The sequence below is a fragment of the Squalius cephalus genome (assembly GCF_949319135.1).
Source record: "Squalius cephalus genome assembly, chromosome: 20".
Taxonomy (NCBI): domain Eukaryota; kingdom Metazoa; phylum Chordata; class Actinopteri; order Cypriniformes; family Leuciscidae; genus Squalius; species Squalius cephalus.
The window spans coordinates 27906943-28022718 of NC_137141.1; the positions used below are offsets into that span (position 1 = coordinate 27906943).

At 37.4% G+C, this 115776-nt stretch overlaps 2 protein-coding genes across 4 annotated transcripts; one reads left to right on the forward strand and one right to left on the reverse strand.

Moving 5' to 3' along the window:
• Nucleotides 1–774: 774 nt before the first annotated feature.
• Nucleotides 775–97274, forward strand: slc25a21 (solute carrier family 25 member 21). Its single transcript, XM_079852817.1, has 11 exons — nt 775–962; nt 1160–1241; nt 61943–61991; nt 77343–77426; nt 86628–86694; nt 88086–88145; nt 90877–90984; nt 91108–91272; nt 94294–94475; nt 96662–96714; nt 97059–97274. Exons 2-11 carry the CDS (start codon nt 1175–1177, stop codon nt 97118–97120), a joined length of 897 nt encoding a protein of 298 aa, XP_079708943.1. The 5' UTR covers nt 775–962; nt 1160–1174; the 3' UTR covers nt 97121–97274.
• Nucleotides 97275–100724: 3450 nt separating this feature from the next.
• pax9 (paired box 9) lies at nt 100725–109742 on the reverse strand. Of its 3 annotated transcripts, none has more exons than XM_079852686.1 (4): nt 109519–109742; nt 108395–109027; nt 106100–106239; nt 100725–102478 (listed from the first exon to the last, which is right to left on the reverse strand). In XM_079852686.1, exons 1-4 carry the CDS (start codon nt 109520–109522, stop codon nt 102236–102238), a joined length of 1020 nt encoding a protein of 339 aa, XP_079708812.1. In that variant the 5' UTR covers nt 109523–109742; the 3' UTR covers nt 100725–102235. The 3 variants fall into 3 exon arrangements, with proteins under 3 accessions (XP_079708812.1, XP_079708811.1, XP_079708813.1); XM_079852685.1 differs by having other exon boundaries at nt 108395–109099; XM_079852687.1 differs by lacking the exon at nt 106100–106239 and having other exon boundaries at nt 108395–109099.
• Between the last annotated feature and the right edge of the window lie 6034 nt (nt 109743–115776).

Sequence of the window (115776 nt, forward strand, 5' to 3'; positions counted from 1 at the left end):
CGGGTTCTGTTGTAAAACTCAAAAAAATACAGTGACATATCTGAATGTCCCAGATTAAAATGCATGTTTGAGCTGTTTTAACTAAAAGCAAGATGCACTGACATAGGCTATCTTAAATATGTAATGGCCATTGTTTTGTCTCAAGATGCGCACCAGTAATGTTTTTTTCCCCTAAGGCACGTTAATAAAAGCTACGTAAATGTCATAATTGAACTAAGGCCTAATCCTGGCTTTATCTAAGCCCTGTCTGTGAAACCGGGCCTTTAAGTCACAATGTATGAATTAAAATTGATGAATGGCATTACATAAAATATTAGTTAGCATTTATGTTTAAAAAACAAGCCAAACATTTCACAAAAAAGATTGTTTTAAGTGATAAAAACATTAAATATACCATTTAAAACTAAGCCAAAAGGCATTTGAACTTTTGGACTAAAGTGAAACATGATGCACAAATTACTGATTCCTGATTACTCTTCTTTTTTTTTTTCTGATTACTCTTCTAGGACACCTGTGTGAATTTGAAGGGAACTGTCTTCATCTAGGCCTATAAAAATCGCCTTGAAACTACATATATTTACTGAAAATGCCTGAAAACGTTATTTCTAATAAAAAGCTTTAGCAAAACTGTTTGCAGATGGAAATTGCGTAGGTTTTTAATATAATACAGTGACATTCAGAATGTGAACTACTGTAAATAAGCAATAGTACCGTATTTATTAGCTTATTATTTCTACTCTATTACATAATTCGTTCGCATTCGCCCTCTACCTGTGGCCCCAGTGAACTCTGAATCTGTCTCTGAGTTAAAATTAAACTGCATTGACCAAGAGCGCGCTCACACACACCGACTCCCCCGTTTCAGCTCGCGCGCGCCAACACGCCGCGTGTCCAGTACAGCGCTCCATCTCCGTAACGCGAGGAACTACAATACACAATATTTCCTGAAATCCCAAACTAAAGTAAGGTTTAAACACACATGTGTAGTCCGCAGCACTATATCATGCGGCTTATGACTACATTAACGTACAAACTCATTTTTCTAGGCCTTTTCAATTTAATTACGCATTACATTTCACTGAGACTGATTAATGATAAAATAACGAATCGGTTTAAAATGCGGCAACGCTGCTATAACATGTTTTCCTTCTCGACATAGGCCCGGAATCAGAAAATGACATCTAAAAAGCAAAGTTTATTGAGAGAGGCGTCTCATCAGATCATTGCGGGTGGATCAGCAGGTAAGACGCCCTTCAACTTTCTATTTCACACAATCCGCAACTTTGTTTACAAACTCGCGCAGTCTCGCGCGCGGCTCGTGCACATTGAGCACCAGTTAGCAGACACTCCAAACCGACATGAGGTGCGTGTGAAAGACTTTTCGTAAGGGATTTTGTAGTATAAATACGTTTACATTAAATAAATGTGTTTTGATTTGTAATTTTAAAGTTGACCAACGGACGAATCCTTCAACCGGATGTCTGTCTGGAGATGTACGCGGGATACACGCGCACTTCAGTTAGTTCCGTTTACAAATCGTTCCCTCAGTTTAAGACGCGTTCTCTTCACGGATTTATTTGTGTAGTAATAAACTATTTAGTTTATTCTTAAGTAAAATGTTTCTTTAGCTCATCCTTATTATGTTTACTGGGTTTAAATGCCATCTATTCTATAAGAATGAGTGATATTTTCTTTTAGTTTGTGAATAAATTATTATTATTATTATTTTTAAAGTTCAACAGCCAACAACGCCCAAATTACGCTTGCGTGCATAGAACACCAATTGTTTCATTAATTGTTTTATGTAGCTAATATACATCAAGCAGGCAAGACGGAAGTCTGCACATTTGTAAAAATCAATGATGCCAACTACTTAGCAAACTACTAAAAGGCTTCATTATGCATTTTGAGCTGGTCAAAATGTATTGGCAGAGAAATAGGAAAATCTATTCATTAGGTAGCTTTAATAAGAAAGAACCCGTGTTGTGACATTATTTTGTGTGCCATTACAGAAATTAAGTCTGTGTTCATCAAATTCTTGATGTCACGAGGCTAAAAGAATCTCAATTGTGAAATAATTTTACTCTCTGATATCAAGCAGACTGCAAATCTCTGGAATCAAGCAGACTGCAAAGTTTGAGCTTAGATTGCTTGTATGATGATCTACCAGGCTTTAGCAGTGACAATGAAGGATTTTGAACTTAAGGTACAAGGTTTTAAAGTTAAGAAAATTAATGAGTAACAACTTGCCCTTTTCATTTAATGAACTTTGCATCATATTTAGCAAACATTAAGGTTTGTGTAGCTTTCTTTGTTTCTTTCTTTCTTTCTTTCTTTGTTTCTTTCTTTCTTTCTTTCTTTCTTTCTTTCTTTCTTTCTTTCTTTCTTTCTTTCTTTCTTTCTTTCTTTCTTTCTTTCTTTCTTTCTCAGTGGTAGAATAACCCAGTGTTATTAGCTTGCACCTCCTGCACTTGTCATATTCCCTCCAGCTCCCTGTTAACGAGGCTTGGGAGCGAGAAAAGTTAATTTGTGTGACCTGGTCACAGGGATTGGATTGGGTCTGTGCTCGGCTTCTCTCAGGCTTGGACTGACTCTCCAAAATTGCTTTTTTTCCCCCCTTAAGGACACAAGAGTTAATGTCACTGCAGTGCGTTTTATATATCCTACCAGGACTCATTTTACAGCCTTTCCATCCAAGCATATATGGAGAAATTGGGGCATGTGTTAAAGTCTGAAATTAGGGAGAGTTAGGCTGTGTCTAATGATGTGATGTCAAGTTTTTTAATCTACCACAAGGGGGAAGCATTGTACCTGGCATTGATTGTAGTCTCAGAGCATTTTTCAACTTTTGGTTGTTTTTCATGGCTTATGGAAATGTAGCAAATGTGACTATCATTTGGTGACAGTCCATCTGTTGTAAAATCGATACATTTAAAAAACAAAAATACACAAAAGCATGTGAGAGAAGGTCATTATGCGACAGAATTACTTGAAAATGTATATATAATTTCATCAATTTGAGTCTTTAAAAACACACATTTTAAATATCCGACTCTTTAATGAATCAGTTAAGTAATTAATTAATCAAATCTGTGTTGTACTAAATCAGGTTTTGTTTCTTGCAGTATATGACGATATTTAAAAGTACACTAATATTTACTGACATGCCTTTTATTTAGGAAATATTCCATCTATATGGAACTATTAGCTGATTCATGAGACAATACACAGTGCACAGTGCAATCCAGCTTTAATTGTGAAAAATGGACCTGAATTAGTTTAGCCGGATATTGCGATCTTTGCATTTGCCCAATTATATAAAAAATTCTCTTTCATAAGTGTTCTTAATGGGAACTTATTTTCCTTTCATCATTTATCTTAGTATTATCCAGAAGGTCCGGAAGAACGGTCAGATGTTACCTTAAGTGTTTTTGGTATTGATTTCCTCTCCCTGCCCCTGTTATGCAGAGTAATTTGGTAAGATTTACACAAAAATGTTTTAGTTATGATTAGTTTCTGTGTAAACGTATCCGCCGACTGCAAATGGAGTGTGACGGGAAAAGACAGACAGCCTAAGTATAATTGAACTCAGTCCACAGCAGACCCTCACTTAAAACACACTCAGACCTCTACTGTTTTAACTGGTGCATAAGTGTGAAATGAAGTCTAGGAGCATCAGACGAATAAATCCATGTAGCCTCAATCGAGAAGAAGAAAGGAGTAAAACAAGATCAAATAAATACAGGTAATTAAAAGGAGAACCCTGGGAGAAATATTCACGTTAGATGTCTGCCGCAAACGACCGTTTCCTCTCCGGCCCACGACTGGCCGCTACAATCAGAGCTGAATTAGGCCTAATATTTATTTCCAGAAACAATTGTACATGCCTCAGCAGGGCAATGATTGGACATGTTGTGGACAGATGTTTAGATGAGCTCATGTTTGAATGTTGATTTTGGAGGGTTCTTCTAGTCTCCAAATCGCCGCCTCACACCCACTTCTGTGTCGCTTTAAGACTTTTGTCTTTTTGTCACTGGACACAGTGAATTCTGTGAACAAGCTATATAATCAGAGCTCTAATGATATTTTTATGCAGAAAGTTTGACTGCATTTGTAGTTCGCTCCTCGATGTGTAGAAAACCGTTTTTGAAATGGGGCAAAAACGCAATTAAACCATAATAAACATTACAAAAACAAACAGAGGAGATTTATTGACTGCTACGACTAATTACCTCTAGAGGAAATGTGCAGGATCATAATGTCACAAGAAATCAGTTGACTGCAACCAGGCATGAAGTATAATGGTAACATATGCAGCAAGGAGCTCAGACTCTCCAAACAGATCATATACCTCCCACATGTACCTGAAGTAGATTGGAGGAACCCTTAAAAGAGCGAACACCACAAATGTGCGCAATATGTGTTTGTTTACACCACGGATTACTTTCTACTGGTGATAAAACATCACTCCCTCTAAGTCTGACCCATACGCCTGCAAGAACTACTGTCGAACTACTGTTTGCCTGAGCCGTATGTGGGTTGTCGCTGTTGTGTCAGCTGTTTATCAGAGAGCCGGGTCTTGAGTTTAGTCTGCCGGGGTAATGTACGAGCCAGCCAGGGGCCACCGACGTTATCTTAATGGTATGATTTATGGAGGTCGCACGCTGAACTGAGCAGAGGATCCGCGACAGATGGGGACGTGCGTGGGAGACGTTTCCACTGTAGACGCACACACACATACGCTCATCCATCATGCATTTTGTGTTGCTGTAAGCAATGAGGATAATTGCGGTGTTATGGTAGAGTAGCGTGATTATGATTGTTCGACATGGGAGGCTGTGTCTGGGCTAGCGCTCGTGCTCATTTTCCGGGGGAAATTGTTCAGATGAGGCCTTTGGAGCGAACTGAAAAGACTGAAAGGAGCTGGCTGGCTACAATAAATACAATACGTTCTATCACCCGATAACGATGGTGATCTAATCAGTGTTGTTAATGTTAACCACATTCATTTTTGATAAAACATAGGCCTAGTCTTAGTGTTTGAATGACGTATGTGCTATTGGCATTTGAAATGTTCTGAAATGAGTTTTCTATGAAGAAATCTTGGCATATCTAACGTGAGTGGGTAAACGCTGCCTTTAAAGTCTGTTTACTTGTTCCTGGTAAAGAAAGATGTTTTCTTTCGCATTCTTTTATTAAATGGTAACTACTTGTGACTCGGAACTATTATGAATCCGTAGTGAATAAAGCTATTAAGGCAGTGTTTAAGATTAATGTTGTAGATAATGCAGCCTTTCTAAAATCCTGACCTTAGTTAATGAAGTAATTGGATGCCTGAGTGTGAATATAATAAAGTTTACAACAATAATTGCAAATAATGATAACAACTAAAAAGAAGTGTTTCCATTTGGATGCATCAAGATGCTCTCAAGGGTGAACTTGACCTTCACCCTTCATGTCTATGGTCAAAAAAATTCATCAACAGTGTTTGAGGAGGGGAATGATTTTCCACAATCCAATGCAAACTTGTATTCAATTCATTTTGGTAGGCTACGTACAGTAACGCCCACTTTTCTCAATGTAGTCTATTTCCAATGTATAATGCACAACATTTTTCCATCAAATTTGCTGTGTCACTTGAAAATGTCATATTGCGTAAGTAAAATGGGTTGCTAAAACATTATCATGTTGATTTTTTTAACCTTTTACACAGTCCCTCAAATAACCAAAAAACAGGTGGTCTGACATAACATGAAAACATAAAATATATGAGTCAAGGGAGGGGAAAAAAAAGAGTCTGAGATGTCAGAGATTTCCAAAGGAATGAATATATTAGAACATGCAGTCATATTGGCCGAACACACTGTATTACATACAGTACCGTAATACAGCACATGGCAGCAATAACATAGCTGGAAAGGAAACTGGCTAACAAGCTATGCTTAATTGAGCACTTAGTCTAAGTAGTCAAGGGCCATAGTTTGAATGACCCTGTAGGAAAATGAAACTGCACGGTAGATGATACACAGTGTGTGTGCATGCATTTGCGTGTATATTCACTTTTTCTTGGACCGCTGTCCAGTTGGCTGTTGTTCGACCTTGTAATTAGCACAGAATGCTGATATGTCTTTTGGCTGGAGAAGAGCTTTTGATGGAGTGATCACAACATTGCATTGATCGTAAAGTCTTGTATGAACGTATTCCCATAAAGGCTAAAAATAATCTTCTAAGGAGCTCTCCTTAAATTCACTTTAAATTTGTAATTGTTTCTCAATTCACCATGCTGTAATTTGCAATGACTTAACTGTGGTGGAAAACTTGTGTTTTGCTCTGTTTGAGAGACAAATCATTGTCCCGTTTCAGCTTTATATTGTCTGGAAACGTCGGGTGAATCTCTGCCCAGAGTTACAGTTCTGTTGTCGGCCTAGTTTGTCATTTGAAGGAGAACCAAACATGTCAGAGCTTTTGGTCAAGTACAAATGTCATGGATGAAACAAGGTCAAAAAGTAATGTATACATCTTAACTGAATCTAATTTGAGAAGCTAAATTGTAGAGAATTACAAACCTAAAATGTATGACTTGTATTTAAAACATAGGTACTGTCAAAAACAACAACAGCCAAAAAAGATTTAAGAACAGTTTTCTTGATTGTTGGTGTTTATGACTTTTTAAGGTTCTTTGCACTTGTGTACAGTGGCTAAATATTAATGTCAATGAATTGTTTACATTACAAATATAATTTATTTTTCAGATGCTATTATAATGTATTATTAAGGTTTGGGGTCAATATGATAAAAAAAACAAACTTAGGCTAATAGTTTCATTCATTTCTGGAAGCATTAAATTGATCAAAAATGACAGTCAATATAAGTTATTGGCTTTCAAAAGTAAGAGTCGACTCTGAGTCAATTAAATTAATCGTTTTTCAAATGAGTCATAAGCCGTTTCATTGTGACGTCAAGACGAAACATTAGCATATTGCCCGCCCACTTATTGTGCGCACCGACACCAGGGAAAACTTGAACCTCAAACCGGCAGCTGATTCCTGTGGATACTGGATAACATCATGTCCAGAAGACGCTGTGCTCTACAATGTGAAGGTAAAGCCAGTTTTTTTTTCACTGCCCAAGGATGAGCATGTGAAGAATCAGTGGTTAAAATTCGTCTTTACCACGATATCACAGCAGTATAATCCTAAACTTTTGCTGTGTTCCCTTTATTTTACTGACGACTGCTTCTCAAATCTCGGAGTTCAATGCAGGATTCGCAAACCGCTTGCTCTTGAAAGATGGTGTTCAAAATACTTAGTTTTGAGTTTTATATTGTGTAGGACTGTAGGTCTTCTGATAACTGGCTAACTCACATTATTACTGCCTAACTGAAACACTTTTGCTAATCAGTTGTGGGCCACTATTACCTATAACTGTGTCTATTAATGCAGATTGTCTGTCGTTCTCACTACTTTGAGGAAAGATTAGGCATTGAGCAAGATCTGTTTTACCAATGTTTATGTTACATCACTCATTCACGCTAGAGCTCGGCTAATACAACATTGCATACATGCACTGTTATTGATACAGTTTCCACGTGTTCACCGCAATATATTAGAAAAATACTCTGTAAATAAATTGCAGACCTGACGTTGTTATGGCAATGGCCATTTGTGCGCGCTGTGCGCCTTGAACCAATCACAATAGACTGAGCTGTCTGGCCAATCAGAGCAGAGTATATCGCGGAAAGGCGGGATTTAGAGAGATTGATTCATCTGACGAGTCGTTTGAGAATGATGAAAATGTGGTGATGTGCAAATGTATATTATGAGGAAATAAAACAGTTTTTTGACCCTTGATGCATGTAAACCTGTTGTAGGAGACTCCAAAACAACATTAGGAAACTTTAGAAAATAGCGTAATAGGGGCACTTTAAACATTCTTTGTAATAGAATCCGGAAAGAAATGTATCATGGTTTCCACAAATTTTTTTTTGAATAGTACAGCTGGTTTCAGCATTGATAAAATGGTATAATAAATAAAATATTTATGGTATAATATAAATTTGATAACAAATGTTTTTTTTGCCACCAATTCAGCATATTACAATGATTTCTGAAGGATCATGTGACACTGAAGACTGGAGTAATGATACTTTATATGTTTTATAAATTATTATAAATGATTAAAATAGTTATTTTACATTGTAATTTTTTTCTGTATTTATGTTAACTGTATTTTTGATAAAAGAAATGCAATCTTAGTCAGCATAAGACACTTTTCAAAAACAAAAATCTTAGAGTGTTCAAAGTAAATGCAGAAATGACTAAGTAAAGGGAAGTTACTTCTGATTAAAAGTCTGATGTAATTTGATGCAGATGCCACTTGCTTAATATTTTTAATGTAATGCAATGACATTACATTTTAAGTGCGGCATAGAAGTGTCCAAAATGTCCAAATCGTGTGGGGGAGTCGATATAAATATGAAATCCTGTGGACATCTATGAGTTTAGATATATGTGTGTATGAGCATTAATGTTGTTCTTTGTTTCTAGAGAGTCAGAGCACACAGGTCTTCAGCAGGGAGATGGCCTCTTCACTCTTCAGCTGGGTTAACCGACTCAAGATGAGCGCTGTGCGGGCATTGCGGGCAAGAGCTCAAATCATAATGTGATTTGTTGTGCTTGGGAGCCAATTTGAGTCTTTTCGGGAGAGATCCCTGCCCGGTCGCCGCTTGTGCGTTTGGCGAAGGAGACTTTAATTGGAGAAGCTTAAATTTATAGACACTTTTGATTATGGCTGATCTTGAGTTGTAAAAGGATGACATTGCCTAGAAGGGGGACGTTGGCAAAGGAAGTCGGACAATTTGATAATGAGAACCAAAACTTAGGAGAAAGGCTTGTTTTGAATTTGTTTACACATTTATTATCCTTTCAAAAGGAGCGCTTCATCCAATAAAATCAGGACAGACTCAGATGTCACAATCAAGAGGCAATAAGAAGGGATGGGAGGGAGAAATGAAGCGGTTTTCATTATTATGTTTGAAATAAGGGCAATTATACAATGGAATAAAGATATAAAAAATGATGTTGGGTCATGGAAAAGTGCCCTAGTTTTACGTCTTGAATTCCTGTTTTCTCATGTTACCAAGTGGCACTGGGTGGGCAATGGCAGGAAAGAAGGAGGGGATTATTGCACAAATTTGATGCTGACTGGTTTCATAAATTAGTTCTGAATGATTGACAGGATCTTAATCCAATAGGCGATTTGGCCAGAGAAGCTGTTTAAGGCCGAATCATGAAAAATGAAAAACAGTGCGGCAAGTGTTGTTTCAGATCGATCTGATCTGTGATTATATCCTCACTTTGATTGGTGTAATTTTTTTCCAGTCTGTGAAAAAGGCTGCATCATACACGAATAACATGTCCACTAAAATTTTTGGTCAGCCTCTAAATCTTAAACTGTCATAATGTTGCAATAATCACTTGTCCCCCCCTGTTTTCTGTCATTATGGAACTGTTGTTGTCAGCTGTCTTACTTGCAGTTGCCAAACTTTGTGATAGGTGGCAGTAAAGAGCTATTTTGAAGTTTCACTTCCAGCCTTTATAAATCTTTCACCAAGTGATGATGTTCAATGTTAAGGTTCAAGCTGAAAATTGAAAGCTTTTTATAGTCGTAGAGAAGATTTATTCAGTTATAATTATGTAGGAGAATCATATGGAACGAATGATAGTAAACCCTTTAATCTAGAAGCTGTTTGCATTGTGTACAATTGAGGAAAAATCCACATATAGGTTCTTTTTCCTTCCAATGCAATGGACTGAGTTTCTCTAGTGCTGTTATGAATTTTCCGTCACCTCACAAAAATGAAGCACAACTTCCTGTTTCGTTTTTCCTCTTTCTCCTGCTGTGATTCCTACGATGGTTTTAGCCTCATCAGTAGTGAGTCTCAGGACTTCAAAGTCCCTCTGGACTTCATATGACGTGATCAAATAGTGCTTATTTCATTTCCCACAAAAGCAATGGCTGCTAGCCAGTGGCTTAGCTAACATTCCAAGAACACTCCAATCTGTCATTTGCCCATCACTGTCTAACGCTCGGGCAACTCCACGGCAGGTGGCACTGCTCATCCTGACCGCGGCCTGACGTAGTTGGCCAGCTCGTTCAGCTCCAGACGCTGAAGTCCTGAGAACATGCTCGTTCCAACGTCAAGACGCTGGATGTTTGATAGAGAAATAAATGAGCTCAGAAGGGAAAAGGCATCTTCATCCTCGAGCGGTGTCTCGTACAGAATGAGACGTGCATGCAGAAGTCAGTGGTGCAGAGAGAAGACCACACATTCTGAGGGATCCTAGGGGCTCTCTGCTCGTTTTGAAGTGCAGTATGGTGGAAAGGTTAAGCTATCAGTCTGCTGACTGTGGCAGCAGCCTCTGATGAGAGATGACAGATGCTTTCTCCAGATAAAACTTTCCGGAAGGACACAACGACTGCTTTGCCGTGTCCGCAGATGAGACTAAGAAGGTTGTGGATTAGAATCATATACCCAATATGAAAAAAATGAACACTTTTTGTTGTTGTTGTGTTTTATATCATGGCCATTTATTCGTAGATGTGTCCACTACATCACAACGACACGACAAAATGTCAAACCACGTTGAGTGCATGTCAGTGTACTCATTTTAATCCGTGTCAGTGTACAACATTTTTGAAAGGATTTTTGTCTAATATCATGAATGATTAATTTATAAATATCAAGTTTTGAGGTAGTTACAGCATGATATTTGACAAATCTTGCCTAGCTAAAAAGTTTGAACTAAAAAGCAAAAACTTGCACCGCATAACTTTTTCAAAAGTTTTGTAAAAAAATATATAATAATGTAATTATTTTATGAATAAATATAGTATATCAAAGTATAAAAAAGCAGTGAAGCAGTTTTGTGAAAATATATTCCCAAAAAAATAACACTAAAGGTTTATGCCAAACTACTTAAGCTTTTCTTTTAGATGAATTTTATTTATTTCATTCAGAATATAATTTCAAGACAGTTGTATGACCCTGACAACCCCCCAAAAACAATATTATTTTAATTTAGAAATTATAAAGTTCATCATTGAAAGAGTGTATTTATGTCCTTTGTTTTTATTGCATTTTTGTTATATGATTTGGTGTGTGTGTGTATATCTGATTAAAGCTCTAGAATCATTCGTTTGCAGATGCTACTTAATGTTTTATGTAATAAAATAGAATGTGCAAATTTTGGATACCTCTAGCTTGGATACTAAAAGGATACATTTAAAACTTATATTTTCAGTTTTATTCTGTATTGCATGAGCAGTATATTAAACAGAAGCATGTAATGTTTATAATCGGATGGCTCAGCAGGTGTGTGTTAGTATGAGGGTAGAAGCAGAGCTGATGAGATGGGAGATATATCTCCTCTGTAAGCACTTGTTTCTTCCCAGGAGCCCATTGCCGCCCATGTAGAAAGGAATCTAGTATGGCTCTGGTGTCAGGCTCTGTCATGCATGGCCAGGCTCTGGGGTGCTTTTGAAAACGGCCCTTTCCGCCTCAGTCGGCTGAATAGATGGAGCCCAAGGGGCACTTTTTCCACAGCCACCAATTTATCAGCTCATATCCAGACCGATATGGCCTGTCATTGCCTGTGCTTTCCCTGTTTGTCCCTCTCAATGTTTATAAATGGCAGTGAGTGAATGGCAATGCCTGGCGTAGAGGAAATGTCTCACTGTGATTATGTGCAGGTCGCTGCCGTTTTTGTGGGTCTGTTTGTGTTTGGATTGCTTAGGGAAATGTTTTGTTTGGTAATTTTTTTCCGACCCACCCGTGCACTCTCAGATTTAATTGCATTTATGATATGTACTTGTGAGTATCCTGAAAGAAACGGGCATACTACTAACACTAATAGTTATGAAAAATATGTAATGCAATCCACAGTAACATTATGGCTTTAATTTTAAAATTCCCCCCCAAAATGGCTGGTCAGAGGGCTACAATAATTGTCCAGGGGGCAATTAGGTAGAATGGCTGCGGGAGCTGCAAAGTCATTTTGTAAGCCAAACATCCTGGTGCTGGGCTGCAGAATCCAGTCAGCTTGCGGGAAGCTGTTTGTGGGGAAGTGGATCAGGGTTTGTTTTCTTTCTCTGAGAACTCTGCCAGATGAGCAGCACCTGAATTTCAGCACCATTCTTTTCTCCTTCATCTTCATGTGACCAAAGCAATAAATAATGAAACCATGTCTAATTTTAATCTGAATCCCACAAATTATTTTATGGTAAAATAAAATAACATTAAACATATTGTTCTGGCTTTAAAACCCGATTAAATGAGCCACATTTGAAGCCTTTATAATGCAACAGTCGGGTTCCAGAAGTAAAAAATCCCTTTAATTTTCTACCTAATGCATTTTTTTTATTTTTTTTAAACTTCTAAACGTTTACAGACAGACCTACTGTGAGCTACGAGATTGTTGATTGATGGTACAGTATATGCTTTTGTTAAAGCCTTCAGCTTAAAGCCTGTTAAAATTATTTAGCATTCTTTAGTGGTCGCCTGTTCTCACAAAGCACTGCGAATGACGTAATAGAGTCAGTCTCTCTATGGTCTCAAAATATTTAGATATTTGCAATAAATGCAATGTTTGCAAGTATTTACACAGTAGACAGTGTTTTACCTTTTGTCTTTTTGTCCAATTTTCAAATACTGGTAAAAATGAACGGATGTAAATAGTTCCACAACCAAGACCGCTGAAAAGGTGGGTGGACACTGTTGCACTCAATCCACCTTATATTAGCCTATATTATGATGTGATGAACGTGAGATGGACTGAGACACTTTACTCTGCATTTAACTTTAAAATGTACAAAATCTAGTGGTAAACATTGAATTCTATATATATTCTATATTAATGCAAACATATGTGATTGCTGTAATGATTGGCCTAAAATATTATTGCCCAAATAGTATTATTATTATCTTAAATTGTATTTATCAGTCTATCACTCAGTGCATATATATTTATACTTTTTTTCTCCATAACTTTACCAGAAAAATTTACCAGAAATATGTAAATAATAATAATTAGTATTATTATATTACAATAGATTAATCTATTGTTTAAATGTGTCACTGTACCTATACACATTACATCTATATATTTATGGATTTTCCTTCCTTTGTATAAGCTATTATGTCATTTTGTCATGCTAGCTTTGTTCAATAAAAAAGTTTAAATGTTGCTTAGCAACAGCAAATACATTTATTTTGATTATTTATTTACTTATTTCTGAGGTAAAAAAAATCTCAGTAATGTTACCATGGCTGACACTGTGTAAATGCCTGAACTGTGGTAAAATGCACAGTTATTGCTTCATTGCAGGGTTCCTCAAATACAGCAATGGAGGGCCAATGCCCAGCAGAGTTTAGCTCCATCCCTAATCAAAGACACATGAAGCTAATAATCAAGGTCTTCAGAGTTACTAGAAAAATTGCAGGTGGGTGAGTGTGATCAGGTTTTGAGCTAAACTATGCAGGACAGCCCACTAGGGCTGGATTTGAGGAACCCTCCTTTATTTGGAATGATATTGAGTAAACGTTAGAGTGGAAAATGTGATAAATGCATTCAATTAGTGATGCTGAAAATCTCAAGAAAACAATGCAGAAAACGTGACCTGGTCAGACAGAAAGCAGGCACAAATGTGGAAATTTAGTGGAAATTTGTTGTATCTCAGCGCTCTGTTAGGTCACACTCCTGATATAAAGCGGGCCAGCTTTAGCAGTCTGAATAAGTCTACGCTTTATAAACCAGAAGCTGAGCTGCTCATAAGTGATATCCATCATCACAAGCGGCAGAGCCGACAGACTTGTCTTTGAAAATGGGAAGAAGAAAAAAAGTGGTGTGGGAAAAATGAGTGTAATGTGCATTTTGCATGTGGGTAAATTAAGTGTCATTCTGTCTGAGGCACTGAGCTGCCTAAATGGAAGACACAGTCCATTTATTAGTCATGCTAGAGGACCATATTATTTTCCTTAACTTCACTTAAATACTAAAATATGAGAAAATGAGCAAAATAACAAGGCTTATAATTGCCTTCACAAATGAACGAAAATTAGTTTAGGCCCAGATCCAGGAATTGGTAATGAACAAAACAGCAAATGACATCATAGTGTTGTCAGTTGTAACTTGTTTAGAATAACCCTTCTCTGTCACCTTGGCAAGGAATCTCACGTTTGCATAAAACGGCCATTTTTCCTACTTTAAGTGATATGTTTAATGTGGAATAAAGGTACTTTAAGAAGGGCATGAAAAATGAACAGCACTCTGTCATTTTGTTTGGTTCTCTTGCATTTTTGTTTAGTTTTCTTACATTTGGGGGAGGAGCAATGGCATATTTGTCACTCTTGAGTTAGCACAGTCTCTTTTGGCCGAGACGAGTGAGGTTTGCCATCGCTCCCCTAAAAACAACAAGGCACTCCTGCCAAGCTTCCTAGTTAATTAGCGAAGCATTTCACACGCTGCATAACATCAAAAAGGAAATGGAAAAGTGACAAATTTGGAGAGCTTGGCAGGGTGTGAGAGTCAGGCCGAGCTTGAGGTTTCCCAAGCAGTCCTGTTACCTGAACAGGTTCTACTCTGTTCGGTTCTTTTGCTCATTATATTCAGAACGTATCAGAGGCGTTTGTTTCCATCAGAAATTATTTTCCCCTAAAGTCATCATTAGCCTTAATTAGTTTCGTTTTATTTACGAGCTCTTCCCCAAACTGACTGTGAAAGCTAAGAGAAGAACAAAAGGAATGTGTCGAATTGAAGTTGAATGTACCCACGGAGTGAAGTCTGTGCGGAAAGACAAGTTGAAATATTGTGTTTTTAGATTTCTTTCAGCAATACTTAGATCGGATTGCGTTTTATGTTAAATTAAATCGTTCTGGCTAAAAAACAGTTTCCGACTCCTTAAAGGAGAACTTGGTAACTTTTTTAACTTAATAAAACTGTCTAGAAATCATTTGGATGGTTAAACATCCTGTTCTGGTGATACTGGTGACTTTCCCCGCTCCCCCCAGCGTTCCCAGGCGGAAAACCAACCTTGCAACTTGAGGACTACCGTCCCGGAAAGATAGAAATTGGAAGTCTCGTGAGACGCGAGAACGAGAACGAGCGCGAAACACAAATTGCTTTACGGCAATTCAACATAAACACACACGCATGTATGATGTATTACCAGATTACCCACCTCGGTAGACATAGCTCCACACGATACAGTTGGCTTGCTCCGATCATAACAAACGCACATGAGCAGCGGTAGAGAGGGGGAGGAGGCCGCTGCAAGTGAGTTTTTTACGACCGTGTTGTGAAATATACGCCCCCCACAGCTGTAGGGGGAGCTCGTGGGGAAAACATGCAACAACAAAAGGGAAAATCAGCGAAGAAGTGACTAGAGTTCGCTAGAGTTGCCTAGTTCTCCTTTAAAGGATGATTAGTTTGTTAATTTGCACTCTTTTTAAATTAGGTGAAAGCTAGTACATTCATATTGTGCTATTGTCTGTATAGCAACGACACTTGTTTTATTAATCTCCTCCAACAAAATAGTACTAAGAGCCTCACTTCTTTGCGAAAAATTGTAAGAGCTATCCTATAAATTACAGAATGTTAAAAAAAGAAATACTGATGCCTCTATTTCATGCCTGACTTTTATAGGCTGGTAGGCGTCCATATCCATGTAATGATGACTGCCAAATGTTACAAGAAAAAATAGCAATGCTTTATTTCCCAGCACTCTCAGCAAAATGTCAACCAGAGAATTCTACAGCTAGAAATGGCAGCTCAAACCTTCATAAAGCATGATTGACATACATCACACCTGTTCTTAACCTGATCATATCTTCATCCAGAATCTTCCCTCCTGCAACAGACTGCTCAATCCCCACCCAACTCCGCTATAAGCCTGGGCAAACTGTCACCGCATCAGCCGCAACAGTCTGGGGAGTTGAACTTGACTGGAACATATGTCTTCAATTTTAATAGCCCTTCATTCCCCCAGATGGCCTGGAGGGGGGAAGGTTGCCTGAGAAGCTGCGTTTCATGTAAGAATAATTTGTGTTAAGTAGCTGGGCGATCTGTTTGTTACGCTAGAGCTGACAGTTTGTTTATGTTTCTTGAGGAGTATGATGGATGGGGCAGGAGTTGATGCTAATTAGGCTAAATTGTTGCTAAGAATGCAGTGGGCCTGCGCCACACTGCATAGGCCAGCTCCCATTGTTCCTGTCTCTTCGCACTCGAGGCGTAATTGAATGGAGCTTGCAGCCATTCATCATTGTAGCAAGAGGCAGGAACAGGAAGTTAGAGTCTGAGGCACTATGGACAGGGAGGGCTGGGGGACGAACTGGTTGGGCATGGGCGACGGTGATGGGACACGTCACAGAAAATGCATCTCTCATGTTGTCTTTAAATCTGTATTTTTCAGACACACTCAGAGTCTGTTCCAAAATCCTAGGGAGCTACCTCGCTGCCTAATACTGCTTACATTGCCAAATGGTATCATCCTAACAGAGATGGAACCTCATAAATGGGCTATTTGGAACACTCTACGTTCCACATTGATTAAAGGTGCAATATGTGATCTGGGGAATGGAAACTTTAGCCTGCTAGCATTGAAAGCATACGATCCCACCCTCTGTGCAAATCACCATGCAAAGAAACGCCTCCTCTGAAACACAGGAACGCGCACAGACCAGAAGAGAGACGACCATAGACAACGTTATTCGATTACATCATGTGTCATTCACCGGTGAGAAAACTTTACGTTCATTATAGTAGTGTTTCTCATTGCACTGTAAACAACAAGCTGCCATTCTCGCTCTGTCTGCACAGTGAACGCGCTGATGACGTATGATGTCTGCGTGAACCCGCTGCACAGTGGTATGCAAACACACGTTGACTGACAAGGAACACGAACATTTTATGGTCCTACGCCTTCCACAGACAATATATATTTATAAAAATACATTTAGACCGCTTAACATAGTGATTGCTATCAGGCTATGAGGAGACTTTCAACCAGCATGACAAAAACATTATGTAGAGAATCACCTATTGCACCTTTAAATGGTATAATTGTATTGTAAATATATATATATATATATATTTTTTAATCAATTGTTGTTGGTATTGAATGAATTCTTAGTAATTTTTTTACTAAATGGTAAGTTGACATACATTCTGCTTTGTCCTCCATCTTGAATTTTCTTTTTTCACTGAGCTTGTTGCAGTTTATTCTTGGATTACATTGTCTTTGAAGAATACATGCCATTCTGCCTTAGAACTGGGGGAGAAAACAAATTATCTTAGGAGGCAGCTTATTTTTTTTGATCTTTTGGAATAGACTTTGCATTGGGAGCATTCCTATGATGCTTTAAATGTCTCACTAAAAAACCCACTAGATTTTGAAACAGCTAAATTCTCACAATCTGTAATTTGAATGTGACCCAGTTAGCAGAGGAATATTTGCATTAATTAATGTTGGATCTCTAGAAATTATTTCATTACAAAGAATGGTGGCATCAACTTCAACTTTCTTGCATCATATAATGTGAGACACTTTATCATTTCCTCTGTACCACTTCCACTTCCTCTGTTCTTCTACCTATCCCTCCATCCGTCCTGTTCCTTAATTTCACCCATACATTGCTAGTGGCACCTTCTCAATGTTCACCTTAATTTGTTTTCTCCCCTTTCCCCCTTCATTTATTTTCTTTGGTCTGCCCTTTTCCTGAAGCAGGAAAGTGAGGAAATGACCATTACAAATCTGTAGACCTGTGGTCCACAGCCCAGCAGGCCAAGACCCCCAATCATCCACCCCAACCACACGTGCCCCTGACAGCCATGGTAATGACCTCCACTCAGATTGCCTTGCTGTTCACTGTAAGGGTGTTACAGGGTGACTTCCGTCTTACTGTAACTTTATGCTAAACGAAGACATGTGAGGACCACACTCAGAACCCTCGTCTCACATCAGCTGTGTATTACGTTGCAAATGGACAGAACCTGGCACCAGTCAACACCCTTGACCTTCTAAGTCCAATCTCATTAAGCCGGAGAAAGCATTGTTTACTGTCCCCCTACAAATGTTTGTGTAGAAACATGTGTTAGCATTTAACCTCAAATACGTACATTCACCATACAGCAATGCCATCTGCAAACAACAGCGTTATGACAGGGTGGAGGAGATGGGTTGGCTCGTGAAAGAGAGCAGAGCATGCTCAAGATGGGTTCAACTTCAGAGAGGTACACTTAAATTGTTCTGGATGACTGTTACTTAACTAGCCCCTAGCTAGCATGGAATGGGTTAGCATTGTCTCTAGTCATGAGTTAAACAAACAATGTCCTTTCAACAGTGCTTCAATCAACTAATTATGTTTGCAAATGTAAGACAACCTCTTGACATGTTAGAGATCTTGCAAACCTACAAAAAATGTCTGAACAAAGGCCTAGCATTTAGCAAATATGCTCTGACACTTAGATGTTCGCTTGTGTGCAATGCAAGTTTGATTGAGCTAGGGTTGCCAACTTTCACAAATGAGATAAATGGACACTCATTTTTTTTTAAGGGAAATATGGGGCACTCCTAATTTCTTTGTACCACATATGCCTTTTGAGATTTGAATCTGATTAATGCTACATGCAAAACTCAACAAATAAAAGTTAGTTGTACCTTAGTTGTCTTTGATCCTTCCCCTTGTTAGCACTCTTCCACCATTCACAAAGTGTTTTGTGTTTCACTTCCATCTTTTATGATTTGGTTTCCATTCTTGCATGTTAAATCAAATTTAAATTTCACCCTTACATGTCAATAAAGAATCTCTAGTCTACGATACTCCTTACTAACACATTATACACCTCTGTCCAGAGTTGTACATCCAATATTGTTATAATAACCCATGACCAAGCTTTTCTGGCAAACACAAATGCTTTCAACCTGAGCAGTTTATGCGTGACCTTGCTAGATACTCTCGGCAAAGTCTTATTATCATATAATCCATCCATCAAGGTCTGTGTCAGATGATTGGTGGGACACATTTCTGCAGGCTTAAAAGCTGCATATACATGTTTGGTTGTAGGTTACGGTCTTGATGGGGGAGGTCAGAAGAAGGAAGTGAGTGTGTTCGGATGGGCGAGAGTGAAACCTGAGCATGATTGAGTTAGGGAAAGGAGAAGAAGCCCTCCGGCTCAGAGTCGGATGTTGTGTGTATACATAGGAGTCCTGTCATGCTACCCTTTAAGCAAGCGGTGACCAACTTACAAATTGCAATGGGACTTTTTTGAATGCCAGAGGTAGTTTTGCGTCCATTGCGGTGCACATAAGGAGGTCGTGTAATTGTGTGTGTGTGGTAGTGTGCAATTGTACCTGTACATCCTCATTTTGTATGAGCACTGACAATGCAAATGCACACAGATGTTTGCATTCGTTTTTTAAGGCCGTTCTTAATCCGAGATCATACAAGGCCACATAAACGGATTCTGATTCTTTATGTTTTTCCCAAATTATCTGCACTTTCTTGTGGATTTTGTAAAACACAAATAATGAAGAATCGATTCAATTAACTAATCAAATTCTCAGCCTCCACAAAAAAATCTTGTGCTTCCTTTTCTTGTTTTCCTTGTGCTTGTTTTTTTAACTAGGAATTTGTTCTTGCTGCTTGCTCCACCGTTCTTTGTCTTTGATTTGGCACAGCTTGTGAGGTGCTTTTTTAACTGTGGGAAAAAATGTCCCGAATGAAGAGCGGAGTGGAGGCGCCGTTCAGCGCTGAAGAAACGTTAAGCAAAAGCAGATGTTATAAAGTTTACAGAAATCAGAACATTATTTTCCTGTTTCCATCGCATTCTTCTAAACACTTAGTGAACAAGCTTTGAAGTCACCCAAGAAATCTAGTCTGCGGGAGGAACGATAGTATCTCGTAGGGGAACAGCATGAGGGAGGGGCAGAGGCGTCTCTCCTCCAGCATTGGTCTGTCAGAACCAGTTTTGCACTGATGCAGACTGAGCCATTCAAGGCCATGGGAGACGCCGCCCCCTGCACACGCCAACACCACTGTGGTCCTCAACGTAGATGGCTGTGTGTATAGGTCCATGTATCCAAGAGAGATCAGATAAATCCCAAATCTCTTAGAGGCACACCACAGGACGTGAGCACGTCTCTAAGGAAGGGCAAGGGACAACTTTGCTTTTATTTCAGTGAAGCAAGGCAATCAAAGAGTCTTTGAGTGTCTCTAACCTGAAGCAGCCTGTTGGCCTCTACTCTATTGTTTCAAAGTCAAAATTCATTTCATGTGCACTTGTTTTTGATTTAGCAAGGCAAATCACTCTTATTATCTTGAATTAGGAGGAAAGGAGACAAACAAGTGTGTTTTCCTGTTTCAGCTCTGCAAGTTGAGCTCTGGGTCAGATCAGTGTTTGTAGCATGGTGATTTGTTGTGGCATGGGAATGGGACAGATGGCCATGTGTCTCTGACACAGAAAAAGATCTCAATGTCACTGTCACTTCCGGCAGTCAGGATGCCTTCAAACCTCATCATAATATATACATAGATGTTGTTTCTGATTCAGCCCTCCCAACCCTACATAAATTGCATTCAGTCTTTTTCCCCTTTTCTATGTTTATTGTGAGCCTTTGTTTGTGTTTGGATAAGGGGCTGGTACAGGCCCAAAGCGAGGTGAGCTGTTTCTCTGTCTTCTTTGTATATCCTTTGTGGTCAATGTTAACGTTTAGGTGAATTCTTTCTTTTAAGGGATGGCATCTGCGCCCAAGGTTATTTTTTCTCATGTTTCCTTCAATTTTCTTTTCTCAAAAAGTCAGAACCTTGCTCAACTTAACAAGACCTACTGTAGTATAAACCCCACAAAAGATGGCATGAAAGCTTTAGTTACTGTTAGATTTTTCATTTTCTGTAGAAAACATGAATGGTACCCGCCACCATCGTTCTGGGCATTTTGGGTGGTTTTCACAGTGTTTTCAAGTTGTTTCTAGGCTGTTCTGGCTGCGAGGTAACTAACCACTTAAAATTCACAGAGCTTACTCCTAAAAGGGTAGCCATCCTTGCTTCTGGAGGGCTTCCTTCCTGCAGACTTCAATTACAACCTTGCTCCAATGTACCTTCTGTTCCTGAAGATCTTATTAATTGTGTTTCAGGTGTGTTTGGCTGCGTCTATACCCCTAGGGTACTGTTTGAACGGACGGCCATATGTAGTGGTGTCCGAAACCATGGTGGATAATGCACTGTGACGGTCGTGCCGAATTCATTTCTGTTTCTCACAAACATTGCAGGACTAGTTCCACACCAAAGTTCAATACTTAGGTTTGAGTTTTTTAAAAAAAAACTGCAACTCAAGTATGAGCAATATTAATTGAGATGGTTCCCTTAGGAAACACCACGTATTAGTGCTGTAAGTCATTAGCAGAGAGCTCAGGGGTTCCTTGAGTGTGAGTTAATGTCCAAGTCTCGGAAGGCCCCTGGAAAGAAATGACGTTGAGGAAAGATGGCTGCAGGCATTTCTGCAGCAGAGAGCTTCTCCTTATGTGTTTAGATTGCTTCTCCACGCGCGTCAAACTGTTATCATTGGCTGGACGGCTGGTGATGCTGCTCCACTGGAAAGGCTCTGGTGTGAATTTTACTGGAGGACAGGGAACACAGATCATAAAAGCTGCCTGAGTTTGAGTCTTGAGCCCAGACGAGCTGATGTGGCCCTTACTTTCACTTCCCACCATCTGCTCAAGCACCCACACACTGGAATGGAATTGGAGTGTGTGAATGGAAGACCAGAGGGAGCTAAATAGAGAGAACCTGGGTGAGAGAAGGAGAATCTTACCTCACACATGTGGGCACAGGGCTGTATTTTGACAGTAAGTGCCATAAAAGCAAAACCAAAAAAACACAAAAGTGCTTTTCCCTACCTGTGGCTCATGACATCATGAGCCAAATATGTTTTGAGTGAAATCCATTTATTGCCCAGTGTAAACGGCCAGTGGGGGAATCACAGGGGAAGATAAAACAACAGCCTGTCTTTGCTCTTTAATGGCAGCACTGCTCATTGCCTCCCCTTGCGCCATGGCATTAGGGCTCCAGATGCATTGGCCACCCTGCAAGCTCATCCATCTATCTAGTTTTTTCCGTAGCTCCTTTCTTTCCCATCACATGCTTTTTCCAGCTTGCAGACCTGCAGCAATGCTGCCAGGCTGAACAACAGAGGCCCAAGGTAGATGGACGTTCCTGTCCACTGTCCCAACCTCTAACCTCTTCTGGACTCTGAGACTGTCCATGGTGCCCAGGAGGGGTCAGGACCCCGATGTGACCGAGGGCCTGGGGTCAGCTGGAGGAAGAGGCTTCTGCTGCCCGCTGGCTTTGGGTGTGAAAGAGCAGAAAACAAGGAGTGAAAGATGGCCCAGGAGAGCACGAGCCAAGCCATGAAAGTTTAAACAAATACAAGGAGGAGAAAAAGTTACCTTGGTGGTCTTGCACTCTTTCCCCAGCTGATGTTTTGTTTTTTTGACAGGCCTTATTTTGAGAATCAGAATTGAGCCAGAGACAGTACTCTTCGTTGCCAGTGTGGGGCGTAATTAGTGATGCTCAGAAACATCATTAGTAATATTAGTCTTCTGCCATACCCCAGAAGTTTATAATTATAATTGCAAATTGTTGTAAATAATAACAAACAATAATAGTCATGATTAACATTTTAAATAATATATAATAATAATAATAGGTACTTTTTTCCCAAAACTTTTTACCATTACATTTCATGCAGGATCGTGTTGGGAAAGCATGTTGCCCACGCTTTTTCTTTGTTTATGAGAGTGTAGTGCATATAATATTTGAAAAAAAAGTGTGTGTGTGTGTGTGTGTGTGTGTGTGTGTGTGTGTGTGTGTGTGTGTGTGTGTGTGTGTGTGTGTGTGTGTGTGTGTGTGTGTGTGTGTGTGTGTTCTTACATACCAAATGGTTTGTGTGATGTTATTCATTTGACACAACAATTTTAGAAACACTGATAGAATGTGTTTATGAAATGTACAAAATCTGAAATATAAATATGATAATATTATATATTTATGGTTTAGATTGTATATATTGCGTTCTATCACAGCATTCTGGTTGGTCAAATATTGTATTTCTGAATATTGACTGTGGGCCGTTCATGAATAATGGGCCGTTTCTTAGATTTCTATTTTCTATAGTTTTGCTTGTGTTTAGTCTATCGATGGCCTTAACAAGAATGCTTATAAAAATTATTTGAACTCAAATGAATATTTCTTGTCCAATTATTTATTTTTATTTATTTGATATCATAACAATTGCAGTATAATAATGGGATACGCCTGGTATTTACACAAAATAAACCCATTCAAGGTGATACAAGCCATGATCAATCTGTCAAGATTGCTTTCAGAGATTTACAGATTTGTATGACTTTTTAATTTTTTTATTTAGAGACTGTATAACTGTAATTTGTGAAATACTGTCATAGTAAAATACAAAATAGTGCTGGTCTCCAAACACTTGAAATGAAAACAATATGAACTAACAAAACATGGCACATCTCCTACAGGTTATCAAAGAAAGGTTATCAGAGCATATATATATATGTGTGTGTGTGTGTGTGTGTGTGTGTGTATATATATATGTGTGTGTATATATATATATATATATATATATATATATATATATATATATATATATATACTTTTTTTTCTTTTTTGCAAAGAAAAAGAAAACACTTTATGAAATGTATTTATTTTGTCAAAATCGGGCAAATTAATATTTTAACATTAAGTTATTCAGTAATGTGAGGTATTCAAATGAATGTAATATTTTCTTTCTGTATGCTGTGTGTTAGCTGTAGAAGTTAGACTTAAGGCAATGTGGTACTGTCAATAGTCTAATTTGCATACACTGTATTTCTTCATGTCACTTACCCATAAATAACACTGTAAATGATTTGAGAAATAGTTTGTGTGACCTTAAGGCTGATTTATACTTCTGCGTCGGACCTACGCCGGAGCCTCTACGCGTTGGTTTTCATTATACTTCTGCGTCGTTGTCCGCGTTGACGCGCAATTACACATGCAGAGGGAGCATGTGAAACCCGAGGGAGCGGTTCTAGCAGACCAATCACAGCGCTTGCGTCCGCGTAGAATTGACGCGGTGTTAGATTTTTGGAGAGGTGCATGTCAGGGTATGGCGAAGGGTAAGCGCGTGCTACACACAGCCTACGACGTCTACGGCGTGAGTTTGACGCAGAAATATTAATTGGGCTTCAGTCGTCACCAGATAAACTCCCTCTGGCTTCAGGCAAGTTAATTTATGTCTGAATCAAACTGAGGTGAGTCACGTGAAGATATCTGCTATAGCTGTCCTCTTGGACTAAGAAATTGTTTGAGCAGAAAATAAGTTTATTGGGTTGCAGTGAACTGTGTTGTATCTTTTTGGGGGACTCTGCTGGGCTGAAGTCGAGGTGTTTCTTACATGCCTCCCTATGGAAGCGATGAAATGTGTGCTTTAAATCTGCTCAGTTTATCTATGGAGTGGAGGATGGAAGAATAACACATCAGGCACTTTGTTCACCCCAGCCTGCAGTAAAAAATTAAGAATTACACAGTGAGAGACAGTTTAACTTGTGGTCGTAAATAACTGTTTTACTCTTCTCTGGCTCAGTGAGAGTGACTTTGGTGGCGAAGAAGCTGCTCTGGTCAAGTCCTGTCATTACCAACACAATTCAACAAAACTTGCGACCATAATTGGCTTAAGATTCTTTTGGGAAATGCACCCGATATAAGAGCGATATAAAGCCATCACAGGCAGCACTGTCTCAGGTTTAACATGTACAGTATGTAGATTTGACTAAATATACACACCCTCTGATGATCTGTGCAGTTATCGTCAGAGTTTTGCTAACGTCTAATCACAAATAACACAAGCATCTGCAAGCAATCTTCATTTTTTTATTGAAGTGAACTAATATTTAATAATCAGCAGGTCTACTGCCTTGTTTATTCATCTGCATGTTAATAGTGTTGAACAATTTATTTTCTGCTTTAATGTTTAATTACTTTGGCAAAGACTGCCTTCACTATGAACAGTTCATTAATGATCGTCCAACTAAAAACTTTGACTTCATTGAATGTTCTTTTATAATATTTTCTAAAGTACATATGTTGTATGATAAGGTTAAAATCATAAAGCTAGGATGTTTTGAGGATTACATACTACGTTAAAAAAATTCTATATGCACCCCCCCCCCCCCCATATTTGAGACATAATAATTCATTTTCAATGAATCATTTTCAATGAATTCATTTTCAAGTCTTTCATGTGTGTCCCTCCATTTTCAAATCATTCACACCCCAGTTTTTTTGTATACTCTGTTTGATAAATGTGTGTATACGGGAGCTGTCAAAAGTTGTATATTATATTATATTATATTATATTATATTATATTATATTATATTATATTATATTATATTATATTATGCATATTATTTTTCCACATTTCAAAATTATAGTTAAGTCAACAAAACACAAATGGCCAATGTATCTTTTAATTTTTGCTTTTTTAAAGTAGCCAAATTTTGTCAAATCTTTTATATTTTAAGAAGGGGGTCCCTCATGAGTGGATTGTCACTTATCATATAAAGAATTGTGTAAACCCATATGCTACACTGGGAATTCATACAAATAACTTAATTAGGTGCTTAAATTAATATGTTAGTTTTGTACATAAATGAATACTTTTGACTCTGAATACTATTGTTCTGCCAAATTAACTTAAAGAATTTTCTATATAAACGCTTAAATTCTTGAAGGTCATGAATCAATGCATTCAGTCATGTGGGTCCAAATGTTCAACTCTATATGTTGTCATTTCCTTAAAGATGTCATTGCTAATTGCCATTTATTATTCCACCACTGAAAATGGCTAAAATATCTCTGCTCAAATATAGTAACCGGTTTAGCCCTGTATTAGGCCAAAAAAATTCAGATGGTTACTGTTTTTGACTACACTCTTTTGAAGCAGAGAAAGAAGGTTTGTTTCCAGCCTGTAGCAGTGTCCCCTCCCATACCACAGGGGGGTAATAATCACTTAACCCAAATCAGAGGCAATCAGACCATGGTCCACAGCTGGGAGAACACACATCCCTGTTTGGGAGGAGAGCCACAGGAAGGAGAAATGAGAGGGGGACGAAGATGAAGATGAGGGTCAGAAAAGAAAATAGCTTTTTAAGACTGCTGGGTCTGCTTCACATGAAACAGTTTGCCACATTTGGGCTTACACAGGCATGTCTTGCTTGAAACGGCATGAGTTGCATTACATTACACTTTACATTCCTGGTCTTTGTAATTGGTATCAATCTGTTTTACTAGAACTAACTAAACAGGATTACTGAAACAGTAAAAAACTATTAACTGTAATCTTTAAACTGCAGAGGTACCAGTTATAGCAGAAATATCTACATTTGTTCTATTAATATTTGAAGGGCGTTTATATATATTATTGTTTTACTTCCCAACTAAGACAGGAAACATTTTAACTGTATTTGTTTCATTAATTTTAAAATGATAAAAGGCAAGCCTTACATATTGTTATTCTTAATCAGCAGTTTAATAAAATTCAACAGTACAGTCAAAATTCACAACTGTAACAGATAATGATCAATATTAATTGAGTTGGGTCTTGATTCTTTAATTGATACACTCCCAATTCCAATGAAAATCCTGAGATTCCCTAGGTAGAGTTCACTCATCTAGCAAATAGGATCATTCCGATGTGACTTTTTAAGCAGCATAATTCAACCCCTCCACACACACACACACACACAGCTTTTAAGTGGTTCCTATAGCTCTAGTGCACTACAAGGGTGATATTTTTGTCCCTTATATGAATTCGCTTTCCATGCCCTCATTGCTTTCGTTTATCCCGGACGAGCCCCCAACAACCCGTACTATCTGTGGGTAGTGACGTGCCATGGTCTTCTCTGTACTGTGATGTTCTATAGGGATCATGTCGAGGCAGAGATTCTCTTTATGTCCAGAGTTAACATGGCCCCTGTGGCAGTGTTCTTTCACCGGGCTTTGCCACAGCCAAGACCTCCAGCGTTTCAGCTCGACTCAGGAGTCTGAGTCCTTCCGCTCTGCACGGCTTATCTTAGCATACTCACCGCTTAGCAGCCTGGTCTGCTCTTAATCAACTGGAGATTGCAGCAATAAGATATCAGGAACATAAATCTGTGTGTGTGAGAGTGTGTATGTGTGTGTTCTCTCCACTGCCATCATCTCAGAGCCATTCAGAAAGGCCTTGCTGTTGCTCACAGCTTCTCACAGCATCTGCCATTCATTTGGAGGGGAAGACAAACACACTGATGAAAATGTAAGGGAGCGCAACATTGCCTCTACTTTCTCTATTTGTGTCGCTTTTTGGTGTGGAGAGCAAGAGGTATTTCCACTCATTTGTGCACATTTAGACATTGTATGCTAACCTGCAGATGGGCCACATTTAAAATTAAATATAGTGAATTGAATTTTAGGTTGTTTAAATACAATCTCATGAGAACGTGGAGTTTAGTCTCCGCTTGGATCCAGAGTCCTGTGTGTGTTTAAGGACATCTATGCATGTTAATTCCTCCTGATGATCTGTGATTGAGAAGATGATATTGAGTTGGGATGAGGTTCATAAAATGTTTAGACCGCTTGGAACGAAACACTGACAGCATGTTGTGAAATGTTGTCAACCATCAAGATTACATGACGGATCATGGAGATATGGTGCTCTACTTTTTCCATCCAAACCTTGAGAGTTTGGATGGAAAAAAACTTAACGTAGAGTTTGCTGTTAGTCACCAGGGCTGTCATGAACTTATTTTTCAGTGCTTTTTGCCTTCTTGACAGGACAAAGCTATGGCTTTGAACACATTTTGACTTTTTAACTTGTAACTAAATGTATAAAATATAGTTTTTTTCCACCTGGCCCATTAAATAAAACCAATCAAAGGGGAGAGATGTTGACTTCCGAAATATTATGAAAGCTAATTTTTAACTCTCTTTGTTCATTTTATTCACAGAATCAGACAATTAGGATATATTTGGTGTTTATAATATAGGCTACTTTATATTATATTACTTTTAATACTTCAGTATTAATTAAAGTCGATGCCTATCATATTAAGATTTATCATCAGGTATTGGCCTATTTTTATATCCTGATTTTTATATCCTATTTCATTTGGAAACGCAACATATTATGGAAGTAAAATGAGTTGTGGATGCCTATATCATATTGACTTTAATCTCATAAATGTAAGTGCACACACATGGACAAACACACACACACACACACACACACACACACTCATAGTGGCTGCTAAAGTTACGCCCTAATTTTCTCCAGTTAAATGAACATGTGGTATTCCTTCCTCAACCTCCTCAACGTTGTTATTGTAGGTGCTTGTAATAGCTATTCATGTTTGTTAGGATTTTCTTTCAAAAAAAAAAAAAAAAGAAGCTACGGCAGAATCTTCAAGGCTGAACATAAAACATGTTAGTTGAGTTGGGGGAAGGTGCATGTGCGTGCGTGTCTGTTTAATGATGAGGTGTTGAAGTGGAACTGCACATAGATCAGTGAGGGACACCTGCTTCCCGCTCTCAGTGACCCAGAACCCCCTAAATCGTCTCACACACACGTTAATGCCCGACTAATGGGTGAGCACCCCCCCCCCCCCCATCCCATCCCATACCATACACACACATTCAATATATTTGTCTCTTTCTCTTTCGTTCATCTGACAGGCATGTGTTGTGCACATCGTCTAGACTGAGAGCGAGTGACACGACAACACTAAAATGCCCCTGAAACCAGCTAAGCTTTATAGAATTATTATTATTATTATTATTATTTATAAGACACCCAATGTTCAATAAATACATTTATTAATGGTTATCGTCTCAACTGTTAATATTAAATTGATTTGAACGCAGCTCATGCTGTTAAAATAATTGTTTTATAAATTACTATTATTATTATGATACATTATTATCATATATTTATGATCTTGAAAGTTATTGAATTATTCATAAGTTAACTTACTAGTTATACATTTTTTTTTATAATTAATAAAAAACATGATGTTTCCTTTAATTATATTGCTTTTATTCAAGGGAAAGTTCATCCAAAAATGAAGAACTGTCATCTTTCACTCACCCTCATGTTGTTCCAAACCAGTATTACTTTCTTTCTTCTGTGTAACATAAAAGAGTATATTTTGAGAAGTTCATTCAGTTGGATGTAAGTTGTAACCAAAACTGTTTGGTTACCAAAATTCTTCAAAATATCGTCTTTTGTGTTCTGCAGAAAGTCATACAGGTTTGGAAGGCTTAAAACTATCCCTTTAAGCTTTCACCATGTTCTAATCAAATCTCACATGACAAATCTAGCTACGAAACCTACAGCGTAATGTGACAAAATAATGTGCATAATGTTTTCTCATAATGTCTTTTAAGCAACAAACTTCTCAAATATGTCATAGGTATTTTACATCTGCATACTTGCTGGGCGTCTTGTGTCAGCCAAGGAACTACCATTGAGATGAATGGGAATGATAACAGCTTAACGTAGACCTCCTTGGTGTGGAGCTCACATGATCCACCTCATGAAACGTTGGATACTGCAACGCCTACTAGCAACCAACAGTACTGGAGCGACTGGAAGGCCTCCAGTCGTTTTTGTCACAACGCATTGTGTCGTTCGCTTGTAGCGCAGAGTTTCTCCAGCACACTGCTCTGCTGCGAGGTGTTTTTGATAAGATAATGGTGAGGGCTGTCATTCCTCTGAGACTGCTGACCTCTAAATGGGTGCTGAGTGGAGTCTCGGTGTGGTTTCATTTGCTCGGGACAGCCTGGACGTGCTCATGCACTGTTGACTTAAGCGTTCCGCCTGAGCCATCAATCATCGGCCGGGTGACAGGCGGCTTCTGAACCCTGCAGAACTTCTGCCAGCAAATATTCCCCTCTCTCCCCATTCCCTGCATGTAGCAACCAGCTCTCTGAAACAACAATGAAAACAGCCCTGTTTCTCTCACACGCATATTACAACACACACACACACACACCGTATTTAACCTCACGGACCCCCACCACCACACATGCAGCTCGCCCCAGTCTTTCAAAGACCAAGAATTGCTCCTAAATCCTTCCTTCCCATTTTTTCAAAACCGCCAAGGCATTTGGAAGAGGTTTTTTTGCAATTATATTTAATCATACGCGGCCGCCCCAATCAGTGGGAGCGGGAGTGATCACATTTGCATGGGTTTCAGGTTCTACCCCTCACGTCAGATCACTGCCCAGCGGCCACAGTACACAGGACCACCTGGGCGATCTTTCTCTCTGTCTCGCTCTCGTTCTTTCTATCTCTCCGACGGTCACTCTTTCCATCCCGTTCCCTCGCTCTCTCACTGTTTCCTGACTTCAAATGTTTAGTGACTGGGTAATGTGGATGCGCACACACACACACACACACACACATGCGCTGTGGTGTGAACTGTGGTTGATCAGACTGGAAAAGCTGCATCAAAGTTACATGTGGTCAATCTGAAAATGGTCAAGTTATTTTTACTTGGATTTATTTCAATTCTTTCTGTCAGAATCTTTATTAAAGGGGTAATTCACCCAAAACTGAAAATGTTGTCATTATTTACTTTCAAATCATATGGTTTTGTTTCAGTTTTGATGTCAATGACATTTTTTAAAATCATCATTAAAATTGCATTTATATAAATAAATCAATAATGGAAACAATGGTGCATCACAACAAATGCAATGTACAGTATAAAAAAAATAATATTCATTTTAAGATTTACTAAAGATTACATTTAACAGTGTTATTATATTGGTGTTTTTGAAGATTAACTTTAAGTGAGCCTTAAATGGTGGCAAAGATTAAAATGGTGGCAAAGGTAATATAAATGTAAAAATTGAGAAAAATATTTGTATACGTATACTATGTTATATGTTTATTTTTTTATATAGTTATTTATTTATTTATTAGGAAAGTATAAAATCTCTTTATCCCTGAAACATTTTCATTTTATTAGCGGTCTAATTATACATTTGATTAAAATTAAATTAAAATGATCTAAATAAATTAATAACTTAAAAACTAAAATCTATGGTTTCAAATGGTACAAGTGAATCACAACATTATAATGTATGGTGAAAAAAATGGATATCCATTTTGAGGTTTGCTAAAGATACCATTTAAGAGTTTTAAGGTAATATAAACAAAAAATAGAGAAAATTAGCATTCATATCCAGCAAAGAAAATAAAATAAATATATATAAACATTTTAGAAAACTCTAAAAACTCAATATATCAATAATAATATTGTGCATCCCAAGAACATTTTTATTTTTTATTTTAAGCTTGACAGAGGTCATTTGTGACTGTTGTTTTTTGTGAAAGAGCTGTGTGAAGGTTCTTTTAAACAAGTGTACGTTTTGTGCTGCACAGAAGAAAAAAAATTACAGCATTCGGATTTGGAATGACATAGCAGTGAGTCAATAATGATAAATGTCCCCTTTAAATGGAGACAGTTGAAGTCATGAATATGCGTACCGGTTGATTATGAGTCTCTTTGCGACTATGTCTTGTGTGTGATTGTCAGTTTTGTCTGTAGGGTTAATTTTTAAACTCACTGATTCTCATCACAGAGTACAACAGTCAATCGGCCCACCCAGTCTGTGTGAGAGCATTCCATCATTCCTACAGATGTGTGTCCGTGTTTGTGTGTATGGACATTCTGACCATTGTATGCATGAGTGTGCATTTGTACGTATGTGTGTGCGCGAGGAAAGCCGGTCCTCCTCTAATTTTCCCCAGTGAAAGGCTGCATTATAACCCATTTCCATGACCTCAAGCCAAGCCCTTCCAGTCTTCTCCGTGGCCTGCGTTAGTGTGTGTGTGTGTGTTTTTGCGTATCTGTTGCGCATGTGCATGTGGACGTCCTCTAACTGCTTTCCATGTCCTGGAGCCAGGACTCTCCTCTGTAGCCTGCCTTACAGCGCTTGTTTAGACAACAGTGGCGCACATGTTGGCTGAAATACGGCCGCTGAGCTCCTTCGCTCGGGTGAATTAAGCTACGGCATGTGTGCTTAAACCCAGACAGCTCGCTGATTTAGCCATAGATTTAAATGATTGATTTAAGAACCCAACAGCCCACACTTGTTGAAGCGATGACCTTTCGGAGCTTAGGTGGGTCTCGGTGATGGGAAATAAGGGGGGATGAGGGGGAATTTACAGCTGAAAACATACAGCTTCCTTACAGGCCGATATGTTTACATTGTCCACGCAATAATATTTGTTTTACATTTTATGATATATAAAAAAGAAATTAGGTGTCGCTTCTATTCCCTTTACCCAACTATAAAGATGGAATCTTAATGTTATTTATCAATTAGATATATACGTGTGGGTCTATATACAGTGGTGGCCAAAATTATTAGAATGGTAAGATTTTTTAATGTTTTAAAAGAAGTCTCTTCTGCTCACCAAAGCTTCATTTATTTGATCAGTAATATTGTGAAACAGTAATATTGTGAAATATTTTTACGATTTAAAATAACAGTTTTCTATTTGAAAATATTTTAAAATTTAATTTATTTCTGTGTTGGCAAAGCTGAATTTTTAGCATCATTACTCCAGTCTTCAGTGTCACATGATCCTTCAGAAATCATTCTGATATGCCGATTTGCTGCTCAAGGAACATTTAGGCTTTTGCAACATAATAAATGTCTATACTGTCCCTTTTGATCAATTTAATGCATCCTTGCTGAATACAATTATTAATTTCTTAATTTTTTTTAATTTTTTCTAAAAAAAACTCTTACTGACCCCAAACTTTTGAATGGTAGTGATGATGTTCTTTTGAACTTTCAATTCATCCAATAATCCTGAAAAGAAATTGTAACTGTTTTCAACATTGATGATGATAATAAATGTTTCTTGAGTGTCAAATCATCATATTAGAATGATTTCTAAAGGATCACATGACACTGAAGACTGAAGTAATGATGCAGAAAATTCAGCTTTACCAACACAGAAATAAATTTCATTTTAAAATATTTTCAAATAGAAAACAGTTATTTTAAATTGTAAAAAAATTGTTTTTGCTGTATTTTGGATCAAATAAATGAAGCCTTGGTGAGCAGAAGAGTTCTTTTTCTTTTAAAACATGAAACAATCTTACATTAAACACCTTCTTCCAGCTTCCTTGAGCCTCCCTAATTTCATAACATTACTTCGTCACTATTAATAATACTAATTCTTTAAATTTAAAGCATTCTGCATACAGAATAAAGTGGAATTGCGTAACCGGTGAAATGCTGACTCAACTGCCTTCAAATATGTGAAATCTGGACTAAGTAACATGTTATTTCCTAGCAATTCTGTTAATGAAGAAATGACTAAAAGGAAAAAAATTATTCAGTAAAAAAGGCAGTCTAGTTGTAAAAACACCCTTTCTTTTCTCTCTCTCTCTCTCTCTCTCTCTCTCTCTTTCTCTCTCTCTCTCTCTCTCTCTCTCTCTCTGTCAGCGTACGGGACTAAGTTAGGCATAAGCGAATAATTAGGTAATTGCCCTCCTGATTGAGCCCAATAGGAAACGTTTCAATTAGGCTAAAACTGCACGAGGAGGAAGTAGACTCTTACAAAGGGAAACATTTCTTGTCATGCAACTGTCAGCTCCTCAAGCCCACACCACAAGCAAGGATTTACTGGATATGAGGAGGAAATGCTCAGAACGAAGGGAGCTCGCTTTTTAAAAAAGCAAGGAAGTGAAATGGGGAGGGGGCACGCTAGTCTAGTGAGGGCTAGAGGAAGAGAGAAAAAAAGACAGCAACAAATGATTGCAGTAATTAGGGCTATATTTAAACAGGCCTCTTCTCTGATATGATTTGCAGTGATCCTCTGTCCAGATAAGAGGAGGGCTTCTCAGCCCGCTGAGTCGCCTGTTACAAATTACAACCTTCCAGCCATGGAAGAGACATAGTTCCTGGAAAGAGAAAAAAAGAGTTGGGGGAGCGAAAGGGCTTCAGCTATAGACTGAGAGAGAAACATATCAGAGCACAAGTGGCAAGAGAACACAGATGGGATTGCATCCTGTTGGACATTATCAGATGTTAGCTGTATCATTTGTTCTCTTGCCGCAGCTCATCTCATTAGCTTCATCTTTTTTTTTTTGTGGTTTCTCTTATTCTATGTTATGTTATTTTTATTTATTAGTGGTACCTTATTTTCTTTTTATGCAAAACTAGTCACGCTAATTAGAATTATTAGCCTATAATAGTTTGGCTGCAAGAGTGAGGTTAAGTTTGATTAAAGATTAAGAGCATATGAATTTAAAAAAGAACATAGTGATGTTCACGAATAAATCAATTATAATAAACACTGCAACATTCCATAAAAAAGCAAGAATTGCCCATTTTGATTTCATGGTGACTTTGAAAGCATTAACACTACCATTCCAAAGTTTAGGGTCGAAACGATTTTAAATGTTTTTAAGTCTCTTATATAATTTATTTGAGCAAAAATACAGTAAAAACAGTAATAATTTAAATTATTATTACAGTTTAAAATAACGGTTTTCTATTCTAGTTATTCCTCTTCCTCCTCAGCTTCCAGGAAAATTATGAGATTTGGCACACAAATAGAGGACAGTCTAAACATTAACCACAGCAATTTTGGAATCTCTAACTCAAACCAACTGTCTAAATTTGCACTCATGTTTATGCTAATAACAATAACTGTAAGGGCTACAAACAAAACGTGTTTTTTTTCTGATTTAGAATTTTTTTAACAGTTGTCCTAGAGAGCAACTGTGCTGTAGAGTTTAGCTCCAGCCCTGAAACAAACCCTCACCTGCCTGTAGCCTTAGTAATCCTGAAGACATTGATTGTTCAGGTGTGTTTGATTAACCCTGCAGGACAGCGGCTCTCTAGGACTGAACTTGCCTACCCCTGTCCTAGACTGTTCGTCTGATTTTAACAGGCTTGCGTATTCAGACCATGCTGGAAAAAAGTGTTTAAAAGCTATTAAACTATTATCACAAGCATGACCTGAGGCCACTTGCAGCTGATTCTGAGTCGGTAACTCTGCAACACTTTGGCATATTGACCCCAAAATTTGTACATGTCATTGTCACCTCACACTGATCATACAACATAAACTCAGTAACATGCTATTAGCCAAAAGTGGTCAAAAGTGATAAGCAATTAAATCATATTACTACTGTAGTGATTCAATTTATATTTTTTTCTGATGTTCTACTTAAAATAATCTTTAAAAAGTCTTTAATTACTCATTGTTGCAGTTGGTCTGATGCTCCCAGCGATGCTTGCATAACCTTTTTTGTATGTGCTTTTTTCATTACATTTACATTTTTATATTCTTTTTACATTACAAAACAATACTCAGAGCTATCAAATAATGCAATTCAGTATCCTGTTAATGAAGTCAGTAGGCTGAAGTGTAATTGGACACGCAGCACACAAATGGCACTTTTTGTTTTACTCCTGTCATAGTTATTGATGGTGAGAACTACCTGTCCTGATGTGTAAATAAACTAGACCTCATACAGTGGCTCGAACTGTACCCTCAGCAGAGGAATGTGCCTGAGCTCGATGTTTGCATAGGCTTGAATCCTTTCGGTGGGAAGCCAGTCAGACTGTGTGCTCACTGCAGGCTCTCTCTGAAATATGAACTCACACAGAGCATATATTTGACAGCCATGTTCCACAAATAATTGTTTACGACCAGCCATAGGCAAGGCAGCGGTTCATCGGGGTGTTAATTGATCGTCTATGGATGTTTATATGAATAAAAACTGATGGTAATAAATGTACGAGAAGTTGGGTAGTGTTCTGGGGTGTGTGCGCTCTTGTGTTTTTTGTATATGTAAACAGACGCTGCCCTGCAGGCATGTCCCACAGGGCCACAGTGTGGTTAACAGAGTAAACTGTGGTCAATGTTAATACATTTCCTGTGTCTGACGGACTTACCTGAACGGTTCACACATGCCGATTAAAGAGAGTTTCAGTCTGATTTTCTCGTTCTGTTAGTCACTCATTCCATCTCCTTCTCGTTCACTCTCAAAATCACTTTTTCTTACTCTCAAAATATAAACGTGCATCTACGGGCAGTGGTCTGTCAATTGTGGCCAACCGTGGTGTTCCTGTGGTCAGGCTTGGCACTTCACTGTTCATTGCTGGGCTCCCAAAGTGGGCCGAATTGGGCATATGCTTATACGTCTCTCTCGTTCATTCAATTGTGTTGGGCTTCACGTGACAGCTGTGATGAACGAGAGCCCTGCAGTCACATGCCAGCCTGAATCGTCTTGCTGCCTCATGCTCAAGTGGATTCTGTGGATTTATAACCAGCTTATACTTGCTTTATCATGTATACCTCTGGATTTAAAGGGTTAGTTTAGTCATATTTTTTAGTAGGACACAGAAGAAGATGTTCATCAGAGTGTGAATTCTTCTTTAAAAGTAAATTGGGACAGACACTGTTGAACTCGAAAAATGACAAAAAAAGTCATCACAAAAGATGATATATTTTTTTAAATAATATATTGGCTGCTCTATCTAATATGATGGAAGTGAATGAGAAATTGGGCTGTCAATAACTGCAAATGTCTCACAAAAACACTATGACTGCGCTATATTTCAAGTCTTCTGAATCAGTTTGATAGCTTTATAAGACAAAGCCGGAGATCGGCATTATCTGCCCTCATTCAATTTCATTTTATGGAATATAGTGCACAAGTTCACATATACAGCTTCCATTCAAAAGTTTGCTAACGGTATTTGAGTTATTTTTTACTGTATTTTTTATTAATTAATGTAATACTTTTATTTAGCATGAAATTGATTAAACGTGACGGTGAAGACATTTCTAGTGTTATAAAAGATTTCTATTGAAAATAAATACCGTGCTTTTGAACTTTATAAAAAAAATCTAACCAACCTCAAACTTTTGAATGGTTTTTGTATGTGTGTGATTGTCTAAAATGTCCTTGTTTCATGGAAGATAGAAAATATGATTCTGGAACAACACGAGTCAATGACAATGAGACAAAATGATGGCATGCCTAAATGGCAAACATGCCGTTTTCCCAGCTTTCACGGCAAAGATAGTGCCATGGCACTGATGTCCACACACGTTCACTGCCGCAACTTCTGCATTTTCCAACCTCAACATTAACATCCTCCTGGGCATTTTTCATCTTAAGCGTATTCTGTCATCAGGCTGGGGGAGGGAGTGAAGGGCAGCGAGCTCATTACCGGGATGGGAGAGGAGCAGCGCTGGTAATGTTTTAACCCCAAAATGAGTTCCATTCCTGAGGAGTCCCGTGTGGAGTCAGGGATGTAATGCTCATATGGAGCAGTTTATGAGGATTAAGAGCTTTTATTTAGTCTACAGGGCCAGGCCTGCTCTCAGCGTCTCTCTCTTCTCTGACTGTAGGCTCGAGCTGTGGGTATTGTGTGGCTGAGCTTGGGAGCAAAGACTCTAATTTTAGTCATTCATGCACAACACGATCCCCCTGTATGTAACACGCCACACTAGTAATAGGCACAAATCTATTCAGCATTTAAAAATGGTTTTAACAACCACCAACATAAATGATCATGTAGAAGGATGTTCTGTATTATAATTGTATTACACACTGTTCAAAAGTTTGGGGGAAGTAAGTTATTGTTTTTTGTTCAAAAGTGACTGTCAGTGAAAACATTTTGGTCACACTTTAGTTTAGGGTCCAATTCTCAGTTAACTAACTATTAACTACGAGTTTTGCCTCAGTAAACGCCTAATTAAACAGCTTATTAATAGTTAGTAAAGCAGTTATTACGTTTAGGGATGTAAAATATGGTCATGCAGAATAAGGCATTAATATGTGCTTTATAATAAACAGCCAATATCCTAGTAATATTCATGCTAATAAGCAACTAGTTAATAGTGAGAGTTGGACCCTAAACTAATGTGTTACTATACTTTTTATAATAATATAATACATAATAAATGCTGTTCTTTTGAACTTTCTATTCAAGGAGTCCTGACACAAAATCACAGTTTCCCCAAAAATATTAAGCAGCACAACGGTTTTCAACAATGATAATAATTAGAAATGTTTCCTGAGGAGCAAATCGGCATATTAGAATGATTTCTGAAGGATCATGTGACACTGAAGACTGGAGTAATGATGCTGAAAATTCAGCTTTGATATCACAGGATTAAACTACATTTTAAATCATATTAAAACAAAAATAAGATTATTATTTTTTTTGATCAAACAGATGCAGTCTTAGTGAGCATGCGAGACGTCTTTAAAAAAAACAGTAAAAATTCTTACCACCTTACCAAATTTAATTATTATACAGTATATGGTATTTGTGTATCATCATTGTATTATTATTAAAACCTACATTTGCTTTTTTTAAATGGATAATATATCATTATAGCATTATCTAAATTTATAATTTGTTTTTTTATGACTGGTCAACCTTTAAAGGAGAACTCCGGTCAATTTTAACATTGAGCTCATTTTTTTGTCAATTTGGAGTGCTGTCAATACAGAGAACAACGACAAAAATCGGTGTTGCCTACACCGTGTTATCCTCTTTTTAAAATTTGCACCCTGTTGACTTCAATGGGGCAAGTTTTAAACCTGCTTTTAGCCTCTTAACATCCTTGATGTGTCATTACAAGTGCACAGCCATGTGAGTGATTCCTTCAGAGTGAACGCGGGTGAATCTGACTGCAGTAGATGTGGAAGATATGAATAAAAATTATGTTAATTTCAGCCAGCGCTCATACCTGTATTTACATCCTGTTTTCGGTCGAAGCCCACAGTAATCAATTGTCGAGTTCACGCACATAGGTTTAGTACGTACGATCATGCGCCCGAACTCGACAATCGATTACTGTGGACTTCAACCGCAAACAGGAAGTAAATACAGGTATGTGCGCTGGCTGAATTAACATAATTTTTATTCATATCTTTCACATCTACTGCAGTCAGATTCACCCGCGTTCACTCTGAAGGAATCACTCACATGGCTGTGCACTTGTAATGACACATCAAGGATGTTAAGAGGCTAAAAGCAGGTTTAAAACTTGCCCCATTGAAGTCAACAGGGTGCAAATTTTAAAAAGAGGATAACACGGTGTAGGCAACACCGATTTTTGTCGTTGTTCTCTGTACTGACAGCACTCCAAATTTACAAAAAAATGAGCTCAATGTTAAAATTGACCGGAGTTCTTCTTTAATATTAATGTTATTGAAACTTTCTATAATATTTATAATAATGTTATTATGCATATATGTTCTTTTATTTAGGTTAGTATAATTTTATCATGATTTGTTAATGGAAGTTCTAACGTGTGCAAAAAAATGTAATAAAATAATTTTTTGGGTGTTGATAGAGTTTTAATTGTGTTTGGCCAGAATATTTCTGTTAAGTTTCACAAATTTAAGTGATTCAGATCATTCAAATAACCCCAATCTTTGTATATACATCAAACTTTCATTACCTGCTAGGCTTTCAAATGTTCTATAGTGTTAAATGTCTGACAGGATTATGTGTTTACTGTGGGTTACTGTGATTTCACCACACCCAGTGCCGTTTACTGTGTGTGAGTTTTATGTTCTCTCCTGGTAGTGGCCTCTCTTGTAATGGCACACAGGCAAAATCGGCTACTTGTGATGATAACTTCTAAAGATTTTCCCTGTGCATTTACACTGTTTACAGCTGAAAAATCATTGCTCATTCTAATACAAACTCCATGTTTTCATATAGTTCTCTGGTAGCTTGATGTCTCCGATTCTTCTCTGTGATTTTATTTAGTGTGTGTGTGTGTAGTTTTTGTTTGTGGGGGTCTGTTTCCTCATTTGCATGTGTGCTTGCGTGTCTGAGCTTGCAGTATGTGTGTGGCTTTCCCCTCCTTCTCTCTACCAAAAGGAAAAGTTTCATGTTCGCTCACTAACTCGTCCCTGTAGAGGGTCAATTGCAACCAGTTGGCCACCAGTCTGATCCAAAATAAACATTTGGAGAGAGGAGACTATATAGGCAGGTACTGGGGGCCTCTCTCTCTCTCTCTCTCTCTCTCTCTCTCTCTCTCTCACTGGCTTTTTCAGCTGTGTTTCCTTGGGAAACTCTCTCTCTATGCATGTATATATATATATATATGTGTGTGTGTGTGTGTGAGGCTGTGCTATACTAGATGGCATTATATAGCGCTCTGCAACCTTTGATATGCCTATCATTTGATTTGCACAAAGAAAACAAAAGCTTTCCTCCTTTAATCATCCTGTGAAATGTGCTTTTTATTTCTCAGGCTTTCCCGTGTCTGACACATTCATTATAAACGCAAAGCTGTAGGCTGTCGCATGGCTCTACGTCATGTATGTGATGCTTGATGTGGGCAGGTGTGTGTAATTCATGGGTACACTGTGGCGGTTTGAGGCTGATGACCAGGGACTGGTTTAACTGGGACGGGGGCTCAGCAAACGTGGCTCAATTTAGGCCACATTAATCACACTGCCATTTCCTCACATCAGCCGATGTCTGTTTAGCCAGCGAGTGCTTTCAGCATAATGAGCTCAGGTGACTGAGCAGAGAGGGCCGCTCTGTTCTCCTCTTCTCTAGAGGACCGGGGCAGCTGCCCACTGCCACTTCAGCCAGAGATTTCACAACAAATATCAAATTTAAGTAGCCTACATAAAACAGCTATCTCTCTACAAGAAAAATATAATTCTAATTAGGGCTGGGTATTGACACCAGTTTCATGATTCACAAGCTTGCGATTCAATTTTGATTCTAATCATTAATCAAATCAAGCCTTGAGTTAGCTATATTATTGTTTAAAAATCAAAAGCACCATCACTAGCAGTTTTCTTTTGTAATTGAATTCAATATATTAAATAAAAGATATAAGTGATATATAAATATGTATTGTTAAATTATTAAATTAATATGATTTATTAATATAATTAAATATATTCATATAATTTAAAAAGGTCCTATGCCCTTTTACGAAGTCTTGATTTTGTTTTTGGGGTGTGCTAGAATGTTTTCATGCTTGATTGTTCAAAACACGCATTATTTTTCACATATTTTACATTATTACAGCTCCACTCTCCCCAGTCTGGTTGAACAAGTCTCAGTGTGTTGTGATCGGGCTTAGCGCGTGTTCGGGAAATGTCATGTCCCATTCATAACCGCGAGCTCTATTCAGATGTAAATATTAACGATGGCTTCAATTTCAAACCATTTCAAGCCCGATTCAGACCCTGACAATGTTAACAAATAAGATTTTGCTGAACTGATTTCAAGCACAGACTTTGCAAGCACATATTTCACAGGACGTTTTAGAGTGGTATGTTTTTTTTTTTGTCTTTTTTTTATAGATATGATGTTATCCACCATTTAATCATATTTGTCGGAAAACTATGGTAATACAAATAGTAATCGATCAAGAAATCATGGATACATCGATACTGTAATGCTAGTTAGCTGGCTATAGCGGAGGCAAAGCTTTACCCTTTTTTTTTTTACATCATAGCTAATCATAGTAACTACATAAAGCTTATAATTGTAACTGTTAATAGAAAACACAACTACAAATAATAAGACATACTTACAAGTTGTGATCCATAAACAACAGATTGTCCCGACAAAATGGGAATGGCTACATCTTTCAGGAGAAGCTTTTGAGCCTGCATTGCACTCTCTTCTGGAAGCTGTTCTCCGTAAAATGTGCAGCGCACAGAAAAATACTGAGGTAATAATGTTCAGGAACAGTGTTAAAAATAAATTCTAGCAGCCCAACATGTTCTCAGCCCCCTTGTTGCGTGTTTCCCAGGTTTGTGATGTCACCAACTCGGGAAGAAGCTCGCTGTAGTCCCTACCAGCCATTTATTGTAGTCCTTAAAAAGCGACACCCTTTGCATTAAACTTTAAACGTCGTAACTTTGCAGATGTTGTTTATGCTCAAACAGCAAAATGACAAAGTTAAAAAAGTGAAATCATAATCAATGACCCCTTTAAATTGAACAAATCCTTTATTATATAGGCATGATTGTATTCATTTTTATATTAAATTCCATATAATTTTTATATTATTAGTCATTTCAGTATTTATATTTATAACTTGTATTGTCTTCATAATTTATTGCATTAAATTAATGTTTTAAGCACTTTAAGTATACTTTTTGTATTTTAGACTAAAACCTGTACCACCACATTCTTGCTTAACCATTATTAAACTCAATTGTATTAATTGTGTTTGACAATACAACACTTTTTATTATATTTAATTAATTACTATATTAATTATTGGGTTAATCTAGACTATAATTACAACATTTTTAGGATTTTAACATTTCTTATATTGTCAAAAATAGGCATTGTAAAATAGTATATTCAAAAACATGAATAACTAACAGAAATAAATGTTATGCTGGATATTGTCAATAACCGGCTAACAAAGAAACATGACATAATGAGTTTACAAAAAAGCCGGTCATGGTCATGGCCGGTTTTTATGGTTCTGATTTATTTACTTTCACTTTCCTTCCCTGAGGATTTTTCCTCTTTGCTCAGTTGCAGCACTAATTCTTTGCTTATACGTTCTTGTTCTGAACTTGACATTTTTGTTTTATCTGTCTTTTGCTGAAAGAAATACTGAGTTGAGAATTGCAGTCAGTTTGGCTGAGGGATAATGAATGTGAAATGGCTCATAATGTCCAAAAAAGAACATAGTTTTAAAATCTGAATGGAAAAGGATATTTAAAAAGCAGAACAAGTAAAGGTATAGTTTTATGCAGGTTGGCCAAGATGAAATCAGCTAATATTCCCACAACATGGTTTTACAAAAATGAGGCTGCGAGTGTTAGACTCCTGTTCTATGAGTTTCTCATTTTATTTGGTGTAAAATTAAATGCATATTGATACGGATTCAGTATTTACATAAAAACAAAATGGTATAAAAGCAAAACTCACCTCTTGACCTTCAGATGTTGTTTGAAGATCTGTTTTTCGTAGCTGACCCGCTTCTTTAAAACATAAAAAAAATGATATATATATCTTAAAACAAGAATGAAATCAATAAAAAATACATTTTTGAAACAAAATATATATATTTTAAAAAAAATACATAATTAAAAAAAGTTAGAAATAAGTAGTTAAAAAAAAAAAATTTAGTTTGAAGAGAGAAACATGTCAGACCATAGTTAATAATAGTAATTTCCTATATAGATGCTTTAGGACTGAATGGAATTACAGTATAACAGTATTTAATTAAAGGCCCGTTCACACCTAGAACGGACACTATAAAGATAACTATAACAATATCAGGATCCACATTGAAGCACAATATCCTTGTGTTTATTCTAAGCGCATGCTGCAGTTTTGTCCTCTGCAGCTTTAAATGAGCTCTTAAAAGCAGGATGGATTCTGATTGGCTGTCAATGTTTTTATCATTCATCGGCTGAAAACAAAAATCGTTCTGAAACTGATTCAAACAATATTGTTTCTCTGTGCCGTTATCGTTATAGTTGCGGTGTGAGCTCTGCTATTCTTTCATATTTAGAACAACTTTTAGAACTATCGTTATCTTTATAGTTATGGTCCTTGCTGTGAACTGGTATCATGTAAATGATTTAGAGTGTTTTCAGCTTTCATGGCATCTACATACAGAGATTTTAACTATGTGAAGTATTTAAAGATAATTTACATTTCAACAACTTAAAAAAAAAAAACTAGCATAAAAAACCTTGTGTAAACTAGCATTGGCACTATAACAACGTACACATAGCCATCTAATAGTATACGTGTGTCGTCAGACGAAAGAGAGAAGCAGTGGAGTGTGTGTGGAAGGCGATCTGTACCCTGTCGTACAGGTGCTTATAATTTGCAGTGATTAATCATTGTTGTGTTTGGGGGTGACATGTTGTTTAATACATCTGTCTGTCTTCCCTCTCTCCATCCTGGGCCAGCAGGCCACGGCATGCTGGGTGTCACTGAGGGGTTAATGTGGAGAAACACACCAACACACTCTGATTTACACATCACACATTTAGCACTGTAATAGAGACGCCACTCTTTGTACCAATATTAGAAGAGTAGGCAGGATCCCAGTTTAATGTATGCTTTCTCAAAGCCTTTATACAAATAGTGTGTGTGTGTGTGTGTGTGTGTGTGTGTGTGTGTGTGTGTGTGTGTGTGTGTGTGTGTGTGTGTGTGTGTGTGTGTGTGTGTGTGTGTGTTTGCTTTGGGTACAGGGCAGGCAGCCTGGTCAGTGCAGGCTGTAAATCAGCTGGTCTCTGATGGAATTCTGACAGACAGGAAGCTAATCTGTCCCTCGTGTGTCATTACGGCCAACCTCCCAGATTGCCACATATCCTGCTGCTTCGCTCATCTTCTCCACACACTCACACACACACATTCAGCCCGGCTGCCAGAGACAGTAACAAACACACATGTTGAACATAAAGTGGCTTTGGCTGTGTCAAGAGTTCATTGTCCACATCTGCCAGAGGCAAAGAAAGAGCTCAAACAAGCGTTCTCTCTCTCTCTCTCTGGCTCCATCCACATCTCCAAACCCGCTTTCCCTCATTTATTGTTGATGGTCATCATTGATGGTTCAGCGTGTTGCTTCTCTTCCTGCTTAAAGGGATGGTTCACCCAAAAACCAAAATTCTGTCATTACTCATCCAACCTCATATCGTTTCAAACCTGTATGACTGACTGTCTTCTGTGCAAGATATGTTTTGAAGAATGTTCGGGCTATATATAACGAAAGCGAATCAGGACTCACTGTAAAAAGTGAACAGTTGGATCAACTTAAAAAAATTACTTCAATTGGTAACACCTAAAGAAATTAAGTTTTCTCAACTTAAATTATCACGTTTTAATTTAAGTTGAGAAAACTTAAATTCTTTAGGTGTTACCAATTGAAGTAATTTTTTTAAGTTGATCCAACTGTTCACTTTTTACAGTGAAAAAAAAGACTTAAAAGCACCATAAAAGTAGTTCATTTGACTTTTGTGCTATATTTGAAGCCTGTGAAGCCATATAGATTTGTATGAGGAACCGATTAAAAACCTTTTCTTTGAAAATCTTTCTTTAACTGAATGCAATGTGCCAAGTATGAATATACAGAAGTTAAATTGAGATTTAAGAGCGTATATACTTCAGTTGTGATCTGTTACTCATTTAAAATTATCTTCAGAAGACTTGTATGGACCAATTATGGTGTTTTTTTGTCCTTTAGTATGCTTTGGTTGGAAAAGAGCAGCTTGGCAATTCTTTAAAATATAGTTATTTTAATATTTTATTATATATACTGTATATTCTAGCAATCAAAAGTTTGGATCTGTAAGGTTTTTTATATTTTGCTTTTAATAAATTAATACTTTTAATCGGCCAGGAAACATTACATTGATTGAAAGTGAAAGATTTTTACATCATTTCTCATACTTATTTTCTACTTCAAATAATTCTCATTCTTTTGAACTTTCTATTTATCAAAGAATCCTGAAAGAAAAAGATGTATCACGGTTTCCACCAAAATATTAAACAGCACAACTGTTTTCAACATTGATATATAATAATAATAATAATAATTATTATTATTATAATAAATGTTTCTTCTTTATCAGATTAGCATATTAGAATGATTTCTGAAGGATCATGTGACACTGAAGACTGGAGTAATGATGCTGAAAATTCAGCTTTGATATCACAGGAGTAAAGTACATTTTAAAATATTAAAATCGAAATGTTTTCATATTTTACTTTTAAATTGTAATATTTCACAATTTGTACTGCCTTGTTGATCATAAGAGATAAAATATAAAATAAAATATTTTAAACTTACAACCCCAAATTTTGACATTGTGTGTGTGTGTGTGTGTGGCTTGTTAAACCCTACATTATGGGGACAAAATGTCCCGACAAAGATGGCAATATCCGAAATCCTTGTCTTTGTGGGGACATTTTTTGGCCCCCATGAGGAAAACGGCTTATACTGTAAATCTTACTAAGTGATGTTTTTTTGAAAATGTAAAAAAGCAGAAAGTTTTCTGTGATTAGGATTTAGGGGTAGAGTTAGGGTTTGTGGAAGGGGATAGAATATACCGTTTGTACATAAAGTCGCCATAAAACATGAAAACACACCGTGTGTGTGTGTGTGTGTGTGTGTGTGTGTGTGTGTGTGTGTGAGTGTGTATCCATACTTAAAAGAGTTTAATTTAAAGAGCTCTCAAGTGTGTCAACCATAGTTTCACTCGTCCGCCCCATCTTTGCGTTTCATATCTCAACCCACTGCTTGCTTTACAGCTCTGCTGTAATACCACAAGCTCATGAGCAATTTCAGTCTGACAGTTTGAAATATTTTTTTGAATACTTTGACAAATTGCTGTATGAAAAAAGCCCAAAGCATAATCGGCTGGCTTGGAAAGTGTCCAGTATTAGGATCCTGACCCCTCAATTATGGAGTTATGGTGCTTGTTTTCATGCATGGTGCTGAATTTCATTAGTGGTTATAGTGTTTTTGTGTAGCATGAATACTGCTGCTCAGCAATAACGATGCTACAGTATGTGAAAGTCAGCTATGTTTTAGTCTTAATGTATATGAAATATTATTGTGGCTGTTGTAAGGGACATCTTTAGAATTTTGTTTCTCTTCCTTGTCATGTTAATGGAGTCAATTCTTGTTTGCAAGTCAATAAGTTTGTTGACTTATTCAACGATACATTTTAAAAATGCACTTAATACAAACAGTGGAATAGACCTCTTCTATAATGAGTATATTTTTAATTTTGAAATTAGTTTAAAAAAAAATTCAGGTTTATATAAATATGTCTGATGAAGCTTGCGTGCTCGAAACATCACATTTTATATTTTTGGAGCTATGGTGTGCCAACTTTATTTCTTTTTTTCTATATCATATATATATATTATTTGTATTATTGTTATAGATTTATTTATTTTTTTGTGGAATAAATAAAAAAAAATGTCGGGTTGATACAACTGTCCTGATATCATCTTATATTATTTTCTAAAATATATTTAGAAAAAAAACTGCTTCATTGCTTAACATTTAGAAAAACCTTTGTAAATCAAAGTCATGAGATATCCAGAGAAATTCTTTAAAATGTAATGGTATTTATGAATTGATAATATAAGACATAAAAAGTTTTTTTCATGAAAAATATAAAAACTTAAATAAATAAGGACATAAATTAACAATAAATAATAACTGATTAATATGTATACATTCACATGAATTAAAGGTGTAATGAAAATTTTAAGTTTTACTTGATGGTTAAATCATTTTAAGTCATTGAATTTAAACTGTTCTTGAAAACGGTATAAAAGTTTTCAAAACCATATAAAAGTTAAACCGTATAAAAGTTTTTCGAAACCAACATGAATACAAAGAGTACGTTTCTAAGAACTTGGCGCATGTGTTTTAAACTAGATTTTTAAAAGATTTTTCTTTTCTTTTTTAGTCACAGACATTATATTTCCTTACCTTTAATGCATTTTCTGTGTATGTGTACCTGTGTGCACATGTGTAATTGTGTGCATTTATATGCCAACCACGGATTATGATGACAAGCCGTATTTTTCCCAGTGCACGTGGAATCACTCGCGTTGCTCTTGCCAGGTTACCCTTTGCCAGCCGCTGTCAGGGCTGCCATGTCATCAGATCGGACAGGTTACTCGCTCTACGGATCAGGATAATTCATTGCACCGCCTCCAATAATGACAATACATCACACAACGCACAAAAAAGGCAAGGCTGCATGGCTGATTTCATAATTACTGCCGTATGTAACACAATCACACGCTCTCATCAGACCCAAACCGCCACCATGGCTGGCCAGCACCGCTTATGTAACGTTTGGAAAGAAAGAGTCTGTGTGAGATTGTATTAACTTCATAAAACCGAGACTTTTAGAGACAGTTTAGAGATGCTTGATGTGTTTTTACTTGTGTGTGTGTGTGTGTGTGTGTGTGTGTGTGTGTGTGTGTGTGTGTGTGTGTGTGTGTGTGTGTGTGTGTGTGCGTGTGTGTGTTTCTGTCGTTGGTTTTCTCTGAGGCTGGGTGGTGAAACATGTTTCTCTTGTGTTTGGCCAGTGCTGGCTGAGTGCGTTTACACTTCAGTAATGGCTTCCTGCTTCAGTCTCTCACGCTAAACTCGAGGAGGGGACACACACATTACAGCACACACACACTTTTAATCTACAAGGCAGACAAACACACTCACACAAGCACACATACTGTAAACCCTAAATTGGCAGAATTAAACAAAAATTGAGGTAATCATTTTTCAATTTAAGACTCAAAGTTTCAAATGATTTTGTACAACACATGCATGTTAATTGTGATATAATTAAAATATTGTCTAAACAGTTTGATACCATTTATGTCATATCGTTTGCGGTTAGCCACAAAAAAACAGCAACATAAAGAAAAACCCTGGTTACACTGTATTTTAGGGTCGTCCTTGTTACAGTGTTATTATACATTTAAGTACAGAGTGATATTAATTTACATGTAATTACTATACGGTTAGGATTAGAGTTTGGTTTAGGGTTAGTTGCATGTAATTATGCATAATTTATTATTATTATTACAATAAGTAACATATATCAAGGACACTGCAAAATAAAGTTTCCGAAACTCCTATAAATCTCAACATAACATAACAACTAAGACATCTCTGCCTACATTAAGCTTGTGCAAAATGACACAAAATAACACTTACTTTTAACATTTATTATGATCTTATTCATTCTGACGCAAAGTATTCTGGGATCTATAAATCTGCTGCAACTCATTCAGTTTAAGTTCATCATAATTAGTTATTGAATTCATGTCACTTTTTCAGTAACACTTTACAATACAGTCCCATTAGTTAACAGAAGTTAATGTTTTAAATGGGCTATATTTAGAATTCAGAAAACCGTGTTATTAGTGGCTATTAAGGGGATCGTTCACCCAAAAATGAAAATTCTGTCATCGTTTACTCACCCTCAAGTTGTTCCAAACCTGTATGAGTTTCTCTCTTCTGCTGAACACGAAAGAAGATATTTTGGAGAATGTTGGTAAACAAGCAGTGGACATCCATAGCATTTTTCTTTTTTTAATAATTGAATTACACTGTTATGATAGTTTGATTATTAAGTATATTTGAGACTGTAGACTGTACAGATCTGGCTATATGAGACTAGTTTGAATGAATCCCCTTTCTTTGCATGACACATTGACATGACGGTACAGAATATCTCTTTTGGCATTATTCTGAACATAAGCATTGGTTTCATGCGTCATGAAAACATGTGGCTCTTGTAAACGTCACATCCTTTTGTTTTTCCCGGCAAAAACGGCCCGAGTCCTTTGCATAAAAACCAGGAAATCTGGGAATTTTTTTCATATTCAATACAGGCTGTTCGTACTGTTCGATTAATGCATGTAAATTCGTGCACATAGCCCTTAACTAACATTAACTAACAATGAATTTGCATGTTACATTTGTTAATGTATGTATTAATCTAGTTCATATAACATGTTCGTTGTTAGTTCATGTTAGCTCAGGTCCATTGAATAATATTAACAGATGTAACTTTTGATTTTGATAATGTATTAGTTAATGTTGAAATGAACACAAACTAAAATGAATAAATTATTTAGAAGTAGTTTTCATTGTTAGTTGATGTTAACTAATGTAGTTAACTAATCTTAACAAATAAAACCTTATTGTAACGTGTATTTGTCTTAAGTTCAATGAGCTTTCAGTAATATTTCAGTGAAATGAACTCATTTCATTTCACTGTTTGGTTTTACAGTGGAACTTGGCAGCTCTACCTTATACTATCATCAGCTGTGTTAGATATATTTAATATGCAAGCACACAAATGTGTTTGTTATAGATCTTTATTTCCCTCGAATGTTTTCATTGTTTCCTTAAAAAGACCCCCTGGGGAAAGGAAAGATCATATCACTCACTAAGAATGTCCGTTGTTCTTTCCCATAATTTTCTGATCTGCTTGTGCACCTTGCAGGCAGAGGGCTGTTTTTCGACCTATCTTGCTCCTCCGTGCAGAAGACGTCGGGTCTGTCTGTTCGTTTAGTGAGGAATATCAAGCTTATTATTGAGCGATGGGACGGCAGAGATGAGTCTTCACTCACATAAACTCTCCCCAGCGGCGCCTCTGGCCGACACAGATCCAGGGCCCCCTTTCCTGCACTTGTCCAAAGAGACACAGGGTGTTAACAGGTAATTAAAGAATTTACTGCCCCACTAAAACTCTATTATTGCTGTTCCCGGCCCATAATTGGGTTCATTATCAGCTTTTATGGACTATAGGTGAGCGTTTCCGAAGCAGTGGACAAAGCGCTCTGCAGCCGCTGTCCTGGTCATACACGGTGCGTGAGTTTGAAGAGGTCACATGTTGTCTCCAGCTCTCGGGTTTTCACGACCAGAGACAATCTTACCAAAATTAAAGAGTGAGATGGTTTCACATTAGGTAATCAATAATCACTGAATGATTTTAACCTCATTTAGAACTATTACTAACTAAAATATGTTAAATAATAATTCTAACATGTGTGAAGCCCTCACTTGTCAAGTGCTAGTCACTCTTCAGGTCTGGTCCATTATTTGAAAGTGGAAAAAAATGGTCCAAATAACTAGTAGTTCACACAGAGTCACTAGGTAACACTTGGGAATAATTAGTGATGGATTTTACGACCACGTTCACAGTAAAACAATAAGACAATTGCTCATGCTCCGACACATTAATGTTGTGATTAGTAATTAATTGGTCATTTTTTAATAATTTGTTAGTTCCAAATAAGGCTCATCTCATTCAGTAATTATTGATTACCTAATAAGGAACTATCTCAATTCTAAATTTCCTATTACTTAGTGATTAGTTAATCTTGTTTCCATATTAGTTATTAGTATTACTGTTACTGTAGTAATAACGTTTTTATTAACGATCTAAATAATAAAAAGGTAATTTGAACAATCCTGCGTGGAAAACCATTTCACAAATGTTTGAGTTTGATTCATGAATTGTGATAATCATTCATTGTGTGATGTATTATTTCATTTATTGTATTATTTATATTAATCATATTCATATATTCATATACAAATGCTTTTTCCACCAAATTGCTTTGTTTTTCAGACTTTTTAGTTGCAAGAAAACTGATTTCATGTCAAAAATCTAAATTATTATGGCAGTACATCTAATTTATAATCAGATTATCAGATATGGCCAATTGTGCAGCTCACCAGTAATGTTTAGACAATCTAGCGGCACAAACAGTACAGCAAGTTGGAACATGAAAAATTGTTGTTGCTATGTTAATTATATTTTAACATTTTTATTGCAATTTACCAAACAGTTCTTTAAGTTTTGTTTTTCCCAATTAAAGCAGATTCAAGGCGCTTTACTTTAATGCATATTTACCCGCATAGAAAATAGCTGTGTGGGGACGTTATCAAGATGGCCACGAGTGCACTCACTTTCTTTTTAATGGACTTTGGTGAACGCCCATTGGGAGTGCAGAACTAATATAGCGTGAAGCGTGTCATTTGTGTTCTCTTTCATTCTTCAAACTCTCATTTGTTTGTCTCCATGCCACCTTTACTTCCCAAAACACTTTCACTTCTCTCTAGCTTTCATGGTTGGTAAAGATGGTCAAGGTTGTTTTGCAAAATATAGCAACTCCTGGATGTGTATGTGTGTACACTATCACAAGTCTTGTGTGTGTGTCCATCTCTCTCCTTCCTCTCACTCTCTCGTGACTGTCCACTAGGTGACAGTAATGACACAGCTCATCCTCTGGGGTGATTGACATGGGAAAAATCATGTTTTACACATAATATGGGCCACAGCAGGACTATATACAGTGTGCCAATAGCCAGTTTGTGTGCTTAATTTGATGGACATTATTTACAGACAAACACTAACTACCTTAGGCATATCACATGTTAAACAATAATTAGCTACATGACTTCAGCTCCATTAGTTTAAAATATCACTAATGTTTGTACTTGACTTTGTATTGAGAGATGAACACATTAAAGTGTGTTCTTTGAGGTGGGTCTCCAACTGCACGCCCAACTAACATGAAAAACACTGGCTTAAATAAACAAAAACCCAGACAAACAGTTGAAACACATAAAAGAGCCATGAAACTGACACCCACACACACTGGGCCGTGTAGCCGGCGGGCCCAACCACCCTTATTTGACGGTGATGGGCTTATCAGATTGCACCGAGATTGTGCGTGGCTAGGCTAGTTTGAGGAAACGGTGCATTAATTTCAACAGCTCCCTCCGTGTATTTTCTGTGGAAATGTTAATGTAAATGTGGGCAGCGTTTTTTGCATATGTTGGGTTTTGTTTTGTTAACTTATTCAGGTGTTGGAGTTCTCTGAATGGAGTGCAGAAATAAAGTGAGCTGTTTGTCTGTTCAGCTACAGTGATCTAAGAAGGAAATCGTTCAGCTACAATGTTTTGTTTGGAATTGGGGTTAAAAAAAAAAAATTTTTTTTTTTTTTTTTTTTGCTAGCTGACCTAGTTTGAGTTTAGAAATAGCTCGCATGGAAACTGTACCCAGACTATACACTTTGAAAAATGGTTTAACCTGAAAATTTGGGTTATTGTTTTCACTTTGCTGTATTGTTTATGTTCCACATTTGTTAGCAGACTATGCTGCCATTGTTCAATGGAGCGCTGCAGTGATGACGTACTTTTAAGGCCAACCCGGAAGTTTGCATCACCCTGTTTCCCTCAACAAAAACCCAATAGGACTTTTCCATTGGCTTTTGGATGAATGCAGAAAATGAACTCTGTGACCAACGAAAGTTTATGATTCTTACACATTTTGTTTTATCATGATAACAAAAGGACACAAAGAAAGGTGTGTCTTAGTGATGATGCTGAATGTGAGATCGTTCGCCAGCTTAGTGGAATGGTATGCAATGCACTAGTTTATGATCGATTCAGAAAAAAAAAAGAACAAGCATGGTTTCTCGAGAGAGAGAAATTGCAAGATCATAAGCAAACTTAAGATGCTGCAGACACATTACACATCACATCAATGTCAGGTTATGGGATCTTAACGAGATGTGTGTGATCTCATGCACAGATTCCAGAAAATCACCAGCAGTGTGAATGAACCAAAATCATCAATCATCGATCAACGATCCCAGTACAAATCCTAATTTTATGCATTTAACCAAAAACGCATTGACTTCAGGACGATGGTTTTAGCCTACAAAAATACCTCACCCTAACTCTGTTTTCTGAACTCGTTCTTCTGAGGTCTATTCTACCACCAGGACCTTTGTGGTTCCCTTATTTGCTTATAACTTTTCCAGAGAATGGACTACAACTCCAAATATATATCCAGTATCCTGGAAATCATCAGTTAATACAAGATTTGCATTTAATGTCCAGCCTTTCAGCTGTATCTCTTGTATGTTTATATGTAGTCCTCAGGGTATTTGCATCATGTGTTACAAATGTTATCATCTGTGAAATTCGATCTCAGGTATTTTCCATCTGCGGGAACATAAATGCATGATTGTGTAAGGTCGTGTCAGGTCAAAAAACTTGTCAATGGCATATAGGAATGTGATGATCAATCATTTTAAAAAATGTAGTTCTGAAAGCAAATGCAAGTTTGTGTGTTTTTAATATATATTTTTTATAACTCCAGAAATGTCAAGTGATGTAAAAGTACAAAGTTCTGAAAATATTTTTTACACATACATAATAATTATTATTATCATTTTAGGTTTTTTTTGCTTTTAACATTTTTATCATGGAAAAGGTGCATTAACTGTCTTTATGAATTGGATTTTTTAATGTATGTTTTTAAATAACACAAGATTTTCCAAGAAAAAAAGTGTCAAGTCATTGATCCATTTGTAGCATTACCTCTGTTACCTTAAAGAAAGGTACTGTTGCAGTACCATGTTGCAGTGATGGTATCAGATGGTAAAACAATAGGCTACTTTGACGTTTACTTTGTTATTAAATGATTTCCATATTCATGTTCCATGGTATTACCAGAAAGCCTTTGGTGTTAAAGCATATTTTGAGACTAACTTCCATAAAACCTCTCACTAACCATGAGTTGAATAGATGCAGGACAATAACGTAACTTCTCTATGAAGAAATGTTTCAGACATGCAAAAAAAATCTTTAGACCTGTGCATTAGTAGACAGACAAAAGCTGTCCATTGAAAGAAAAAAAAAACACCTAGGGAGTTGAATATGTTTGACAAATTACTTGTAGCATATTAATTTTTCCATCCCCTCTAGTCTTTTCATCATTCTTCCTCCTATTAAACACTTTCACCCCAGGTTACCATATTTGAACAGTGCAGATGTCTCCATTTTGTTCTGTTTGTTGACTGTTTGATGTTCTCAGTTATGTTTTTAATTGCTTTCCATATTCAGGCATGTATATTTGTACAGTATGCTTTCCTCCTAAAAAGCTTTTTTTAAGCTATAAAACGAAACGAAACTTCTAAAATATGAATATAGTCACGACTAAGGGCCGTACACATAATAAAAATACACATTTTATCATAAAAGCCCAGACATTTTTTAATTGAAAGATTTTGTTAGGCAAAAGCATTAAGTTCTGCTACAACATATAGTCCATGACATGCAAACTAGGTTAACAGTGAAACGCACACTTGGCAACGTGTTTTGTGTAAGAGCTATTGACCGATTAGAATCCAGGAGCATTTTTATTACTTGCTTTATGGTGTTCCCTATGCGCACATGAGAATTATAATTAAAAATCATTTGAATCATAAGTCAGGTTTGGCTAAATGTGTACATACTTGTATGCATATAAGCACAGACAGATAGTAGTGAACTTCTTATCTGCATAGCTCACACTTCACCTAGTTTTTTTTCCCCTCGGTGAGCCAGCGGTGGAATCTGATGCTGGTGTGAGGTTTCGAGCCTCTGATGGCTAATCAGATGTTCATTGTTAGTCAGGATGACAAATAGTGCTATGCGGTCGTGCCGCCTGTATGTTTAGCATTCCTGTGTCTGTGTGTTTTGAGAAGCCGTATTCACAAGGTTTAGTGTGGAGGTGTCACGGATGATGAGGGTGTGCTCGATTAGCTACTGGTGGAAGCGGGAACGAGGCCAGATCTCATCGCTCTGGACTGATGTGAAAAGGAATGCCTGATACGCTTCTCCCAGATTGCCAACCTATAAAGAACGCTCGAAAGCCATCTCAGGAAAAAAGGTTCAGAGGTGTCCTAATATTGTTGTCAACAAGATTTATACCAGCAAGGAAACATTTAGTGAATTATCTGCTGAAAGAATTTTTGAGAAGTGTCATGAACGACAATAAGTCGAAACCATCACTACTATTTCACGCATGGTTGCACAATTTGACTTTTCCACCATGTCCAGCCAGACCATTCAAATTGATTGATGTGTCAACAAGAAGGATTAGCACTTGTGAAATGATTTAGATATGTAAAAGAACTATAATACAAGTGAGTGTTTTATCTCAGTAACACTTGGACAGAGCCAAGAGCATTTTCTGCCTTGTTTGAAGTAACTCAAGCGTGAATGTAACCCATGTAGCTGAAGAGCCAATGCCAACAGCTGTCTTAGTCAGCTAACACTGATAATAGTTATGGTGCTGGTAGTTAGCTTCAGTTACAACCACAACTTCAGACAGTCCAGCTTCTCGACACTGTACTTTAAGTGAACGCCCCCTTCCCTCACCCGCTAACCTTTTCTTATAGGCCTTTAGGGCAAATTTGCTCACTCAGTCACTGTCTCTGGATGATTGATGACACCTGTGCATGTTGAGCAATCATTTACTGTCACTGCGCTATTTTCCTTTCTAACTTTTGTGTGGGAGCAAGACTCGGATACTTGTCTGAGCCAAGACCAACTGCAAGATAGCGATCTCAACTGTGGTTATGAATGGTCTTCTATCAGGGAAGATATCAGACTATTATGAATGCATGCTGAGAAACAGTTGCCTGGAGTCCATGTGTTATCACCTCTATGGACTGTTCTTATCTTACTCATAACTGTTCTATTAACAAATTTCTAGTTAGGCGACAAAAGATCAATGCTTGAGGCAACTCGTAATACAACAGTGCCTATTTTAAGGTGTTTGCTAGGGTGACGCTGACCGTCTAGTCATCCAGCTGTGAAATTGTATATATAAATCTATATATAGGCTAGGCTATATATTCTTTGTATGTGCCATGTATGTCTCTCTCTGACTGAGAATGTTACACACCTGGCTCGGGTGACTTCCTACACAGTTTGGTTTTACCATTCTTCATTTGGGAAAGCCTTGCGTCAGACTTTCCATGTGTGAAAAAAGTTCACCATGAAACAGGCATATTGTTTAAATAGATAATGTCACCAATGATAAACACACAAACATGCATTGGTTTCATTGTTGCGGAGTGTAATTTGAGAAAGCGTCTTGAGGGCAAAGGCCTCTACTCGTCAGTCTGTTTCAGTGCGCGTGTGGCTGTTCTCTCGCATGTAACTGCGGGTGTAGACGCCTCAGATGACAGAAACTGTCAGTGCTATTGTGATTCAGACACAAAAGACACGGCAAATAATGGAACTCAATGATATGTCACTCACTAAGGCGGAACTAAGCCTAAAACACCAACCAGATGGCAGGTCAATTTCTGCCTGAACTTTGACTAAATGACAATATTACATTGGGGTTCAGAGAGAGACTTTCTATTTCTCCACTTTCTCCACTCTCCACTGCACTTAAAGCACATGATCAAACAGTAGCATGTGCTGACAGCTACAGAAATCCCAAAGTGCAACTCAACATTTGGATGGGAAAGCCTACAGAGAATTGTGGATCAGAATGGGACAGGCTCTTGATCATGTTTGATTATGCTCCTCTTGATGGATTACCAGAAACTTAGATGTTGTTGTCTCCAGCTGATCGTATCGATTCTGTGGTTGCATTTAAAGGTTGTCATTTGCATTGCTATTTTAGGTAGATACTGGAGCAGATAATTCCTTCATCGGGAAGTACTGTAAAAAAAAAAAAAAACCTGGATTGTGTTTTCTATCCAATTGAATTCAGTAAATATTCCTCAATCATGAAGCTATGCCTGGCTTAAGATCTGATAAGGTGTCTAATCATATCCCTTGCATCTGCATAGTGACGCGCTCATCAGAAGAGTTTGTTCGTTTGTATTCAGCTGTTAAGGAAAACATGCAAATAGTGAACGCATGCCCTCCTCCACAACCACCACACATGGCAGAGCTGTCTTATTCTGTTCTTATACCCCAGTGAAAATTATTTTGTTGGGTAAACAACATTATTGAACCTTGCAATGAAGTAGGAACACAGAAGAAATAATGTTTTCTATTATTTTGCATTATGATCCCTTTTTATCTCATTAAATTACATTTGGACAGCAAACTGTGGTAAAATATGGATCCTTTGACTTCAGACTATAGATCCAGTGGATCAGGAAACATTGGCAAAGAGTAAAACAATGATCTTTAAAAGTTCGATATCAAGAGCAAATTATGTTTTCAATTAATTGGCTACTATCCAGCCCTAGATTTTTACAAAAAAATAATCTTGTTTCCATCCAGGGTCGTCATTAAGATTCACAGAACCAGGGACAAATGTTTTATGGGTGGATTATCTCTCCTCTGGGTCCAATGAGTAAGCTACCATACTGGGCCCACACTGACGAAAGCCCTGTTCCCTTCATGGTCCCCATTTCTACCAATACGTTCTTGGCCAACAACATCACCATTATGTAACTTCTTCATTTAGTGGCTTTCTTATTTCAAGAGCACGGATTGCATCCGTCTTAACCTTTTTAGGTACTTGCTAGTGTTGTGTAGAGAAAGTCTTGCTTACCCTTTCAGTCCCTCCATCTCTTGCCTCCCTCTTGGCGTCTTTTTCCTGCTCCCTTAAATCCCCCCATATGGAATATGGCAACGATGGATGTGGTTTATTCTTTGGCCCTCTCACCTTGTTTGTGCATTTTCCCCTCTTTGGAAGCTCTTAGACGATAACTCTTAAGTGTTGCTGCTTAACTAGGGTGTTCTTTTCTTTTCCGCCAAACATGGAGTTCATTAGACTCAAATGAGTGACAGGCTTTCTCAACTACTCACTGCTTCCTACCTTTGATCCTCTACGAGCCCCTCTTGTACAGTCCAGAGCAGCAACAGGGTTCACACGGATCCAGGCTTCCTCCACGTTTACCTCAACTTTTGTTGGTCCTGAAAGAACATTCCTATCAAAGAAACAGCCCGGCAGGGTTCAGCAAAATTCTGAAATTAATGGAATATTCTGGGTTCAGTACAAATTCATCTCAGTCAACTGCTCTTGTGGCATAATGTTGATTATCACAGAAAAGAATTTCAACTGGTCCCTCATTTTCTTAAAAAATAAATGGTGACACTTACCATAGCTGTAAATGGCACACATTTCTGGAGAATTTAAAAGAAGAAATGTAATGCTTGTTTCATAAATGCACATAGGCCTATATTAATTATTCTGCTAAAACTTGATGTAAAGTCAGTTTTGTTATTTTTATGGTCGTTTTAGGTGTTTTAGTTGTTTTGTTGTCATGGCAACAAAATTAAGCTTATTTGAAAGAAAACTGTAAAACAATTTGTCAACAACAGAATTTTTTTTTTTAATCCCACGCTAAAATCAATTGACTAACATTTGTAGATTGACCCCATTGTAAGTGCCTCACTGCATTTGTTTTCTTTCTTTTTTTAAGAGAAAAGCAAGGACAAATGGAAATTAATTTGTATTATGCCACAAGTGCAACCAATTGAGCTTAACTTGTTCTGAACCCTGCTAATATTCCTGTAAGAAAATGTCTTCCTATTTATTCATCAGTTGGAGTTTGAATTGAATTGGCCACACCCACCGGAATTTGAATTGGAATTACAGGAAGTAGGAGAAATTCAACAGTTACTGGCATTCTGGGAAATGAAATGTTATTTTACCTTGGTTTGAAATATGTGCTTAATATACATTTATACTTATTTGTATTTAACAAATATACAGGTTGCATTTCAAACAGATCAATCTGTTTGTCTAAACCTTTTACTTTCAAACAGCTTTGTCAAGCATTCAAAGTTTGTTTATACAAACCTTCCTATTCTAGTTGAATTTTGTTTCTTAAATTCCAATTTGAAGTGCAGTTTTTCATTCTATGTCCTTCCACAAAATAATTTCAAAATCAGGAATTAAATTGAAATTTGAAACACATGCTCAATTCAATCTTGAACAATAAACTACCTCTAAAATCTGAGGCAAATGAAGTTCAATGAAGATGAAAAGAGTCCAAAATGATTCTAATAACAAAAGGTATGTATTCTATAAAAAATAAAAAAACAAGGTAATCCACAGAAGAAAGGCAACAAAACTAAACAAAAGTGAAAAAACTGTAGGGCTTAAATACACATGGTTCATACAGACAGGTGTTCGTTAAATGAATGTCTCTGGCAACTAATGACTGGTGGGAAACTAGAACAAAGGAAACAACGATGAGCAAATTAAAAGTCCATGAAAATGAAACTAAGACACTGAACTGAATGTTATTGTGACAGCTGTTACAGGACCATGTTCTACTTGATACAATTACTGTAATTAATTCACTGAAATGAAAATGTTTATCAAGTGGTATGGAATTTTAAAAAGACACATCCCTTCACATGACTTTACCTCTCCACCTCAGCTTCAAGTATAGATGGGTCTATATTCCTCCAGCTGTCTCGCTGCTGCTGAGATGACTCTCCCAGGCCTCATTCTCTTTTATTTCCTCAGGATGGATAGAGTGCTGAAATGGAAAACATATGCCTCCTGAGTGCGTAACATTATTTTCCCCTGTGATGCCCTGGCAGCCGTGATTAATTAATGATAAACGTTATTGCGTTATAACGCCTTGGGCGACAGGGAGATACGACATACCTAATTTCGCCATTTTCATCTGACTGATGCATCTTCCACAAACTCATATCTGACCTGAAATGAATCACACCACCTCAGCATGTCCTACTGCTAGGATTTGTTTATGAATATGCCACATTCTCTGTTCAAAAGACTCTCTCGTTTCCTGACAGGTAACATGCAAAAAGACAACACAAGCCTGTTTCTATCACCTTTGTATGTATCTTTTGCTAAGTCACAATGGTGGACTGCAATTCCTCTTTGGAATTTCTCTTGATTATTACTTTCCTGGAAAATCCCCAAGGAGGCAATGTCTTGTTTATTATGGACAATACTTTTAATGGAAGAAATTAGAATAGGACCATATTTCTCAACAGCTGTGTACACAAAGAGGAATCTGTGAGGGAAACCATTAAAGTAAAAGCCCAAGCGGAGCTGAGAATTGCAATAGAGATGCATAACTGCGCAAAAGTGCCTCTAAGTTCACGTTCACTGTAAAAAATGATTTCCATGATTTGTTATCACAAATTTTTATCTTACATCTTACGTAGATAATAAATGTGGTTCAGAGAAGATAATATTTTGAGTTTCTATTTATTAAACCAATCTCCCTCGTTGTATCAACTCAAATTTTTTATTTCAATGAACTCAAAATTTTAAGGCATCCAGGTAAACTTTTTTTTAAGTTAAATCAACAATAATTTTTCATTTTGCGACAAATTGCACTCGTCAGGCACCCCATCAATATGTTTATTTACAGCTACCTTGAATAATAGAATTGTCCTATGAACTGTCTAGCGCAAAACAGATACTGAATTGTGCTGTTAACTATTTACATAACTTGTAGCCCAACACAGATAAGGTTTCAGCTGTTGTTCACTGTCTCTGTTAAATGGAACCCAATCTGTGTGGTAACAACATACAAACTATTCGACATGTTTTGTGGTGTGAAATCACCTATATTCAGCATGTTAAACAGCCCTCACCCTGTCTGTCATGGCTTGAGCGCATATGAACTGGAATCCTGGCATTAGGAAGGCCATTACGGCAGCCTTACTGTGGGCCGGTCCAGATAAAATAGGATTCTAAAATACTTTGGGATTTTACGTCCATCAGCACATTGGAACCGAAATAAAATGGATGATGGTAATGACTTGCAGGCCAGGCGAGCGCAACGTCCCACATCTCTGCATGGAGGCCATTTTGTTGCCAGATCCCTTACCGCACGCTTGTCAGTTGCAGTGGAGTGGCAAGGAGGCAAAAACAAGATCAGAGTGACGAATGTGGCTGCTGGCCAAGCAGCTCCTGTCGGATGTGAGTTCAGGGGACTGTTACATATGGATGTTTGAGGGGAAAACCCTCTGTCTACCAAATACAGACACGCAAACCACACACATGCACCCAGACAGACGATGAACGGAATCACACAAACATCTGTCTTTTTACTTGTATTTACAAATATATAGATCGTGGGGTATAATACATCACCATTTTAACGTGGTGAAATATTTGTGGATTAGGTCTCGAGAGACTTTGCACTTGGCAGGATTCTGAAGTGTTTGAAATGAAGCTGTGTTTGGGATGATTATGTAGTTAAAAAATCACTGTACAATGCAATAAGGCTTGAATGGTCTTGAATGAAATCGGATTATACTGAAATATTTCTTAAAAAGCTCAGTGAAATATGACAAGAGAGAGTGGAAGAGAAGGAAAGAAAGCTTGGCATTTGGTAATGACAGCTTAATGGCCTGTGAGCGAATAATAACATGTTCAGTTGTGCTCGTGTCCTGCTTTATTGACTGATTTATGTCGGTTTAGCAGGGCAGTGTTATAATTACTTGTGATTTTTGTCCTCTGTAGGTCTTGTGGAGATTTGCTTGATGCACCCATTGGATGTTATGAAGACCAGGTAAAAAATGATTCATCATGTAATTGTCTTTCTTTCCTTTCTGTTCGGACTAGGAATTCTCTGGCAGTAGCGTAATATTTCTGTGGAAAATGAAATGCATCATTTACTCATTCTCCCATAATGTTTAAGTAATACTTTTTAATGTTCTCAAATTGCTCACATACTTACCTCATTATTTCACTTAATTACATCCATTGTTTTGATTTGGTTCTGAAAGTGAAGTAGTATATGTGAATACCAATTGTGAGTTGTGAACCAAGGTTGCACTAACAAAACGACACTAAATGCTGTTCGTTTCCATTAACGGCTCTTGCACGTGCATAATATGACAGTTTGCTTAACCTTAAGAAGCCTAATATTTTATACAGGAATGTCTACGGCCTCTAAATTATCAACATATGTAAATTATCAATATTGATCAAAACTTATTGCACACAAACTACTTCATGCCTCTTGCCCTCTGGTTGATATTCATAATTTGTTAGTAAAGTAAAAGGCCTTTTGGCGTATAGTTCTAAAAATCGGGTATATATTTCTGCTGTAAAAATCTTTAATGATTTTCATAAATTTCAAATATGATACAATTACAAGAACATTTTTCACTCAATCATCATTGCAGTGCACTGTAATATGTTTTGCCCTCCACAATTAAAACTACAGAGCTTTGATCATATAAATAAGCATTTAAAAATCATCTAAGTAAGATATATGTTACAATATGTAAGTAGCGTGCTATATTGTTACAAACAAAAATACTTTTGGCCATATAAATAACAGCAACTGCACTGAATATATTTGCTCTTTTTGGCTCTGACAAAAATTTGTGCCCCCTCCTCCAGTGTGAGCTCAATACTCTCACTATTTCATATAATATAAAACATAAAAGGGCTAAACACATTTTCAGTGACACTGCAACACCTCTTTTTGAATTTACATGTGGTGTGACCAGTATAGTCTGATTCCTGAACGAATGACGTTAATTAGTCGGTCCTGTAAATTGAATCATAAACCTACAGTATAATGCAGCCAGTTCAGTCTAGTCTGAATCATGAACTAATGACTCTAATGAGCTGGTTCTTTTCATTGAATCAAACAACTGAAAGTTAAATTTCGGGGTTCCTTACGGATTGTTCATGTCACAATAACACTATGCGTTTGTTTGGAGTATTTTATGAAAATAAATTAATGAATGTTTTGTTTTGTTTTAGTATTATTTTTTAATATTAGTTATGGCCAGTTATTGGATTGCATTTATGCACTAATAATAATAATAATAATGTAAAAAAAAATTAACTATGAATATATTTTAAAAAATCACTATATTTTAGAGTTGGTTTGAATTAATTTATTATTTAAATTATATTTTTTGGCAACTTAATCGCATTTTTCCCGCAAAAATTCTATCTTTATTATTAAAAGAAACGTTCATGGAATCATTACCAGGAACTAGAATTATTAAATTATTAAAATTTGTCATTCCTAATACCAATAAATTCTGAATATTTTGGGCAGCAGTACCTCGTTCCCTCAGTCATGCAAGAAAAAAGGAATGTTGAAGAGAGGAAAAGAGCAAATGAATCAGGGCCCTCCCTCACAGTGGAGTCGCTCAGTGTGGAGTAAACAGGTTGTGGGCCGGTACTAAACCTTTACAGCTTCTGGGTGCCCTGCCAAGACCTCTGGCTCTGTGACTAACACCCCTCACACATACACTATGAAGTTTCACATTTTCCGCTACCGTTTTCTGGTAAATAAACTTTTTGAGATGATAATGAGATATTTGTACTTTAAAGAGGAAGTGTTTCAAGGTGGCTTGTTTGTGTTTCTTTGTGTCTATTTGCATGCGTTTGTTTGCGACTGTGTGTCTGTGTGTACACTTGTATGAAGCGACATTCGATACTCTAGAGTCCTGTAGAGTGATTTAAGATCTAGTGCTGCTAGTAGAGGGTTTATTACAGGTAAGGCCACAGTTAGGCCGCTCTCTCCTCACACAGGGTCAGGGTTAAAAGTGCACTCTCTATTTTCTTTGTAATGCTCTTCCTCAAGAAGTGATAAAAGCCCTGTGTAAAGAGTGCCAGTTTTATTTATTTGTTTTCTGGGTTTTTTTTTCTGTTAGTGTGAGTGCAAACAGTCAACTGCTTAACGTATGTGAGTGTGGCTCGCATATGTGCCCTGGTTTTTCATGGGCTCAGATTGAGAGAATCGGCCAATCAGATATCTGCTCAATTTCTGTTCATCTAAATTATATAACCCATAATGCAGTAGCAAAATGCCATCTTTGATCCGTCTGTCTATCTATCTATCTATCTGTCTGTCTGTCTGTCTGTCCATATCCATATCCATATCCATCCATCCATCCATCCATCCGTCTGTCATTTGACCATATATCTATGTCTGTCTGTCATTTGACTCTATCTATCTATCTGTCTGTCTGTCTGTCTGTCCATATCCATATCCATCCATCCATCCATCCATCCATCCATCCGTCTGTCATTTGACCATATATCTATCTATCTATCTATCTATCTATCTATCTATCTATCTATCTATCTATCTATCTGTCTGTCTGTCTGTCTGTCCATATCCATATCCATCCATCCATCCATCCATCCATCCATCCATCCATCCGTCTGTCATTTGACCATATATCTATCTGTCTGTCTGTCATTTGACTCTATCTATCTATCTATCTATCTATCTATCTATCTATCTGTATGTCTGTCCATATCCATCCATCCATCCATCCGTCTGTCATTTGACCATATATCTATCTGTCTGTCTGTCATTTGACTCTATCTATCTATCTATCTATCTATCTATCTATCTGTATGTCTGTCCATATCCATCCATCCATCCATCCGTCTGTCATTTGACCATATATCTATCTATCTATCTATCTATCTATCTATCTATCTATCTGTCTATCTATCTATCTGTCTGTCTGTCTGTATGTCTGTCTGTCCATATCCATCCATCCATCCATCCGTCTGTCATTTGACCATATATCTATCTATCTATCTGTCCGTCCGTCCGTCTGTCTGTCATTCTACCAATGGTCAATCTTTGATTCTCTTATTCTATGTCATTCTCTTTTTGTCATTCTATCAATATATCATTCTGTTGATCTGCATGTCTATCCATCTACCAATCTACAAACTTTGAAACTTCTAAGCTTAATTGCTTTTAATTGTTTTTGAACTTTGAAATAAAGCTTTGTAGAGGTTGTGTGTTTCGAACAGGCCAGCACTACTAACTAGTTGTTGTATTACTCGTGTACCACTTTCTCCCTCCCTCTTTCTTTCTCTCTCTCTCTCTCTCTCTCTCTCTCTCTTGGACTTTCAGTTACACTAAAGCAGGCTAATTGGGAGAATGAAGGGTTAGTAGAGCTGAAATCTATTAGCATAGGTCTCAGAGAGTTGCTAAAGCACAAATGCCCAGCACACCTCCTCTCTGACGCTAGCTGCAGGAATGGCTCCTATTAGTGACTGGCTGCCGCTTTAATGTCCGCTGCTCCAAATTAGATGCCAACTGGAGAGAACAGTTTTTTTTCTCTCTCTCTCTCTCTTTTTCAACAAGCCGCCTCAGTGGAATCAAAGGCTTTTTTTCTGAGTGGAACCTGACAAAAATGTATACTTGGGAATACATATTTACCCTGTGCAAATGAGGGTACTGGAGCCATGTAGAGGCGGAGACAGGAATTAGACTCTCAGACACACACACACACACACACACACACACAAACTCACAAACAAACATCTGGAAGCAGATCAGGAGAACATTAAGAGGATATATTTCAAGGCCATGATTGTTTGTAAGGTTAAATCAATGTTTACTTTAAACTCTTACTACCATTCTTCATATGTGTTTATATTCAAGATCAAGCACTTCCAGCTGAAAGCAAAATTATGGGTCTCTCCTCCTCTGACCGTCATAACTCTCCGCCGTATATTCAGATGTGAACAGTCCTTCACAAATAAATGTCTCTTAGAAGAGGACAGGTCTATGTGCCACTTATATTCATTTGCGTTCAACGGTGCTCATTTCTTGGTTGGAATGTTGACGTTTTTTTCAAAGGGGGCTTGCTAGGGTGAAAGTAGGGGGTTTGGGGGGTTAGTTAGACTTCTAAGGAGACAGTGAGACTGGAGTTACAGCTTTTCATTAACCTGGAAACCACCTAGTTACATGGTTCATGGGCTGGTCTCAGCTCACTTGGAGGTAACAAAGGGTGTCAGGCGGCACTTTCGGCAGGGGGCGGCTGCTCGGGGCACCCCATCTGACTCTGATCATCATGCCGGCCGCCCTGCCGCACTCATTAGAGACCAGAAATGAGCTCGCATTGCTCTTGTTGAAGAGCTCCGGTTACTCCTCCTCACCCCACCCCAAACATGCCCTTAGCCCCTCCTACAGTCTCCGCTGTTGTTCTTTTTTTTGAAAGGGGAGGAAAGTTTGTTTTGAAAAATAAAATACGTTAATACGTTTGTTGTATTAATTTAAGACTGTACATACTTGAAAACAAATTCATTTGTAATATTGTGTAATAATTTAAATAGCTCTATTGAAAGGTATTTGCATGATTGATATATATATATATATATATATATATGCAAACATTTATATTTGAATAGTGGCATTTTAATTATTGATTAATTGACTTGACCCTAGTGAGTATATTTACCTACAGTGCCCTCCACAATTAATGGCACCCCTGGTAAATATGATCAAAACTGGCTGTAAAAAATAAATCTGCATTGTTTATCCTTTTGATCTTTCATGCAAAAAATTTGCAAAATTCTAACCTTTCATTTAAGTAAAATAATTGAATGTGGGGGGGGGGGGGGGGAATCACATTATGAAATAAATGTTTTTCTCCAAAACACGTTGGCCACAATTATTGGCACCCTTTTATTAAATACTTTTTGCAATCTCCTTTTGACAAGATACCAGCTCTGAGTCTTCTCCTATAATGCCTGATGAGTTTGGAGAACACCTGACAAGAGATCAGAGACCATTCCTCCATACAGAATCTCTCCAGATCCTTCAGATTCCCAGATCCATGTTTGTGCTTTCTTCTCTTCAGTTCAGCCCACTCATCAGGTCAGGGGACTGGGAAGGTCATGGCAGAAGCTTCATTTTGTGCTCCGCAACAAATTTTTGTTTTGATTTTGATGTTTGTTTTGGATCGTTGTCCTGATGGAAGATCCAACCACGGCCCATTATAAGATTTCTAGCAGAAGGCGTCAGGTTTTGATTTTTTATCTGTTGATATTTGATAGAATCCACGATGCCATGTATCTGAACAAGAAGTCCAGGACCTCCAGCAGAAAAATATGCCCACAACATTAAAGATCCAACGGTATATTAAATTGTACACATGGGGTACTTTTTATCCTTGTGTTCACCAAACCCATCTAGCGTGTTTGCTGGCAAAAAGCTATTTTTTTAGTCTCATCTGACCACAGAACCCTGTGCGGTTTGAAGATCCAGTCGTGTCTGACAATTACATTTGCTGGAGTTTGTTTTTGGAGGAGCGAGGAGGATTTTTCTTGAAACCCTCCCAAACAACATGTGGGGATGTAGGTTTTTTTTTAGTTTTTTTTTTTTTTTGGCTTTCTGACCCCAAGACTCAACTAATCTCTGCAATTCTCCATCTGTGATCCTTGTAGAGTCTTTGGCCACTCAAACTTTCATCCTCGCCGTGCATTAAGACAGTATAGACACACGTCCTCTTCCTGGCAGATTCGTAACATCTTTAGTTGATTGGAACTTCTTAATTATTGCCCTGATGGTCAAAATAGGGATTTTCAATTCTTTAGCTATTGTCTTACAGCCACTTTCTATTTTGTGATGGTCAACAATCTTTTGCTGCGCATCAGAACTATATTCTGTGGTTTTACTCATTGTGATGGATGATTAAGGGATTTGGCCTTTGTGTTTCCTCATATTTAAACTCCTGTGAAACACGAAGTCATAGCTGAACAGTTTCATGTTCCTAGTCACCCTGGTGTGCTAAAAAAGGTAAATATTAATGGGAATATACTTCAGAGATATTTTACTCGTAAAAAATTCTAGGGGTGCCAATAATTGTGGCCAACGTGTTTTGGAGAAAAACATTTATTTCATAATGTGATTTCCCCCCACTTTCAATTCTTTTACTTCAATGAAAGGTTAGAATTTTGCACATTTTTTGAATGAAAGATCAAAAGGATAAACGATGCAGATTTATTTTTACAGCCAGTTTTGATCATATTTACCAGGGGTGCCATTAATTGTGGAGGGCACTGTATACATAAATCAATCATTTAAAAACTTTTATTTTTACTTTCATATTTTAATTTCAAGTTAATATGAACATTATGAATTAACTATAAACATAATATAAATATATTTAAACAGTATTTCATATGTTGGGGTATTTTTTCAAACTTTTCAAACATTCAAAAATAAAGTTTAATTTATGTATTGATTTATGTCTATATAAATGTATTCAGATTTAAATAGTTAAAATAAATAAAGAATATTCTTTTGATATTATATTAAAATATAACAACTATAATATTAAGTAGAAATTTAAAGACATATTTCAGTGAAATAAAACACCAGCACTGAGCCTGTCACTGCATCTGTCCATGTTGAGCGATCTAACATGACTCTTGGCCATCAGTCCACACGCTTATCTATGTTCCTCCACTACTGGTGATTAAGAAATCCTGGAGTTACCTCCTCATGGGAGTCGCTATGATGAGACAACCTTCACCAGGTCCCAGCATGCTTGAAAGTGAGCTTCGCCAGGGAGGGGGGCTGGAAAGGGATGTTTGACGAGGACAGTGAGAGATGACAACACACGGGTGACGCTGAGAGAGGAGCCCACAAGCTTCCACCCCCGACTGGTGGCTGAACCCTGGTGCACTCTTGATGGAATCCCTCAAGCAGCCCTTAAACAGCAGGGCTCAAAGCTCAGAGGACTAAGAGCCGATCCGGCCCAGTAAAGCAGCACGTCGCTCAGCTGTGCTCCAGTGATCTCTTAATCCTACCCTGCCCTGGCTGACAGCCCTGGTGACGTAAACTGAACGCAGGTATCCGACTGGGGCTATCTGTTCTTAGGAAGCCGGCAGTCCAATCACATCAGTGGTCGGACAGTAACTACTCACAATTCCAGTGAAAGAAGTCAGCAGAACATTGGTTGTGGCATGTTTCATTATAAAGAGGAAATCTGAAGCCAGTCCAAAATAACTCAAGGCACTACTATTTGTGGTTTAGAAAGGGAATTAAAAAGCTTTTATATTAGTGGCTTACCACTGACATATTTTGGCCAAAATCTTCACCAGGGCTACAATATTGATGGCTAAACAAATACACAGGAAAATCAGGAGTAAGTAATTTGTGTTATTATTTATGGAGGAGTATAGATACTAACAGTAACGATTAGCTTGATGTAATTAGTGAAGACATCATATCAAAAGTTCTGGCATCATATAATACAAACCACCGAAGTCCATTCTTTGACCGTGTTCTCAAGTTCACTGAGACTAAATTACATTAAATGTGTGTTTATGTTGAATGAATGAAACTTGGCACCAAACTACTCACACTGTGCATGAAACGAATTTTCATCAGAGAAAAGTTTACATACCTTAACCAAAGCAAAATTCCCTCTGTTCATTTGTGGGCTTTAATAAGGGATGTTTTTACTTTCCTGGAATGGAGCGATGAAAGAATAGGAGTGTGATAGCGTGACATATGAATATATTGCAGTATCATGGTAATATTGCTATTCTACTGTTAGTGATAATAATAATAGTTGTAATAGTAGAGCTTTTATAACACTTCTGCTGCTAGTAGGTATATAGTATGCCTATAATAAACACATTCCTGTTTTGTTAGCATATCATGTTTCACCTCAAAAAATCTAAACATATATGACTATCTTCAAAACACTGAAACATTTTACAAAATATCTTCCTTTGTAGTCATACAGGTTACATTTTTGGGTGAATTAACCATTTAAAAGAGGGACAAGGGTCATATAGAGATCAACATTTTTTTTTTTTTTTTTTTTTTTTTTGCACAGGCAAGCTCCAGTCGCACTTCCTTCAGAAAATGTTTGACATCAGACTCTAGAATTGAACAGCTAATGTGCTCATAGAACAAGCACCGGAGGTGTGACCTCCCGCTGATGTGACTGCCATTGCACATTATTACCTGGTATTAAACAGGTCTGCTTGAAGGAGTTGTCACAAACACCCAAATGCATTATGTTACAAACATACTAAATAAAGACAAAAATGTCCCAGTGTTCTGAAATGACCCGTTTTAGAGAAGCAGTAAAGAGCTTGATGAAAACTCATTTGTCTCCTGTGTCTGTCAGACGCCTCACAGCATCTGTGACCCACTCCTTCAGAGTTTTGTTTTGCAGCGGCCGTGTTCCTACCAGGCAGGGGGCGAGAGGCGCAAATGCAGAGTTGTAATTCAGAGACTAAGGTTTCTGTTGCTGAAGAGCCAGCGAGTGCAGTATTGATGACCTCGCTCTGCTCTGTCCTGACCGTGTGTAATACCTGCCAGTCTCCTGCTGTCTAAGGAGTCTCTACTGTCCTCAGCCAGCCATTTCCTTACTTCAAAGCAACCACGAAACTAGACTGAGAAAGATTATACAGTCTCCCAATCTGATATTTTCAGTTCAGCAATGTTTGTTTGGATGATCAGAAAGAGTAAACCAGCAATTTCAATCATTACACTCAATAGGTCTGACTATAGTTGTTTAACTACTGACTAGCCTATTAACATTTTTTTCCCGCTAACACTTTAAAAAGGTTAACATTACATTAATGTTATATTAACATAAGATAATGAAACAAACATAAACTAACAATGAACTAAATTTTTGATAATTTCAAGATGTATAAATCAATTAAAACATGAACAATGAAAAGTAGTAGCCTATAGTAAATTAAAGGGTTACTTCACCCCAAATTGATTATTTTTTTGTATTATTTTTTTTGTCATTTCATCATGTTGTACCAAACTTGTATGCCTTTCTTTCCTCTTTAAAACACAAAAGAACACTGTACGAGAGGAGAAAAATAAAGAAAAACGGAAAACAGAAAAGGTGATTTTCTGTCAGGACTTTTCCTTCAACCCTAAAACACAACACGTGAACACGTGAAACATCAATACAGAAAATTATTTAATATTAACAAAAAAATTGGGCTGTATTTTTACTTTTCTTGGAGTGAAAATATTCTGAAGAATGTTGGTAAACATGTTGGTAAACCAAACAGTTTTGGTTACCATTGACATACATTTAGCCCTATCTTGACTTTGTACACCGACGGATGTATCATTCCTATTTTGCACCCATGCACAGCGGACTTTTCCCTCCACAGACGCACGTAGGTAAATTAGGAAATGAACTTGTGCTCCCGGGGGCGGTTCAGCGCAAAGAGGAGGCGTGTTCCGGCACAAATGTTCCCTGGTGCTATTTTGCAGGTTTAGAAAACAATTCCGCCACTGACCAGGAACTGACCACGTGTTGCGCATGTTATTCATATGCTATTTTAAGGGCGCATGCTTGGCCATAATCAATGTAGCGTGTGCGCAACACTTATCTCATCTACACACAGACGCAGCAGTTATCATTTTTAGAAAACCATACATTATTACAAGGAAAAATATTAACATACGAGGGAAATCATTGTTGTGTCCATGAAGATGTGAAAAAAATAGGCATAAATCTAACTTACACATTTACCCACATTTGTATACGCCTGTTTAACCGAAGCTAATTTGGGTGGGTTTCTTCCATCCCCATACAATGTCACTTCTCTGTGTTTTATGGCCCTGACGAGAACGTCGGTCTCCTCGGCTGTGAACCGCTTCTGGCGCGCGCCTGGCAAATCCACCGTTATAATAGCAATCCGGCATGGAACAAGCGTGCCTGCTCTTAAAGGGAATGTGAGATGTCGCTCTGATTGGTTTATTTCACGTTACGCCCAAACCATACCTATGAATAATGAAGCTACTTCAAACCAACCCATTTTAGATTTGCATCGGGCGCAAGAGTCATTTATCCCGCCGGTATAATAGCAACAGCGCCCAAGACCCGCCCACAAAGTTACTTGCGTTTCGCGCTTGATACTTGCGTTTCAGATCGTTAAAATAGGGCCCATAGTATGAAAACACTGAGACATTTCTCAAAATAGTATTTTATGTTCCATGTAAAGTTTGGAATGACATGGAGATAAATAAATGATGGCAGTAGAAAGGGGTCACTTGCGCTTCAGCCTGGTTGGTGCTCACGGAACAGGATGCAAAAATCAACAGAGGAGACCCAAGGTCAAGCTAGGACCAAGGAACAGGACCGGAGCACACAACGTTTTAAATAATTTATTATTGGTACAAAACGACTAACGTTTCAAAGCCCATGCGTCTTCTTCAGAGTCAAATAGTCAATGACAACGATGTACAGATTTAAAAGAATCAAAGCTCAAAGCATTGGCCACTGGCCTAGATGACCGAAAGAGAAATAAATAAATAAATAAATAAATTATATATATATATATATATATATATATATATATATATATTTTTTTTTTTTATTATTTTTTTTTTTTTCTCTTTCGGTCTACACCTGAGTGCTTGTATAAGATTGGTTAATTGATGTACCACACCCATCTAGGCCAGTGGCCAATGCTTTGAGCTTTGATTCTTTTAAATCTGTACATCGTTATCATTGACTATTTGACTCTGAAGAAGACGCATGGGCGTCGAAACGTTAGTCGTTTTGTACCAATAATAAATTATTTCAAACGTTGTGTGCTCCGGTCCTGTTCCTTGGTCCAAGCTAGACCTTGGGTCTCCTCTGTTAAATGATGGCAGAAGTTACATTTTTGGGGTGTGAACTATCCCTTGAACATGAACTAATAAATTGCAGAATGTTTTTTTATTCAGATACCTAACATAATAACTAATGTTAGTGGAAAAATATAATTGATATTTTTAGTAGTGGTGCTTTATTTAGCATTCTAAGCTGTTACAGTAAATGCTGGTTAACTTTTTTAAAATTTAACCACTTTAAAACACTGCTACTATTGGACAAATTTATCCATTGCATCATGTTTGGCCCTTGCATCATTGCAGCATGTCAAGCTAGAAATAGTGATAACCAACTAATGCAGATAACCAATGAATTAGTTGTTTTTGTTGTCGCTTTACACAAAGTCGCTGATCAATGCTTATTTGTGCTTGGAATGCCTTAAAATGTTGTGTCTCACTTTGTTCACAAGAGGTCAGCCAGAGTTTGGCAACCTGAGGGGCAAATCAGACTATGAGAGGGGAGCATTTGTGGGATGTCTAACTCGTCATCTTGAGGACGTCAATTTACCCCCTCCCCCCCACCTCTCCCTCTCCTTGGGCCCCAGTCACAGTGGGTCCAGTTGGCCTGTGGTGCCGCTGAAACCCAAGCTGTCCTATCCCAGACCGAGACCTGGAAGCATGTGGTGTCATAAGCGCCATGACTTTATCACTTCCCCTTTGCCCCATCTTCCATTTTCTCTTCTGCTTTATCTCCTTCACTCCAAAGGCTCAGCTTTATAGGCCACCTCCAGCCACGGGCCCAGCGGTATTAGCCTGAAAAGCCAAAAGAACAGAGGAAAGTTGCTATGTATGTCTATCGAGAATTTAAGAGAGAAATGTTCCTGTGGTTTCCCAAAAGCATTGCATTTCATTGGTTTTACATTTATATTCACCCCGCTGCTCAAGTATATGATGTTTTGCTTGCATACAATCTGATTAATGTAGTCCCACAGCATTGTTTGATATTCATGAGTAGCATGATCACAGACGGTCGATTGGTCCTTGCTGTTTGATTGGATGTCGGCATCTGCCATATTGGAGCATTTAGGTTAGAGAGGTTTTACCTCACGTACCATTGCAATGGACGTCTGCCATCTTTATGATCCTGCTCATTAAAATTAACTGTCTGGCTGTAAAAAATAGATTTCCTTTTAATGCTGCCTTCTGGATTCTCTTATGCACCACTGATTGTGTGTAAAAGAAACCTTGCTCACGTGCGTGTTTCGCTTTTTCTCATTTTACTTTCATTTCAGCTCTTGATGAAAGTGTTGTTGGTTCAGAGGCAGCAAATGGAAAACATTTACATGGCTAAGAATTAAAGACTGAATAATTGAAAGCAATAAATACCATTATTAAGAAATTAGCTATAGTGCTATTTGTTCCACTGCTATTCTTGCAATTGAAAAACAGTTAATTGTGATTGAAGCAAATATATTGGCAAAAATGTACTATCAAATGTAAAATCATTTTACAGCTAATTTTTTGCCTTGCGTACACCACACAATTTTTGGTTATCACTGTACCAGACTGGAAACATAGACGTCAATATCAAATGCCCACCGTTTAAAAATGTTCCTGCCTCAACTGCAGTCACACAGTTTCAGTTGTAAAAAAGGAAAATGAAGTCCTGCAAAAGTTATAAATGGCACATCTGCACGATGGTTTTTCGCTTATGGGACTTTGTTTATCATAGGGTTGATTTTCTAGTCATAAATGAAATAATGCAGTTCCCACTCTATGCTCCATTCTTTGGGGGAATACCCCTATATTTAACAAGGCAAATTTAAGAGACCTTTTTAAAAGTTTGGCCTGGCCCTTTAAAGGCAAACCCATCAGACTCAAGTCTTTTGATCAACCCAGTAACCTCCCGCCCTTCCCACAGGGCTTTTTTTAACACCATCATTATTAGGCCTCAACCCATCAAGCTTGTCTTCCAGCGGGGCACAGCCCCCCCTGTCGGACCTGGTGCGGGCCCATTCCATACGGGGTCTGAGAGGGGACAAGGCCCTAGCGCTCGGCCTGGACCTGAAACACTTCACTCCTCTCTATAAAAATACAAAGAGGAGGTGTTCTCCTGCTCTTTATTTTCATTTACCTTCCTGTCAGAGCGTTCAGAGTTCGCATTTTACGGGGAGTTTGGGGTCAGGTGGAGATGGTAGGGTTATTTACCCCCTGGTGCTCATTTCACCCGTAGAAGCTCCATGTTGGCCTTACCTTCACCCTCACCTGGCTATCCAAGATGGTGCTCTGGTCCTATTAAAACAGAGTACAGAAGGTCATTGGAGGTTTTTGATGAACTCACAGATATCGTCACCTGCAAGTATATCTTTACTTTCTAGGTTTACTTTAAAAGGGATTCTTAGAGCTGGATTTTTTAACAAAACCCTTGGGCTTTTCGCAGTTCCTCTGTCTGTTGACTTTACAACCGGGAGCCTGGCTCCAAGGCCGACTGAATCAGCCCTTGACTCTTCTTCTCTAGTCTGTGAACTCTTTCAATATAGGTCTCCAAATATGTCTGAATGTACACTCCTAATTTTCTGGGTAGAGAGCTCATTCAAAGACAGGAAGGTTTACCTTATCTACAACTCCTTTTCCATTCCAAACTTCTTTCAAAATCCGGGTGACCCTTCTGAGAATCCAGAGGCATCTTCTGCTGCCAAATCTTCCCCATTATCTTTCACTCCCCAGGCCGTGATGTTTGGTCCAAGGCTTTTATGGCAGGGTAGGCAAGGGGCATGAGGAAATGAGGTGACCCCAAGGTCAACAGCGGAGTCAGGCAGCTGAAAGCGGACCGTGGCCCTGCCACCTCTGGGCTAGCGTGGGTTGGGCCATCCCAGAGTACTGCAGAAATTGAATCTCTGGCAGTGGTGGGACAAGGCCGTCTTCATTCCTTGACCTTGCTCTCATGTGCCTTTAATTAAGACTGATTTAAATTTGTTTACAAGCTCCACTGATCTTAAATCTTTTGGTTCGGTGCCTCATCCTTTTGCGTGCCCCAATCCCTGCATTCTCCCTCACTTGACTGCCTGCCGTGTCAGAGACCCTCTTTTCTTCTTTCTCTTTAATATGGTGTTGGACGTTCATTTATGATGCTTTTTTAACTGGTTCTTAGGCACGGGTTACAAGCTATTTGGGAATCTACAAAATTGGATGCTGGGGACACCCCTCTAAGATGTTAATCTGTTGCCGATATGAAAGGCTGCTCACCTCAGTAAACCCCCTCATCCGATGGAACCAGGGCACTTTTATGGTCCCATCAGGCACCCGCCTGGATGACTTACTGCTGACCTCCTGACCTGGCAGTCAAAGCCATATGAGGAGAATCTTTTTCATTCTGTGTCTTCCACTCTGAGTTTGGTCTGGGTTCATCTATTTACACTTGGAGGGCAAAGGTTGGTTTATTTATCGTCTCTGTGTGCCCAAAAAGATACCCAACCTGAACCACTGTAAATTGTCGTGGCATGTCGGCCTATAAACAAATAATCGTATGTTGTGTCAAAGTACCAAGTGTCCTACAGTTGCTTTGTCCGTTTCTTCCCGCTAAAACATCTATATTGCATGGGGGGTGAAGCAGTAAATCCTTTTTCCCCCAAACTTGCGCTCAGTGCTGGTACCACGTTAAACATTTACATGGTTCAGTATGGCCTTTATTAGGGTGTTACTAGCATGCTTGTTGCTACAAAAACATCTCTTGACCATTTGTATCGTATAAAAAATTTACACAGAACTGCAGAACTGTTACCAGCAGGTTATTAGCATGTTAGCGACAAAGTTAGCACCTACAAGGTCTATGGCTATAGAAGAAGCAAAGCTAATTGGTAAGGATGGGTTAAGTAAATGTTTGACTTCTCCGCTGTGCTAAAGGGACCGAGAAAGTCAGTTCCGCCTCTGAAAGAACAGAAGGTAAGAGCAGGGGAAAGGAGCGGTTTGGATTTTGACAGACGTCTGAGACTTGTGTCGACACTTTGCGCAGATTTACCAGTGTCCCACATTTCTTGCACACAGATAATTGATAGCATATGGTGGTCATGCTCTATGATCTCCGTTATTTAAGCAGAGGAATGTTGAACATAATGTATGTGTGGTAGTGATGTTTTCCAGAATTTATGAATTCTTAATCATTATTTTCCTTGTGGACATTATTTTGGACGATCTCAAATGTGCTGTGTAGCCATTAAAAACATGCAATATATTTTGTTTAGAGGGAGAATATGGTCAAATATGTTATGAAAAATAAGTTAAAAGACTTCTGATGTAATAAAATGATGTTGATATTTATTGTTACTTATTTCATGGATGGATGGATGGATGGATGGATGGATGGATGGAGATATTTCTATATATATATATATATATATATATATATATATTTATAATTTGGATTATAAACCAGTATTGTGCTGTCCTTGGAACAGTGCTCACTGGTTGGAAAAGTTAGTTGAATATTTCTGAAATAAAGGTTTGTGAATTAAATATTTATTGTGAATCTTGTCTTGTGGTTTTCAGGTTTCAAATCCAAAGAGGGAAGGGTGACCCAAATAGCTATAAAGGCCTTGGAGACTGTTTCAGAACTATATTTCGCACTGAGGGGTAAGTTATAAATGCCTGTCTGTCTGTCTGTCTGTCTGTATCTGTCTGTCTGTCTATCCGTTTATCTTTCTGTATTGTATTGCCATCCCATTCATACATCTGTCGTTCTCTGACGTCAACAATTTCATGCATAATTAAAAATTTTATATATTCTATCAGCAGTACCATGCACCAGTCCTGCCTCAATAAGTTCAATGTCAAATAAAACATGACCAAAACAAAATATATATTTTTAGGAATATTTAGGAAGATGGTATAGTCTGAAAATGCATCTTTTACTTTAACTTGTAACTTTTAAAATGTAAAATTATTCTTATTACCGTTTTTGACACATGGCACTTCTGGTTTGAAATGTTTTCTTTTCAGTACTTATCATCTACTGTTTTCAGTATGTATTTAGTGTAAACTATGCACACATGTCTGTTGTATGCATGGTAACAACATACGCCAGGTGACTGGGAACCAGGTGAGCTTTGTAAAAGTAATAAACCTGGTGTACAAAAATCAAAAACTTTAATCCCACCTGCCCTAGAATACGCAGTATGTCAATCTCGGACAAGCAAGTGAAGTCATAGGTTTATATTATGCATTGGCAGTGGCAAGCTCCACATGTGTCGTGTTAACTGCCTCTGTTCCTAGGAAATCACACATATTACGTAGTGCGCTTGAGGCAGAGATTTATCTTTTTATGTCTCTTTTTTTATTCCTACCATCCAGACCCCCCCCCCCCCCCCCCCACCCTCCCTTCCTTTCAGGTTCTCCTCCCCTCCCTCCAGCACACAACATGAGGCACGTGTCAGATCCTAGACAGTGTGCAGACTTGAAAGAAAGCTCTGTTTATGGCTAGATGACAGCTTTACAGTGGATCTAAAGCTGATCCGCAGCAAGGTGTGAAAATATATGTGCGCGTGCGGTCCTAGGTGACGCTGACAGTGTGAGATCCTACACCAGCTTTCGCTCTCGGCGGAGCTGTCATCGGCTGCATCCCGCAGGCCTCCCCTGCAGATTATGGCTCTTCTTTCTTCTAAACCAATTATCACCCTCCGTCTGTTTGTGCTGTGGCTGGGATCGCCACACAGTAGCCGGTAGCATGATCAGCCCCAGGCTGAACCACTTAGTTTTAATTTACACAAATGGTGGTGGGAGTTACTGTTGTGGAATTATTATTGAAAATAAACATGCTCTTGCTGTATGGGCCAGCATTGCACTTTCACTCTCGGTCCGTATTTTGCTTTGGTCTTCCCCTCTGTGCGGTAGAAACCCGAGCCCTACGGCTTTCACACACCAATTAGTTCAGAGCTGGAGATCCATCTGTGAATTGGCTCGGAGTCTATTTGAAATGTTATGAACGTTCACTTGCGTCATAATGTAGCATGTGTGAATCATCATAGAACGGCAGTGCTAATAGTTTTAGATCACATATTTAAAAAGCTTGATTGTGCATAATTATTTTACAGTATGTCTTGGTCAGCGATTTATCGAATTATTTTAGCAGCAGGTAAGCAGGCCTCTTAAGTAAGTTTACACTATCGTTCTGTAAGATTTGTGAAAGAAATCTCATTCTCACCTAGGCTGCATTTTTTAAATAAACAATACAGTAAAAACATTGATATTGTGAAATATTATTACAATGACAATTTGAAAAAAAAATGTAATTTATTCCTGTGATGGCAAAGCTGAATTTTCAGCATCATTACTCCAGTCTTCAATGTCACATGATCCTCAAGAAAGCATTCTAACATGTTGATTTGTTGCTGCTTTTAACATTTCTTATTATTACTGTCATTGTTGAAAACAGTTGTGCTGTTTAATGTGTTTGTGGAAACCATGATACATGGGTGTTTTTCAGTATTCTCTGATGAATAGAAAGTTTTTTGTCTGCTTCCACTAATCTATTAAAAATACAATACATGTACATGAAATGCATAAAATATATATCAGTAAATTTTTTTGAAGGTTCTGATTATGTTCAGACAACCAGTTTCCAAACATAAATGTTGTATGAATGTTTCCTGTAAACGTAAAAAATAAAAGGCTTATGTTCCTTTACATACATTTCTCTTACAGTACGGGTCAAATAATTTCTGAAGAATCATGTGACACCAAAGACTGGAGTAATGGCTGATGAAAATTCAGCTTTGCGTCACAGAAATAAATGATATTTTAAAGTATATTAGAATAGAAAACCATTATTTTAAATTGTAATAATAGTTCACAATATTACTGTTTTTTCTGTATTTTTGATCAAATAAATGCAGGCTTGATGAGCATTAGAGAATTATTTTAAAAACAAGTTTATATATATGATTCATTTCATACAGACCCATATTTATCTTTTATGGTTTTAAGCATACCCTGAAATGATCCACATTCACTAGACAAAGCCTACAGTAAAGTATGGCAGATTTGATGTCCATTTTGTATTGATACTGTAGTGTATCAGACATAATGATGAACCACATATAAGAAACCAATATAGTCATCACATATTTGCCCCCATTTTAAATAGTTCATGAAATAATAGTGTTAATGGTATACAAATGATTACATGTCAGTTTATCCTGTAGTTCAAATTCAAATGATCAGATCAGTTTCCAAGCTACTTTTTCTGCAGTAATCACTGGAGGCAATTATCTGATTGTGGTCCTTTTACTCTGTCTGTCTTGTTTGATTTCAAGCAAAAGCACAAGAAGCGTCCCTGCTTCTCATCTCCTCGCTCCTTGATTTACGAGCCTGGAGCTGTTGTGCCTTCCCGAACCAATGTCAAGGGTAAAGTCTCGAGAGGCAAGTGACAATATTTGCAGATCAAGCATTCAGGTTGTTGACAAGGGACAGAACAGGCAGAGCTCAAAGTCACCCGGGCCACCGTATCCTCGGAAGTATAAGATTACAACTGTGCCCATTCTTACAGCTGATGAAGACCGAAAAGTAAAGATCCCATACGTTTCCCCGTCAGCCCTGTGATTCATTGACGGTCGGCCCTATAACAGGGATGAAACATTTTGCCTCAATATCCAATTTGGTTAATGTATCATTTCCTTCCTCTCCTTTTGTTATGTTGAAGGATGTGGCTATGAGTTGAATGGAAGAAATGGGGTTTGATGCAAATAAAAGACAAATCACACCTATACAAACTCCAGCAGCTGGACCCACACGTTCTTAAATGTGTGAGCATTTGCTTATGAGGTCCAACTGCGTGCTTACATTTAGAGTCAAATTGGCATTCAGGCATAGTCAAACCAGGCGTAGTCAAATGGGGTCTTAAGTGCGTGTGTAACAAATTGGAGCTTTATCTCACCACCTGATGTTTCTTAGACTGACCACACCCGGGAAACACGCGGCCGGCCTTTGCATGTGCCGCAAGGGGGGCGACGGGAGGGGGGCTTCCGTTTCGGCCAGACAAAAGCCCACTCTGCCAGACACTTTCATTTGACACAATGCCTCTCTGTTGCCGTTTCACCCGACAAGTGAGGCTTGTGACACCTGACACATCGTGATGCTGGTGAAATAGAGATTGTTTGTCATCCGATGAGATGTGTCGTATAGTAATTAGCCGTGGGTCAGAGGTTTTGGAGTGGCGGTCACGGCGTGGGCAAATTTGCTCGCGCTAATCACATCATCTCTGTTTGCAGAAACGATAATATTTACACCCCAACTAAATCAGCCGAGGACATCTCTGTTGACTACTGGGGCATGTTTTCACAATACAACGACAGAAGTTCACATGCAGCTGTCACGCTACTCTGTCCACCCTGTCCACACACACGTGTGTTCAATATCAATACATGCTAGAACTGATACTGAGAAATCTGTTTCATTCTCGCCACCCCCTCTCGGGATGTATCAACACTCTTGTACACACACATACACACACACACACACATGGATGTTATATGATATAAAGCAGAGTTATAAGTAAGGCTGTTCAATTTAAAGGGATAATGAAAATGAAAATTCTGTCACCTAATGTTGTTCCAAACCTGTGTGACTTTCTTTTATGGAAGATAAAAGATCAGTCCTCTTGGTGCTTATCAAGAGCAGGCGAAAGGATATTATTGCATTCAAAAACAATACATTGACACTTTTTTTAATGCCCATTTAATCTGTTTTTATCAGCTATGTAATGACTTATTTTTTCAAAAAAGCTTTACAGTTAATTAATCCATTAAGTATCATGAACTAACATTCAACAACCATTTTTATAGCGTGTATTAATCTACATTAAAAAGTTTGCAGTCAGTAAAATGTTTGCAGTCAGTCTGTATTTATGAATTTATGAATGTACATATGTATTTATGTATTTATAAATGAAGGCTGCATTTATTTGAGCAATAATACAGTAAATACAGTAATATTGTAAATATTACTACAGTATAAAATGACTGTTTTCTGTTTTAATTATATTTATAAAATGTTTTATATATTTAAGTTCAAGAGAAAATGATTTATTTGAAATAAAAAAGCTTTACTGACACATTTGATCAATTGAATCCATCTTTGCTGAATAAAAGTATAAATTTTTTAAACAAACAGAAAAAACATCTTACTGACCCCAAACTTTTGAACTGTTTTGTAGATTAATTTATAAATATTGTTCAGTGTTTGTTCATGTTCATTCACAATATAGTATAGTTTTCATTTATGTATGCATGTACTGTACTTTAATCTTGAAATGTCAAAAATTAATTTGTACATGTAGAAATAAAATTAACAATAACCTAGATTAATAATTGCTGTTAAAGTATTGTTCATTATTAGTTTATGATTTCTGATGCATTGTTATTAATGTTAACAAACCGAACTGTATTGTGGCTTAAGTGTTTCCAAATTTGTTATATTGATAGCAGTTTAACTGGATTCATTTGAATATTAAGTGTATTATGTTATTAATTATTTTTTTTTAGACAGCCCTAAACATTGGATAAATTTGAGATATTTTATAGAATGTTTTTTGCATGATTCAAATTATTAGTTAAAATACTTAGGACTGTACCTATTTAATACCATATTTAATCCTTCTTTTTTATGTTTCCAGATAAATCAAGTTCTAAACAAAAGAGTATGGTCCTCTTTCTTAATTTTAGTTCTTAAATGGACACTGTGTGGACTTCAAAGCATAAAAGCAAGTCTTTAATAAAGTTTAGCTAATACAGCTCTAAAAAGAGTAACCTGATGATTTCAAGCATCGACATTAACCGTCCTTCTAACCTATTGTATCACCACACAATAAATCCAATGACTGACCTTTTCTTTTTGACATATACTGAAACTACACACACAATTCTAGGTAAATGTTAGCTCTTTACCATACTGCAGAGTTTTTGTATGAGAGAATGAGAAAGGAAAAGAAAAGCTCAGGTGTTTCGCTTGCTCGGGCTTGTCCTGACTTTCAGATTGACAGAAAGCAAAACAGAGTCAGGTTTCAGCTTCAGAAAAAGTACATGTGCTCTCCAAACAATGTCTGCTTCTCAAAGTGCACATGTCTGCGTTTAGGGGTGGTGAGAGTGGCCAGGAGCATTGATCAGACTGGAATCTCAAAATACGGACTCTTATTTTGGACACCGTTGGCTTCAGCAGGATGTCAATGTCCATCACATACTATATAATATTTTAAATAAAATATTGAGCTGTCACACATAAAAAGTAATTTTGTTCTCTTAAGTTACAGCATGGTTGGCCAACACATTTGGATCATCTTATATTTGATATACAATTTGTTCCATTACAATGGTGAACCTGTATCACGACAGTTATGAAAGTAGTCTTGATATAAGTTATAGAGATATCTAGATTAATTCAAATTTATTTCAGCTTTCTAAGGGTACGTTTACACGACACCGATGCACTAAAGACAGAAAAGTTTTTCCTTTGCATTTTTCGCGTACAGACTACACCATTGACAAAACGATTCTAATTCACACACGCTTATAGACTGCGTGTAATACGCATGTGCTATAGGGGCTATAGTAGATTCAAATGAGAAAAGATATTAGTAATGATGCTGTTGAAAGACAAAGACTGCTTTTGTGTTAATTTGCTTATCGCACAGTTACCTGTCGAGGGTTAAAGTTCCATTTGCCGTTCTAGCTCTAAAATCTGATAAGTATGCCTTTACGTTTTTTTTTTTTTTTTTTTTTTGGAAGCAATACTGTGACAGTTACACTTTCTTATGAACTCATTATTAATTATATAGTACAAGCTAAAGAATCGCACCCATTTTGACACAAACACCTGAAGAGGATTTGACTGTCTCAAGCTTTTTAGACATTTGAAACCTAGAAATGTAGTTCCTTTGGTTCCTTTTGTTTTTCATTTATAAATGCTTGTTTGTGTGTTTAGACCAGTTTAACCTGTTCTGGTTTGGAAACAGTACCCTGGAAACAGTAGTGCATTACAACCGAAGCAGGGCTCAATGCATGATAATGGGGGTGGATTTCCATGGAATTGGCACATCAAAGTAGGATTCAGCATTCCTGGCACCATGGGTCAGGATGGGAAATAGTTGTAAATATAGTATTAGTCACATTTCTGTAACAGACTTACGCTACTTGGGGTCAGTATCATGATGGTAGTTGAACAAACTGGTTATGGGATCAGTTTTGAGATGACAAAACCAAAGTAATCAAATCAGGCTTTGTTGGTATCATGATGCTGATCATAAACTTCCTATGGCAACTCAGGCTTTAATCCTAATTTCATGGAGCGCCTGCACATGAAAGTGTGACATCAGTGGCAAACAACCAATCACATGCCTTGAAGAACAGAGAAACTGCGATTCACTTCTGGCTAGAGAGAGTCAGCGTGATTCAATCCTCTCTTCTGCTGAAGATTAAGAAATTGAAGAATTTCAAGGCATTTACACAGCAAGAAGAAAAATATCGTGCTATCAGTGCAAGTGAAAGTTGTGAAGAGAGTCGTGTTTGAGATCTCTTACCCAGGCCAGAACACATCCTGCCCCGGAGCAGATTAGCCGTGGAGTTACTATAAGACTAAAAGAGTTGGTGCAAACTAAACTGAAACACCTTCATGGTATAGGCCCCTGGTCATTTACTTATTAAGCCACTTTAACACATTGGATGGATTGCACCAATAAGGATTAAGATAAAAATTCAGTTGCACCAAACTTATCTAATTAAAGCTCTAAATAAAAAAAATGGTTACATTTAAATCTGCTTGATTTTAATTCTACACTCTTAAGAAAAATGGTTCTAAACAGTACCAAATTAGGGTTCTTCAGCTTGTAACAATACCAGAACCCTTTTTGGTGCTAAGTAGAACCCTTTTTATAAGGTTCCATAAAGAACCATGCTTTGAAAGAGCTATATAGAACCTTAATGGTGTTATAAATAACCCTTTCAACAATATTTATTTTCATTAAAGCAACACTAAGTAACATTTTTTACCTAAAAATAATGTTTCCAAAATCGTATCAGTGGTTCATCAAGTCGTAACAGGGTGAAAAGCACTTCTGGATTTGCTTTGCAGCCCTGTATCTGCTATAACCACACTATGCAAGTTTGCCAAACCGGGTCGCGTTTCTGTAGTTCGAATGAGACATAAGAAAACTACAAATTTGACTTGCTTTACGTCAAGCGTTACAATAGTCATTATTTAGTTTTTCTTCGTTCCTGATGTCGCAATACATCATGCTTTCATGAAATCATGCAACATACTCTACCTTGTCTGTGGACATCGTTCATTCCAAAGCCGGTGCTAGATAAACAGCGAGCGTGCGTGCAACAGTAGGCTGCGAAATTATTTACGACAGCGGTAATGGACAATTCCGCTTCCAACCTGTAGGGCGACCGAAGTGGAAAAGTTCCTTGTGTTGCTTTAATATTAGTTTATTCATATTATTAATATTACTATTATTAATATTATTTTTATATATTATGTATTAATATTGTTTTTTATTCCTCTATCTGCCTGGTCTTATTATATCTCGTTGCCTCTATTTGGGTTTTACATAAATAAATAAAAACAGTGTATTGTGTCAATTAGGTAACCTACTTTTATTTTTTATTGACATGGCAAATTGAAATATACAATTGAGTTTAGAGTTTGTGTCTCTTCCATTTGATTATTTAAAAACAATTATGTTAATGAAGGCCAAAATTAGCAAAAATGGACAGTATGAGCCTTTTACCATGTTAAAGGGAAAAAGTGATATAAAGTAATGGGATAGCTTTAATGTTTAACAGAGCTGCTCACACTTACATGTTTGTTAAACTAAAAAGAGAAAAATACATGATTGTTAGGAAATGATTGTTACAATTTTTAAAGTTATAATTTATAGACATTTTAAGAATGAAATCTTTTACCTGTTGAGAGTATGTTGACAGTCTGTGTAGTTGTATAGCTGAGCTCCAGAAAATCAGTAATGAGGAGGCTTTGACAGTTACAGATTTGAAAAACAAAAAGGCGGGAATAAAGAACCTTGAACTCTAACACAAAGAACCATTTCAGCATAAGAAGGGTTCTTCAGGACGATACAGTTCTAAATAGAACTGTTACTATGTGTAAAGAACTTTTAAAGAACCATCTTTTTTAAGTATATATTTAATATATAATTTAAGTATATATTTATATATAAGTTATATTTAATTTAATCCCAGTTAGGGATTAACTTAAACAGCTAAAGAAGTTATATGTTAGCACTTATTTAATGGACATGGGGAAAATATTCAATATTATTATTATAAAAATATTTGACCTACAATTACACACTGTGAGCATTATCTGTCCCACTGTCTTAATTACTCTTCCATATTGCTCCATTAATTAATGCAGCAAACATTTTTCATTACTTATGAAACGCACTGCTCCAACATTTTTCACAGTCCGCTTTATCAGCCTGTTATGCCAACGCTGATAGTGAAAGTAGGTGCTTAACCTTTTATTTTCTGTTTTTTTTATATGAGGTGACCATTTTTTGCTGACCTGTTACCAAAATGTCTAAATGTAATTTGATTCTTTGTTTTGTTTGATTCATTTTTTTTTTTCTTTGGTTAACCATTTAGTTAAGTTTGATGAATGCAGTCAGCACAACAATATTTGTAAAAAACAAACAAACAAACAATTTTTTTTTCTTTACTGCATACATAATTGGCTAAATAGACATTTAAATGTTGCTTGTCCATAAATATTGATTTATTTATCATGTGTCTCAAACTCCAATAAGTGACGTCTTTTCCTCAACAGAGTGTATGGCTTCTACAAGGGAATCCTTCCCCCAATTTTGGCCGAGACCCCAAAGAGAGCAGTGAAGGTAACAGGAGCCACATTTGACTCCGAGCTTAAACTCATCAGTTAAACCATACATGCTCTGATCTTTGCAACCTGGCCTTCCGAGTGTAAACATATACACACAGACCACATTTGCCCTCAATGTACCGGCTCAATCCAGGAGGATCAAAAACACTCATCCCCACTCTATGTTTGTATTCATGCCACATGTGTTTGCTGTTGAAAACTCCCAATATTGACCTACATGGCCAGAGATTGCTACCGGCCTCACTTTAGTATCATGTATAAACAGTACATATATACACTCTTGAGTTTAGATGAGTACTTTCTGTGGCTTTAGGCCGTTGGTGCACTCTTGAGTTTATATGAACACTTACTGTGGCTTTAGGCCATTGGTTATGGGTGTCTGAAAGGAGGGCGAGCACATTAATGTCTCACTTTTCTAATCTAAAACAACATCTGGAAGGGGTTTAATTCCATTATTGGAAAGTCCTGGATTTGTAGACTCAACAAGCTTTAACAGTTTACCATGAAGGGTTTGTCCACCTTAAAATTCACATGAAAATGTGAATGTCATCATGTAATCATTCTCATGTCGTTTAACCCATTTGACTTTCTTTCCTACGTGAAACACATAAAGAGACATTTTGAATAATATACTGGTAAAAAGCATCATAAAGGTAGAACATTCAATTCATCTGGCATAATCCAAGTCTTCTGAGGCCATACAGTACTATAGCTTTGTGTCGAACAGACCGAAATGTAAGCTGTTATCCACTGAAAATCTGTAACTGCTACAGAGCATTGACTCAACTTGTGAACAAATTATTCAGTGAACCAGATCAACCTATTCAGGGAAAAAACCTTGGTCTGTTCTTCGCACAGAGCTATTGTATAACATGAGAAGAGTTTTACCTTTTTTTAATGCTACATTTGTCATTTTGGAGCTTGACGGCCCCTGTCCTCATTCACTTTTAATTGAAAGAGTGGCCAGGATATTTTTTAAAAGTCCTTTTGTAAGACGGATTTGGAACGACATGAGGGTGAGTAAATGATGACAGAATTTTCAATTCCTTGAACACTGATCTATGAATTTACTTGACGCTCCATATATGTTGATTTAAAGCTACTAAACAGGCTTGGTGTACTATACAGGCCCTGGCATCCATCAGTCTTACTCAATGTTTTATGATCTAATATCTGTCAAGCTGAGCAAAGCTTTACTAATATAAAGAATTATACGCCGTCGTCTATGTGTGCATTTATATTTGCGCAGTGTCATGTTGACAGCTCTAGTGTTCTTGAGCTGTGTTTGCTTTGGGTGTGAGCATTCATCTTATCTGCGTGCATGTATGTGAATGCATGTAGCGTCTGAAAACACTTCCTGACAGGCTGTCCTGATCTTCTTTGCAGTTTTTTACCTTTGAGCAGTACAAGAAGCTGTTGAGCTTTACTCCTTTATCACCCGGCCTGGTAAGTCATCTGATACAAGCGAAATACACACACACACTCACACAGTTATTAATACTATACACACAATCACATTCACAGTCAAGCGAAGCACTCTCCTCATTACATGGCGTGCTGGCAGCGGGACCGAGGTGTAATCGAGACAAATGCTGCTCAGCGAGGCGTATGAGAGATAGCCCATTACTTTGACAGCAGTCTATCAGTGTGGCAGCAGGCTTGACGGCTGAGCCCGGGGCAAATCCCGAATCCACAGCCTCGTCGAGCAAAACATTCACCTGCCTTATCAATCACACCTGTCTCCGCCCACTAGCTAGAGATGTCAATCCACACAGAGCCCACAGGCGCTGGGAAGAGTGATGTATGGAGTGTGTGAGAGGCGGAGAGGATGAGTGAGAGCGTCTGCACAGCTGTAAGTGAATTCAAGAGAGATATCGAGCTGTGGCTCCTCCCCCCCGGCCCAGATGAAATGACTGGTATGATTGATTCAGATGTATGCAGTAATATGACAAATAAGAATCGAAAGAGCGGATGGCTGGCTCTGTAAACACGGTCAAGGAGATGTCCGGTTTTGAGAAATGATTAATAAAGCTCTCACACTGTCTTGCAGTGTATGTATGCACTAGCATGTATACATGGCTACGCATACACAAACACAAAAAGACAAAATGTGTGAGTGTAATCATCAGAGGTATTAATCGAGGGTGTGGGTGTGTACTATCCCCAGCTCACCTTATACAAACACACTCAAAGATCTCTTTTGTCACTCTTAAAGTAGGCCTGAAGCCTGCTGACATACAGGTCAAGTGCTTGAATGGAAATCATAAAAGTAAAACCCAACCGCACATTTAGTCATTTTTAATAGCAACATTAATCTCTTCGAATTAATGATTAAGTGTATCTACATAAAACATATCTGCATGATTAATTATAATTAATTTTAAATTGAATCATTATAATTAATTAAACCATTTATTTAAATTGATTTAGTTGATTAAATTGATTCAGATTCAGTTTAGTTGATGTTAGGAAGAAATAACTATTATATATAATATAAATAGAGCATGATATAATATATATTGTGTTTGTATGTATATATGTATATAATATTGTAAATATGACATGATTTATGTGTATATATATACACACACACATATATACACACACACACACATATATATATGTGTGTGTGTGTATATATAGCCCCTTTCACACAGCGCTTTGAACCCGGGAAATTGCCGGCAAATTGCCGGAACGCCTTCTGTGTGAACGCAAACACGACCCGGGATTGATGCCGGCATCGATGCCGGGTTGGGGACCTAGTAACATTGCCGTGTTCAGTCCCGGAACGCGCGCTGTGTGAACAAAAGCCGTAATAATGCCGTGTCGCAGTGATGACGCTGAAGCGCGGGATGGTTCGCCAGCTGTGAAGCGGTACGTAATGCGCAAGTTTAGGATCGAATCAGAGAAATAAATGCACAAGCGTGGTTTCTCGAGAGAGAAATCGCAGCTCATAAGCAAACTGAAGACGCTGCTGAGACATTACAAGTCACATCGATGTCACGTGTCTTTCCGGGACATACACGGGTTGTGTGTGAACGCGCTCTCTGATTCCGGAAAATCACTGGCAGTGTGAATGAACCAAAATCAAACGAATCCGGGTCAAATCCCGGGTCACTTTATCCGTGTATTTTTCGGAATCTCTGTGTGAAAGGGGCTTAAGTATGTATATGTATATATGTATATATATATACAGTATATATATATATATATATATATATATATATATATATATATATATATATATATATGTATGTATGTTTGTTTATTTATTTCAGAAAGAAATTTTCCCCACATTTTCAATTCTTTTACTTCAAATTGCATTTTTTTTTTTTTTTTTTATTAAAGAACAAAAGGATAAACAATGCAAATTTTTTCTTACTACTATCTTTGGCCATATTTATCAATAATTCTGGCCATGACTGTGTGTGTGTGTATATATATATATATATATATATATATATATATATATATATATATGTATGTATGTGTGTGTGAATATATATGTATGTATGTATGCATGTATGTTTGTTTATGTGATCAGCAATATATTGCATGTCTGATATGTCGACTAAAACGTTATTTTCATACATTAAAATTGTGCCATTTTAGTATGAATGGATGGATGGATGGATGGATGGTGTGGCAAAATATTAACTAAACTAAAACTACATTTTCATCAAAGTAGAAAAAAAAATCTATGACTAAATCAATACTATGTTACAGTGAACACTGCTGTTAATTTGGGGTAGAGTCGATGCCTCTTTTCATTTTTTATGAAAGTATGAAACCATTTGCTCCATCATACAGTTGAGTTGATCTGTTATTGCAACATATGAAGTAATTTATCTTTGTCTCCATCATTTTGTCTGAGCCGCTTCATTCATCTTTGATTCCTGTCTGCGTTTCCTTTCTCACCCTTGCGAATGATTGACGCTGGCAGTTTCATTCATTTATTTGTAGGTTAAAGTCAAGCTCTGCGTCTGGACAAACACATTTCTGAAAGGTTAATTGTCACAGTAGCATTGTTCCTTTGAGTTATGAGACTTGTGTGACATACCTTTCGTCTGTTCTGAATTAAACACAAAACGACTTTCACTAGTCTTTGTGTCCTTCTCGTTTGTCATGTGGCGTCATGTTCTCTTGTGATGTAATTCTGCCTGCTTCAATATGCTAGGCTCTCTCTGTGGCTGGCCTGGGGTCAGGGTTAACCGAGGCACTGGTTGTAAATCCATTTGAAGTAGTGAAAGTGAGCCTACAGGCCAACAGGGATTCATTCAAAGTGGTAAGAGGCTACAGCTGTTAATTGTCGTTTTGGTATTGTTTTTGCCTTTGTCTTGTCACAGAATGTCTTGGTCATTCATTTTGAGGGTGCTAACGTTTTTGCTCTCTGTGTTTCTCCATGCAGCAACCCTCTACGTTTGAACAGGCCAGAACTATTATAAACGCAGACGGCTTTGGCCTCCGTGGACTTAACAAGGGCCTGACCTCCACCCTTGGACGGCATGGCATTTTCAACATGATCTACTTTGGTTTCTACTTCAACGTTAAAGATGCCATACCTGCCAGTCAGGTAAACAAAGACAGATACAGTGTACCCAAAAACTATTTAGACACTTAAAGGCACAGTCCTCCCAAAAATGAAAACTCTGTCATTATTTACTGACCTTCATGTTGTTCAAAACCTGTGTAGCTTGCTTTCTTCTGCACAACCTAAAAAAAGATCTATTGGGGAATGTTTAAATTATTTTTGCTCATGCGGTGAAAGTCAATGGGGTCCAAAACAACTGAATTTAACTGTATTGACAAAAACTCAGATTCAAGTGGCATCTGCAGAGCATTCCTTACAACAAAGAATGAGATATATTTTTGACCATATATCTCTTTTTGTCATACTGTGAAAGCAGCTTTTTACAAGTGACATGTAAAAGATAAATGCAGGCAAATCTATTAAAATAAATAAGGATGTGATACAAAACGAAATTAAGTTTTCCCTAAATGTTTAGTGGAAACATGCACACATTCATACAACATGCAAAAGTCCTGTTTGGATACAAGTTGCCTTGTACATATAAGTACAACATATTAAGGGGCGGTCACAATACACTTTTTGTTTCATTGACTACAATTGATATGAATGCAAATGATGAAGTCTGGGAACGTAAGCTCACCTGAACTTTTGCATTTCGCTGCATTCCAAAAATCAAGTTTGGTGAACTCTGACCTGTAAATTCATATCAAGTGAAGATGTGTGATCAATAGAAGATTGATACATCACGATGTAAACTTTTAGCTGAATTAAAAAAACAAACTTTAAAGCTGCAGGTTTGTAGCATTGCAGGAAAGTTTAGTACATTGTAATTTTAGATTTATTATTATTTGTTATGTTTAATTTATATATTTTTTAAAAATGCTGCAGAGCGTGACCGTTGTGGTGTCCAAAGAAATTTTGAGTGCTCAAAGTCTAGTGTGACCTCCCCTTTAGTGAGAAACTTTGTGTATCCATTTATCACCACATACATTTCTCAAACATTTCAGGTGGCACCTACAGTATAAGACTCCTGTTAATTTTAACATATCTTTTCAGTATAGGACAACATTATCTTTATTGAAAACAGAATATTTTTCAGATTCTGTCCAAACAGAATGTATTTCCTTAATATTTTTTTCTTTATTTTATATGCATATTACATATACATAATAAATAAAGACCCATATTTATCTTTCTCATGTGTTCACGTCACATGAAAACTACAGTGAGTGTAAAATATATGTTAATCTCAGAACTTTTTCATTTGAGATCTCTAAAAGTCTAAAAAGTAAGAGCTTTTTTTTTACACGCATCCACAGGCTGAAGACTGAACATGTAGCTTGGCGAATTAAAGGAGGGATCAGTCATGCACATTAACAGAGTGAGAGGGAGGAGGAGAGGAGCTGCTAAGATAAACCTCACTAATACCTTCCCTGTTTGCTCTCCATCACATCCTCAAAGGTTCAGATTACACATCCGGCAGGGCTCAACTCCCAAACAAAAGTTAATTTTGTTTAATGGAAACGTTACCATACGCCTGCTCCACATGTATAAACTCGAGCATTAGATTTACTCAAATGAACTAATTGGAAGCAGACTGAGGTATTTGTTGGGGGGAGAGTTACAGTTGAAGTCCTACTGAAGATTTGTATTCCCCCTTCATCTGGTGCTAAGATCGTCATTGCCTGAGAAGCCAGAAACCTCCAGCGCTCAATCATGCGAAAGGGCAGAGCTCACCAACCCTGATTTGACTGTCTTTTGCAAATAATCTCAGGGAAGTGTATGGCTTTTTAGGTATGAGCATCTACTTTTCCTATCTATTTTCAAAGAAGCCAGTCATTCTATTGGGATTAAGATCCAAATTAATGATCCTTCTCCAGGGGTATCAATCCATCAACCCATACAGACTTCAAGATTTAAGGAGCATTTGCTGTGAAACCGACGACTCCTTTCTGTGAGCATTCGGGACAGTGTGCTGCAAATGTAATGTCGTTGAAGGGAGTGTTTGGTGTTGAAGCTATACTTAAGGCGGAGCACTGTTGTTGCACAGCCATGCTCCTCCCCTATGTGATGTTCAGGTTTAGTTGTCGATCTTGCATGTCGCTGCTGGGCTTCTGTCATTTGTAAAAAATATCCTGGCCAATTAGATGTCAGAGCTGTGCTGGTTCGGGCTTCTTTTGGTACAGTAATACGCCAGTGTCGAGTCACAGCCCAATTACCCAAATTGTCCCCATATGCCTCCCAGTCTGCCTGCATGGACTCTGTTTATAAATCCTCTCCCAAAGTTTGCCTTTGGTCACATGACCCACTTCAGCCAATTGTAGAGCCTCGCTCTTCTAATGAAACGCTAATCTGCGCCCCGCTACCATAAAATGATCTAAGCTTATATTTCAGCTCTCGTATTCTCTCGCTTCTTTTTTTTTTACTCCTTCCTCGCTCGTTTTTTTTCCATCTCCATTTTCATATCTCTCTTTATTAGCTCTTTTATCTGCTTTACGTTTGTCTTGTTAATTTGCATTTTCGTATCAACTAGAGTGTTATCTCAAAATTTTGAATTTTATGGCTCTACCTATAAAACTGTCATCGAACAGTTACTGTTTTATTTGTCATTAAAGGCAATTGACAACTCTTGTGGCATAATGTTGATACCACAAAAAAACTTATTTTGACTTGTACCTTGTCCCTTTCTTTAATAAAAGCAAAAAAATTTGAGGTATAGTGAGGCACTCACAATGGATGAAAACAAATATGTATTTGACAAAAACAATATGCATTGATGAAAACAATATGCATGTTAAAATGATTTTAGTGTGGAAAAAATCATGTATTAGCCTTTCCTGTGTAGTTATATCCAATTTTACAACCCTTTTTTAAGGGACGAGTCCTTTTTTTGTGGTAATCAACATTGTCCCACAAGTGCAGAGTATTCTTCAAACTTTACATCTAAAAGTCAACTTTTAGACCAGAAAATGTGAAAAATGTGTGTTGATCGTCATTATCCATTGTATAAACAAAAGCCCTCGCTCTCTTTACCTTGAATTTATCTTTCTGTCCATATGCCAGGACCCTCGACTGGAATTCATGAGGAAATTTGCCATCGGTTTGGTTTCAGGAACAGTCTCGTCCTGTGTGAACATTCCTTTTGATGTCGCTAAAAGCCGTATACAGGGTCCTCAGCCTGTTCCAGGGGAGATCAAGTACCGTAGCTGCTTTCAGACCATGGGCCTTGTGTACCGTGAAGAAGGGTAAGGCCTGTGTCTACACCATCACACAACAACTAGAGGTGTCAGAATTACACCCGACAGGAGATATTAAACCAACCACAACTGCTACGAGGTTCACCTACAAGAAAAATTACACAACATTTTGTGTTTATCCTCTGCCCACAGGGGACAAGAGGGCAAGTTTTGACAACCGGCATATTTAAGCAACCTCTAAATCTCAGTGTAATTATGTTGTCTTTTTTCCTGAGCTATATGCAGGAATAAGACAAAATGTAGAAATTTGTACTAATGTACTTTGTGTCACTTCTTTTGTCTAGATGTATTTATATTACATAAACTTATTTTTTTAGTGGACACTTGATATGAACCCATAAACTGGATATGGGTTATGTTTATTTTATTTATTCCATTTCTCCATACCATGTGCATATCACATCCTAAAACTCAATACATGCAGTAATAACTGGGTCAATAATATAAGGCTCAATTATGATATAAGGTTTGACATAAGGCATAAAGTAAAAAATATCAGGGAGTTACAATTATGCGGCATAACCTTTCGTTATTATAATTTTTTTAATTGATATTTAATTGGTATTGATATTTAAAGAAAAAAAGAGTCAGAAAAAAAAGAATTAGAACAATTGCTTAAATAGGCATTTAAGGATTTTATGCAATAAGAGTGAGATCAGCTGACACTCTAATGTAACTTGTGTACATTCATTGAAAAACCGTGTTGATTCTAACGTGAGCTGTTGTTTCTTATAGCGGAGACCCTAATAGTGCCCATAGCGTCCTTCTGTCTCTCTCTCCTTCTGAATTGACAGGCCTCATGGGAAGCTGTGAGAGAATCAGTAGTTTTATGGCTCTTCGGGGCCTTGATTGGCCCCGTTCACCCTGTACAAAGGGAACGGCAACTCGTTTGTTATTAGAGGCAGGGAATTGAGGCCTGATCTTGTGTGCGTGTAATAAAGAGAGAGACACTGAAGCTGTTTTAGTTTTAGGGGTGCTGAGAGGGTACCCCATCCTGTCCAGCCCTCTAACACGACACAGTCCTGGCTAATTAGTGGTCCCTATGGGAGACGTCGTTAAGCAGGTCCTAACGAGGCGCGCGGCGCTCAGCGGGTCAGTCTAATCAGACAGCGGGGCAGAGAGGAAGTGGCTCAAGCCTTATTAACACCAGCACAAGCAGAGGACAGAGGCTGGGACAGGGAGACGGCCAGGCCCACTGCCAGAAATCAGCTTGAACGCATTAGGGCAGGTACACAACTAGAACAGCTATTACTGCACTATACCTGATCCAGCTTCACAGACAGACCGACACTGAGAGAGAGAGTTGACTTACAGTACCTTAAATGGATAGATTAGCAAAAAAAATGAAACTTCTGTCATCATTTATGCACTCTCGTGTCGTTCTGAACCTGTACGACCGAATTTCTTCAGTGGAACACAAAAGAAAAGGTTTATCCTGCTCTTTACAAAGAAGTGAATTTCAAGCTTCAAACAGGAATCAAACATAAAAGTTCCAAAAAAGTAATCCATATGACTCAATTCTTCTGAAGCCACGTGATATATCTGTGTGAGAGAACAATCAAAACCACAGAACTTTTGTTCATCTTAGAAGCACAAAGAAAGATACTTTTCATCAAACCTGAGAAATTTCCCTCCATTGAATGTCAATTCCACCAAAACTTTGACATTTCAAAAAGTTCATAAAGGATTGTAAAAGTAATCTATATGCACATCAAATATGGTAAACGGAAGCTCAAACATGCTTGCTTGTGTCACCCCAACCACGTTTGAGCTTCCTCAAAAACTCGAGATCTGTTCTCACGTGTCAAGCAAGTATGACTGTGCTTCTGTTTACCGTATTGATGAGCTCTATGTAAATGCGTGTGAATAAAAGCCTAAATTAAAGCATTTTCAAACTTGCCTTGTGAGAACCAATTGCATTTGATGTTGTTAACATTTAAATACTGTAGCTATTAAAATTTTAGTCCATTACGTTAAATATAGTAGTATAGATTATTTTTATGATGCTCTAATTTGCTTTTTGAAGTCACTGCATTCTGTATGGAAAAGAGCAGCATTAACATTTTTCAGAATTTCTCCTTTTGTGTTCCAAAGAAAAAAGCAAGTCATACGGGCTATAACTATACATCATTCATTTATAGTAAATGTAACTGTCTAACATTTTATTTCTGCAGATATCTTGCCTTATACAAAGGACTGATACCCAAGATAATGAGGCTTGGACCAGGTAACATAAATTAGTGTATAGTTTTCCTATATTAAAGGTATAGTTCACCCAAAAATGAAAATTCTATCATCATTTACTCATCCTCATGTCATTCCAAATCTGTATGACTTCCTTTCTTCCGTGGAACATAAAAGAAAATATTTAGTCCATTCAATGGAAGCCAGTTTTCCCCAAAACTTGTTTAGCTACTAAAATTCTTTAAATTGTGTTCTGTGGAAAAAAGGAAGTCATACAGGTTTGGAATAAGGGGGAGTAAATGATGAAATTTAATCTTTAGTGAACTATCCCTATAACATTTGGCAATTATCCATGACCATTGATTGACATTTACTTTCTGAATATAGGAGGCGCAGTTATGCTGCTGGTTTATGAATATGTATCTGGCTGGTTGCAGAAGAACTGGTGATAATCTGCACATCACCATCAGTCTTTAGTCCATCGTCCCCCAGGTCTATCGAACAGAATGCCATGCCTGTTCCTCAGCAATCAACCTACCTCTATCAAAATAACAGTTCATCAGACATGTGACATGTAGACTCTCCACAATTAATGCTTTACAACCGCACAGTCACTCCCTGAATCTATACTTTACATTCCAACACTTACAACAGAACATATCTGAGAGTTACCTGTCCACATGCCAGCATAGTAACCAGCTCTACACTCCCTAACTGAAAGTACCAAATAGATACAGCACCTCATTTTTAACTTAAATTAAGACTTAATACTGAATTACTGAAGCCTGAGGGATCCGTCTACTGTCTTTGGATGGCTAACTGAGGACTGGGACTTTATTAGATTTAGTTTGTAAATTTGTTCTATGTTGGATATCTGAGAACAGAATATCCAATACTCTCAAAGTCAAACTCTAGCAATGTTTCAAATTCGGAGTGCAAACAACATCTGCAATGACACTTCAAAATATGTTAGGCATATCTTACCTAGGCAAAGTTAAATTGGCAAATTTAGACAAAAGCACTAATTGAATTATGGAAATTCAAATTAAATTGAAATATTCTGTGATTTCAAAATCATTTTGTGATAAAAAATAATAATTGTAAAACAGCAATTATAAGGTCTTGTATCCCAAAGTGGTTAAAATGATTCATGTAATGGCTGTGTTTTGCTAATAAAAGCTCCTGAACTACGATAAATCGGTGGAACTGTTTGTTGGTGCCTTGGAAATAAAACTCTTTCATTGTAAAATGACTAACTTCTGGAGGAAGATTGTAAAAACTAATAATCATTTGCAAGCAGATTAAATGTTTTTGCCTTATGAAAAAAAAAAAAAAAAAAAAGCTTTTCAGGATTTTATGAATTTCCATGACTTATTTCCTAGGCCTGGACTGCACAATTTAAAAAATTCTCATGTTTTTCAAGGGTTTCCATAACCATTGGCCCTCATTTGCTGTTGAATTTAAATCATCTGTATTTTGAGGTTTGTAACTTGTAATTCTTTGTTACTGGTAATAACAGATTACAGTGGGGGAGGAATCTCTGTGGTGACAATCACTGATTTGTTTTTTCTCTCTCTCTCTCTCTCTCTCTAATTTTTTTCTTTCTTCATAATCCAGTATGTCATCATACTTCGTCATGAGCCAAGTCACTCACTCTCACTCATCTCTCCTGGCCTTCAGGCTGATTCATCATAGCTCAGCACAACTTGAAACAACAAAACTGAAAAATGCACATAAAATCTAAACAATCAGGATGGCCTCTCGATGCTGTCATAATACAAATATGAAGCGCGGTTTCCTTGTCAGGAAAGACATTTCATATTGTTCACATACTCTTCTAGCTTTGTGTTGCTTAAAGATAACTTGTTGGATAAGTTATAACAATGTCATCCGTTAAAATCCACCCTGACCAGTTCACTTTTCCCTCCTTCTCTAAAGGTCATGTTTTATCTAACTCTGTTGACTTAAAGACAGGCATTTGGCATTTGTTACACTCCTCTTCAGTCTGGGTTGCACCTCAGGCTCTCATCCTCCGCTTCAGCCCTTGATTGGTCGTTTGCTGTCAGTCCTTTCAACGCTCTTTTAAAGCTTCTCTAAAACACCAAAGTCTAACGACACCAGACGCATTTTCAGACTATACTCATAGTTTTTCGCTAAACCTTTTTCCGAGTCATTTGAAGCGACATATCAGATCATTTAGTCTTTTGTTATATAATCCCCTAACCTTTCTCTCAATTTGACTTTTTCGCTTGACATTTTTGTTTGCTGTGTCTTTATCATGAATGCAGATTGCGAGGTGTTGAGCAGCCAGAGATTCGCTGTACCAGAAGAACGAGCAGAAACTGGTGCTTACCTTTGAGTGTTTAAAACATACTAGTTCTAGTACACGAAGGAAAACAGTCTGCTCATGGTCAGCCGGCCTTTAAAGTGAGGCTCGCACCTCGGCCCGGTCCACCCGCAGCCCCTGTGCAGTGTTACCGTGCTCCGTGCTCCTGTCTTCAGCCTGATTGCACACAGTCAGCTTAAGATAACCATGTGACATTTGACTTGACTTTCCATAGGAATTAATTCTAAACAGATGTGGGCGCGTGAGCAAGTGTGTTTTCACTTTCCTCCGTTTCAATGGTGGCTTTAAGATTAAGGTTTTTGTCATGTTTCCTCCTGTCACGACTGTGTGCAGCACCGCCTTAAAAAAATACACTTTTTCTATTTAATTTCCCGTCATAGTGATTTTTAAATTCGATTAATCGCCATGTTTGGACTGTACAGTTCTGTATGTGTCAAACTCCCAATTGGAATGGACCAAAGTGCCATGTTTTCCTTGAATAGGCTGGTCTCGCCGTGTTCTCTGTGTGTTCGCCCTCGTGTTGTGAGCTTTTTTACGTCTGTTGACCCTGCATTAAATGAACGGCTGTGATATGTCCGTCCAGTCGATGCATTTGTATTGTCAGCAAAGCCAACGTCCGTATCGATGGCATCAGAATAGGAAAATGGCATTCAAAGCTGGGGAGTTTGCCTGGCTCATTGTGACATGTGATCGCCTCTATGTGTGGTGGTTTCTTGTCTGCCTTTTTGGTGGTTTATATGTGCTCAAAACAGCACCTCGATCCCGATGCAACGGTCCGTGACCACGGGGTTGGGGTGAAAGTGTTTTCCAAGTCAAATCAGCAGTAGTGCCTGCCAGAAGGACTGTTTGCACTGCAACATATGGGGACTGCATGTATCGTATCATGTTAGGGACTGAGAGTGTGTGTTTGTGGATTTTCGGCACGGAGGTGGTGTGTTTGTATTGGTTGGGGTCCTGAATATGAAGTATTTTGTTCTGTTTGTAACATTTAAAAAAACATCTAAACGTTCAATACAGTGCCTTTCATTTGTTTCTGTTTTGGCCCACCAGAAAAGGGAGGCAGTGGGTGTTTAAAAAGCTTTGTCCCAGTATGACATGCAGCCCACAGTGATATAAGCTTTTCTCTTTTAACCTTATCGTTTCACATCAACTCTGACTTTAGACAAAGCTCAGGGGAAAGAGCACTCAGGAATGTGTGGCCATTCATGTAACACCTGAGTGAAAGGCCTTGTAATGGAGTTTGTGCATTCATGTTGCTGCACGTGTGTGAGTGTAAGTGTGTGTTCAGGCATAACCAAAGTTATGGGGACAAAATGTCCCCACAATAATGCCAATACCAGAAATCTTTGACCTTGTAGGGACATTTTTTGGTCCCCATGGGGAAAACAGCTTATAATTCATACTGTGTGATGTTTTTTGAAAATGTAAAAATGCAGAAAGTTTTCTAGGGGTTTAGGGGGTAGTGTTAGTGTAAGGGGATACAATATACAGTTTGTACAGTATAAAAATCATTAAGTCTATGGAAAGTCCCCGTAAAACATAAAAACCCAGTGTGTGTGTGTTTCAGGTAAACCCTATATTATGGGGTCCCCACAAATATGGCAATATCCAAAATCCTTGACCTTGTGGGGACATTTTTTGGTCCGCATGAGGAAAACAGCTTCTAAATCTTACTAAGTAATTTTTTTTTTTTTTTAAATGTCAAAATGCAGAAGGTTTTCTGTGAGGGGTAGATTTAGGGTATATAATATAGTTTGTACAGTATAAAAATCATTATGTCTATGGAATGTCCCCATAAAACTTGAAAACCCAACGTGTGTGTGTGTGCGTGTGTGTGTGTGTTTCCCTTGGTGGGTATATAGAACTTCAAATAAATTCTATGCAAATCTAATAAATTATAAGCAAGTTAATTAAAACAAATAAATTAAGGAATTTTGTCTGCCCCATTCTTCAAAGAATGGTATTTATTTTTGGTAGATGAATAGTTCGAACACTTTTTGTAAAACCAGGGGCTTTTTTTTCTTCATTATCTGGCTGCTCGCCAAGAATTTTCGTGTCACATAAGAATTAATACTGTTATTAGTTCATCTGCATACAAATAACATTCATCTACTGAATTAATAACAATTGTCTGAAGCAATATTTTTAATGGAATCAAAGATTTTGATGAGCTCTAATCTTTAGTTTTATTATTTCATCATAACAGTTTAACAATATAATAATTAAACGTATGGATATATTAAACTGTAAAATTATTATTTACAGTAGTTATAATTAGTACACTTAATTTGTATTATTTGTTCAAGTAGTAGTAATAATAGAGGCAGTTAATATTTATATTATCGTTAAGGACTTTCTGATAAAAAATAAAATGGGTGGCAAATAAATAATGAAAGAAAATTATAATGAACAGGGGTTTTTACACATGTCTCTTTTAATAAGATACATTCAATTTCATTGTGCAATGTCTGGAGGTGTGCAGCTTCACTGATCATTAATGTTGCATGAATGAATGCTCCTGTTGTCAGAATGTGCGTCAATGTCCCACATAATGCCTCCTCTTCCCGCAGCGTGCCAACTGCACTTCATTCGACGTTCCTTACAATCTAATAAATAAATGTAATAACTTTTCCCTAGAGCTCTGGCATACATGTGAAACTGGTATCCAAAAAGACAAAAATGTGATTTTTATCAAAAACATTTAACAAAAAAAGGAACAAAGCAGAACATCTAGACATTAGCAATTTTGAACACCCTGAAAAAACATTTAAATGCAAACTGGTTGGTTGTTTTACATGAGATTTGCTTATTCAATCATTTTCTTGAAAACATACAAGAACAATATATTCACAGAGAGAAGCACCAAAATTTAACTCGGGCTAGTGATGACGCAATTTCATGAGGAATGGCCACCACTATCAGACCAAGTGCACTGCACACCACTGGTGCTGTTCTTTCTGCTCAGATCAGATCGGACGGCGAGGCCTTTGCATATCCTCAATCTTGCTCTTTTTTTGTCCTGTGCAGTCAAGTGTGAGATGCTGATATGGTGCGAGAGAACGTGGGCATTCAGAACAGTACGTGGAGCGTCCGACAAGTCTTTCATAAATATCGTAAAGCGATAAGATTGGTCCGTGTAGAGAGAGCCAGGATGAAAAGGTCCGTGTTGTTGCGCTCCGTTATTGTCTTGTATTCTCTCTTTGACCCCCCCATGCTCCTAGTACAGTCCCAGAGCCGAGTGGACGGAGTCTCGCGTGGCAGCCGTGCTCTTGAAGGCGATGATGTCACAGTTGTGGGGAGAGAGAGCACTGCCACTGGGCGGCTGCCATGTGGGGCCGGTCACATAAGCCGACGTGGTGCCGCTGTACCCCGTGTAGGGTGACACTTGGGTGGGAGGGTGGGAAGGATGGATGCTGGGAGCTGTGACATAACTGTTCACTGTGGGCAATCCATTCAGCGTCTGAAAACAGAGAGCAGTGAGCGTAAGACTTCTGGCCATAAACCACACACGGCCATAGAGATGAACATAAAGATACCATGATAGCGAGGATAAGACCGTGGCGGGTGAACGTTAAAAATAGAAATGAAGACTGCCTTGGAGAGTCTATGAATAGAAACAACAGAAATGGATAAGATATTAAAAGATTTGCCGGAAATGGAAAAGCTATATCAGGGGAAATGCAAAAATAGGAATGCCTGTAACCCTTTGGCAGAATGTCAATATCAGTTCAGGATGAAAGGAATTCACCAAGGCTTTTCGACATAAAGGGAAGAAATTCTGACGCAGGGTGGTCTTTGACTACTGGAAATGTTTTCCACAGATGACATCCTTTGTTGCAGAGTTAGGATTTGCCCATGATTTACTCATTATGACATTCTTGACCCCACTATACACACATGAACGTACATGCATACATGCATGTATATGGTATTCATTGAACTTTAATTCATTACTTAAATAGTAAACAGCATAGAAAAAACCCAGTAGCACTTCATTTTATAGTTCTGTTCTGCATGTAGCCTACAAACTACTTATAGCATTTAAAATAACTGGGTTATAACAGGTACTAACCCTTAATCTATCCCTAAACTGTAACCTTAACCCATGTAGTTACCTTGTATTACCCAGTACTTTTTTGGGTAACTATACTGTAAGTACAAGTACTTTAAGTAACTAAAAACCCTCATTTGCATTCTGCAAAAAAAAAAAAAAAAAAAAAAAACTATCTTTCGTTGTATGATTCAAGTCATGCACTAACTAATAAAAACGAAGTGAAGTTAACACCATGGAAAGCATTTAAGGTCAAATCTGACATAAAAAATAACAACTTCAAAAATCTTACACATCTATAATGAAGAATTCACAAAGATTTAAAATTATTTCAAGAAAAGTTGTTTGAGTCGGACACTCAAAAGTATGTGGCATACAGGCCTATAGATGAACATGTCGAGGCGGCAGTTTAGCCGATCTTGTTTTAGTTTGATTTTGACCGAAATAATCTGATGTACTTTTTGCAGATCGTTAATAAAGTGTTATGGTTTACCGAGCTCAAATCTAATCATTAGAGTTCATTAGATCTAAAACACCGCGCGAAATAGAAAAAAGAAAGTACTGAAAAGTGCTAAAATGTAGCCCTATTTGAGCTTACTTTATATATTGCACCCGCAACTGTGCGCGTTATTGTTGTTGTTGTTTTTGCTGTTGTTTAGGTTGTAGAATAATGTATATAATATATTTTCAAATAAATCTATAGACTACTTGTTTGCAAAATCAGCAGTTTCCATGAGCAGCTGACGAAAATAAGCCGACAGCCTTCTTAGTCACAAAACAAAATATAGCAATATTATTTATTTTCTTTAGTGGGTGTGTCGGTATAATGAACAGATCATCAATTTTCAATTGTCAATTTTTGATAACTTCCCACAAAGTAGCTTATACATTTAACTTGATTTAAGTCCCAACCTCTAAATGATGTTTCTGCATGTTGTGTTTGGTAATGAAGCATGTTATCACGCTGTGTCCAGAGAATAAAAAAACGGACATATAACTTCTCAAATATCGCGTTGTGCTTTATTCTGTAACCTTATAAAATGTAGAGGTTAAGATGAAGTTAAATATTTGCAATTGGTGTAAAACAAAAGTTTTCTGGAAAATTAGGCTAATGATGTTCAGTATAACCTATCATAAATTTGAATATTTTTGTATTAGTCTAGGCTACCTAAATTCACTGCACTGTAAATGTTTATCGGGTTAGTTCCGTTATGAGATGCATAACATAACGTTCATTAAAATCGTGTGAATGACGATTCATTTTCCGTGACCCCTCTTGGTTTTTAATCATAATTTTTTGGTTTCAAACTATCGGGCGTTATGACAGATACAAACTTATTTAAACCACAGCAATTTATCTATTTACTGTCTTCATTTTTTTTTTTTTTTTTTTTTTTTTTTTTTGCGTAATGCAGTCTGACTCGTGATATTTGATCATTTATCCAAGATGACAGACTCAATCATTCGGTAGGCTAGTCTGTGATATTCATCGTCTTTCTGAAGGTTACAATTTTCATTTCTTAAGCAAGCTACACTCTAATTTTTTACGTTTCATTCTGTACACGCATAATTTACGCTAAAACAATGTTTCATAGTCGGTAATGAAGATTTATTCCATCTTATTCTTTCAACGACACATAAATCTCCAAGACCCACAATAAACGATTAGTCAGTCTGTTTGTTGCTGCCCAGCAGTGCGAGAATAAATAATTCGACTGCACCGGATGGCACGCGCGTTATCCGCGCGCACTCTCCCCTCTCATTCCAGCACGAGCAGGCAGAAACCGGTGCGCGAGCTTCTTGACAAATAGAAGAGCATTTGTCTTTCACATGTCGGCACGGCACTTAGTACTATGCAGAACAACCAGCCACGAGCCAAAGACTTTTCCATAATAGCCTCTTAATAATAACAAGAATGATAATAATGATGATATAATCCGAGTATTGCCCTTATGTAAAACATGGAGGTAAGAGGTTTAGCATTCAAAAAAATTCTGGCGAATATTAAATTGGGCGAATAGAAATTATTTGAATAATGTATAACACGTGTTTATTGAAGAATAATAGACTGCATATTTGTTGAATGAGATCGGTGGCTTCAAGTGGAAAGGTGCATTTAAAAAAACAAAGAAAGCCACTTTAATATTTATATATGTATTTATTTATTATATTTTACATCTGTATGTAAAGCAATGGTTTAAACTTATATTTAAAGATGATAAGTGATAAGTCGTTCACAAAATGTTTACAGTTTTAAATGGAGCTGTAGAACAATTAAGCATAAACTGATATATTTTTAAAAAAATAATAATATTTAACTTTAATATTGTTGTATTTTTTCTTCGGCTCATGCACGTGTTACATAGCAATCGTAAATCATTTACCTCTACAAAACAATTTTCTTTAGAAGTAAAAAAATTCGTTAAATCCTACATAAATGTATTTTGACTATAAAGTAAAATAAACGTTTGTGGCAAGTACACTTAAGAGTTGCTTAATAAGTAAGAGCACGATAAAGATATTGATTAAATGTTTAAAAACTATGCAAAATATTGGATCAAAACATTTATTACAATTTTATTTGTCAAAGAATTCCACTCAGTATCACGCTCTTAAATAAAAAGTATTGAGGAATACTAATACATTTCGATTCATTACACGCATAACTTTTGCATTGTACAAAAAGCCTCCAATAGTCATGGCAACACATTAACAGCTGTGCGAATACAGACACAAGTAAATATCTTCGTTCGTTTTAATTAAAACGTGCGATACTTCATTTGTAAATACAAATGAAAAAAAAAATGAAACCCAGTCACATACACAAGGCCTCATATGCCTGCCCACGCCAAAGAAACACAACACACAGACACAGACACACACACACACACACACATACCGAATTGCCCCCCCAAAAAATATGGATTTTATGTCTTCTTTACAATGACTATTAATTACCTGAATCAGCTTTTCTGTTTCTTCCAGATTGGGTTTGATTGTTTGTATGGTTAACATAGGTGGCTTCTTTACCTGTGTGTATTTTGCTTCAGGTTCTAAGTGAGGCTTATCCACACCATTGACTAGTGGAGAAATTGCTGGTGAAAAATTACTCTTGTTAATAGCTCTCCATTCTTCTAGTTTGGCGCTGGGAAAGGACGGACTGTCACTAACTGGGGGGCAAAACAGAGACATGGAAGACTGGAGTCAGATAGGACAAGCGTGGGGAGTAGAACTGCCACATGAACAACTTATTCAGTAAAATCTGCTGCACTGCCATCCATCTCACCAGACTAAACACAAAAAACTGCTATAACATCTTGTGTGTGTGTGTGTGTGTGTGTGTGTGTGTGTGTGTGTGTGTGTGTGTGTGTGTGTGTGTGTGTGTGTGTGTGTGTGTGTGTTTGCATTGCACGCTATTATAAATGCAAACACACACACACACACACAATCTGTATCGTAAAAAACAGACACGTTTTTCATGAGCAAATTATGATTATAATGACGTAATGTTAGCATGTTTTTTAATTAATTATATATATGTATGTATATGTATATTGTAAAGAAAAATTATCTATAACTTATGACAACATATGTTTTTACATTGCTTTAAATCATCAAAATAAGTTAAGCAATTTTCAACTTTAGGTTTAGAAGATTCAACTCATTTTTTAAGTCCGTTAATGTGATTTAAGTTGAAATTACTTTCTATCCAAGTTGATTGTACTTAAAAATTTAAGGCAGCAACTTTTTTTTCCAATGATCACATATAGTCACATATATGCCGTATTTCAAACGAAGATCCAGAAAAGACTGCATGTGTGTGGTTAATTCATCAGATGAAGCGCACAGTGTCATGGAGTCCTTCGGAACATTTACCCAGCGTCTTCCTGGGAGGACAAATTAGATTTACTTTAACCGTTTCCCCTTTGTGCCTGATGGATATTATATTATACACGGTTCCTAAAGTTTGAAATTGGAAAAGCAAGCCCACCAGTGTTGTAACCTGAGAGGGCCACAAAGTAGATTTCCCCCTGCCTTCACGGAATCTTTGCATTGTTTCACAACGTATAAACAGGAATACACCATAACGATGCCATACTTTCAGTAGGCTATCTACTTTTGAGTTTTGTTTATGCAATTATGCAATCGATTGTGCAATCTTTTATTTTAAAAAGGTCGATTAGGGTAAACAAATCTACAGTTACATAGACCAAATTTAATTAAAGTGCATGTTTAGCATGAAGACCAGATGATGTCTGAGCATGAACAGCCATTACTCAGTGTCCAGAGAGAGAGAGAGAGAGAGAGAGAGAGAGAGAACTGAACGCTAAATGATGACAATCTGTCCAAAAATCTGCGGCACACATTCTTCCTGTCAAACCATCCTCGAAAGTAGTAGCCTATGTTCGAGGATGTTTTTCGGTGTTTGCTTCACTAATGTTTTAAAAGGAGAAACGGTTGCACGCTAGGCTACACCTTTTTGAGTGTAGCCAACATCATGTTGAAACGTCTGCTAATAATTTGGAAATGCATTAATGATTTATAAAGGCCTCCTAAATGCAATATCCTCCTCTGCGTTTGAAGCATTAATGTCAACACTGCCTTTGAAAATAGGCAATGAACAGGCTACCATTAAATATGACAGGCTGTGGCCTTCACACGTTACTGTAGGCCTACTGAAACACACCACATATGAACAGACAAATGGATTTTAAAGAGATTTTTAACATCGACGTCTCTTAGATTATTTTTTTGCGTCGCGTAACATTTACTGAATGATGTGTAGGCATTCGCATGTAGAGCTAAATTGTTTTTGTGATGAGTTCAAATGAGCTGGGAAACATCATGTAAAGTTTGCCCTATGTTGTAACACTGCTAGCTTTTTTGTTTTGTTTTTTCCCGCTCTGCTGCGCCAACTCCAAAATATTCCACATCCGCCGCCTAATTATTACTAAAAGCACTAAACCATGTGTTTCAATGCAAACGTGTAGCTTCTGCACAAAGTCCAGCACACTGTTTGTATCGTGTACTCGCTGAAAAAATTCCTCCTCCTTTTTTTCTTGCGGATCTGCCGATATGCGATAAATATTAGGCCTAGGCAAATATTAATTGAGTCCAATAAAATGATAGACGTTTGAATAGCTTAACGGCCTTTCCATCACTACCAAAACGTCTCTTTTAATTTTCTCTGTTACACACACAGACATAGGCTACACAAAATCTCACACACGCTTTGACAGGCCTTGGTGTCTTTTGACAGGATGCCCCCCTACACACTCACACGAACAAGGACTTTCGTTTACCAAAAACTGAGAGGATGCTTACTTTGCTGCTCCGTTATTGATCGAATGCCCAGAATATCTGTTACAGAATGAGAAGAAGGCCATATCCTATGCATTGCCATGTGTGCAGGAAGAGAGGGCATGCCAGGCGGAGTCGGTACTTTAGTCCCAGTGGCGGAGATCGGAGTGGGATACGAGTACAGGTGGTTGTAAGGTAGGGTGGGTTGAGGCTGAGGATGAGCGGCCTGTTTGCTCGACTCGTACTGGTTCTGTTGAGACAGATTTCCGATCTTGTTGCGGAGAATCCTACTGATCGAGCTGACAGAGGGCAGATTGAATTTATCACACACACCGTCCGCAAGCAGTCTGTCTCGAATCTCCCAAGCGAAAATGCCAGGGTCCCGTTGTTTGTAAGTCCTAATGTGCTTCACTACGGTTGGGGTCGTGACCCTCGGTTTACTGCCGCCAATAGCGCCGGGAAGTATTGAGCCGGTTTCGTTGTACCGAGCCAGAATCTTGCTCACACACCCGTGAGACACGCGGAGCTGCCTGCTGATGTCGCAGGGTCTGATGCCCAGCTGGGCCAGCTCTACTATCCTGAGCCGGATGGCATTGGGTAGGGGTCTTCCGTTCACAAAAACACCGCCTAGCTGGTTCACCTCCCCAAAGGCTGGCTCTAGTGATGCAGATATATGAAGAAAAAAAGAATTGCAAAAATCATCAGATTTTACCAGGCCCTGAACCGCGTCTGAAACAGAAAACCTACGGATAAATGTTTCAGTAAAACTTTCGATTACTTTTTTTCTGCTGTTCATATTTGCATTGAAGTTTTTTGTTTCATTTTAATGCAATGAGCTGCTGAACAAAAAGTAATTCTATAAATTCTGCAAATAGAAGGGGGGAAAAACAACGTTACTACATTCTTTCACACGTATGTCATATAATAAACGAAATTGCACATTCAAGTAGGCTAGTTTTGAACGCGATTAAGCTCATTCGCGGCAAAGTGCCATTCTGTTCCCCGAAATGACGGTCAAAGCATCAGTCAGTTTAACAGTTTGAGTCGAGAACTAAAGCATATATAACTCAATTGTTTAACCGTTCCCCCCCTAAAAGTGTTTATGCATGCCCGTTCCCATGTGGGAAAGCATGAAATATGGACCTTACCCATTGCGTTTAGCCTCCCGAGGAAAAAGGAAACTTCAGTGTGCTGTCCTGTTCTGACCTGTTCCGAGTCCAGTTTAGCTGATTTTTATTGCACCGAAGACGATGTGGATGAAAAGTAAGCGTCCGAGACGGATGCGATACCGATTAGTTGCAAGAGAGGAAAATTCGCCTTCTGTTTCCTGATGGCAGGGGGCACAAGCTTACATTTCAATCCCAGAAACTGATGGGCTGGCCCTTTACACATGTCTCGAAAGCGAGGTGCTGCCAGCCAATGAAACCGCGCGTTTTTCCCCATGTTGTTTTTCTATTGGCTGACAGATTTGACATGACAGGCGTTTGCACCGGCGTAAACTCGCTTTTGAGGGTTACCCGAGTGTTGGTTTTCTATTTAGACAGATCTAAGAATGGTAAGTGTTTGCAACATTGCACTGTAATTTTGTTTCATAAGCATAATTCTAATTATTTCGTTGACTAGAACAAGGGAGACATTTGCGGGGCGGTAGGCTATTTTTTTTCTAAACAGGGGCCCTGTGATTTATCCTGATGTCATTTAAATTGCACTTAAAATGCGTCCGATTTATTAATACATTTATTGATTTATTATTCCGATTTATTACAAATGCATTTTTTGTTTGTGGTATAGTTCCAAACCAATGGTTAGACCTGCTTTTTTTTAAATATGCAATAAGACGGGTTAAATATGTGACAATGAACAGTCGTTTTATGTCCATGTTATTTATTTAGCTTTATTTTACGTTTAACCGTAAAGAGCTGATGCTTTACATAGGCCTACCCCCGAAGTTATTTTGTATGAACTCTTCATTAGACATAGACTTTTCTGTCCCAATGTAGTGACTCGTACGAAAATATAATGAATTCGACAAGGCCATATGTGAGATTCTTTTACGCTTTTATTTTCATCGGATTATGATTCCATGGCAAACCAATCATGGACCAATGAAGTCTTAGTGACGACGACGTAGGATATAACAAACTAGTCCGGTGTTTGTTTGATGCTGTGGATACCAATAATTGTGAGTAATCAGGTAACAAATTGACCTCATGTTAAAGTAATATTTAGGCTATTTAATCAATAATTCTTTGATTTATAGTTGGTCAGTATATTCAACGTTTATCTTAAAAAAATGGTATTGTTTAGATGCGCTCAGGCCTGTTTGAACAGCATAACAGCCACTGCAAATAGTGGCAAGTTATTTGTATCATTGTTGTTTCCTGTTTACTCGAGACTTGAGCCCTTTCATGGTTTCCCATCAGCGTTTGCTTTTCTCTTAACTTTCAGAGTATCTCAAATCTCAATGTATCTAAAATCTCACGGAAGGCTTTACTCTCTATAATCTCGAAGTTGATCGAGGTTTTTTTTATTTGTATTATTATTATTTTGTATCCTTTTCACAAAATTGTGTGTGGCTAAAGAACGAATTAGCGTTCAATTGTGCTTTTTTAGAATGTTGTCTCAAAAAGTAATTAATTTACGATGCCTCATTTGCATGTACATTTTGACCTTCTCTTTCTAAAGATACTCCATAGCAGTATGTTTACATCTGGGCTGATGTTAAGGCCCATCTCCTCTGTTCCACCACTCACTAAAACGATTTATATTTGTTGAGATTCTTTAAATCACCCAAATACCAATGTTTCTGATCGATCTATGGAGAGAGATTCAAAACATGCATTATTATTATTACTTTTTGAAGAACTACCACCAAACCAGGTTTGGCTTGTTTGTGGCTTCACCCGAGTTGAGGGGACAACACAAATGTGGAATAGGGAACTCGGATGGAAATGGATTAAACATGATCGCATGCATGTATAGCTGGCAAAAAATACGATGACTATCCTCCAGATTAACAGTTGGGATATGTTAGAGCATAGTTTAGTCTAAAACACCACTGTATTAAACGTTCTCTTGCGTCTTTTGCTGTGATGGCAGAAAGAGAGCATAAATCCAGCGCACTAACTGACCACCGAAAGATATAGAAAGGGGTTCGTTAATGAGGTGTAAAGACTGATGTGCTTCTGTCACACTTTCCGCTTTTGCGTGGGAAGAAGGGCCCAGATGATATTATACTTACAGTGGCTTTACCCAAGACAACATGAACTTCTAGGAAACAGTCAGCGTTGGTCCACGAGTGAAATATAAAACAAAATATATAATTAGAAACGTAGTGTTTCGTGAGAGCAGCCGTGACCATAATATTAGCATACATAGGCCCACAAAAACTAAACGTATTGTGTTTAAAGAAACTCGATTGATGTAGGCTACGCAAGAATAGAGTAGGCTAATTAAAATAGGATATATCTTTATGATCTGTATACTATTGTTTTGTAAAAGGAAATAACGTGAAACTTGACGTTTGAAGAATATGATACCCGACCCAAATAAGAAAAGCCTTTATCCACTTTTAAAGCTTTTTTAGAGTTGTTATTTGTTTATTTGTCATTTCTAAATACTATATAGTATTTAGCACACAATACGAAAGCGCACATTTTTATTTCATGATAGGAAGTCCATTGCATAGGCTAAATGCATAAATGCATAATTTCTGGCATCGGTTTTTATTTGTAATTTATTGTTAATTTGTTATAATTTATTAGACATGAACATCATGAATAGTTCTCCATCGTAAATATTGCTTGATTATCTCTGGTGTTATGCTGGAAGGGAGCTGATGAAGGATGAGAGTATATACAGCCATGCGGTTTACTTTCAGCTCGAGCTGCACAGACTGCTATGGCTTTCTCTGTCTTTCTTTTAAAGATTTAAATGGATAGTTCACCCAAAGATAAAAAAAAACAAACATAATTTACTCACTATCATGTCACTCTAAACTTGTTAGACTTTCTTTCTCCTGCGGAACACATAAGAAAAGCCTATGTTATAAAGAATGTTGGTGACTAAACAGTTTTGGTATCATTTACCATGTTCATTTGAATGGTCAAACAAAACACCGAGACATTTCGCAAAATATCTTCTTTTGTGTTCCACGGAAGATATAAAGTCATGTAGGTTTGGAACGACATAGGATTTTCATTTTTGGGTGAAGATGGTTCACAAGAAGTCAGTTCAAGTAAAAATATTTCAACTCTGTTAATGACGCATCACACCAGCACGAACCATTAATAAATATAATTATATTCTGTGTGGTGTTCAGTATTTCGATGACGTTAAATGTGATTACAAGTATTAGGAATATCTTTCATACAAATGAGTAGTCGTTTATATTTCTCTGATACACAACTCACACAACAATTTAAGACAACATCTCGAACTCGTTTTCGTTTGGAAATGTACGAAAGAAAGTGCAGCTTAATTAATATTTTCTTATTCGTCGCAAGAGAAATCCATCATCCGGTCATACTTGGAGAAAAAAAAAACATTCCATAAAATTAATATTGAAATTAAATATTATTATACATTGTATTAAAAATCACTTGTGTATTCGACAGAAAACAGCGGATTAATTTCACTTCAATATAATAATAATAATAACAATAATAGCTAATTATTATTATTATTATTTAACAAAAAATGTGAAGTTGATGAGACTGTATAGTAAAAAAGAAGGGTTACGTTACACTTTATTTTAAGGTGTCATTGTTACAGTATAATTATATATTTAACTAAGTAATATTAAGCAACTACATGTATAGGGTTAGGGTAGGATTAAGATTTGGTTGAGGGTTAGTTGCATGTAATTATGCATAATTTACTGTTATTACTATGGTAAGTACATGTAACATAACAAGGACACTGTAAAATAAAGGGTTACCCTGTATTTTAAGGTGACGTAATTACTTTTAAATATGTACTGAGTAATATTAATGAACTACTTGCATTTGGTCTAGGTTTATTTACTTGTGATTATGCATCATTTACTGTTATTACTATAGTAAGTACATGTAGTAAACGTGTAACTACGTCACCTTAAAGTAAAATGCTACCAAAACAAGCAAAGTTGAACTGATACGCTTCATCTTAAGAGTGGTCGCACTGCACATGACACATGGTCCGAAAGGGTGGAAGTCAGGAGTTTATTTTGACTCATTACACACATCTCAGCTGCCATGCGCTCGTTACTCTTGAAAGCATCTGACCCTCTGATATAATGACTTTGTACATTAAGAGTAGTTCATCTCGTTTTAAGAAGCACGCTCAAAGAATTTCAGGACTACAAATTAGGAGAAGGCTGAATGTGTGAATGATTTCAATCATCTCCTCGTCTCTGTGTTCTTTAGAGCCGATGCCATCAGTCAATATACAGCCGACTGTGGGGGGCATGATCAGCAGGCATTTCTAAAACGTGACGGATGAACGCTAAAGAAAATAGGTGATTCTACGACGAGCATGCACAGTATTTACCTTAGCTGATAAAATGATCAAAAAGATACATTATTGAGCTTACTTGAGGGGCTACGACAGTGTTTTGATACGGTCTTGAAAATGTATGCTTTGGGCTTCTCATTCATAAACACACGGAACGGAAAGTGCATGGTTCGAGTCAGTGTCTAAAGCATTAGACTAAAGTACTTGTTACTGTGTATCAAGATACCAATTGAGACTCAAAAGTGTTTAAAAGTGTGCAGAAACATTCGCAGCGTTCTCTCGAGAACGCATCTTTATTTATTCACTCGTCTCGGTTGTGTCTGCCTGGAGCATTAGTTCGGGTGTGTGATGAAAATTGCTTTCAAAGACAGTCCAGAAGTATTATATAGCCTGCTATTTCACTAAGGGAAAATTTGACATGGTTTTGCATGGTCATTTGACAAGCAATTGTTACAGGGTCATGTTTACAATTGGCCTTCTGAAGTTAAGAACATTCAAATGTGAGAGTGCACAAAAACAACCAAATATTGCTGAAAAAAAAAACAATGACTTGCAATTTCCTAAACGGTCAAAAAAAGAAACGTAGGCTATTTTAGATCCAACAAATAATTTACCATAGTTTACCAAAGTATTAATATTCAAATCACTGATCTGAAATCACTCATAGGCTATTTCTTACGTGATTCCGTGAATCATATTAAAACTGCAATGCATTTTGTTACATTGTCTAAACGTGACATCATGATATTTGGTGTATTTGGGCCGACAGAAGAGTCTGATCGGTTGATTCTGGTAAGTGAAGTGAACCGTCGAGTAGCCAATGAATTCCGCTAAGAATGTCCAAAACGTCGTAATTTTTCATATGAGTTAAAGGAAGAGAACTTTGTATAAAGAAGCTCTTTTTTGAAGCAATAACCTTCAGTTATTTCATATGATCCGATTAACTGATGTATAATCTTCGCTTGAAACAACATATAGGCCTACAGGGGAAAGTGATTTCGACTTGACAATCGCCAATTTTATTTAGGCTAGATTTCTTATGGAAATTACTTTTTTCTGTAGAAAAGAAAAGGCTATTTTCCCCTTCCAGCTTAGTTCGTATGAATTTGTTATGCAATAATCTAATCCTCGGAAAGACAAATTATTGCGTATCTTCACAGCCTAAATTCCTGTTTATCATTATTGCAGCATCAATCTAATGTCATTCATAACTCATCTCATCGTAATAATTATATGGTTTATAATTATGTAAATGTGTCTTTTTAACTGTTGATTCTGGTGTCAATCACATGCTATTGCTTAGCCTACATCAAAACATTAGGCTTCGGGGTTTACCACGAAACACAAAAAAGATATCTCGTGAGAAAAACAGATTTATCAAACTGTTAGCTATATCCCAACCGTGGTAGGACTTTCCAGATGAGTCACAATGAACACTGAGAAAGGTGGGCCCTTTTTTCTGCATGTCACATAAAGCATCTTCACTACGGTTTTGAACGAATTCTTTAAAAGTGCTAAATAAAATTGGTCACATGAATTAATATAATAATAATAAAAACAAATTAAGATAGGCCTACATTAAATCAATCAATTATCTAGGCTGTTACTGACGACCGCGGTGATCGTGAATCAAATCTATATCTAAGACTCCAACAATCTTAAATTATGAATAACAGTTCTATTATTCTGTCTTCCATAATGATTATAAGTAGTGGAGAGCTGACTGTGATAGATCAGGCTGGATTACGTTGTTGCATAAAATATCCGTTAGACATTTTTTTTTTTACAAATGTCTGGATTACATTAGGCTACTCAATTAACAGTTATCATTCACAGTGTAAAAGAATCAACTGATAACCATAACTTTTATCTACCAAGTGGAAATGACACCATTAAACTGCTTTGCATGTTAA

Bases quoted from the DNA above. Each gene is read 5' to 3' on its own strand.
- slc25a21 (XM_079852817.1), top strand. From the start codon at position 1,175: ATGACATCTAAAAAGCAAAGTTTATTGAGAGAGGCGTCTCATCAGATC. The intron at 77,427-86,627 runs GTAAGTTATAAA...TTTCCTCAACAG, and splicing joins ACTATATTTCGCACTGAGGG to AGTGTATGGCTTCTACAAGG. The intron at 94,476-96,661 runs GTAAGGCCTGTG...TTATTTCTGCAG, and splicing joins CTTGTGTACCGTGAAGAAGG to ATATCTTGCCTTATACAAAG.
- pax9 (XM_079852685.1), bottom strand. The intron at 106,240-108,394 runs GTAAGCATCCTC...TTTGCCCCCCAG, and splicing joins ATCAATAACGGAGCAGCAAA to TTAGTGACAGTCCGTCCTTT. The intron at 102,479-106,099 runs GTAAAGAAGCCA...CTCTGTTTTCAG, and splicing joins CTGAAGCAAAATACACACAG to ACGCTGAATGGATTGCCCAC.